Consider the following 121,896-nt stretch of genomic DNA (forward strand, 5'->3'; position numbering starts at 1 on the left):
AATGGTGACATGCTTATATTTGTCATGTCACGTTGAATCGCATCGTCAGCAGCCTCATTATGTTGGAAATTGTGCAATGGTTCAGTTATGACCCTCTTAACTTCTTCTTGAATTTGCCTCCGCTGGGGCAGTGGAACTTTTGATTGCCTCCAATCGTGATCTATGGGTCTAGGCTGCTCTTCCCTATGCTCGACTTGTCCATGTCGCGGCTGCGGTGCATGTGGCATGTACCTGACAGGTAAACAGGCTGCCGGTTGAACTTGAGTCGGATTGAGTGACTGCTTCTCTCCGTCTGCTGTGCTGCCTACTCCGATGTGAGGTGGAGAATGCTCATTGCAAGCCTAGTTATGAATGAACATTTCGCCTAGAAGGTTGTCCATGTTAATAATCGGAGTGTGACCTCAACCGTGAACGTATGCTCATCCGTGGGCTTGATTGGGAATGCACGCTATTCCGCGCGCTAAGACGAGAGTATATGCTATCTCAAGGACCCAAGCGGGAACGTGAACTGCCAGAACGCTCGGAACGTGGCTGGTTAAAGGGTTGTTTGTCGGTATGCTGGTGGATAGGTTCGTCTGCCCTTGTCCTACTTCAGGACACCTCATCTGGGGCACGTTGGATCTCGGTGCGTTGTAAGAGTTGATTCACCAAGGTTGTCTGTTGTGTAAGGGTGCTCGTCAACTCTATGACTTGTCGAGACAAGTGTTGTTCGCCATTTAGATTGGAAGAGCTTGGAAGGAATATGCCTCCTTGAGCAATGGAAGTGTGGTAGACTCCAGGTGAAAGATTTGAATTGGGAAATGTCAAATCTGCGGAGAAATATGGTGAAAATGCCCCCGGCTCGATGGTTGCTCCAGATAGTTGAGATATTCTCAAGCCAACTTGAGCTGCTTGGGAAACCATGGGAGGCAGGGCTGCGAGAGCAGGCTGCTCGGCGTGTGATGCTCGCGAATGCGAGGCTTGAGCTCGGCTTGGCAACGCATAGGGCTTACGTTAGGCATAGAGTGACATGGTTCAGGCCGTGGTGGTGGAGTCATGGACCTCGCCATGGGTGATTGTCGTGGTTGCCATGGTGGAGCCTTGTGGTGGTGGTGCCGCTCCTCCTAAGATCACATTTAGTCTTGTGGATCGCCGCGGTCCCATTTCTTGAATATTTGAATTTTCACTTGTGGAATTTTCTAAATTTCTAGCCATTGTATTTCTCTTTCAAGTTGTATCAAATAATCTTTGCAAATAAAAATTTCTAATAATAAGAACGTACGAAAACTACAAGTGGACTAGTAAATAGAGAAAATAGAGAAAAAACCTTTTTGTGTGAGAGTCTTCTACAGAGTGTGAATAACAATTTTTTAAATTTCACACTGTCATTTCACGTTGCATTAATATACGTTGAATATATATAAGATATTATTTGGCACATCTCCATACTTGTTTTTAAGGCAAAATGGGACTTGATGAACAAATGGTCCGTGTCTTCAACATCATTGTGACAGAAAGCACAAAAAGGTTGCGAAGCGACTCCTTAGGGTTATGCAGCCGGAACTTACTGTACTTGCACTCGGACAACGAATGCTACGAAGAAGGCAGCGAATGTCATCCCAGTTCTGCACTCAACGCAGTGAACAGACAGGACGGTAACTGCATTCATCCTTCGAAGGCAGATTGTCTGCCCTTCTTTTACCATCCCCTTCTCATCTCTTCCTATTTGTACGGTCACGATTAAGCCGTATCAACATGTCTTATTATCTTTATAAAAAAATCAATATAAAATGTTAACATTGCTTAACCGTGACCTCATAATGTAGGAGATGATGAAAAAGATTTGGTAATGGGAGGGCAGACAATCTGCCTCCTTCATCCTTCTCTGATAAATGGTGTGGCTGTTAATTCTAAGATACTACCATTACACATTTATATTTATTTCTCACACATTTTTATTAACTTTTAACTCTTTCAACAAGAGTAAGTGGGAGATGAAAATTAGTTCGTAAATAGCGCTTTCTTATTCTATTATTTCTGAATTAAGGCGGTGCCCGGTGGGTTTTTGACACAAGTTTCATGACATTTGAAGTCAAAACTCAATTTGACTACCCACGAATAATTTATCCACCCACAAATAATTTATCCGAGACCACTGGAAACCTTACACGTGCCAGAAAAATCATTGTTTTAGGTGCCGCCCTGGAAAGTAAAGCTCTCCAATAAACTAATATAAAAGAAGGATAATATTTTAAAACAATTTTGTGGAGGCAGTGGTCTGGACATTAAAATAATATAAAAAACGTAATACTAGTGAGATTAAAATTGCAAATTCAATTATGTGTCATAAATAGAAACTAGCATGTCTATCAACGTTTAATTAATAAACCAATAATCAATATTTATGTTTTTTAATTTCTAAAATTTAATCTTTAAATTTAATCTTCTTAACATTACTCATAAAAAAAACATATTACATTTGACACGTGGAAGAGTGTCCGTGCTCTTTCCCTCTTTTGTTGCTGCTTTGCTGCGGTTGTGTTGGCCTATGTTTTTTGATAATTTTATTGGCAGTGCTATCCACGTATATATTTCATTTTTTAGGCATATATCTACATATTTATTTTCACTTTTTATTTATTTTTTAATTTTTACTTGTGTTGAATTAAAAATAATAATTAATAAAAATACGTAAAAAGCAAACGGTGTGAATAGCACACTTTTTTTGTGACTCCAATTCTTTACTGCTTGCTTGTAGTCTTTTTCACTTCAATATATTTTATTTAAAAAAAAAAGTGACATGGTCGTTGGAAATAACTTGAACCAAACTTGATTATGTAGTTATCGTTTTAATATTTCCCTATTTTCCACAATTCAAGCCATCCGTCCATATCCGTCACCGACCTCTTTCATAATTTTGATGGTCCTGAATTCCCTATATACTTCGCGATACTGCGAGGCCAACAAAAAAATAACCGACTGTGACTATTTATGTTCTAATAATATAAAATGTATGGATTTTGACAAGTAAATTTTCACTAATACTTTTAAGTGTAAATGGTAAACATCTTTTGTGAATAAGTTATTTTTTATCGCTCATTATGTCACAAGTTCAAACTCTTGTTAAATTTTTTAAGGGAGACTTTGGATGCGGTCTTTAGTTATGAATATTCTTTGATTGAAACCTTGTTGGTTTTTAATTTTTGATTGAAGTCACTGAAATTAATGTGATAATTTATTTCTATGTACGTTACTATATTTTTTAAATTAAAAATTAGAAATTTTAGTTGTTTATATAAATGAGATTTTAAATAAAAAAACCATAATTTGTGGGATTAAAAATATTAAAATATAAATATACTATTGTGTGTTTGTGTGTGTGTGTATATATATATATATAAACATGCATACATTCATCAAAATTAACCAAAAAATTTATTGTATCAAAACATGGGTACATTCTTCAAAATCACAAAAAAATAAATAAATATTAGGCTTAATAACATTAATAAATTTCTTCGATTAAACTTGACATGGACACATTTTAAAATCAAAGAAAAAAGAATGTACCCATATAAGTTTTAAAATGGATTAGAAAAAAATTGAATAGATTTTATATAAAAAAAATGGTACATTTTACATATAACAAATTGGTATATTTAAGAAGGAGTACATTTTAAGATTACAAAGTTTTACATGAAGGGGTACATATAATTAGCATGGGTACATTTAGCAAAATAAAAAGTACAAATAAAAAAAATATATGGGTACAAATACAAATAAACTTTAAAAAATATGGGCACAAAAAGAAATTTTAGGGGGGGTGTATTCAATTGAGAATGTGAGAGATTTTAATGGATTTGTAAATCCATGGATTTTTATGGAGTTTAATTGATTTGTAGAGATTCCATATAAAATTTTGATTCAATTCCTTCGAAATCTCATGGAAAGAGGTGAGATTTGTGGATACTTAAAATACACTACGAAATCTCTCCAATTCCCTCTAATTCTTTAACTTTCTCAAATTCTTTAAAATCAATTTCTAATTGAATACATCTGGAATGTTATAAACTTCTTTAAAATCTTAATTGAATACACCTAGATTTCTAAGGATTTTAATAAACTATTTTGAAATTCTAATTGAATACACCTAGAATTTCAGAGAATCACTTAAAATCCTAATTGAATATCCCTGGAATTATTAATTCCCTGAAACTCTCTCAGAATCCTAATTGAATACACCCCTCTTAATATATGGGTACAAATTAAAACTGAAAAGAAAATTGGTACAAATTAAAAAAGAATTACAAATTAAAAATGGGTACAAACTAAAACTAAAAAGATATGATAAAAAATTTAGTCATAAATATAAATATACTAATTGTAACATTTTTAATATTAAATGAATATATTTAGAAATAAAAAAATATTTTATTATTGAAATAATTAATGATGTTATTAATACCCAAGGACCTTGATCAAAAATTGAAAATGAATAGGATTTTAATCAATGAAGTAGCAAAATGAAGGATGAGAATCTAATTTCTCCATTTTTTAATTTAATTTAAAATAGTAAACATGATGCGTAAGATTAAGAAGCCGTTCCTCACCAACGATTTTGATATGGTAATTGAAGAAGACGTTCTATACGTTCACATATAACACTTGAAAACATTCTAAATTCACATTTGAGCAAAAACGCAAACTTTATTAAGCAATGAGCAACATCGTTCAGCTCACAAAGAATGAGCTCAAATTCAGATGCATCAAAACAACTTAAACGATAACTTAGCAGCGCCATTTGCTTCAATACGAGTACTTTTGAGTATTAGTTACATTAAAGCTCAAATTCAACTTATACAATCAATAGCATTAGTTATATTATTATTCGTGAATTAATAACATTAAATACATCACCGTCGAACTCATAATTTCTCAGCTTCGACAAACAAAACCTAGAAACAATTTCATTAATAGATTTTTTAGTACTACAAAGTGGATTGCGTATAAGAGGTGTAAACATCCGTCCACGTCGACTCTCACATGCCCACAAAACCGCTTATGTTGGTCCCACATTCGTATAAATAAACTACCAAATGCCTTTTCAGACACACCAAAAGAAAGAAGAAAGAAGAAGATAGAGAGTATAAAACGCAGTGTTTAGAGGGGAGAGCAGAAGAGAGAAAGGGTGTGGGGGCGAGAGAGCTGATGGAATATGTCGGCCATTTTTTGGATTCATCTTCAAGATACATATCAACGTGGCGGCCGTGCCCTGACGACAGACTAGCAGCCAAGTGCGAAAACTAACGCCCTCTTTCTGTATGCCTTCTTATCTTTTGTATAAATTCCCCTCTGAAATATTATACAATCTTAACTCCTGGAATTTCAACTTCTTTTCTGATTTTTTTTTTTTTCATTTGGGTTTTCTTGTTTTGTATTTTTAGGATATATAGCTTCTGAAAAAACCACAACGACATCAGAAAATCTAAGGGTTTGGAATCTTTGGATCCATATTAGTCATATTTTAGATAGGTTAAATTCTTTGCCATGGAAGGAGATTACTGCTGCTCTTCGTCGTCTTCTTCCTCAACGTCCATGAGCATGGAGAAGCGCAAGCATCCCGATCACCACCAAGAAAAGCAGTACAGAGGAATAAGGATGAGGAAGTGGGGGAAGTGGGTGGCGGAGATTCGAGAACCCAACAAGCGCTCTCGAATTTGGCTCGGCTCCTACACGACCCCCGTTGCCGCCGCCCGAGCGTACGACACCGCCGTTTTCTATCTGCGAGGCCCTTCTGCCCGCCTCAACTTCCCGGAACTTGTTTTCCAAGACGACGGCCAGCAGCCCCACGACATGTCGGCGGCTTCGATACGGAAGAAGGCGACGGAGGTTGGGGCTAAGGTCGACGCTGCCCAAACCGCTCTCCACTCATCGCCGACGTCTCCATCCAAAACGGCGTCGAGCCGGGGTGGCTCTCAGAAGCCCGACTTAAATGAGTACCCAGACCCAGAAAACTCCGATGAAAGTTAATAGAACAGAACAGAGCTTTAGGGATGAGGCCGACCGATCACCAACTGTTCATAATATTTATCTAAATTTCTAGCTCTTTTGTCTTCTTCTTTTTAGATGTTTTTTTTTAATTTTTTTTATGGGGTTTGGGTTTTGATATTTATATATCTTAGTTGATATGAATAGGTAATTAGGTGACTGTGTGTGCAATAAAGTGCAAATACAGAGGAGGTATTATTGGGTCCGATCAGGAAATGGAATCAAAAGAATTCCGTTTGATTGGTAATTTGTTATAGTTTCTCAATTGTAACAACAACAAACCAGCTGAAAGGCAATCAATATTGTTTCCTTTCTTGAAGTTCTAGTCTTTGATTTTTATGGTTCTTGCAACGGAAAACGGAAAGCGGAGTTGCAGTATTACTTAAGTGATATTACTGTTTCACTTCTACGTAACAATATTTAATTGTGGAATCGAATCGATTAATATATGCTTTAATTCTTTGGTTGCTAATCTTAAAAGATTTTTGTTAGGTATGCATATGGTGGTTAGGCCTAGAATGGTCATCGCTTTGCACGTTGCTTGCTCTGGGGCAGTAGGGTTTTAAGTTTTTTAGCGTAACTATCATGCCCATAAAATCAATGTATTAATTTTATATACTGCATGGCAGTGTAACGAAATAGAAGTTAAATTAACAAAATTTGTTAAGTTTTGTTTTTAACTTATTTCATGCGACCGCGTTTCAGTACTACCGTACCACACTCAATAACTTTTTCGGAGTTTGGAGTTGCCAAACAAAGAGAAGAAGATAAGGAGATAAGGGAGAGTTGGGGCACCAAGGACGGGTAAGTGATGACGTGCTTGTGGTGTGAAGTATGATTGAAGGAGAAATCGAAGATGGTCCTTCAATCAGAGAGGTTGTCACTGTCATTAGACTCAATATACTCCATACTATAATGGAAGCTTACGACATGTTTTGTTTAATGGAGGTTGATATGTTATGATGGACGATGGACGATGGACGGTGGACGGTGGACGGTGGACGGTGATTCCTTTTCTCTTCTTAATTTGTTTGCCAAACTCTGCGGCTGCTCCTAACTGTCTTTTGTAATCAAATTTTGACTTTTCTCTTTTTTTTTCATTTTCTTATTAGAATTAAATTTAATCTACACGGTGTTTATGGATCTTGCAGGGCCAATAATCCATCGTCTTAATTGTTAATGCACCACCACTACAAATCTGCTTAAACTGTCTTTTAGTCAATTGATTGAGTTGTGCTTAGTATAATCTGATGATAAACTTTATTGGGGAATCAAAGTTCAAAGTTCACCAATTTTATTAATCACAGATGCTTTTGGGTAATTATGTATCGGCGGTATCATGTCTTAGTCAAAAGATACGACTGAAACAAATACTATCATAAGTTCTTAAGTAATTTAGAACATGAAAAATTAGTTAGTGTTTTTGTGCTTCAAGTACCATAATGAACTGTTAGGAGATGCTCGTGTTATGCTTCCAAGTGTTATAATCAGAAATGCATATACAAAAAGAACTCGAAGATAATATAATTTGTCAGATATATGATATGAATTAATGATAATTCAACGGCAAAGTGGTTACTCTTTATATGTGTGTGTGTATTATATGTTCTGAACAACCAATCAAGGATTCAAGATGAGCTGGTAAACCTATGAAGAAATGAATGGCAGGATCTTCTACAACTTCTGCTTAAACCTGATCAAATATACTATGTCTGCCCATGTCTTTTATAAAATGTTATCCCTCTTCTTCATTAGAAATGCGTATCCATATAACTTGACTTAATAGAAAAGGAAGCATTTCAGTGGCGTGTGTGGGCAGTGGATAGACTCTCCTTTACAGATAACATGCATTTTTTTAATCAATAAAAACATTAATTAATTTCTAAAATAAAAACACACTTTAGTTTGCTTCTCACTCAAAACAACATTTTGTTACAAAAGCGAGAGCAACTTGTGTGGGCTAGAATACTATATGGTTGTGAACTTGTTTTATGTAAGTTCTCATTACAAATAGTAGAAATACAACGTTAGTATATGAATTTTCTACTTTTTAATCGAAGACATGAAGAAAATTTTGGTCAAGTTTCTCGTACCATTGTGTCGTTTTACTGTAGCCAGGTTGTCACCTTTATTCACAAGTGAAAAAAACTAGACCTAATTGTTTAAGAAAATGCTAGACCTAATTCATGAATCCCAAAGATATGGAGAGAATATTTTGTGGATAGAGTACCCCAGCTATGGGGCAAAACCAGGTAGTGCTTCCCCACCAACAAAATGTAAGAGGCATATACTATTCAATGGTCTACAAACGAACAGACATCTCCAAAGCTCAAACGAAATATCAAATATCGATCACAGCCTCATGTCCCAGGTTGATATGTTTAGAAGTGGTTCTATAATTGTTAAAATCTCTTTGAGATAATTATAAGCGTTTCAAACAATATTTAAAAGTGTTTACAGGCAACAAAAGCACTTAGACTTCAGCAAAAACTTATGTTAGTTGCTTCTTCAACAAACACTTTCAAGAAAAAGAGATTATATAATACATCTTGAGATGGATAAGAGTGAGATAAGTGTACTAACTACTAAATGTATTAAAGAAAAGCTGCAATTTGCAATTGTTTATATAAAATGTTGCACTCAGATAGCCTCATCCTCATCTACAATTATACAAGGCATTATTTTAGCTTTGAATCCTCTTTCTAGTTGACAGAACAATATAAAAAAATAGAGGGATGTAATTTCTAACACATATTTTCTTCTTTTTCTTCACACTTATATTTATTTTGGCCTTTAGATTGAATACTAAGAGAAAGTAAATAGGAACGTGCAAAAGAAGAAAAATGGTGTTCGGAAGTTATATCTCAAAAACTAATTTAATTATCCCAATAATGCAAGCTAGTGGTAGCGGATGTATAGCAGTTGAGCAAAACTAAAATACCCCAAGAGAGGGATAGATACTAAATGCCAAAGCATCAACGCTGGAACTCAAAAGAATCAGCATATATATATGGTCAGTTACCATCAACCTCTCCTTAGCATTCAACGCAATCAAGATATACAAACCGACAAGTATAAGGACACACCATCTGTTTAGGACTTATGCAGTATTTGCATTTTGAAGAAAGCATACTTCATACAGGTTGCTTTCACCCAATGAGCGGTTAAAAATTCTAAACTTGCAGTTGAAAATCTTAAATAGCAGTGAAAAAGTTATAAGCTGATCACTAACGGCCATATATACCAGAATCAGAATCATTTATATATTTATTTATTTGAGATAAAATCTAAACTGTTGTTTGCCACTCAAATGTGTCTGGATAGTGGATAGTGGATAGTGGATAGTGGATCAAAGAATACTAACTAGGACAAGACAGATCACCAAGCTTGATGCTTTGTTGTATGTGTAGAACAAAACAAACTGGCATCTTGTCAAGCCTAGCTGACAAGTACTAATTTGAATTTACAAACAATTTTGACATCTTTAAATCACGAAAATGGTGCTTCGGAGCAGTGAAGGAGTAAAAAATTTATAACATGGTTCACGAACAAGAAACTTCTGAAAACTAAACATACTTTCATATGTTGTTGGTAATGACATGTTCGCATTTTTTAAAAACGTCGTGTACAACATCATTATTAATAGAAAAAATATATATTTTTCATTGTGTATAACTAAGTTAGCATTCAACAATTAATTTTTCATTCGATTTGGATTCTTCACAATACTGATCACTAAAAAAGCTCTCCTATTTTGGAAAGGTTGTAGTTTTGGTATATATGTTTCAATTATAAAAAAATATTAATAAAGGGTCTCTCTATTTTGTTTACCTTAGCTATTATAGGGTCATATAAAAGGGTAGTTGTTGTAGGCTATTTTATCTGACAAGGGGAAGGGGGCCAGCGACAGAGAGAAAAGAGAGAGATGTGTTTGTAGAATTGTATGAAGGAATGTGTGTGTTATTCCCCCTTACATAGTGTCTTTATTTATAGTAATAAGAGGGAGAAGAATTCTTTCATCCCTAAGGAATACAAGTCCATATAGGAAAGAATAACTAGAATCAAATCTAATCTAGGATTTACACAATCACACTTAAACTAGGAAAATTTATAACACTCATCCTTGAGTGTGTAAATACTCAAGGTAGATTCGGCATCATGTAGGAGTTGAGGAAGTTGACTCATCGACACTGATTCTGGGATCAAACTATTCTTAATAAGGTAAGAACTTGCATAAAGAGGTAGTCTCACAAAAAACCCTATAGCTATGGCAAAACCCCGAGTAGGGACAAAATCCATAGTCTAAGGAAAAATGTGTGAGTAATGCAAAGTTAAAAGAAACGTCTACGAGACGTCATCAGGGATATGATCAACCCAAGGTGGGTGCCTCGTTAAAACCTAGTTAGGTAACAAAATCCTAATGGGTAAATGCTCATAATCGTAGGGAAAAAAGTACATTAAGAAAGCAAATATATTTCAAGATACTCCACTTGAGTTTGACATAATTCCAAAGAGAACTAGAAATGTTACAACTAAAAAAGTTTACGCATACCAATTCCTTGAACAAGCTTCTGAAACGTCGCCTTCGGTAATGATTTGGTGAAGAGGTCAACCAAATTGTCTTGTGAAAAGATTTGTGTGACTTCAATCTTTTGATGCTCTTGTTGTTGATGTGAGAAGAAGAACTTCAGCGCAATGTGCTTGGTGTTGTCTCTTTTGATGTAACCCTTCTTGAGCTGTTTGATGTATGTTGTGTTATCTTCATAGATCGTCCTCGGGACATTAACGACGAGGTAAAGATCGCATGAGCTTTGAATATGGCCCACAACTGCTCTCAACCAAAAGCATTCTCGAGTTGCTTCATGTAAGCCGAGAATTTCAGCATGGTTAGATGAAGTGGCAACTAAGGTTTGTTTAGTTGACCTCCAAGAGGTTGTGGTGCCTCCAACGGTAAAGACATAACCCGTTTGAGAACGCGCCTTGTGCAGATTAGATAAGTATCCTGCGTCGGCATAACCAATAAGGCGAGAATTAACTCAAGAAGCAAATGGTGCGACATCACTCGAGGATCCATAGGGATAGAACAAGCCCAGATCCATAATACCCTTAAGGTAACGGAATATGTCTTTTACGCCAGTCCAATGTCTGCGTGTTGGTGCATTACTATATGTCGCAAAAAAAATTAACAGCGAAATATATGTCAGGTCTAGTGCATTGAACTAAGTACAATAAAGCGCCTATCGTACTTAGATAAGGAGTTTCATGCTTGAAAATCTCTTCATCATCCTTCTTCGAATGGAAGGGATCTCGTTTTGCATCTAGTGATCGAACGACCATATGAGTACTCGAATGCTTCGCTTTATCCTCGTTAAAGCAGCGCAACACCTTATGGATGTAGTTCAATTGATGTACTAAGATTCCATCCGAACAATGCTGTATCTCAAGATTAAGACAGTATCAAGTCTTTCCTAAATTTTTCATCTCAAATTCCGACTTCAGGTGCGCGACAGTTCTCACGAGCTTTTTAGGAGTTTTGATAAGGTTCATGTCATCGACATATACTGTAACTATCGCAAAACCGGAATGTGACTTCTTAATGAACACAAGGCATAGTTCGTTGTTCACATATCCTTGAATAGTCAAATACCCACTTAGATGGTTATACCACATTCTTCAGGATTGCTTCAAACCATAGAGTGAACGCCTTAGCCAAATTGAGAGCGTGTTCCGGGGTTGGAAATATTTGATCCAATCAATGTAAGTCATTCAGGAACTTTCATATAAATTTCCATATCAGGATCTCCATAGAGATACGCAGTTACTACATGTATCAGCTGCATACCCAATTTTTCGAAAACTACCAAACCGATAAGGTAGCGAAAAGTAATCATATCCATAACACGTGAATAAGTTTCATCATAGTTAATCCTGGGGCGTTGTGAGAAGCCTTATGCAACAAGACGAACTTTTTAACGCACAATTTTGCTTTTTTCATTATACTTCCGAACAAAAACCCACTTGTAGCCAACGGGCTTCACATGTGGAAGAGTATGAGCTATAGGTCCAAACACCTTACGTTTCGCAAACGAATCGAGTTCAACTTGGATTGCTTGTTTCCAGTTTGACCAATTGGTTCTACGTCGACATTCATCAACATAACGGGGTTCAATGTCATCGCTCAACATGATCTCAGTAGCTACTGTATATACTAATGCATCGTCGATGATCATCTCATTTCTACACCACACATTATCTAAGCTAGCATAATAGACCGAAATCTCACGATTCTCGGGAGGTGGATTCGTCTCTTCAATGATGCTTTCGTAATCTAGAATTTCCTCATAAGTTGGATATAATGAGTAAGCAACAGTCAGATTCACGGTAAGCTCTTCAGGTGTGTATGTCGTGGGTTTCCTCTTCCCGGGATGTGAATCCTTTGAACCAAGAGGTCTACTACGCTTATGTGTAAGGCCAAATGATTGGCTAGCCGTTAATGTACATAGATCACCAAAATTGGTGTCATGGGCTTCCATGAGGGAAGTTCGTCATACATCTAGTACATTTATCTTTGCAGGCACATTCACAGCTGGAATATGTGATATTGTCACTCACGCTAGATCGGTGAAAGCATCTGGCATGCTCTGAGCTATGCTCTGAAGATCTAATATGCAATGCACTTCAGTTTCAGATTGAGCGGTGCAGGGATCTAAATGAGACAAAGTGGGAGTCGTTCATGATAATTCGCTTCGTTCTTCAAGAATGTTGACGTTCTTATCTCTCCCTAACGACGGGAAGACTGTCTCATAGAAGTGACAATCCATGAAACGAGCAGTAAATAAATCACCTATCAAAGGTTCTAAGTAAAGAATGATCGCAGGAAAATCATATTCGACACAGATTCCCATTTTTCACTGAGGCCCCATTTTTGTACGTTAGGACAGCAAAATCGACAAATAAACTACTCAACCAAAATGAATAGATGCGATATGTCGGGTTCATATCCGGTAACCAACTGAAGTGCACTATATGGTTGGGTCGCAACAGGTCTTAGATAGACTAACATAACTGCTTGCAATATTGCATGGCCCCAAGCAGCGATCGAGAGCTTGGTACGTATGACCAACGATCGAGCAATCATTTGTAAACGCTTAATGAATGCCTCTGCTAGGTCGTTCTGGGTGTGAGCATAGGGTACTGGATGTTCAACTTCAACCCCAACTGACATGCAATAGTCATCAAAAGTTTTAGATGTGAATTCTCCAGCGTTATCCAATCGAATAGATTTGATCGGATAATCAGGGTGGTGAGCCCTGAGCTTCATAACATGAGCCAACAGTTTGGAGAATGTAGCATTCCCTGTGGACAACAAGCACACGTGTGACCAACGTGTGGAAGCGTCAACCAAAACCATAAAATATATAAATTGTTCGCATAGATGGTGAATCGGTCCCCTAATGTCCTCCTAAATCATTTGTAGAAAAATATGAGGAATCAAACGATTCTTGTCATAAGAAGGCTTAGTAATAAGCTTTCCCATTGAACATGTTTGACATACGATTCCTTGAATCGAACCTAAGCTTCGAGTTAATTGATGCCCGTGTGATAATTTGAGGATATGGCGCATCGCTGTTCGTCTAGGGTGTCCCAAACAATCATGCCAAAGTGTAATTTCGTGCGCGGTCCCAGAGGTAAGGTCGGCCACATAGTGGCTCTCTATGGGGCTTATGGTCATAGTATACATACCACTCGAGATACGCTTCATCTTCTATGAAATACGCTTCTGGCCATATTCGTAGGAAGTTATGCATAGAAATTTAACTTTGTTATCTACATAAGTTTCAGCATGGTAATTATTATCTTTAATATCCTTAAAACTCAACAACTTTCTTCTGGAACGCAGAGAATAAAGTGCCTCATCAATGGTCAAAATTGTACCATTGGACAACATTATATGTGTCTTACCATATCCTTCGATCAGGTTGGGTAGGCTTGAGAGGGTTGTCAGATTTGCATTCTTAGGTATGAAGTTAGTGAAATAGGTGCTTTCACGCAAAACGATGTGCGTGGTTGCACTATTTGCTAGACAACTAACTTCCCCACTAGTCATACCTAGAATGAAAATTAATTTGAATTGATCACATGCATAAAAGTTCTTAAAACAAATATCCAACTAAAATAATTTTAAGTATTCAAGGACGGAAATTAAGTAAAAATTTAATATCTAAAAAAAAATCACAAACAAATAATCCAAACATAAAGGAAAATTATTCAAAAATTAACCAAAAACACAATAAAGGTTCGGCCACTAGGTGGAATTCGACCCCAATGTCTAAATTTCAACTAAAAAAATAGTTTATAGTTAAGATTCTAATCTTCCATAGAGGTGACGCTCTCTTGAAAGTTAGAAACCTTCATCTTGGTACTTTCTGGTTCATCCACTTGCATAAAGTTTGATTCAAATTTCTTACGATGAGAATGATATGCTCCTAAAACCTTATGGGGAGCTCAGCAAACACGAGACCAATGATCCTTTGAACCACATCAATAACTCATGTTTGCATCCATGGTTTTAGGTGCATTGCCCTTATTCTTAAAGTTTAGGGCCTTGGGAGCAAGGTTAGGGCGCTTATGGGCTTTATTTCCTCCCTTAGATGGGCTTGGCTCTGTTGACCTTTTTGGGCATTGGTAGTGCTATAATGTGTTTCAGACACAGCAGTCGCCCTAGTAGGTTGAGCTTGATGATTTTTCATGAACAACTGATTCTGCTTTTCAACGAGAAGTAAAATAGAGATCAAATTCGAAAATTAGTGAACTTCTGAGCTCTATATTGTTGTTGTAAGACAATATTAGTAGCAGAGAAGGTCGAATAGATCTTCTGCAAAAGATCTTCTTCGGTCAAAGTCTTGTTACAAAACTTGAGAAGTGTTCGGATTCGACAAACTTCAGAATTATATTCATTCACATACTTAAAGTCTTGGAAGCGCAAATGCTGTCAGTCATGTCTTGCTTCAGGCAAGAAGATGTCATTTTGGTGATCAAAACGATCAGCCAAACGACCCATAGTGTTTGCGGATCTTCCTCAGCAAGGTACTCGGTTTGTAGTGCGTCATGAATATGTCTCTGAATGAAGATCATGGCAGTGGCTTTCTTAGCTTGGCCAACTGGTTTGTCCATCTCATCTTCAAAGCAACCCATAGTGTTCGGGTTTTCATGGGTGGTATTTTTAAGGAAAACTTTAGGTTTTCAACTAAGGCATGTTTTTAGAACCTTCAAGTTTCGCAATAATTATGAACTTTAGGTTCATATGTTCTTGCAGACAAACGCAAATATATACACAAAATATGCAACAAGAAAATATGCAAATAGAACTTCAGGTCTATAATTAAAATTGAATTAATTATTTGGACTTCGGGCCAAATTTAAAGTGTGGGTGAAAAAATATAAAACCCATTTGGCCTAAAATATTAGGCAATTAAAACTCGGGGCCCAAAAAACATGGACCAAAACCCACGGGTGGGTTGAGTAAAAACTAGTGCCATGAGGTTCAGGCCCAAAACTAGGCTGGGGTAGGCACGGGCCTAGTAAGTAGATTGGCTCAGCATTACAGAAAATGGGATGCAGGTGCAAGCCAAAAAATAGAGGCCCAAACGGGCTCTGATCTGATGCTTCGCGAACACATGTACCTGGGGGGGAGGACGCAATCCTGTGCGTCGCGATACATAGGAGCTGTAACAACCACATGTGATGTGATCCTCTGTGGTGCGAGACATGGGAACACTGTGGAGAGCTTTAAAGCTTAACAGGCTGGTGCTCATCGAGAACGGGCCAAGCCCATGTAGGCTTGGGTTTCTAACCAGACACCCCAGTGTACGCTGGGTGAACTTTGCCTGAGAAGACGATCGGCGACACTGCTTCAGACGGTCATGTCTAGGTGCAAAAATCAATGGAAAGAACCGTGGGTTCGACGGCAACCTATAAAAGTAAACGGAGAGTGACGACACTCAACATTTGTGTTAGAAACCCTAGGAATATTAATTGAAATTTCAAAGAAAAACCAATGAGATTCAAAATGAATCTTGGCTAAAAACTCGTCCAGAAAGGGGGAAAAAACGATCTGCAGGTCGTCACGACGAGAACCCAATATCAGTATTGGTTTGCAGGCCCATCTGCAAGGGAAGAAAACACCATGGATGGTGTCGTGTATGTTCTGGGTTTCAAACTAGAAGCCCATGGCTCTGGTATATGGTCTCGCGGCTCGACCATACAAGCTGCAAGCATGGGCGAGCGCCTCAAGTTACAGCTCAAGTGATGGGTTCAAAGAACCCTATTATTTTCCGATTTCTTTTTTCTTTTTCAATTAATTCAAAGCATAAATAATGTGAATGAATGAACATATATTTGATGCAATTCATGGCAATATCAAATTCACATAATTCAATAATTAAATTCAATAATTATGAATATAATGCATACACAATTTATGTAGAATCTAAAATTTGAAATGCATTATGGTGAATGTTCATGCTATCAGGGCTGCAAAAATATCGAGATAAAAACTGTTGTTTTAGGAGAACCTGATCAACATCAGATTCCTAAGCACAGCGGTAGGAGCGTGCTGATAACGTGTTGTAGTCTATTTTATTTGACAAGGGGAAGGGGGTCGGCGGCAGAGAGAGAAAAGAGAGAGATGTGTTTGTAGAATTGTATAGAGGAATGTTTGTGTTATTCTCCCCCACATAGTGCCTTTATTTATAGTAATAAGAGGGAGAAGAATTTCTTCGTCCCCAAGGAATACAAGTCCATATAGGAAACAATAACTAGAATCAAATCTAATCTAAGATTTACACAATCACACTAAAACTAGGAGGGTTTATAACAGTAGTGTTATTCTCACACCAATTTTTATTTCTCTCGCACCCCTCTCAAGCCATCAGAAATGATGAATTGAAGAAAATTAATGGAAAAAAAAATTAGTAAAGGTATATAGAACGTAAAAATGGGTTTGTGAATAGGACTATCCTATAAAAATTCAAATGAGAGATAATTGAAGTTGTTGGGATCAGTGGCAACCAATGCTCTCATATTGGCTCCACCACTGCTTTGGAGTATCTTATGTACTTCAAACATTTTAATCATTAGTTTTAGTTACTGTAAATGCATTTGATTAATGATATGATGGTTAAAATCTCCAAAATACATAAGATCCTAAAATATACTAGAAATTTTTATGTAAAATGAGTTTTCAGTATCTAACAGATGTCAATTCATACGGAATAACGTGGAGTAATGTAGGACCGTTAAGTCTGACACATAGGCAAACAAGCTGAAAAATGATTGATTGACACTCTTAACAACTTTTTTTGCGTATATTGATGAAATTTAACGGTTGATTCCAATTTCCCACACTTATTCAGAGAAAATAGCTCAAAATGCTAAGATCTAAATACGAGTTTGTAGATATATTTATGTGACTTTTGCAGTAGCTATTTCATGTATTTGTTTCGTCTCACTACACCAGATTCAATTCCCAATAGTAGATGCAGACACAATGCATTAGCCAATGCACGTAAAAAGCAAACCGTGAAATTTAAATGAATTTGTCTTCTGTCAGCTATATTAGACTTCTACATTAATCTTTGCCTCTTTGTCAATGTTTCTTACTAAATACCACCCAACTTTGAATATCATACACCCTATATAACCATACACATGCCAACAATCACGCAACCCTAGTTCTACTATAATCTATAGGGAGAGAATTCCAACTTGGTTGACGGGCGAGCATGTTGCAATTGTCTTGTCCAACTAGCTTAACACGTCATTCTAATTAACTTGTTGGATGATATAGATATTATTAAATTGAAATGACTAAAAGATGAAGATGCAATTTTGTAGATTCAGCTCAGTTGGAACAAGGAAACAAAAATCATGAATTGTAAAAAATCTGAAAATTATGACCCGATCGATTAAGCTTAACCATGCAATCGGGTGCAAATCGAAAAGTAGCTTTCAAAAGTAGAGCTGAGGAATTGAACAAACAAACCCGTGTATTGAATTTTTATTTTTTATTTTTCTGTTTCTTTCTTTCTTTTTTGAAAACACCCGTGTATTGATTCGGTCGTTAGCCCTCGACCCAACAATTGAAAATTTGGGGCCCAATTAAACTCCTTTTTAGTATTATTATTATTTTTCGGTTACATTTTTTTTTTTTTGTCACACATAAACTTCACCAAAATAAGGGATCCCTGAGAAATAAAAACATAACCACAGAATATTAGGCTCAAGCAAGAAACTTTTACCAAAAAGTTATAAGGAATATCAATTTTCAATCGACTAGGTGTATTGTATCGATTATTTTTAGTGATATATATGGAAATGCCCATTGATTCCTCATTAACTCGATTTCAAACAAAACTGATACATTCTAAAATAACGTTTACTGAGACATGATTGACTCATGGTGTGACTTTAGTCAAAATTTCACACCACTCAATAGAAATATATTGTTGCATAAAAATATTTGTTTGAATAAATCTCTATTTTTTTTAACTAAATTAATTCCATTCATCTCTATAAAATTGTGTTGTACCACAAAAAACTTATACAATTTAGTTACTCTGCTCCATAGATAAAATATGATGCATAGGATGCTATTATTATGAAATATGAACTTGTTGAACCTAAAAATTACCAAGCGTATGTGGCTCGCAAACCGAGTAACTAAGAGCTAATTACGTTCTTCTTGTGGTTGATGCGAGCATGCCAATTAGCCGTCGAGGTGAATCAGATGATGAGATGAATGTGGTGATGGTGTCGAATCGCGTTGTTGACTTCGGGACCGAGCGACTATGGTCGAGAAAGGAACACTCTCGGCCTAGGGTTCTACAAACATGAAGACAATGTTGCTAATCTGGCCATGAAGTTCAATAAATGATTTGGCGTTCGTTGTGCTAAACAAGGGACAACCTAAGAACAACTTACTTGGCCGAGACTGATGAGATGGCCTCTTGAGACAAAAGAAGAGAGAGTCCCTCGTTCGCTGAAACTTAGATAGATAACCAACAAGGATAGAAGATTGATGTTTAACCAAACTAAAGGACTCCTAGGCCAGGTAGGTTCTACGGCTCTAGTGCTGTTTAATAAACTAAGGGTGTCGTCGGTTGTTAACACAATGATGTTTAACCAAACTGATTATCTGCCAACATGGAGGGGTTAACAAGCAATTAGTGTTTTTCTCAGGGTGTAAAAGCGTTTCCATAAAGCATTGATTTGTATGTTGAGTTGAAGATCTTTTTCTTGTTACAAAGCCTCTTCTATTTATGACAAGGCCTTAAGGATGAGCAGGTTTACCAAGGTAAAGTCCTGATAAGACTGAGCCTCCTCAACATTTCCCATAATACTCCAACCTACCCTTCTTTAGCTGAAACTTAATCATGATTCAGTCTTAGCTTTTTCATTGGAATCAGGAATTTGAACCTAGTCACTTTACGAACTTAATTCCTTATTATCTGATTAAGCATGAATTATGATCCTTTAAACAACCCTTATTAGAATCAATTGATCTTTAATAGTTTTAGTCTATTTAGGACTCGACCAAACCCTATGTAATCTCTTCAGTCCTTTAGTCATAAGGACTCGGCTAGGCCATCGTTGTCTTGGACTGAAGCACCTTGGAATTTTCTAACTGATGTTGGGCCAAATACCAAGCCTTTCACTGCACTTTACTTGCTCTTGGCCCAAACTTGTATTGTGGGCTCAAGTAAAACTATAGTATAATAAAGGATGACGTAGAGTACATAATTTTTATCCAGCAAAATGAAACCTCTTATATATAGAGATAAATGACTTGTTTGGAAGTGTTTTAAAATGATTGAAAACGTTTTTGGGTTCCAAAAGCACTTAAAGTGCTTTTTGGAAGAACCACTAGTTATGTGCTTCTTGCAAGAAACACTTTAAGTACTGTTTTCCTAGGATTCACTTGCATTTTTACTAACGATTAGTTCCAAAAATATTTTCATCAAAAGCGCTTCCAGCTATTTAACAATGTTTTCAAACACACCCAAATACACCTAATTACTAAATTATAAGCCTCCACACCAATAATAGACTATGATTTTTAGGGACACTTTGGATGTCATCCCTAACTACCAATGTACTTTGACTGAAACCTTTGTAGTTTTTTAGTTTGTGAAGTCCCTGGCATGAATGTAATATATTTCTATGCTGGTTATTATATTTTTAAATCAAAAATGAAATTTGTATTTATTTATATTAATGAGATTTTAAATGAAACCCATAGTTTATGGGTTTAAAAATATTAAAGATGAATTATACTCTCTAATATATATGGGTACGTTCATCAAAACTAACCAAAAAATTATTGTACCCAAACATGGGTACATTTTTCAAAAACACAAAAAAAAAAAGATATTAGGCTTAATAACATTATTAAATTTCTTCTATTAAACTTGACATGGATACGTTCTCAAATCAACGAAATAGAATATACCCATATAAGTTTAAAAAATGGATTAGAGAAAGATTGAGAGAATATAAAAAATGGGTACATTTTATATTAAATAATGGTACAATTTTCATATAACAAATTGGTATATTTAAGAATGGGTACATATAATTCAATGGGTATAAACTTATTCTAATTTTATTTTTTATATTTTAGAAATGTTTGAATTGAAAATTAATTAGGAGTTTAATAAGGGTGTGAGTATTAAAACTCTAAATCAATTACTAATTTTTATTATAAAATTATGTAACTTACATGTAATTAATTAATATATTAATGATAGGGATTTTGATCAAAATCTAAAAACTAATAAGGTCTTAGTCAATGAACAATAGAAACTATGGACCAGATACTAATTTTTTTTTTTAAACATAAAAGGAATATACTAGCATCAGTTATGTGTAGACGCATAATGACATACCATTTCTTTTATAAATCCACAATAAAGAACAATAATTGGCTACTCAAAGATGAATAGGAACACCTATTCCAAATTTCTCAAAATTGTTCGTTGTCAATTTATAGAACTTCGTTTTTGTAATCAGAACAGTTCATATTATAAATCACCCTATAAAGATTGCTTTCGCAAAAAATCAATTAAAACTAAGATCATTTATTCATCAAACTGTTTAAAAACAAATGAATTATATTGGTAAAAGCATTATGAGCCGTCTATGCATTTGCTACAATAAATTGACTAAACGACCTTACTTTTAATTTATTTTTTGCAGAGATGATATTTACATTGTGATTCATAGTATGAACGGTTCTGATCATAAGCACAAAACTATGTGATTAAAACACTAAGAGTTTTAAGTAAGAGTTCCTACTCATCTTTGAGTAGCCAAATATTGTTCCACACTAAATCTCACTTGTCCATGGTTATTAGCATCTCGCGCAAAGTGAAAGTATATATATAATACACAACATACATGGTAGGTTAATATGATACAAATAAAACCCTAATTTCACTTTTGCCCTAGTTAGCCTGTGCTCACATGTGAAATCCGTTCAACTTATCAAAGAGGGCCACGTAGCATTTGGAGGACGTCTAAATGGATGTTGATTTCAAACGCCTTAGAAAATACTGTGACAAGAAAAGTAGTCTCCAAGGATAAGAAGATGACAAGAAAATATGAAAGAGAGGGACGTACGTTTTAGACTTTCACAAGTGAGAGCTGTCAAAAATATTACCTCTTTGAGTTTGTGCAAAACACCACACCATGGCACCGCAAAGACAGCAGAGAAAGAAAGAAAAAGAGGTTAAAAACGCATTGGAAGAAAAAGAAAAAGGAAGGGGAAGAAGAATATATGAAGAAAAGAGAAAGAAAAGTTTGTATAGTGAGGATCTTTCAGTGCCATCAATTCACTTAATTGTGTTTGGACTGTCATCCATTTACTCCATCACTTTCCCTACACATTTTGCACCCACTTTCCCTTACATGTACACGACCATTTTGTCACCATGCGATCATGTTCTCCTTCATTACCCCCTCTCAACTTTCGAATTTATAATACAAGTAACACAAGTCACGTAATGTGTCATTTCATGTATTATAATATGGGTGAATGAATGACTTGACATATCTCATTTTTAAAGTATATTTATATTAAATAAATAAATTCACAAGTTGTAATTTAAGTAAAATAATATCGTTACGTGACTATGTTTCGAACATCAAAAAATTACTTCACAACCTTCTTTCTTTCCCGAAAGAAAAATTTTAAATTGAAAAGAGAAAAGGATGATGAAAAAGAAAGGGGAATGAAACTGTAGAACATAAAGTCATGGTCTCAGTCTATAAAGATGTCCCATCTAAATCTAGTTGGGAATATATTTCAATCCAAACAATGATGGCTTCCCCCAATTCACTTTATTTGGCATAATAGAAAGAGTGAAGGATCAGTGGCATGTTGCAATTCGATCGATCAACTATCCCTTTCTATCAATGTCCATCTTTCTATCAATGTCCATATTAAAAAGGCTTCCAACCAAGATGAGGACTAGAGTATAGAAAATCTGAAGTCATTAGCTAAAAAAAGTAGATGAGGATGACCTTTATCTATCACCCTACAAGTGAACATACATACAATTTGATGGTAACAAAGATATAAATAAGAAAAAAGGTTCCTTAGATATAGACCATTGCAACTCTTATTTTCTATATAAAAACTCACCTAATTATAAACATCCAAATAGAACCCAAATTTAGAAGTGATTGCCATGTAGGAAAGTAATTGACCTATTAATACAAAATATTTACAATTGTACCACAATATTCAAAATAAATCAATAAATATTATTACTCACCTTAATTACAATGAACAAATAATTTATTGCATATTATTACCCCTAACACACACATATATATACATATATATGTTCAAATGTATATAGTACTACCATCAGCTCAATATGTATGTATGCACAGTACAACATATATGATCAAACATATTATAATAATTAATCTACCTATATGTAAATTTATGATGGGCAAATACCATATATTTTGTGTCACATCCCGGCCCAGGCCCCTACCACATCCCGGGCTCAACTCTACCAAAGCATGATATTATCCGATTTGGGCCCCGACCATGCCTTCAGGGTTTTTTGTTTGGGAACTCACACGAGAAATTCCCAGTGGGTCACCCATCCTGGGAATGTTCTCAAGCGAACTCGCTTAATTTCGAAGTTCCGATGGAACCCAAAGCCAATGAGCTCCCAAAAGGTTTCGTGCTAGGTAGAGATGAGAATATACATATAAGGCTTACATGATCCACTCCCCTAGGCGATGTGGGATGTTACAATAAATTGTCACATCCCAGACTCGACTCCATCGTAGCACGATATTGTCCGCTTTGGGCCCTGACCACGCCCTCACGGTTTTGTTTCTGGGAACTCACACGAGAAATTCCCAATGGGTCACCCATCCTGGGAATGCTCTCGCGTGAACTCGCTTAATTTCGGAGTTCCGATGGAAACTAAAGCCAGTGAGCTCCCAAAAAGTCTCGTGCTAGGTAGAGATGGGAATATACATAAAAGGCTTACATAATCCACTCCCCTGGGCGATGTGGGATGTTACAATCCACCTCCCTTACGGGCCCGACGTCCTCGTCAGCACACTTCCGGACAGGGATTGGCTCTGATACCAAATTATCACATCCCGGGCTCGACTCTACCGTAGCACGATATTGTCTGCTTTGGGTCCCGACCACGCCCTCACGGTTTTGTTTCTGGGAACTCACACAAGAAATTCCCAGTGATTCACCCATCCTGGGAATGCTCTCGAGCAAACTCGCTTAACTTCGGAGTTCCGATGGAACCCAAAGCCAGTTAGCTCCCAAAAAGTTTCGTGCTAGGTAGAGATGAGAATATACATGTAAGGCTTACATGATCCACTCCCCTGGGCGATGTGGGATGTTACATTTTGTATGTATCATCATATATATTGGGCACATTTTATTATTATATGTACAAAATAATAGGTAAAATAGTATTGAATAAAATAATAATTTTTTTATGTAGGTACATTATTTTGCATGTATTTTACATACATTGGGTTTGCTTTATTATGTAGGTAAATTATTTTACATACATTTTACATATAGTGGGGAAATTATTTTGCTTTTTTTAAAGCAATCTAACATTTTAAAATTCGAATAGAAGGTGCACTAAATCAAATAAAATTTTTTGTAGGTAAATTATTTTGCATGAATTTTTACGTATACCAGGCTTTTTTTGTTATATATATGTGTGTGAAGTAATTTACCTACATTTATGTGTAAAATATATAGTGGGGAAATTATTTTGCTTTTTTTTTAAGCAATCTAACATTTTAAATTTCGAATAGTAGGTGCACTGGATCAAATAACATATTTTGTAGGTAAATTATTTTGCATGAATTTTTACATATACCAGGCATGTTTTTTTTTTTTGTTATATATATGTGTGTGTATAATTTACCTACATTTATATGTAAAATATAATTTGTTGACTTAACTAAGCATGTATTATTACGTATATTAGGCACGTTTTGTTGTTATTATATATTAGGCAATAAATTTATTATTTATTATTTTCATAAAATCATTAATTCTCCCTTACAATTTGTATATATGGAACTAATTGTGTACATCAAACATTCAAATAGGGGTCTCTTGGGCATCAAAAAATTTTAAATGTATAAAGTCAAATATAATTAATGAATTTACTAATGTAGAATCTAATTAATGGGTTTTATTTGAGTAAAAAACTTATGATGCGTTTTATGTGGAGAAAATTAAATTGCAGGGGCTAAAGTCATATTTTCAGTAAGAAAAATAAAGTGAGAGGGTACCAAACCATGGTAGACTAATTAATTACACACTGCATCGATGGCAGACCACAAATGTTGTTAATCGTTGATGTAATATATAACTAACAATCACATTCTCACTTATTAATGGCGAACTACATGTGATTTTTACCAATTGTTGCATTGTATACTTATGTAAGTAACAACTGATAACCAATCACCTATCAACCACCCCGCCAATAATAAGTGATTGTTATCTATTGTTGTTATGTATACTTAATCAATAATTGACAACTACTCACCAACTGACAGCCGATGCAAGTGATTGTTAACTCACATACGTATGGCCGATTACAGTTGATTGATAATCGTCGATACAATATAGTTGTTAATATCAACTCCTGATGGTTATCCACACAAACGACTATTGTATTCGTTAATACATTGTATACTTATCAATATCTACAGCTTATAATTACCACACAAACCACGGTTGTTAGCAGAACTCAATCACAATTGTGCATTTTGTGTGCGACTGTGAGTACGTGCGTCAACAATCAAATTGTGGAGGAAATAGTATATAGGGTTTAAAGCTACAGTTTGGCTCTATGTGTAAGGGGAGGGGGAGTGAAAATAAACAAGAAATTGAGGGAGTTGAATGTGGTCCATTGACACGTGCAAATGATGGCATTGTCTTGGCTAATGATGGATTCCCACCGCTTCCTCCACTGCGTGGGTTCCCACTCCTATCATGCGACCCAACTTCCATCACAATTTGCATGTCCTCTTTTTCTTTGACCGACAAAATACCATCTCCATATCGATCATCTCAATCTTGTTACTGTTAATATCCTCCTCACGCCTCGCCACTCGATCCAGCTGATGAGCTTACATGTTTATGAATTGGGATGTCGGGAAATTGATAAAAATAATGCTTTAGTACGTAACATTTTGGCCAATATTGGATTACAATGATGTAAATTATTGGCCGGGCCTTGATCACTTTTAGTAAGTTATAGAAATAAACTTTCAAGAGAGTCTTTAATTTGTTTAAAGATCAAATGAAAAATTATTAAGAATGGTCTAGATGATATATGATAGACATGTGCAAATTAACCACAAAATCATATACGCTACCAAAAATTCCACCACTTTATACTTACAAACTTATCATAAATACGATATAATTCTTTAGCATCAAATGCAAGGGCGGAGCCAGCTAGCGGCTGCCCGGGGCTCTAACACGCTCCAAGCTTTAAAAGTTGAAAATTTTTGGTGTTAAAATAAGCATTTTATGAAAGAAAAAAAATTAGGGGTGTGATATTCACACACCCCATTTTACTTCTTACACACTTTTTTAATTTTCGGCCATCAGATCAGATGAATTGAAGAAGATCAACAGTTAAAAATTATCAAGGTTGTGTGAGAAGTAAAATGGGATGTGTGGATAGCACATCCCAAAAATTAAGTTTAATATTGCACAAAACAGAAATTTAGTTTACCCCAAAACACCTAAATTTCACTCCATAGTACAAGAAAAATAAATTAGCCCACCCCTGTATAGATTGCTACCCTTGATCGAATGACATATATAACACTCATGCAAACTAAACTTCGCAAGTTGTTAACTATCGTGAAGGCACCATCTTTTGGTGATCTTACAATCATTACCAAAAAAACATTGTTATGAGTCGCCTCTAATAAAATTACTAGAAACACAAAAATTGACGTCTTAACTTTGAGCAACTGTCAATTCAGGACCAAATTAAAATAAGAAAATTTAACTAAAAGCTCATGATACTGTTCACTTTAACGAAAAAGTACATTTTTACACTAAAAAATAAATCATAGTACTATTCAATTTACCTTTTATTTTATCTTTATCGTTAAAACTTCTAATTTTTAAACTTTTTTCATTAGTTTTCTTATTAAATATGGGTGAACAATACAAAATAATTTTTCTTTATTTTTCTCACTAGCAGCTGGGTTTTTCTCTATACATGCTCATGTCAGATCAATATCGTTTATTTGTGGGAAACATAAATCTCTGTTTGTTAAATTAATTTCTCTACTTACTCAAGGGTACGGGTACGGCCCACAAATAATTCAAATTACTAGCTTGACAAGTTTAGTGGCAAATATGTCTAATAATTGGGTTAATTTGTAGTTAAGTTACCGCAAAATATCTGTAGGTTAAAAGGGTTTGAGTGGTCGTAGTTACTTGCATGCATGTAGTTAACCTTAATTGGGTTAGGTACAGAATGATGGACACCTACCTGTCTAGGAGCAGATATATGTTTTCAGAGGAAATTTTTTATGCTGTCGTGATTGAAGGAAGCTGATAGGATGTAATGATCAGAAATTGGAGGTTTATGTGCTTAAATGAGTCAGTTCCTATATAGCTAATTATAGTTAATTAAATATTAGCTAATTAACCATGGAATTATGTGGAGTCAAGCTCATAATCTTAAACATTTTCAACGACGGTATCATTATCTCACGCATATACGTCAAAGAAGAGAATGACATCTGTCCAATTGAATAATTACATTGGGGTCACTCTTTCAAAAACGATCTTCTACTTTTGGAGTTTTTCAAGATTCAGATTGGATTTTTTATTTTTCACCACGTATATGAAACTTACTTCTTCATGTAGATAGGTTTTCAACTGTGTACAGAACACGGAAATGAACACCACATTTCATTACGTAATTGAAGGACATTTGAAAGAGAATTTTTCTTCAATTGTATAATAATATGTTATTTTCTTTTTTATATTCCGAACACATTAAAAAATTTCTCATTTATGAGCCTCAACCACCACGGTAACAAGAAATTCCTCGCTTAGCCACCACAGTAACAGGTAATTCAGTTTCATTAGTGCCTACTCATGAAAATTAGGGGAAAATTCTGGGTTTATTTTTAGAAGGTTACGTTGAGGCTAAGGTTGTAGAAAAATTATTGGCATAGAACATATGTTCCTATAAGTTCCAATCATAGTTATTACTTCTCTAATCTTAACTTTTTCAGGCTTTGGAACATATTTTTCTATGGATCATTTTCACGAACTGTTTAGTACTGCCAAAATTCTACCTAATACGACTTGGATCGTGGAGTGATAAGAAATTTAGTAACAAAATCTTGTATGTTTGAGAATGATAAAGGGATGAGATTTGGTGAGACTAATTTGTTGTTGTCCAATGTTTAAAGTCCACCATGAGTTCACCCCAATGAAGTGAGCTGTCCCCAATCTTAATAAAAAATCTTTCAGCTAGTAATTACTACTAAAGTTCTTTTGATAATCTAGTAACTAAGTTTGTCCACATAACTCAAAACAAAATGTCACACATATAATAGACAAAACACTGTACAATTAGTGGTTGCCTACTCAGACAATGTAAAAAGTACAGTTCTTGCTATATTTTTTTATTTTTGCAATGAATTAGCTTTGATGCATTTTATGTTTGCCTTAAATTTATAGTAATATTGTAGCTTTTGCGAATAGAAACTCGGTAATTACTAATGGGAAAGCTTAACTTCTCCAAGCGTGCATTGATCCAAGACTTGCAGTTGGTGAAGAAAATTGATGTTCTACTGTAAAATCAATTGTATTTTAGTCAAAATTGTCTCGGAGATTGTCATAACTCCTCACTTTGGTTCATAACATTTGAAATCGATAGAAGTGATTTCTCTGTTTGTCCACCATCAATCATTTTGGTCCTCTCGTGAAAAAAAACTCTATTAATTAAGGACAAAATGACAAAAATGCCCTCAGTTTAATAAACAATTGACCACAATGATTTGACAAATTTGAGGGTATTTTTGTAACATCCCACATCGCCCAGGGGAGTGATCCTTAAATGTATATTCCCATCCCTACCTAGCACGAGGCCTTTTGGGAGCTCATTGGCTTCGGGTTCCGTAGGAACTTCGAAGTTAAGCGAGAAGGAGGCCAGAACACTCCCAGGATGGGTGACCCACTGGGAAGTTGCTCGTGAGTTCCCAAAAACAAAACTGTGAGGGCATGGTCGGGGCCCAAAGCGGACAATATCGTGCTACGGTGGTGGAGCGGGCCCGGGAAGTGGTCCGCCCCGGGCCGGGATGTGACAATTTGGTATCAGAGCCTAACCCTGGCCGTGGTGTGCCGACGAGGACGTCGGGCCCCTAAGGGGGGTGGATTGTAATATCCCACATCGCCCAGGGGAGTGATCATTAAATGTATATTCCCATCCCTACCTAGCACGAGGCCTTTTGGGAGCTCATTGGCTTCTGGTTCCGTAGGAACTTCGAAGTTAAGCGAGAAGGAGGCCAGAGCACTCCCAGGATGGGTGACCCACTGGGAAGTTGCTCGTGAGTTCCCAAAAACAAAACAGTGAGGGCATGGTCGGGGCCCAAAGCGGACAATATCGTGCTACGGTGGTGGAGCGGGCCCGGGAAGTGGTCCGCCCTGGGCCGGGATGTGACAATTTTTGTCATTTTGGTCTTACTTAACGGAGATTTTTCATGGAATGACAAAAATGATTGACGATATCCAAACTCAAAAACTACTTCTATCAATTTTAAATCTTAAGAACTAAAGTCAAGAGTTATGACAATCTTAGATACCACTTTAGCTAAAAACTCTAACACCAATTGATAATCTCAATTGTAGAAAAAACCCTTTGCGCGACGAAATTTTACGCGATGAAACACACATTGTCGCGCATAGTCACTTTGTGTGACGAAATAACTTTGTCGCGTGAAGTCTTGTGCTACAAAATTTTGTGCAACGAAACAAACATCATCGCTCAAAGTTACTTTGCGCGACGAAACTTTAAACTTCGTCACGCAATGTATTTTTTTAAAACCTTTGTGTGACGAAATTTAAATATTTCGTTGCCTAAACCAATTTATTTTCTTTTTTTATTTAATTTTATATTATAAATTTTAAAATATAGTTCTTTTCATAAGTTTTTATTATTTTTTAAAAATTTTGCACGACGTATATCAATATTTCGTCACCTAAACCCTATTTACTTGTTTTTTTTATTTAATTTTATATTTTATTGTTAAATTAAATTATTTTCTTTGCGCGATGAATCAACATTTGGTCTCCTAGACCCTATTTATTTTAATTTATTTATATTTTAAATTGTAAAATAAAATTATTTTCTTTTAAATAATTTATAAAAATTAATATTTTAAATTTTGCAGGACGAACATATATGTTGTTGCACAAAATCCTTAAATTTGGGAGGGTGCCAAAAATGGGACGCGAGAATTTTTTTAAAAAACTTTGCGCAACAAATCCTTCATCGCGCAAAACTTTGCACGACCAACACTTCATCACGCACCTAAGAATTTGGGCGGGCGCCAAAAATGGGACGCATGAATATTTTTTTTAAATTTTTTTAAGACTTTGCGCGACCAATGTTTCGTCGTGTAAACTCGTATCCTTTGTCACACAAAGTGATATGGTTTTTAAAACCAAAATAACTCCTCTACAATTTTCTCAATGTCTTTCTCTATTCTCTTACCTCTCCTCTCTTTCCCTCTCCCCAAATCCAACCCTCTCTCTCACACTCACTCCTTTCACTTAGTCTCTCTTTTCTCTCTCTTCTCTATCTCTTACTCTCACTCACTCTCTCATCTCTCTCTCACTATCTCCTCTAACTCTCTCACACTCACTCCTCTATCTCATTCTCACTCACTCTCAATCTTGCCAAAAGGTATTTTCTCCCCAAATTTTAATTTTTTTTCCATTAATATGTGTTTTTGGAGTTAATTAATTGGGTTTGGTGTGGGGTGGATTTTGGGGTTGGATTGGGGTATGCCAATTTTAGGGGAGATTATACCCATTTTTTGGTATTATTTTATGTTTTTTTTTGGTTATTTGACCATGTTTGTTTTGTTCATAGGGAATCAATAAGACTTTGACGGCGAAAGTTGAGGATTATGACGCTATCGGACCATATCCCCCTCAACTACCACCACATTAGACTTGTATTAGGATTTTATTATTGTACTTTGTTAATTTATGTGTACATTTTTTGTCACAGCCCGTCCTGGGATTCTATATATCGGAGACGTGAAATGACGGAATTACCCTTGATGGGTATTAAGGTATGTGTGTGTGTGTGTGTGACATATTATTTGGACTAAATACACATATTTCATAAGCTTTTGGAAAATTATTAAGTTGGATTAAAATTGGGTTGTAAATTTGTGTGGTTAGGGATTAAAGGAATTTGGTTTTTGGATTGTTTTGGTTGGACCACACGGGACATCTTCCCCTTTCCTTTCCCCCGTGCTCTCTCTCTCTCATCTCCGTTTCAGTCTCATTCTCTCCCTCTCGAAACCTTACAGACGAGACCAAATACCCTCGAACTTTCACGGATCAACGCCAAAAAGGTAAGGTTCTTCATCCTTTTGACCTCCTGAGTCGTTTAGTACTAGTTTTAGAACGAGAAACCTTCGAAATCACGTGAAACCCGAACCTCAGTTTTATGTCACTGTTCATGCATTCGTGATATGTTGATTTTCAAGGAATTCTAAGCTTATAGTGAGCTTAGTGAGGTCCCAAGGAAGCTCGGAGTGCTTCGTTTAAAGGTTTTGGACGTCGGGATCATTGAGTTCGAAATTGGCCGGTTTTCTTGGAATTTCTCCGGTGAGATTTCATAGTTTTTAGAGCCTTAAAGTAGTGTAACGTGAAACTACATGCTTAGGGCTTCCTTTTGATATAAAATACGAAGAAAGTGGTTGAGAAATGACGGAGAACAAGGAGATTGAAAAATCTCCAGTTTTCCGGCCACCGGAAAAACCAGTCCGGCTAGCCCGAGGTAGGAGACGCGCGTCGGGGGCGCGTGGACCTGTGCATGTCCAGGCGCGTGGGGGCGCGTGCAGCCTCAGAAAATTTTTCTAAAAATTTCTCGACGTCCGTGATGTCGAGTAGGTCGATGTGGTATATTCATATACCCAATTTGAGCACTGTATGAGAAGTTATTACGAATTGTCGATTATGTGCTTTAATTAACGTTTTTATAGTTGTTTCGCATATAGGTGACACCTATCCCGAGGACGAGCGCATCCAGGGACGTCACGGGGGTTATGACCCATCGACTTACCAGTGAGTGGGCAGTATTTCTGTTTATACCAATATATTATTGATATTTTCCCCAAAAATTGAGTTTAAATGAAAGTATGTTTTAAAATGCCATGCATGCATATTGTGAATTATATGAATTGATAATTGATGCATATATATATGTGAATTGGTGCTATGGACGTACAGATGAGTATCAGGTGAGTTTCATGTTATTCATACGATTTATTGTAATATGAATTGCGTTGAATGCTCATAACCTGCACCCCTGGTGTTAGTGCTTATATTATTCACCGCACCACACGCTCACCTTGGATCCAAGTAGGTGCATGTCGTACAGACCATGTGAGGGTTTCGACATACTAGTCGTATAGATCACTAAAGGTGGTTCCGACTAGTAGGTGACCTTAGATTATGCGCGCAGATGATTGATGAGAGAAGCACTAGAGCGTATTCTTACACCTTTCTTATCGTACATACTACTTTAGGTAGTTCCGATTTATGTGCAGAGTAGTGTTGTACAGGTCACCGTGGTGACTCCGGCTGGGTTGGATATTGAGCTATAGAATGAACCGTACAGGACCAACTGCGGGGTCTCTGGTTGTTTCATTATAACCCCTGTTATATTGATGCACCCATATTCTGTCATTGACATTATTGCATGGCATATTGCTGGATTTTGGTAAAGATTAATGTTTTGAGAGATTTGATCAAATATTATGCTATTATGTTATTTTCTGGGAAAGTATACAGGTTTTACAGTGAGGGGTTAGAAATGTTTTAAATGAAATATTTTGGAACTTTGGTTTTACTGACCCACTCAATTTTGTTTTGCGCCCCTCCAGGTTCTAGTTAGCAGCGTTGGTGGCCCACGAGGATCCCCACGGCGTACTGACAGACTACATAAATGTAGGACTCATATGCGGGTGTTGTAATCTAGTTATGGTCCTACTTGACTACACCTAGTTCTTAGGCTTTGAATATGTGTGTTTCACACTTAAACTTATTCTAGCATGTTACTTGGTTATTCTGCTAGTATCTGGTTTTTATTACTTGTATGTTCTTATCTATTGCTTCCGCGTCGCACTTTTGGTTACGTCACGCTCACGTGACGGCCAGCACGCCTTGATTCTAGGATCAGGGTGTGTCATTTTTAATATAATATATATTATGGATAATTTTATCACTATTTTTCATATGTAATTTTATTTTGAATATTTCAATTTAAATTAAGGTAATTAAAAAAAATAAAGATACAATTAAATTAAATAAAATTAAAAAAAAAAGTAAAAATTCGAAAAATCTTGCGCTACCAAATATTTCGTCACACAAACAAGTACTATAATTAAATTAAAATAAAATACCGTGCGCAACAAAATATTTCGTCTCGCAGACAATTAATTTGTCGAGTAAAATATTAAATTAATTTAATTAAATAAAAAAACTAAAAATTGACACACCCCGACCTAAATCGAGGCGTGCCAAGCCGGGATGTGACAATTACTTTGTGCAACGAATATTTATTTTTGTCACGCAAACCCTATCGTAAGAAGCTTTGCGCGACTAATCATGCATGACAAAAATTTCTTCTCTCAAGGTTTTGAACAACAAAATCATACTTTACGCAACAAATCTTATTTGTCACGCAAAATGTTTTTTTTGTAGTAGTAGTATTTGAAAATAGTTCAACTCCTTATAAAAACATGTAAAGCCCCTAAAATTTCTCGAAGTAGTACGGTCCCTTAACCTTGAGTCACATCAGGCAAACAAATCTTGACACATGAACCCTTATTCATCGGGATATTAGTCATGCATGCCTTTAATTTCAATTATATAGCCACATTCACATTTGGTGTTGATTAACTACTCACTTAAGGGTATGAACTGACTATTATAGTTATTAGCTTAATTCCATGACAACAAATATCTTAGCGTGTTCATATGTAATTCGGATATACCTGGGGCCTCGTACTGTACTTCATTAATCATCTTCTTCAAAATAGTATTTTAATTTTTTTTTAGGGTTTGATAAGAGTTGAATATAAAATACATGGCACCACTTTTTGTCCACAATTTTTTATATAAGGTTTTGTGGGACTTATTCCTTGATGTATTTCAATTATTTGAACTGTCTATCTTTAGAACATCATTTATTGATCATGTCTATCAAAAATTACCCAAATTTGAAACCATATGACTGTTGGATTGCAAGTTTAGGGTTTCTTTGTAGAACCATATTTTGTCTTTTTTTTTATTATTAATGAATGTCTTAATGGTTTAATATTTATCTAATTTTTACAAGGATGATCTATGAATAATGTTCTAAAAGATAGATGGTTTGAATCGTTAAAATACATTACGTAATGACTCTACAAAAACTTGTGTAAAAAAAGTAGTATCACAGATACGTTTCCTATAAATATAGTAAAGCTTTCTGGGGAAAATTTGCTTCCACGCGTGGTGTTCGAAATTTACATGATTAAAGTACTGCAAATTATGTCTGAAGAGCATTCATTCCTACATGAAACTGCTAGAACAACTCCTCCATACTTTTTGGGCCCTCATGCAACATGAAATGAATTTCATATCAAGAGCACACGCAGGTGTTTGTGATGATTCATATTGACTGAAATGTTTGTTCCTACTGAATAAGGTATATATCTGCACAATCCATCACACGTGTTATGCTCAATTACTCTCCAAAAATTAACTGTGCGTGATTGCTCACAGTTATTATCTAGATTACCCCAAAACTCATCATTCTATATGTTGGGCTGGAAATTTTATTTCATCACATTCATGCAACTCTGTAACGTACGTACATATATACATATATGTAGGAAATGTACGTAATTTGGACGGCTCTGAAAATACAGGTAGTGCCGCCGCACAGTACATTGAAAAGCTTAGAGCCGACACTGTATATAATGTTTCTCATATGGCTTTGGTGCTGTCAAGATATTGGCAAACAAATGTTAAATTAAATTTGGGCAGAAAGCGAGGTTGGGGGGAATGTGAGGTTTTATAGTTATAATACTATTTGGGAAATTGGAACTACGTACAGTCACCAAAAGAAAGAGCCAAAAAGGATACAAAATATAGGGAAATGGCATGACGCACCTGTTTGGCTTGGCATGCATTCAGATAGATTTGGAAGGTCGAATTGTGAGGAAGTTTTTTCAACGCTGTATACGACTAAAAGAGTGAAACCAAAGACTACGACGGCATTCACAAATATATATTTATATAATTCGTATCTTGAAAAAGCAAAGAGGCAAATGGCAAAAGGGCAAAGGGTAGTTCCCATTTTCAAGTTTTGGGATTGGAGGAAACCTTTTTTTCTTATTATTCTCCCTCCCTCTGATTAGAGTAGTCCTCCTGGCTAGCTTTTTTTGTGGAAAAGCTGGAGAAAGAGCCAATGCCAAGGAAGGCCACCGAAAAGCATGGACACCTTATCATGAAAGCAAGAAAAAATTGACAAGATTTGACGGGCCAACACGGGCCAACACGGACGCACATACGCACTCACACACCCACACGTTTGTAATTACAGATGTGGTACTGAAACATAACAACTAATCTATAAGCTCGTAACTTCAAAAATATTATTATGCACTATTAAAACATAACAAAAAATTATTGTGCACTACTAAAACAAAATCGCTTTATAGAACTATTGTGCATGCATGTTCAAATATAGTGACAATAAATATCAACTCGTAAATTAATCAATGTAATTGTAGTTTAACACAAAACGACCATAATCTATTAGTATAAAAATTAAATTTCTCCATAACCACCTTCTCATAATTAATTAACTCTCATGCATACATGTCTCTCTTTCTCTCTCTTTCTCTCTCTCACACACAAACACAACATTCTTTTTTTTCTTGCTTTATCTTTTCATATTTTTAGGTGGAAAATCCCAAGTCAACCTCACCTCATCATTTGGTCTTGGTTGTTCCAAACACCACCTCATTTCCCACTTTGTCACTTTAATAACTGTGATCATGATCTTCGTTTTTGGCCCTCTTATATAATTACTTGCTATCTAGCTCTAAGGCTCTATCATTCAGTACTCCACTCACCACATATGGGAATGAGCAGCATGAAGGTGCATCAGTTCGCACGTGGACTCTGGGAGCACGAACCCTCCCTTACGCTTGGCTGCACCAAACGCTTACGCCCTCTTGCTCCCAAACTGGCCAACACCGCGGCCGCCACCTCCGACACTACTACCACTCTCGCTCCTTTCGATCTCAAGAGTTTCATCAGACCTGAAAGTGGCCCCAGAAAACTTGGATCTTCTGACCATCTTCAGGAGAAGAAAGATTCCCCCCACCCTCAGGTACTAAATTTATCATGCAATCATACATTTCTTACATGCCCTCAACACCTAAGTTACCTGAAGAAACTAGGTTGACAAACAAGAGTGTTAAACTGTGAATTTAGACTGCAAATTTTGTTCATAATCTGCATGCTTAATATACGACTAAGACAAGGAGAATAAAATGAGTTTGCTGAAAAATTGATGATGGTGCAGGTAGAGACGCACCCGGGAGGGACACGCTGGAACCCTACGCAAGAACAGATAGGGATACTTGAAATGTTGTATAGAGGAGGAATGCGCACTCCTAATGCACAACAAATAGAGCAAATCACGGCTCAACTTGGCAAGTACGGCAAGATCGAAGGAAAGAATGTGTTTTACTGGTTCCAGAATCACAAGGCACGTGAGAGGCAGAAGCAAAAGCGCAGCAGCCTCGGCCTCAGCCACTCTCCAAGAACACCGACTCCTGTAATTACCACCGTAAGTAACCCTAATTAGTCATAAAATGAAGTTGTTTATTATTTCAGCCACTGGGGTAGCTCAGTAATAAGTGTGGAAAGGGGGATGGGTAGGGGTAGCGAGGCTAGAGATACAAGGTTTAAAATCTTCCTTTGTAACAAAAAAAAAGTTGTTTATTGTTTTTATTTTACACATTCATCCAACTTATGTATATTATATGTTGTGTTTTTGTAGCTGGGAGAAATAGTAGTGGAAAGAGAGGAAGATAGTCCGTACAAGAGAAAGTGTAGGAGCTGGGGATTTGATTGCTTGGTAGAGGGTGACCATGGTAGTGTAGTATGTAAGGTCGACAACGACGACGCCGTTAAGGGAGGTAGTGTTGGAGTTATGACTCTGGAACTCTTCCCATTACATCCAGAAGGAAGAAAATGATGGGATATGCTTAATTTGACAATGTCATGTGCTTTCCTTCTTTTCTTGGTTTTCTTCTTTTCTTATTCGTTTCGGGAAAGAAGAAAGGCAAGTAATTGTCTCTTAATTTGTACTGAAAGCTAGCTCTGCTTCTAATTCTGCCTTTTGGAACCAAAAGCACTTTTATTCCAATCTATCTCTATCCGTGATGGTGGTGGTGGATGTCACTGTTTTGACTACAGCAACTTAAAACGTTGAATCGAAGCTTTTTTAGGTTAAAAGCGGGAAGCCTGCTGAAGATAGGACACTGAAGTCCACGCACCTACTTCTTCTTAACCCTCGTAGTAAGTGGTAACGTACGTCTCCTTTCATCTGGATCTTTGCGAGTAATGATAGAGAGATTAAATTTATAGATTAAAATTGTAAACTAAATAATATGTCACTAATAGAAATGAGCATGTCTATCAACGTTTAAGTAATAAACCAATCATCAACTTACAAATTCCTTAGTTTTTAAAATTTAGTTTCCCTAACATTATTCTACATTTCAAAAATTGGAAAAGAGAAATGTCTTCTAGCGCCAATGTCAAAAAATTATATTAATATAATCCACCACTTATATGACTTTCATAAAAGTTGCCCTATCATTGTCATTGATTATTAAGAGACGTGCATTATTATTAGTTTTTCATCATTGCCTTCCATATATTTCTTTTCTTTTACTATAGCTAGTGGAACTAGGTGGGAGTGGGATTATCACTTGTTAACTGTGGGGAAAGTGATTAGCTTTAGGGAGGGAAAGAATGAAAGATCATATACAATTTGAAATAGCGAAAATTTTGGAACCGATTATCTCATAGTATGAATCAAGTGAATGAACGGCTGAGTGTGTAATCAGAGATTCAATGATTAGGATCCAACAATTAATAATATAATCTCGATTATACCATGCAGCAGTCTATACTTGACAAACTCCTAAACCTTAAACCCTTATTTTTTTGAACAAACGATATTATCTATACTAAAAGGTGGGGAAGTGGGCTAAGCCTCACAATGTGCTAGCAATAATGTGGTTCAAATTCGCATTTGGCGAAAATCGAACCTAAGACCTATTATTTACAAGTGAAGAGAAATACACTAAACCGTAATACTAAGTGGCAAAATAGACAGATATTTTGAATCTCTCAAGTATGATCCATCTATTTCAAAATTTAATTAGCCATATAATTCAAACTTGTCGTTTAGTATTTTTTTTCAGGGGGATTTTAACTTTAATCCTTGAAGAAGTTTGAAATTTAAAATAAATCTGGTGTTAGATTACATATTGATTATAGTCCCTTGATGTGTCCTTAATTCAAAATAATTAATGTGTATTTTATTCAATGTCTCCCATTAAATATTTAAATTTATTAATATACACATTCTAATTTTTTTTTGACAAATTTTTTTTATTAATTTATTAATTTTATTTAACATTCTTCAAACTTAAAAGATTCAATTAATGTACCTAAATGTTAGTACCGAAATGTATTATATTGAATTAATGTATTTAAATGTATGCACCGAAATGTATTATATTAAATTAATGTACCTAAATGTAAGTACCGAAATGTATGCTCCGAAATGTTAGTACCGAAATGTAAGTACCTAAATGTTTGTATTGAAATGTATGTGGCAAAATGTGTGTACCTAAATGTATGCACCGAAATGTATTATAATGAATTTAATGTACCTAAATGAAGAAGACCAAGCATATCGAAATATATTGTATAACAAAAATTAGTTTATCTAAATGTTTACAACAAAACATATTACAATGAATGAAATGAAAAATTAATACATTAAAATTAGAAAGAAAAAGAGAAATAATTAAAACATCAAAATGTAATTAATAAATGAGGTGATTAATGTATCAAGGGACTAAATTTAGATTTTGATCTTACTCATGATTTTAGTCTAAAAGTCATCTTTGTCAAGGATTAAAATGAAGTTCCCTATTATTTTTTTTATAACAACTTCAAACTAGTAATTAAGAACGTGAAATCCACGTTTATATTACATATGTGACAAGAAAAGAGCAAAATTGTAAAAATATGGTGAAAAGAATGCAAATAAGTAATTAAGATTGAAGTGTTGGAAATATTGGCGATGTGGATGCTATTTCCTACAACAGATCACACAAGATAAATATTAATTAGTAAATGATACTTTATGTTGACATGGTCAATAGTATAAAATAATGAAACAACAACAAAATACTAATATTTTTCAAGGTACAAATGTTTTTTCATCGGTACTTGATTAAAACAAAATTTTAGGTTGAGGTGTGTAAGTTCACTATCCTTAATAGTATATTTTGCCCCTTGGAGATAATGTCTCGGTGTAGCAGATTATGACGCCATACCCTTTAACATACAAATACCTATAATCCTAGTAAGCATACACTCGCAGTACTTAAATCGGATGAATAACTTGATTCTTCCATTGGTACAACAATGGAATGCCATATCAACATTTGAAAGAATGAAGAATCCATCAACGGGACATGACAGAATTGGAGAGGAAAAGAAATCGATGAAATATATATAAGAAATCAAAATGGTATATCTCTTTGGCACAACGTCAAGGGGAGTTTACATGGGGCAATGGGTAATTAAACATGAGACATATAATTAGCTAATTGAATGTGGAAAACGTTACTATATAGTTGTCCAATTAATGGGTTAATCAAGATGGCATTTTCAAAGATAAAATGTGATATAGAGCCCCAACATTATAACTCCTTTAATGCGTCAGTTCTGGTTTGCAAACAAAACCTAAATTAAAATTAAAAGAAATCATTAAGAATGATATTATTATGACCAATGAATTGCTTTGACTCATGAATTATATTTTGAAATACCCAATCAAACATTCCAAGATGAAGTGTACATGTTGAATTATAACAACATTATTTAATGGAGCTTTAGGATCACCATATATAACCAAACAAAGAGTGCCTTGTGCATGCATGCAACGGCTTTTTAATATTTACGTCCGATAGAGAGCTAATATACATGTGTGTGTTGCAAGTTTGCAACTGCTTAGTGCTAATTAAGTAGGTTATTTTATGTCCTCCAACACAACTAATACATTATTGCATGAAATTGGTTTCATGCAACAACGCACATCATAAGTTAGATTTTGATGGGCCAAGCATATATATGGCAATCATGGCAGTATCTCACAGTTGACTATATATGCCAAATGCCAATCAACTTTTGTTTGTGCATCAAAAGAGACAACATCTCAAAACCTCTGTCCATCTGATCGGAAATATGAATGAGGTTATGTACTAGTGCGGCGATTCAGTCCAATCACGACCGCATAAATTGACTTATCATGCACCGATATTTGATGAATAGATCGTGCAGGCTGTGCATGCTTCATCTTAATGCATGCGTACGAAATATAAGTACCAAGTGTCGCATTTTACAACTCATAGCATGATTCAATTGGATTTCATTTAAATGAAAATATTGTCACCATATAAGTGAGGCGGTCCGACATACAAGCAATATTTTTACTTTAAATTATTAAGAGAGGAGAGAGTTTGAATTTGAAACATAGTGGGTTAAAAGAAATGAAAACTAATGAAAATGGTTTGAAAACTTTGAGTTTTAATGATAAAGACAAAATAAAGGGTAAAGTGAATAGTACCAGGATTGACTTTTTAGTGTAAAAATGTGGTTTTTCGTTAAAGTGAATAGTACTGCGGACTTTTCGTTAAAACTCCCTTAAAAGAAATGTTGGGGATCCTGTTAGAGATTTCAACAATTATTATATATATTAATATATAATATATGGATATATATGACCTAGTGCTGCTACGATCCGCAGAATGTGTGCGGCAACATATGTATAGAAATGTTGGATTTAATTCAACCTTGTACCTGTTGGTTGAACTGCAACTTTTGGTTAAAAGACATAATGCTTATTCAAATTGTATGAGTAGAGTTAAAAGATGTAATTAGTCAATAATTATTTTCTGAAAATTATAAATAGAAAACATGTCTTTTGGGTCAACACTATTAAGAAGGGTTGTATAATTTCAACTAAAATGAAGGGACTCGATGAACAGGTGCTTTAATGTCTATAAATACCTATTGTGGCATAATGTTTCAAACATAATTTTAGAAATTTGTTTCTACATTCCTTGTTCTCTTCTCTTTCCATCGCATTCATACAATTTCTTTCTAGTTATTTCTAAGAGAATATAATTCAGTTTTGCTAATCGAATATTCCATACTTTGTTGTATACTGAAAGTAATTTGCCAAGAACCCTTTAGCAAACTCATTCGAGTGGGGGCAAATAACACTTTAAAAAAACGATTCAAATCGTACCTTAAAGTCTTCTTCGAACTATTCTCTATATTTCGACATTTACTCTAACAGATCCACCACTTAAGATCCGTGCAAAATCATATGACCTTAGTAGGATTTTAAGACAAAAGAAGTCGGTGCAAACAATAATTAAGCCACTCAATATGAACTGTATTCCGCTGTATTCGACTTTAAAGTTGGAATTGACATTCTTCAACGAAATTGAATGGAACAATTTAATTGATCGAAAAAACAAGAATGGAACTAATCCGATTCTCGCACGTTGGAGTCCCGATTCAAAATCAACCCATAAGGTTTCAAAGTCTTTAAGTTTGGATCCCATGCGAGATATACATTGTCCCAGTACCATTAGCTAGTTGTTGGTCCAACCCAATCTTCATGAAGATACATAGGACCAGGACTCAATTATACCCCGACCAAAAGTAATCTATCAAGCCCAACTCAAACACAGGCTTGCAAGGTAAGTATTTTGGGCCTTTATCAAGCCCAACTCTTGTGGGCCTGGTGCGTCACATGCCCTAACACTAGGCCTGGCATTTTGGACCCAACCCGTTAACCCGACCCGACCCAACCCGTTAATATTTGTATTTGGGTGGATGCTTAACGGGTCGGGTCGCTAACGGATGAACCCGTTAACAACCTGTTAAATAACGGGTCACTTTGGGTCAACCCGTTAGACCCGTTAGGACCCGTTAACACCCGTTAGCACCCGTTAGTTGATGATATTTTAGTAATTTTAGTAAAGTCTTAAGAACAAAAAATAAACTTTATGCAAAAAAAAAATAATAATAATTGTTAACGGGTGTTAAAGGGTGAAACGGGTGACCCGTTAACTTAACGGGTCGGGTTCGGGTGACCCATTAGCTTAACGGGTTGGGTTCGGGTGACCCGTTAACTTAACGGGTAGGGTTCAACCCGACCCAAACCCAATAAACCCGACCCGTTTACAGGTCTACCTAACACAACGTCACTGTGCAAAATCCGATGACCGTTTTAGCCGTTAAAAACACACAAAAACCCGATCCGACGGCCCGTATTTAGTTTCCAAAAAACAACTAGGGTTTCCGAAAGCCCACACCCTCACCAACGCACCCTATATAAGTTAAGCAGTTAAATCCTCAGCCGGTGCGGTGCAGTTTTTTCTACTCTGCCCTCCTCCACCCCAAAAACCCCAAAAAAATAAAAATTTCGGTTTTCCGTTCGGTTACTCCGTCGCGCCCGGTTCGGATCCCGGACGATTTATCCCAAAAAATCTCAGAAAAACCAAAAAATCAGCCAGAGTTTCACTTCCGGTCCATGGGTTTTTCTAAATTTTTAGTTTCGATCCTTTGAGTTTGCAGAAAAATCTTCCCAACAAAAAGAGGAAATTTTGAAGTGAGGGTTTTGTGATTTTGGTGTGACATGGCTCAGATTCAAGTTCAGCACCAGCAGCAGCCTCCTGCGAGCGGCCCGAACGTTGTGGCGGCGAACGCCGGCGGTGGCGCCCCTCAGTTTGTTTCGACGTCGCTGTACGTTGGGGATCTCGACCAGAATGTAACCGACTCGCAGCTGTACGATCTGTTCAACCAGGTCGGTCAGGTCGTGTCGGTGAGGGTCTGCAGGGACTTGAGCACTCGCCGATCTCTCGGCTATGGTTACGTCAACTATAGCGGTCCTCAGGATGGTCAGTCTTCTGATTAATTTCACTGTTATTGTTTTTAGATTAATTTATTTTTTGGTTACTTTTGGAGAATGTTTTATTTGCATATTAAAGTTTGCATTTTTAATATGAATTTAGGAGGAAATTAATAAATTTAATTTGATTATTATTGTTGATTAGTCAAAATGGATAGCAATTAGAGACAATACGTTGGATGAGATTTCGAAGCCCGAGGCTTTATGCTAATATGCTAAGTCAGGTTGATTAGAAGCACATTTGGGAAGGGCTAATATTTTGGAATTTGTGTATTTTTGATGGGTTTATTTGCGTATTGGTTGTGTTGGAGAGGTATTTCTGTAGTGGCATTTACTAATGTTATTGACGCGGTTATGTGCTGTATTTGATTTTATCTTTTTTAACTTTGCAGCTGCGAGGGCACTGGAAGTTCTGAACTTCACTCCACTGAATAACAAATCAATCAGGATTATGTATTCGCACCGGGACCCTAGTATTAGAAAGAGTGGAACCGGAAACATATTTATCAAGGTAGCTCCCTTCTTGATATTGCTGAGATTTCCTTCACATGAAGTATGGTGGTGTTTTATATGTTTTGGCCTTATGTTAACTTTTTTCTTTCGGGTGGGCGCAGAATCTGGACAAGGCAATTGACCACAAAGCATTGCATGAGACGTTTTCTTCTTTTGGAAATATTCTTTCTTGCAAGATCGCCACCGATGCCACTGGCCAGTCAAAGGGCTATGGTTTTGTGCAATTTGATAGTGAGGATGCTGCTCAGAGTGCAATAGATAAGTTAAATGGGATGCTGCTTAATGATAAGCCAGTATTTGTGGGACACTTTCTGCGCAAGCAGGAGAGGGACGGAAATTTTAATAAGACTAAATTTAACAATGTCTATGTCAAGAATATATCCGAATCTACAACGGAAGATGAGTTGAACAAAATTTTTGGTGAACATGGACAAATAACCAGTGTTGTAGTGATGAGGGACGGGGAAGGCAAATCAAGGTGTTTTGGTTTTGTCAACTTTGAGGATCCAGAAGCTGCTGCTAAAGCTGTTGACGCTTTGAATGGAAAGAAGATCGACGAGAAGGAGTGGTATGTTGGGAAAGCTCAGAAGAAGTACGAGAGAGAGCTTGAACTGAAGGAGAGATTTGAGCAGAGCATGAAGGAAGCTAGCGATAAGTTTCAAGGTGTCAATTTGTACATCAAGAACTTGGATGACAGCATCAGTGATGAAAAACTCAAGGAATTGTTCTCGGAGTATGGTACTGTTAGTTCATGCAAGGTTGGTGAATATACTTCTTTGATTTGTTAGTTACCTATGCTGGTAGAGATCTGATTTAACATGTTATTTTTGGATTTCATAGGTTATGCGTGATCCTGATGGAAACAGCAGGGGTTCTGGTTTTGTTGCCTTTTCAACTGCTGAAGAAGCTTCTCGAGCTGTATGTTTTTTAACTCTGAGTTTGTTTAAAAGAATAAAACCAGAAAACTTGTTATCCGAAACTACGTTTGGTTTACTTTGATTCTGTACTTTCAGCTTGCTGAGATGAATGGCAAAATGGTTGTTAGCAAGCCTCTGTATGTTGCACTTGCACAAAGGAAAGAAGAGAGGAAAGCAAGGTTACAGGTAGGATTAGCTTGCAGTGTTCACTGAAGTTAGGTGGAACTTTTTTGTTCATCTGTTTTTCATTCTTTTTACCATTAATTAATACATTTTTTTTTATCAGGCTCAGTTTTCTCAAATGAGGCCAGTTGCTATGGCACCTTCGGTGGCTCCACGTATGCCAATGTTCCCTCCAGGTGCTCCAGGCCTAGGGCAACAATTTATGTATGGACAAGCACCTCCAGCGATAATTCCTCCACAAGTAATGATTTGTCCATTTTCTATGTTGATTTTCTTTGATTATGATTCTTGTTTGATTTTTTGTTCTCAACCTTTTTCTCTATTGTGCAGGCTGGATTTGGTTACCAACAGCAGCTTGTGCCTGGATTAAGGCCTGGTGGTGCACCAATGCCAAACTTCTTTGTTCCAATGGTTCAGCAGGGTCAGCAGGGCCAACGCCCAGGAGGCCGACGTGGTGCAGGTCCTGTGCAACCAAACCAGCAGCCTGTGCCAATGATGCAGCAGCATGTCAGTTGAAAAGATACAACTTCTGTACTGATGTTAATATTTAAATTTTTGCTCATGTTCCTGATATTCCCATTTTGCTTTGCGTTTCAGATGCTGCCTAGGGGACGTGTGTACCGCTATCCACCTGGTCGCAACATGCAGGAAGTTCCATTTTCTGGAGTCGGCGGTGGCATGCATTCAGTTCCATATGACATGGGTCCCATTCCTATTCGTGATGCTGCAGGAGGCCAGGGCGTTCCGGCTTTGGCTACTGCCCTTGCAAATGCTTCAACTGAACAGCAACGGACGGTAAGCCCCATTTCCTTTTTGTTCGATTTTAAACTGTACAAGTGATATTAGGATTGAACTTGCTTAACGAAGCGAATTGATTTCTGGTTTTGTGGGCAGATGCTTGGTGAAGCCCTATATCCCCTCGTTGACCAGCTGGAGCATGAGTCAGCTGCTAAGGTGACTGGCATGCTTCTGGAGATGGACCAGACCGAAGTTTTGCATTTGCTCGAGTCGCCAGAGGCTCTAAAGGCGAAGGTTGCAGAGGCCATGGATGTTCTGAGGAATGTTGCCCAACAGCAGGCTAACAGCAGCGCTGATCAACTAGCTTCGTTAACTCTTGAATGACAACCTTGCCTCTTGAATGTGATGAACGGCATCTGGTGATGTTTTCTCGTAACATGGAGAGAGACTGGTAGAAGATATCGTTTGGAGTTTGAGTTATCGTAGTTTTTTGGAAATTGGAACTTCGACTTTAATTCAGTTTTCCTGCGTTTTTGTGTTTTCGGGTTGTGTAGGATTTTCACTATTGTTACATTTATTTGGCTTGCTTCATGCCTTTGGTTAATGACTAGACATTTGGCTTGCTTCATTGTTACGGTGACCCGCGTATTCTGGTAAAATTCTTTATAATGTTCAACTTGTTGCCTATATCAACACCCTGAAATGATGAATCTCTTTGAAGTGTCGAAAAACGCATCTTGGGGTGCTCTGTGCGGCCACATTTATGTTTCAGAGGAATCGAAACAGCCCTTCTACCTGTATCCATCGGATATCTGCACTTTCTAGGCAACATACCCGCCTAATGTATGCCAACCCTCCAAAATCCATGGCTTCTCAGAAGGCTGATATTATACATTCTCCGCTGGTGGTGGTCCGGAGAATCTCTAGACCTGTTGGTGTCCACGTTCTTTCACCAACCGATGTGCCACTGCTGGTTCAGTCTTTTTTCGATCATGAGAGAGCAGTCCATGGCGATAGTCAAACGACGCCTTTGGTGACGATTCACATCTTTCAAGCACAAGTAAATGAGAAAACTACACCCAGTATTTTCACAACCACCGGCCCTCGAGCGCTGGTTTCCAGACGTTAATGGCTGCAGTCTCCTACCGTCCTTATGCAGATATGAAGATCACGGGCAGATACGAGGGTCCGCAACTCAGAAAGAGTTTTCCACTTCTCTTCAGAATTTGTACTAAAAACTCAATGCCAAGGCAAATGCAAATTATTCTTCTAGTCCCAACAAAATCTCCTCATTCCAGTCCTTGTTTGCTCTGGTCTGGAGGTGCATTACACAAGCGTGTAATGCAACTTCAGGCCAGGTAACCACTTGTGTGGTGGGTTCCAATAAGAGATCAAAACTAGAGCGACCCTTGTCCCAACATTATTTTGGCAACTTTGTCAGTGCCTTAAAAGGGATTTAGCACAGCTGGGGAACTGGTGCATGAGCTGCCCGGAAGTTGCATGAGGCAGTGGTGAACCACATTGATAAGTGCGATACCGCGACGTATTGATACATGGCAGCAGTCTCCTACCGCGTACCAATTTGGACAGCATCTAGATCCGTATCTTGTGACCATACGCAGTTCTTCGAGATAACTGTAGGGAAATGAATTCGGAATGGGGAAACAATTGGCGACGAGATGTAGGTGGGTGGATAAGTATGACGGGAGAGTAGTATTGTACCCTGGTCGCCGAGGAGGCGGAAGCATTAACCTAGAAGCGTCTTTCCCCGGAAGCGATGAAAGCTCTTGAATGTGCAAACTAAAATGCTACAGATTGTGGATAATGCTATTGTTTACAATGTTCAGTTACGGATAAATCAAATTACATGAATCTCTGCTTTGTGAAACCATATGTAATGAATTTTCTTTGTTTAAAGATGATATGATAAACTACTCTAATTGATGAAGAGAAATACGAACTTTGTCGCAAAGGGATCAGCACTCTCCTAGTGTTGATGAACAATTAGGCAAAGTAAATCAAGCCATTAACAATCCAGACCAGAAGTTTAGCCAAATCGGTTAGAGCCGTGTGCTCTACTCTATGCACCCAAGTTCGAATCTTCTCCCTACTTTAGATGAATTCAATAGAATTATTTGACCTTTTGTTCAATAAAGGATGATCAAACCTTTAAGAATGAATAAAAAGGAAGAGAGATGCGACTTTTCTATATTTTCGTTTTGTAAAAGGAAAGGAAGAGGAAACAGTGTCCATTTATCATAAAACAAAATAGTAGTTGAATATCAAAGTAACAATGAATAAGACTACAAACTAAATATTATTAGACAAACGAGAATGCCGGAACGGCTACAAAACCTTAAGAGGCTACATTGTGATTAACTTGTTATTCATGCTAAACTATAAGCTATATTTATAGAGAGCAAAACCTAGAAACCTTAATTCGGATGGGCTAGGCCCATATACTAACTAACAAGCAAAACTCAAATACTAAAATAAACATAAATACTAATATTTTCCAACATCCCCCGTCAAACTCATAGCGGTATACGACATGAGTTTGCAAACAAGCAGATGCAGACTGGCTCCATTAAGCGGACTGGCAAGCATGCAAACTTTACTTGACTTAACTTGACTTGACTTGATTGGCATACTAATTCTTGATTCTTGATTCTTGCTAGTAAACTGATTTTGGTTCAAACTTACTAATGTTGAGAGTTTGAAGGGAACCCGTCATTAAACGGACGAGATTTCCATATCTCAATTGTACCAACAAACGAACAAGGCCAACAACTTGTGTGGACCTTCAAATAAAAAGCCAACGTTTTTTCTTTTCTACTTTTTTTTTCCTCTTAGGACTTTTTCAAATGCTTTCCTTCAAGCCATATTTTTTTCCTTTTTTCCTTCCTTCTTCTTCCTTTCCGTGGTTCTTTTTTTCTTCCCTATCTTCTCCTTCATCCCCTTTTTTTATTTGCTGGGGAATCTTCTCCTCTGCAAGCAAAATTTTTTTTTCCCTCTTTCATTTTTCTTTTCCTTGCAAACAATCAATACCAACTAACAAATTTAAAACGAAAGACAACAAAGGCAGACAAATTGATACCAACAAGAACGGATAGAACCCTAAGGATCGAACCCGCTTTGATACCAAGTTGAATATCAGAGTGCGCAACGAACTAAACTACAAACTAATAGAAATAGTATTAGACAAACGAGAATGCCGGAACGACTACAAAACCTTAAGAGGCTACATTGTGATTAACTTGTTATTCATGCTAAACTATAAGCTATATTTATAGAGAGCAAAACCTAGAAACCCTAATTCGGATGGGCTAGGCCCATATACTAACTAACAAGCAAAACCCAAACACTAAAATAAACATAAATACTAATATTTTTCAACTATATTTATAGAGAGCAAAACCTAGAAACCTTAATTCGGATGGGCTAGGCCCATATACTAACTAACAAGCAAAACCCAAATACTAAAATAAACATAAATACTAATATTTTCCAACACCCCCCGTCAAACTCATAGCGGTATACGACATGAGTTTGCAAACAAGCAGATGCGGACTGGCTCCGTTAAGCGAACTGGCAGGTATGCCAACTTTACTTGACTTAACTTGACATGACTTGACTTGACTGACAAACTGATTCTTGATTCTTGCTAGCAAACTGATTCTGGTTCAAACAGGCTAATGTTAAGAGTATGGAGAGAACCCGTCACTAAACGGACGAGATTTCTATATCTCAATTGTACTAACAAATAAACAACACTAACAACTTGTGCGGGCCTTCAAATAAAAAAGTCAACGTTTTTTCTTTTCTACTTTTTTTTTTCTTCCTTATTTTCTCCTTCGTCCCATTTTTTTATTTGCTGGGGAATCTTCTCCTCTGCAAGCAAAACTTTTTTTTTCCCTCTTTCATTTTTCTTTTCCTTGCAAACAATCAATACCAACTAACAAATCTAAAACGAAAGACGACAAAGGCAAACAAATTGATACCAACAAGAACGGATTGAACCCTAAGGATCGAACCCGCTCTGATACCAAGTTGAAAATCAGAGTACGCAACGAACAAAACTACAAACTAATAGAAATATTATTAGACAAACGAGAATGTCGGAACGACTACAAAACTTTAAGGGTGCGTTTGTTGCACTGGACTATCTCGGATTGGACTAACTTCAGGGACTAAGCTGGACTGGCTTGGCTTAGACTAAGTAGGACTAAAAATAGTGAAGTGTTTGGTATGACGCCGGACTAATAAGCCAGAAATGAAAAAATATTAAATTTTATATTATAAAATGTTATTTTGTAGTTATTTTAAATTTTAAAAACCTAATTAAATTGCTTCTCTATTCTCTATCCAAGAAGGACCCAGATGCTTCGTCTACCAATTCAATTGCCAGCAATTTTTTTTAATTTCCTATCACAGCAACTCACCAACACCAACAATAAAGAAATACCCAGATGTTCTATCCCAATTCAATTGTTTATCTATTAAAGCGATTCAATTGCTTCCCTACCGCATCAACTCACTAGTCTGCGACAACAGATTTTCGAAGACCCAATCGACCCAGAAATAACCAGACCCCAAAGAGAGAGACCCAGAAATACCCAGTTTTGTAAGCTGCCACACACCCAGCACCATCAACAACGCTTCCCAGAAAAAAAAATGGCGTTGTAACCGCCGTTTCCCACCGGCGGAGGAAAGGCTACACCGCAAGAGTGGGGGAATCAATTTTGGGGGTTGCAGAGGAATGGCTGCATCACATGGATTTGTGACGAGAGAGAGAGAAACGCATGCGGAGAAAGGGTGGGCTGAGGTCGTCGGTTCGTTTCTTTGTTAATCCTGCTTAATACCAAGTGAAACGGTGGGACTAGATATTGAGGTTTACTGAAGTGCGGGGCGCCTCGTAGTCGAGGCGAGTCCCATTAACTCTAATCCAAGACCATGCCAAACGTGGGACTATAGTCCTAGTTAAGCCAATCCCTGCTAGTCTCTTCTAAGGAGATGTAACAAACACACCCTAAGAGACTACATTGTGATTAACTTGTTATTCATGCTAAACTATAAGCTATATTTATAGAGAGCAAAACCTAGAAACCCTAATTCGGACGGGCTAGACCCATATACTAACTAACAAGCAAAACCCAAATACTAAAATAAACATAAATACTAATATTTTCCAACTATATTTATAGGGAGCAAAACTAGAAACCTTAATTCGGATGGGCTAGGCCCATATACTAACTAACAAGCAAAACCCAAATACTAAAATAATTATAAATACTAATATTTTCCAACACCCCCCGTCAAACTCATAGTGGTATACAACATGAGTTTGCAAACAAGCAGATGCGGACTGGCTCTGTTAAGCGGACTGGCAGGCATGCAAACTTTATTTGACTTGACTTGACTTGACTGGCAAACTAATTCTTGATTCTTGCTAGCAAGCTGATTCTGGTTCAAACTGGCTAATGTTAAGAGTATGGAGAGAACCCGTCACTAAACGGATGAGATTTCCATATCTCAATTGTACCAACAAACAAACAACGCCAACAACTTGTGTGGGCCTTCAAATAAAAAGCCAACGGTTTTTCTTTTCTACTTTTTTTTTCCTCCTAGGACTTTTTCGAATGCTTTCCTTCAACATCCATATTTTTTTCCTTCCTTCTTTTCCCTTTTTTCTTCCTTCTTCTTCCTTTTCATGGTTCTTTTTTTCTTCTTCCTTATTTTCTCCTTCGTCCCTTTTTTTATTTGCTAGGGAATCTTCTCCTCTGCAAGCAAAACTTTTTTTTTCCCTCTTTCATTTCTCTTTTCCTTGCAAACAATTAATACCAACTAACAAATCTAAAATGAAAGACGACAAAGGCAGACAAATTGATACCAACAAGAACGAATTGAACCCTAAGGATCGAACCCGCTCTGATACCTTAAGAGGCTACATTGTGATTAACTTGTTATTCATACTAAACTATAAGCTATATTTATAGAGAGCAAAACCTAGAAACCCTAATTCGGATGGGCTAGGCCCATATACTAACTAACAAGCAAAACCCAAATACTAAAATAAACATAAATACTAATATTTTCCAACTATATTTATAGAGAGCAAAACCTAGAAACCCTAATTCGAATGGGCTAGGCCCATATATTAACTAACAAGCAAAACTCAAATACTAAAATAAACATATATACTAATATTTTCCAACACCCCCCGTCAATCTCATAGCGGTATACGACATGAGTTTGCAAACAAGCATATGCGGACTGGCTTCGTTAAGTGGACCGGCAGGCATGTAAACTTTACTTGACTTAACTTGACTAGCAAACTGATTCTTGATTCTTGCTAACAAGCTGATTCTGGTTCAAACTGGCTAATGTTGAGAGTATGGAGAGAACCTGTCACTAAATGGACAAGATTTCATATCTCAATTGTACCAACAAACGAACAACGCCAACAACTTGTGTGGGCCTTCAAATAAAAAGCCAATGTTTTTTCTTTTCTACTTTTTTTTTCCTCCTAGGACTTTTTCGAATGCTTTCCTTCAACAATCATATTTTTTTCCTTCCTTCTTTTCCCTTTTTTCTTCCTTCTTCTTCCTTTCCGTGGTTCTTTTTTTTTTTCTTCCTTGTTTTCTCCTTCATCCCCTTTTTTTATTTGCTGGGGAATCTTCTCATCTGCAAGCAAAACTTTTTTTTTTCCCTCTTTCATTTTTTTTTTCCTTGCAAACAATCAATACCAACTAACAAATCTAAAACGAAAGAAGATAAAGGCAGACCAATTGATACCAACAAGAACAGATTGAACCCTAAGGATCGAACCCGCTTGATACCAAGTTGAATATCAAAGTGCGCAACGAACAAAACTACAAACTAATAGAAATATTATTAGACAAACGAGAATGCCGGAACGGCTACAAAACCTTAAGAGGCTACATTGTGATTAACTTGTTATTCATGCTAAACTAAGTCTTAGCTACTGTCAAATAGAATAATATGCCGTCCACGAGCTCATGTGTTGAATTCTGCTTCGTTCAATATCGCTTGTATAAAAAAAAAAATTACTTGGGTTACGGATTTGTTCAATATCGCCTCTAATCTCTACATACACTTGGACTAAACAATCATATATTGAGTGTAAAGACCAGATCAGGTAGCAACATTCTGCAATCCAAAGCAACACTGAATGAAGAAAAATGGATTCCCCAATGTTGAACAAATTTTAGAGTGCTTTGTCCAGCCACACCATGCTTCTGAAGAGTCAGATAAGCCCTTCTTCTTGACACCAGGTGGTCTTGCCATGGTCTCTGTACACTATATCCAAAAAGGACTTCTGTTTTACAAGCCTCCAGAAGCTAAATGAGATCCGAAAAACTTCACCGATTCTCTGTTGGAAAGGCTCTAGCAGTCTCTTTCCGTTGCGCTTGGTCATTTCTACCCGCTTGCAGGTCGCTTGGTTACCAAGAAATCTGAGGACCCGGCTTTGTATTTGGTGTATGTGGATATCAACAACAGCCCTGGGGCCAAATTCATATATGCAACTCTGGACATGTCAATCTCCGACATTCTTTCACCGACTGATGTCCCGTTGGTGGTCCAATCGTTCTTCGATCATGACAGGGCAGTAAACCATGACGGGCACACCATGTCTTTGCTGACGATTCAGGTCACGGAACTAGTGGATGGAATCTTGATAGGGCCTTCCATGAATCACTGCCTTGGTGATGGAACCTCGTTCTGGCATTTCTTCAACATTTGGTCTGAAATCTTTCAAGCACAAGCACAAGGACGTCACAATGATTTTGTAGCCAATATCTCGCAGCCACCTGTTCTCGAGAGCTGGTTTCCGGATGGTCATGGCCCAATCATCAACCTACGTTTCAAACACTCGGATGAGTTCATTGGCAGATTTGAAGCTCCCCCTCTCAGGGAGAGAATGTTTCACTTGTCCTCGGAATCCATAGCCAAACTTAAAGCAAAGGCCAATGCAGAGTCCAAGACAACAAAAATTTCTTCCTTCCAGTCCTTATCTGCCCTTCTCTGGCGCTCCATTACTCGTGCGCGTTGTCTATCACCGGATCAAGGAACCAGCTGCAGGCATAGTCTAATTTTACGATAACGTCCTCAAAATTTCTTCTTTCATTTAACTTTCGATATATTGCTTGATAACCATCATTAACACGGATATTCAATACCTTGTACAGGTTGGCTGCGAATAATAGAGCAAGAATAAACCCACCATTGTCTGGAGATTATTTTGGCAACTCAATTTACCCTGTTAAATCAGAAACTGTTGCAGCAGGTGAGTTGCTTGAACATGGGATTGGATGGGCGGCGTGGAAGTTGCAAGAGGCGGTGGTTAACCACAATGACAACGTGATACGAGAGCTTATTGATGCGTGGCTGAAGTCTCCCGCTGTGTACCAAGTAAGCTATTTTGATCCATTCAGTATTATGATGGGGAGTTCACCAAGATTCAACATGTATGGAAATGAATTTGGAATGGGAAAAGCGATCGCACTTCGAAGTGGATACGCAACCAAGTTTAGTGGCAAAGTGTCATCGTATGAAGGACGCGAAGAAGGAAGCATAGACTTGGAGGTGTGTCTTCCACCTGAAGCAATGAGTGCTCTTGAATGTGACAAGGAGTTCATGGAAGCCGCCTCCGTATCGCAGTATTAGATATATGGCTTGTTCATCTGCAAAATTTGTGTGCTGCAAGTTAAGGATCATGCCATGTCAACAATTTTAAAGCAGAGTTACACAGTAGCATGACTATGCTTATTTCAAAAGCGGAGAAGTGAGAAACAAATGTGATAAATGCATATTTCATGAATAAATGCTCATTTCAAAAACATTTGAATAAGTGCTTATTTCGAAACATTTGAATAAGGTGTAAACGGAGAATAAAACCATTTTCGCAATAAAGTTTAGACATAATTACTTACATTGTCTCTATATTAGTCCACATGCATCAACATCTACATCAATGATGGAGGATACAACATACATATGTAAACTGCCACTGATTACTAGAGTCTGGTAGTATTTCTTTTCACCTGGAAGTGAGAGGTCTTAGGTACGAATCTTGTGGATGGCGAATTCAATACCAAATTAGCCTGCTCATTGTGTGGCTTAGCCGAATTGTCCTCTCCTTAATGTAAAAATATCGATGTACTAAAAAAAAACATACACATGTAAATTGGTAGTGGTACCTTAGGGTTTAGGAGTATACATTGTTTCCTTCGACCAATTGATTCATAGTTGGATCCATCAAAACGAATAAAATGTGTTGCACCCGAGCTCATACTTTCGATTTTTTCTTCCTCAATATCGCTTGTATTAAAAAATAGGGAAACTGCCAATTTTATCCTTGAATTATCACCTTAGTGAAAATTAGATCCCTAAACTACTTTATTCAGAAAAATTAGTCCCTAAATTACAAAAATCAGCCAATTACATCCCTAATGTTATATTCGAAGCTACTATATTCAATTTTCCATCAATTTAAGTCACGTTACTTGCATGTGATACACATTGGAGGGTAGATTGGTAGTTTTTCATAAAGAAATAGTGTATGGAGTTAACTTTGGAGGATAAGTTGGTAGTTTTTCATAAAGAAATAGTAAAAGTTAACTTTTGAGGGTAAATTAGACATTAAATTCGCAATCTATATGAAATTTTAAGGGCTTATAGATAAGAAAATATGGTATTACACTCTAAAGTATGTCAAGTGATTTATGTTGATGAAAATTTGATAAAATAGCTTTGAATATAATAGTAGGGATGAAATTAACAATTTCTAATGAATTTAGGGACTTATTTTACCGAAAAAATAATTCAGGGACCTAATTTTCACTGAGATGATAGTTCATGGATTAAATCGGCACTTCACCCTAAAAAATAACTTGTGGGATGTACTTGCTATTTAACTCGTGACTAAGTCATCCGATCTTTACATACGTTAATCAGACAAATTAAAACAATATTGTGTGTGATTTTTTTTCCAGAAAATGAGTTCCAAAATGTCAAAACAATATCAGACTCCCCTATCTACCATTTTTTGGCAGACCATTACTTGTGCGATGTCTACCGCCGGATCAAGGAACCAGCTGTAGGCATGGTCAGGCATTCTCAATTTCTCATTGATCTAGAAGATAAGCTGCTCCAAGATTATTATTCTCTCTTAAATCAGGACGCAAGTTTTTGGGAACAAAATCCAGAGTTTCATGGCTTAAAGACGCCAGTAGGAACACCAAAGTTTTTCATTTGTCAACTTTTAATAAGAGGAAGAAAAACAGTTTTCAGACTTAAAGATGGTTGTGGTGTATGGAAGGAGGGTCAAGGGCTCTAGTGGTTGATTATTTCAAAGATGGAGTAGGATTCTCTCCTCTCCTATTCTCATCCTATTCCCTCCCATATGCTCTCATACTCTCACAAATTGCATTTTGTCTTATTCTGGTGTTGACTCTAAAAACTACCAAGCCTACGTGGCATGCAGATCGAGTAACTAATGAGCTAACTACGTCATTGGGTTGTGTGTGGGGCGTGCCAACTCATCGGCCAAGCTCGGTCGGCGAGTAAAATATGTTGATATGGCGTTGAGCGCGCCGCTAACTTCTTGATCCTCCGATTGCGGCCGAGGAAGAAACAGGTCTCGGTCTTCGGGTTCTAAAGCCTAAAGACAAGGCTGCTAATTCTGCGAAGTTCAATATCAAATTCAGCTCTCAGGGTGCCGAATGTAGTAACCTGGTAACACCTCACTTCGCCGAAAAGGCTAATGAGATGACCTCTGCCAATAAGGATTCGAAAATCCTTCTCGACCGAGACTTGGATAGATAACCAGTCGGCCTTGACGCAGTGCTGTTTATCCAAACTGAAGGTGTTTCGCGATCGGCTGATTCTACGGCAACAATGATGTTTATCCAAACTGAAGATGTTCGTCGATTGCCTTCACAGCGCTGTTTATCCAAACTAAAGACGTGTTGGCAGAAAAAGAAAATAAAAATCTCAAGGTTGTTGAGAGGTTTCGCATAGAGTGAGGGTTTGCGCAGGGTAGTTTATGTGTTGGGTTGGAGGGGCTTTACACGTTGTTTACAGCCTTGTATTCATAGTAGTCATATTTTATGTTTGGCATGGCCTGGATTATTCCATAAAATCCAACTAAAAAATTAAACTCCCTCCACGCGCTAACACACGACATCACCACCATATTTGTACTCTTGATAAGCCAATCCCTTTGCTAATAATTATCACAACCTGAATTGGTGCTAGTCAGGCAGCATATTCGAAATGTCTGATGCCAACCACGTGTAATAGAACTTTCATTAATTTCAAACCATCCATGCTGCTTGGCGGCCAAATCCTCCACGTGTATGTGAATTATGTATGTCATAAGCACCTACAATTTAATTGCAATGCTAACTCTTGAAAGCCTTATCACATCCCATTAATGTCACCAAGCCTAGGCTACCTAGGCTTCCTACCTTATCACCTTTAAACTCATCCATCCATGCATGCATCCTGACCCTTCTTTCTTGAATACCAGTTTTGCAACATATCCACACGTCCACACATATCTCAACTTAACTTGAACTGTACCGCTTGCTTAGAGATATAATTTGCATCTTATTTATCCCATTTAAGAATACGCCAAGATAATTCATATGAAAAAATAATTACTATGATAAAAACCATAATATTATCCTTTAATAACAAAATTATCCTCATTTTTCCATCTGACGGTTGGGAGCTATACTCACTCAACGACCTTAATTGCACGAGCCGATGATGTAAAATCGGGTCCAAACATTGCCTCCAATTTCCTTGAGCTTCGGCTCGTAAGTCGAATGGTTAAGGAAATTAAGTCTTTCCAGCCAATTAGGAGTACATCGACTGCCTACCTATCATGCCGAGATGAACCTGTTGTCATGCACTTGATTCTTAGTAACTTGCCGAGAAAAACTGAACCGAGGTCGAGCAGAATTTTTCTTAGCAGCTCGGCCTGCCTATATAGATATATATACTGAGCCGAGGTCGAGAAGCTCGGAACGAAGGCAAGCAGAAACAAAGTGAAAGCACTATTGAGCTCGACAAACACACCGCTACAAGCCGAGACTATTCCACCGAATAGGTCACAATAATATCACCATATTTTAGTCACATCAAATCTCTCTGCTTCACCAAAAAGTGGCCTACCTTTCAGCTATATTATAAAATGTAGAAAAAAGGGAAAGTTGACATCATGTCAGGGAAAGTGGAATCATGATTCCAGACATCATAATATATATTTTTTTAATTAATGGTTTTTTTCAATCCACTTTTCTCGACTAGTCAACCTACTCTCGACTTTTGGCCCAAAAGTTTGTCTCGACCCCTTATGTCCTTGGCCTCGGCAATCAAATCAGCCTCTAATTTCCTTAACCTCGGTGGTAAAAAATGAAGGTCGACCCAAAACCAGGGTGAGATATATATATATATTATGCCGAATATCTCAGCAACACAGCAAACAAACCTGAGCCATCGACTATCAATGTTGTTCCCTTATTTTCTCATACATCGGCCTGAAAGGCCAAATGGTTAAGAAAATAATTTATTCATTCCTTTTTTTTTTTAGCAAAAGAACATGAAATTGGATGGATCATAATCAGGAGGAGGCCAACGATGCTTTATTCCAAGCCAAGATCTGTTTATACCAAAATTTTCACATTGATTTCGCTCTAGGCCGAATAAAGGATTTTCTCCAAATATTTGTAACTTGGCGAAAAAATTTTCATTTTCGGCCGCCGAATGTGTTGAACAATTATTATGCCCTATGCATAATTTCGGCTTTTAACTCAAACAGCTTAGCCGAACGAGATTTCTCTATATCAACTCTATCACCAATAATCATATCAATTGGCGTGGTTTTCCGGCTAGGCCTATGTCTCGGCCTTGTTCTTCATTGGAGCACTCCTCTGACGAATCATTTTCTAAGTCGATTTTTGGCTCAAAAACTTGAAAATTTTCTTCTAAGCCAACTAAACTTTCAGTCTCGACCGAAAAAATAAGTGGCCTAGGTTTTTCTTTGGTTGTCTTGACAATTTTCCTAGGCCGAATTTTGATTGTTGCTGGAGCGGAAAATTGCCCTCATCTTCTAGACAACTTCTCAAGAAGTTTTGCTTTCTTTTTGTAGCAATTCTTTACTTAGCGCCAAATCTCCAACGGAACCTGATTGAGATCTTGATCTATCATGTGAACTTCGTAGTTTTAGCACTGGGTCTCACTAGGCGTGCCAAAATCTTGACCCTAAAAACTACCAATCCTACGTGGCGCGCAGGCCAAGTAACTAATGAGCTAACTACGTCATTCGGTTGTGTGCAGGGTGTGCCAACTCGTCAGCCAAACTCGGCCTGCGAGTAAAATATGTTGATATGGCGTTGAGTGCGCTGTTGACTTCTTGATCTTGCGATTGCGGCCGAGGAAGGAACAGGTCTCGGCCTTCGGGTTCTAGAGCCTGAAGACAATGCTGCTAGTTTTACAAAATTCAATATCAAATTCGGCTCTTAGTGTGCTGAATGTAGTAACATGGTAACACCTCACTTCGTCGAGAAGGCTAATAAGATGACATCTGCCAATAAAGATTCGAAAATCCTTCTCGACTGAGACTTGGATAGATAACCAGTCGTACTCGACGCAGTGTTGTTTATCCAAACTGAAGGTACTTCACGGTCGGCTGATTCTACGGCAACAATGCTGTTTATCCAAACTGAAGATGTTTGTCGGTTGCCTTTACAGCGCTGTTTATCCAAACTGAAGATGTGTTGGCAGAAAAAGAAAATAAAAATCTCAAGGTTGTTGAGAGGTTTCGCATAGAGCGAGGGTTTGCGCAGGGTAGTTTGTGTGTTGGGTTGGAGGGGCTTTACACGTTGTTTGCAGCCTTGTATTTATAGTAGTCATATTTTCTGTTTGGCATGGCCTGGATTATTCCATAGAGTCCAACTAAAAATTAAACTCCCTCCACGCACTAACGCACGGCATCACCACCATATTTTTACTCTTGATAAGCCAATCCTTTTGCTAATAATTATCACAACCTGAATTGGTGCTAGTCAGGCAACATATTCGAAATGCCTGATACCAACCACGTGCAATAGAACTCTCATTAATTTCAAACCCTCCATGCTGCTTGGCGGCCAAATCCTCCACATGCATGTGAATTATGTATGTCGTAAGCACATGCAATTTAATTGCAATGCTAACTCTTGAAAGCCTTATCACATCCCATTAATGTCACCAAGCCTAGGCTACCTAAGCTTCCTACCTTATCACCTTTAAACTCATCCATCCATGCATGCATCTTGACCCTTCTTTCTTGAATTCCAGCTTTGCAGCATATCCACACGTCCACACACATCCCAACTTAACTTGAACTGTACAACTTGCTTAGAGATATAATTTGCATCTTATTTATCCCATTTAAGAATACGCCAAGATAATTCATATTAAAAAATAATTACTGATAAAAACCATAATATTATCCTTTAATAACAAAATTATCCTCATTTTTTCATCCGACAGTTAGGAGCTATGATCACTCAACGACTTTAATTGCACGGGCTGATGATGTAAAATCGGGTCCAAACATCTGGCTATTAAAAAATTAACACAAAACATTAACGTGGCTTAACTATAACCATTTAAATAGGACGGGAGTGCAAGGAAGGGAGACTAGGAGGGTAGAAAATTCGTTCACTGATAGAAGTTGTAATCATGAACTTACCAAATATGTATAGGGTTGTAATTTCCTTTTTTTGTTTTTTTTTTTTGGTAATTCTAGTCTAACAACGATTTCTTCCGTCACTTAACACTGCAGACTAGTGATACTCTTTCATTTGTAAGTGAGAAATCTTAGATTTGAATATTGTCAAAAGGTGAATTTGAACAACATTTTTGTTAACCCATTATGAGGTTAAGCCCATTCATTCTCCTTAATTTAGATAATATCGTTTGTTAAAAAAAAAAAAAAATTCTGCCAGGTTTGTAATTCTTCCCTTGATCATCTTTCACATGTTTTCTCTACTTTTGCTACTATTTGGACTTGGAGAGAGTCATTTTCCTCCTCATCTTCATTGGATTTTAAAACTGACTGTGGATGGTGCCTTGGCTGGTCTAATGGGCTGAGCTTGGGGAGTTGTACTAGGGTTTGAACATGGCTAAAACAATAAACTTTTCTCATCTGATTGTTGTTGTGTTACTAGAGCGAGATTAATTGTTTCTTAGTTTGCCTATCTCTCTCTCCTTCTCCCGTGTAACCTGTGGAGTTAAAAATAATTTCAAAAATTCTAGAGGTGACATGTAAATTTTTACACAAGAATGATAAAATTGTCCTCACTAAATGGGTAGACTCCTTATATATTCTCACACGCAGCTCACACCCCTGAAGGTTTCTGCAGTTTAATAGGACTACCCACAGCGCGGGAAAAAGTCAAAGCATTAAAAATAAGAATTAATTACCCAAATCCTATATTTAATACATTTTCAATTAAAGATTGATTCAATTCAAGTAAGTAATCCTATTTAAATTAATTAAAGATATTTACTCTATTATCTCAAGATATTATTTTTTATTTAATATCTTGAGAATATTTCTCTATAAACCTTGACCAATGGAATGCCGTCATGTGTAGGGTAAAACTCTAACACTATGGCTGGCTCTCTCCCCTATATAAATCCCTAATTCTAGGAAATTTCAGTAGACTTTTACAACCCTAAAAAACCTAAACACTTACTATTTTCAGATAAACTAACTTAGGCATCAGAAATGTTGGCCTAACCCCCCTCACCTCGGAGGCGTGGGACTTAGATTTTTGATTTAAAATGTTGATTGTTTTGTAGATGTATTTTTATTAAAGTTAGAGATTAGAAATTTGATATAACCGAAAGAAAGAAAAAAAAAACCTAAACAATTCAGCCAATAAAAAATATATATCATTAATATTTGTGCTAGTTTTGATTCCTTCCACCACTCTGTTCAAACTTGGAGGCTTGGGCAATCAAAGCCAAATTTTCACAATTAAAGTTAGCACGGCTAGTATTTGACGTTTTGGGATCAGGACAAAGGCTGAAAAGTTGTGTTCTTTAAACACATAGAAAAATTAAAAGAAATCTTAGCACCTAGAAGAAAACCATATGCACAAAACAATTATAAAATTCAGGACCTAACCTGCAATGCCTCCAAATAAACAAGAGGTTTCTAACATAAATAGTATATCATTTATTATTATATAAATAGTATAAAATTTAATTTTTTTATATTAATAATTTTTTAACACAAAAATTTCACCGTTTATATAAAAACATATATAAAAGCCATTGTATATACAAAAATTTCACCTGTTACTTTACAAATCTCTTCAAATAAACACTTCACCAAGTCTGCCATCACTCTATACAAAAAGCCAGAGCAATTCCTTATCCAATAGGTTATTGAAGAAGATGAACTCTCAAAGCGTCAAACACATATCAGAGTGTTTTATCATTCCACACCATGTCTCAGAGGAATCACAGCAGCCATTGTACTTGGCACCCACCGACCTCGCCATGCTCTCTGTCCACTATATCCAGAAAGGCCTCCTCTTTGCCAAACCTCCGGAAGCCATGGATCGCCGCCACAAGGCGGAGTTCGTCAATTCTCTTTTGGGCAAGCTCAAGCACTCTCTCTCCCTCGCCCTTGTTCATTTTTACCCGCTCGCCGGCCGCTTCGCGACGAAGAAAGAAGAAAACCCACCTCTGTATTTGGTTTATGTAGACTGCAGCAACAGCCCCGGAGCCAGGTTCATCTATGCAACTCTGGATGTGTCGGTTTTGGACATTCTTTCTCCAACTGACGTGCCCTTGGTGGTTCAGTCGTTTTTCGATCACGACAGAGCTGTTAACCACGACGGCCACACGGCGTCCTTGCTGACGGTTCAGGTGACGGAGCTTGTGGACGGCATATTCATAGGGCTGTCCATGAATCACTGCCTTTGTGATGGGACTTCTTTCTGGCATTTCTTCAACACTTGGTCCGAGCTCTTTCAAGCAATAACACAAGGAGCGCATGACAATACCATCGTCCCCGGCATCTCCAGACCGCCGGTCCTCAAGCGGTGGTTTCCGGACGGTCACGGCCCAATCATCAGCCTCCCTTACACAAACCCAGATGAGTTCATCGGAAGATTCGAAGCTCCCGAACTCAGAGAGAGAGTGTTCCACTTCTCCTCAGAATCCATAGCCAAACTCAAAGCAAAGGCCAACTCAGAGTCCAACGCCACCAAAATCTCATCTTTCCAGTCCCTCTCCGCCCTTCTATGGCGGTCCATCACCCGTGCACGGCGTCTTCCTCCCAATCAGTCAACCAGATGCAGGTATCCTCCAAAACTTCAAAGAATCCTCGAAATTTCCATTTCTTATAATGCGATTCACATTAGATTTCCATATTTTTGTTATTAGGTTGGCTGCGAATAACAGAGCAAGGCTAGATCCGCCATTGTCCGGAGACTACTTTGGGAACTCGATTCACCCGATCAACTCGGAAGCCGTCACGGCCGGTGAACTCCTCCAACACAGCCTCGGGTGGGCGGCGTGGAAGCTGCACGAGGCGGTGGTGAAGCTTGACGACAGGGAGATACGAGGATTCGTTGACGCCTGGCTGCAGTCTCCGACCGTGTACCTACTCGGCCAGTTTTTCGATCCGTACATGGTGATGATGGGCAGCTCGCCGAGGTTCAACATGTACGGCAACGAATTCGGAATGGGAAAGGCGGTGGCGCTGCGGAGCGGGTACGCAAATAAATTTGGCGGGAAAGTTTCATCGTACGAAGGAAGGGAAAGGGGAAGCATAGACTTGGAGGTTTGTCTTCCTCCTGATGCAATGAGTGCTCTTGAATGTGATGAGGAGTTCATGGAATTTGCATCTGTACCACAATATTAGTGATCATGTGTCATCAACATTCGTTCCGCACTGCATTCCTTAATTGGTTGCATTTCTCTGCTTTGTCTTACGGCGCATGGGGTTGAGCTGCTTGCATAAGTTCAGACTTCTCCTTGGTTAGTACTAAGTAACCACGGTTACGGGTACCCGCGGTTATTTATCCAATAAAACTTAATGATTTCTGTTGACCGCTTATGCAATTACATGAGTATGAATATACCTATTCAACCGAAAATATATAGACGGGTGGTCATGGTTACAATTGCGAATACCCGCGGATATAGAATTTTAATTTTTATCGGCTTGGGTTTTAGGCCTACTTGTTTTATTTTTATCTTATGGATAAATAACAAGGCAAGAGTTTAGAGGTTAAAGCCTCTATGATAAGGGCAAATAAAAGAGCATTTTTTTAGACAACAAAATAGTTTTATCCCACAAGTAAACTCGAAAAGGCCATCATCGGTGGTGAATCATGAGTGTTATGTGAGAAGAAGGTGGGAGGCAAATGGAAAATTTTTGTGACTTGCTCCCAAATAATAGCTAGTCCGGTATCCAAACCGAAGAATTTCTCCATCAATGGAATAACTCACATTAATGATGTTCTCCACTAAAAAATTTATGTACTAAAAACATGACAGCAAAGTTTTCTAGCAAAGAAAAATTATGACATACCCATTTTAAAACATTCTGCATTACGCATTGAAGCTGGTCTAAGAACTAGACATCGGGTCATAAGAACTAGACAATGTCAATAGCAAGTTCGAATTCATCTTTAATAGAAACATTCCTATAATTTTCTTTAATTTTTTTTTACAGTTAATAAAAAGATTAGAGGAAGGAGAGGCTACCCCATCCTGGGGTCAAGACATACCACAAGCTTCTTTGAGAACTTATAAAATGAGCTTTAGCCTTTTTTAGTTTTTACAGATTGTCTATCAAGAGAGATTACTTGTACCGATACTCAAACCTAAGTTTTGGTCTAACGAAAAGAACAATTCTTACAAACTCAATCAACATTTTATTATGAATAAAAAAATTTAGAGCAATTCTTGCGTTGCACAATTTTATATAGATTCGTTCGTTTATATATGATTAGGATTTGGTAACCGGTAAGTGTAGAAAATTAGATTCATTAAAACGTTATTTTAAGCAAAACATGACATGTTGACGAGCACGAGAGCCAACAACAACTTTTTGGAGGGCGAATTTCGCTTTCTAAAATATTTGTTCTGTCTACCTTGCAGGAGTTTTGACCGGCACGTGCCCGTCCAGCCAAATATGTCACACTTCGTACAACCCGACCAATAATTTAACTTACAAAATTGTTCGGTTTTGGAAATTTCAATGTCTTTTTGTTTTCTATTTTCGGTCTGCATTTATGTCACCGAACCCAATATCTTACCCAACAGAACCGTTCACTTTCCGCTATGACCACGCCACCCGCCACTTTACGACATGTCGTTTTACATTCAACATCCACGTAATCCAAATAAACCCACAGCGTCATCTGAAAGGCTGGAATGCGCGGGAGCACGTACAGCTCGGCCGCACCGGATCGCCACGTTGGAAAGCTTCAGGGGTACGCTATTTCGTTTACTCCATAAACCCCCGAGTCTCCGTTTTGTAAACCCCTCTTCTCGCAATCGAAAACCTCCGAAGCTCGAATCGGAAATTCCGGAAAAACCCTAGAACAAGCTGACGATCTCCATTTACGCATGGGAGATCCTAAAGCGACGTCGTTGCTTTCGCTGGCCCCCGGTTGCCGATTCTACCCCTCGGAGGAGCAGCTCCTCTGCTACTACCTCTCCAGCAAGAACGCCGCCGAGGCGGGGAAATCGGGCGGGTACGATTTGATCAGGGAGCTCGATTTGTACGGCCACGATCCGTTCGATTTGCCGGAGAGCGCATGTTACTCGTATGGCCACGGAGGGAGGAAGAGGCACTGGTTCTGCTACACGGTTAGGATCTTGAAGAAGAGGAGGGCGAAGAGCGGGTATTGGCGGAGGCAAGGGCGGGTTAGGGACGTGGTGGGCCGCGTTGGGACGGTGGTTCTGGGGAGGAGGTCGAGTTTTGTGTTTTATTTGGGGAATTCGCCAAACGACGCCGTAAGGACTGATTTGGTTCTCCATCAGTATGCTCAGGTCGATCATGTTAAGGTAATTTTCGTACACTGTCGATTTTTCGCATTTCGGTTTGGATGAAGGGGCATTGCCTTATTAGGTTTTGAAGTTCTTGTACAATTGTCTTATTAGGGTTTGAAATTCTTGTAGAATTCATGGTATATTTGTTCTTGTTTTGTATAATTTGGTTATTGTTGTTGTTGTTGTATTGTATCAATGTCATATATATGCGTGATTTCGGCTAATTAGGGAAAGAGGCATTATTCCTTTTTTATTTCTTTGGTTAAATTGCTGAATATTTGAGTTGGACGAATAATTTTCCATGTCTATTGAGCTGTTGAGAATTTTGAGTTTTGTTTGCCGAGTAGATAGTTATCGGAAATGTCTCATTAGAACCCAATAGGCTGTGTAAGCATAGACGATTATTATTTTTTTCATTCGGTGAGACATGAGTAGAAGTGTAGGTGTTGACACTCTCTTTTGCAAATTTATTCTTCATGATGTTCAACCATGGTATAGCTCTCTAGCCGATTAAGCATTGTGCGGTATGCCATACGATTGATACTCCCCTTAGTCATTACTGCACGGTGCTAAATATAATGGCATGTGTTCACATGAGTAACATCTCGTATGTCTGTTCATGTGCAGGCTGCTTTTGTCCTTTGCCGTATTTTGGTGAGATCTCGTAGTGGAAATAGAATATCAGATCATGGTTTAAGTTCTTATGCTGAACAAAGTGCTTGCACTGTTCGTCACATTGGAATTCAGCATGATGGATTTCATACTCCCAGTAGTAGTGAAAATGAAGTGCATGGTGACACTTCTGTGCCTAGGAAAAATGAGATGTCAAAATATCCGAGGCTGGACCCTGAGCTAGATGATCGAGTCATGACAAGGCCTGTTTCTATATCAAGGATTCAGTCTAATGAACAGGTAAATGCACCTTATACAAATTCTTGTGCTACTACTGTTAGTGCTACTTTCATCATTCACATGCTTGATATACTATACTATTTAACAACGACAGAGTCTTACATAGCTGTTCAATAGAATTCATCTTTCAGTTGTTGATATGCTTCCAAACAGATGAAAACAGTAAAAACCTATAGATGGAGTCCTGACAATCTCAAAAATCTCATTTTGCCATCCTTTGAAATTTCCCATTTGTTATTTTATGCACTTCGTGTCTCAAAATTATTGAATTAGTCAGAGTCTGAAGTTTTCTAGACACAGGTGGTTTTTGAAATTATCTGATGCTGGTGTAATACTAGTGTACTATTGATTCCATTACATCTTGTTACATTACATGGTTCGTCTGATCCTGATTTTTTCTGCTAAATTATTTGGATTTCTTTCTGTGCAGGTGCCAGCATCTGTGCTCGGTGGTAGGAATCCAATATTGCTTGATAATTTGGCGGCCAAGCACTTACATTCCATTATGGAGGGTGATTTTATAGAGTTGGATGATCTCATCGATTGAGCATCCAATATAAATAGTAAAGCAACTGGATCGTTCTTATTAGAGGGAGTCTTAAAGACTGGATCACAAAGAGGTGGAATCAACCTAAATTTTCAGACTAAATTACTGAGGTGCTAAATTTTCACTGAGACAAACTGTGCATACGCTCTGTTTAAATGCACAGCAGAGGATGAGAAGGGTTTAAGTACTGAAAACCCTTTAAGAAACATTAAAGGATAAAGTATACTGTTGATTACGAAGTGGAGAGAGATGAATGGCGGGCACCAACACCTGTAAAGGTAATAGTTACATAAATCATTCAACGTATTGTATTTCAGTTCATGCCAGGAAATATTCATTTGCTTTCTTTTGGGGATGCAGATTTGCTCTGTGCCTAAAAAGGGGCAAGGGCTTCACTGGAACAAGAAAGCTAATACATCTGATGATGGTAAATCCGATATCAAATCTATTAGTATCAGCTGCTTCAGCGGGTTTCAATCGTGCTGCATTGTATCTACAGTTGGATACTTTGAACTTGTGGAAAGGTTATGTTTTTCCGTTGTCTAGTGCCTTCGTTAGAAAGGCCTATTTTGCTGTCTGATTCTGTTTTTCATCTCTCTTTCATATTCCAAAGATTTGATAGAAAACATTTCTGGGTTTTAAGTAATTTCGACATAATGATGATGACATTCATTTGATAATATGATTGCAATTCCAAGATGAATAGCTGCGGAAAATCAGCATTGATATTTTGTTATACAATTTCTTATCATGTCACATTTTCTGGAAATGCTCTGATTCGTATATATAGGTTACTTTGTTATCGTATCGTGACCTCCCGTCATTTAGCAGAAGGTTATGTTCATTGTTGATACGCTTGTCCGTCGTCTTCATCTTCTTCACCTTTCTGTGTCTGTAAGTTCGTCCTGGTTTTATTCTAGTGTCATTGCTGTTAGCTTTGGGCTATAACTTTTTCTTTAGCTGTTCGGCCTCATTTGTGGCTTCCTTTGGGCTTTGTGATGAAATCTTTTTTAGACACCATTAAAGAAGCAAAAGTATCTGTTGGATATTATTAACTATTTTAATTCATGTCCCTGGTTTGATTAAAATTGTTTTCTGTCAACTAAAACTTTTATCTTCTGCAACAAAATTTTATTAGAAAATTGGGATAACTAGTGTCAAGCCACGGTAGCATCTTTGAATCTAGAGAGGTTATGGGGTAATCTTACCTTGTTCGTGGTCAAGATCAAACAAACTCATCAATTCAGAATATCAAACCTAGAATCTTTCAAACAAACTCATCAATTCAAAATATCAAACCTAGAATCTTTCACATTTTTTTATTTAGTTGAAAGTCGCAGCCTCCAATTTTTCTTTGGGGGTAGATCGACTTTTGTGCCGAATGCACTGTCCCAAAAATAAGTAACAAAGTAAAAGTGGAATAGTAGTCTTATACTATTTTTTTTTCAGCAATAGTAGTCTTATACTATTTTTTTTTTAGCAATAGTAGTAGTCTTATATTATAAGTAACAAAGCCATATTAGTTTTTAATTTTTTTAGCAATAGTAGTCTTATATTTTTTTTTTCAACTTATGTGCCTCAAAATGACGTCGTTTAATAATTCTTTATTTTTATTTTAAATTTTGTATTCTATTTGAACGAACAATTTCTTTTTGGATTGTATACATTTAGTTTCAATTTGACCATAACCACTTAGTACTACGGTCTAGTGGTATTCTTCTTCATTAGTAAGTGAGAGGCCTTAGGTTCTCGCTAAAGGCGAATTTGAACCACATTATTGCTAACTTATTGTGAGACTAAGCGCATCTCCTTTTCTTTATTGTAGATAATGTTCGAAAATTATTTGACAATATAATTTTTTTTAAATCTTGGTACTTAATATTTTTATTTTCCAATTCTATTTTTAATTAATTAATGCATTTAGATTTTTTTTTAATATCATATAAATTTACCGGAACAGTCATCTCTTAAATCACTTATTCCCGATGAACGATCTCGTTGGATTGTCCCATAGTTTTATTTTAATATAAAATGACAACCAAACAGAGTCCGTCGGTTGAGATCATCTCCATCGCGTAAATTTATTTTTATGTGATGAACCTGCTCGTCTAGTAAAAGAGTAGTTAACCGACGGAATCTCATGTCCGTTGCATAAAACTCTGTGCGACGACGAGCTTGGCCTACGAACTTTGACCGACGACCTTCCGTCAGGTGATGGCAATGCAGACGAACGGTGGGCTATAAAAAATGAATGGAGAAACAACTGTTGACAACTCTGCTAAGCACTACTTGATTGAACGGTGGACTATACAGACAAAGCTTGTTCGTCTTGTAATATATTTTTTTATTTTGTGGTGTAAGATGATGAAATTTAAAAACTTTAGGGTGTAAATTGACAGGCAAAAGGATCAATGTATGGCTGTCATACAAGTTGTTCAAGAAATAAGTGAGGAATGACTCACTTCGACCCTATCTTGCATAAAATTCCTGCTTAAAAGATAATAATAGTTCAAGAAGTTAGTGTGAGATGATAATGCAGCAACGCACGGATAATGTTGCTAGTTTATACTAAAATTCGAGCAAAAGTTTCTTGCTTACTAGCTGTAACCTCTCCAAAACGTCAAGGATTGTCTGCCCTCCACTTCCGATGCCCTTTCCTTGCCCTCATGTTTTGTATGGTCATGATTAAGCCACGTTAATATTTTATATATTTTTTTTTATAGATATAATAAGACAAAAATAAATAGTAATATAAAATATTAACGTGGCTTAACTATGATCATACAAATAAAAAAAAGTACAAAAAGAGTATCGAAAGTGGAGGGCAGACCTTGTCCGCCCTACCATTCCCTTGTTTTTGTACAAAATAACAGATAAATTTGGGTAAAAGATTGTTTACCACCCTCATGTTTCGTGGTTTTCAACATTTAGTATCAAGTTTTTTTCGTCCCAGAGTCATACCTAAAGTGTAAATTTTGGGACAGTCTCATACATCTGTTAGTCAAACTGTTAGTTCTCCCGTTAAGTGATGACGTGGCGCCCTGATTGGACGCCACGTGTCATTAAAAAAATAAAAAATTTATTTAAATAAAAATAATATTTAAATAATAAAAAAAAATTTCCTTCTTCTTCTTCTTTTTTTCTTCTTCTTCTTCTTCTTCTTCTTCTTCTTCTTCTTCTGGGTTTGGTTCTTTTTTTTTTTTTTTTTTTTTCTTCTTCCTCCTCCTTCTCCTTCTCCTTCCTCCTCCTTCTTCTTCCTTCTTAAGAAGGAAGGAGGAGAAGGAAAAAAAAAAAAAAAAAAAAACCGAACCCAGAAAAGAAGAGGAAGAAGAAGGAAGAAGAAGGAGAAGAAGAATGAGGAGGAAGGAGAAGGAAGAAGAAGAAGGAGAAGAGGGAGGAAGGAGAAGGAAGAAGAAGGAGAAGGTGGAGGAAGAAGGAAAAAAAAAAAAGAAAAAAAGAAGAGAAACCGAAACCAGAAGAAGAAGAAGGAGAAGAAGAAGGAGGAGGAAAGAGAAAGAAGAAGAAGGAGAAAGAGGAGGAAGAAGAAGAAGAAGAAGAAGAAGAAGAAGGAGAAGAAGAAGGAGGAGGAAGGAGAAGGAAGAAGAAGGAGGAGGAGGAGGAAGAAGGAAAGAAAAAAAAAAAAAAAAAACCGAACCCAGAAGAAGAAGAAGAAGAAAAATATATATATTTTATTATTATTTTAATATTTTATTATTTAAATAAAATTTTTATATTTTTAATGACACGTGGCGTCCAATCAGGATGCCACGTCATCACTTAACGGGAGAACTAACAGTTTGACTAACAGATGTATGAAATTGTTCCAAAATTTACACTTTAGGTATGACTCTGGGACGAAAAAAACGATTACTAAATGTTGAAAACCACGAAACATGAGGGTGGTAAACAATCTTTTACCCGATAAATTTTTTTACACGCATAACGTTTGGGCACATGGCTAGCATTCTATATTTTCTAGCTTAGCGCAGATCTTGAGGTTTAAAATTGACAAGAAAGAGAATATTTTGCCATAAAAAATTGTGTTGTTAGCGCACATCTTTAGGTTTTAATTGACAGGAAGGAGGGATTTTTTAATGGTCAACTAATTAGCATCAATAAATGGTTGTCAGACAAGTTGTTGCCGTTAGTATTAGCTAAAAAATTTGGCAATAAGAAAATTCCTTGCCAATCCTGAAATTCTTGGTTCAGATCTCTTGGTTTTCTCTGTTTCCGCTGCTAACAGAAAGATGGCTGAGGCACTCATTTCCGTGCTTCTCGAACAACTGGCTTCGGTAACTTACCAACACGTCGGACAAGAGGTGAAGCTGGTTTTGAATGCGCAGAAAGATGTTCAAGAATTCGAGGCCAAACTTAAAGTGATTGGTGCTGTGCTTGAGGATGCGGAGCTGAGGCAAGTGAGGGACGCCAACGTCAGAAATTGGCTGGAGCAGCTGAAAGATGTGTCGCACAAGATGGACAATGTGCTGGATGAGTGGAACACTGAAATACTCAAACAACAAATTGAGAAACAAGAAGAGCACGGTGGAAGTACTTCTCTTGTTACTGAGAAGAAGATGAAGGCGGTATGTTTCTCTATTCCCTCATCTTGCTTTTGTTTCGGCCAAGTCCGTCGGATAATTCTTCATCGCGACATTGCTCTTAAGATCAAAAATCTGAATGAAAATTTAGATGAGATTGCAAAGCAAAGAGAAACATATAACTTTAGATTCACTGAGAGAATGATCAGTGAACACCCTGAGCGAGAGAAAACTTCTTCTTTTGTTGATGAATCTATCATCTTTGGTAGAGAACAACAAAAGGATCTTGTGGTCAGCAAGTTGTTGAATGAGAGTAGTCAAGAAGAGAGGGGTCTCCTTGTCATCCCTATTGTCGGGATGGGAGGAATGGGAAAAACAACTTTGGCTCAACTGGCTTATAACGATGAAAATGTTAAAGCTTGTTTTGGAATGAGAATATGGGTTTGTGTTTCAGACCCTTTTGATGAGATGAAAATTGCTAAAGCCATCATTTCTGGTGCTAAAGCTGTTAGCCCAAATTCAGATGAGTTGGAAGATTTCTTTCAATGTATGTCTGAATCCATTCAGGGAAAGAAGTTTCTCCTTGTCCTAGACGATGTGTGGTCCGAAGACCAAAGAAAGTGGGAGAAATTGAAGTTGCCCTTAATACAAAGTGGCACGCATGGCAGTAGAATATTGGTGACCACTCGAAAACATGAGGTTGCTGATATGATGGGAGCTCCTACTCACACGATCTATTTGGAGAGGTTGAGTGAACAAAATTGTTTGTCAATATTCAACCGCATGGCATTTTATAATAGGAATAAGGATGGTGTGTTGGAAGTCATTGGTGAAGAAATAGCAAAAAAGTGCAAGGGTTTGCCTCTTGCTGCAAAGACTCTAGGTAGTCTCATGCGTTACAAGAAAACGAGGAAAGAATGGCAAGAAGTTTTGAACAGTAAGATATGGGATCTTGAAGAGGTTGAGCAACAAGTTTTCCAACCACTATTACTGAGTTATATTGATTTGGCACCTGCGGTCAAACGATGCCTTTTATATTGTGTTATCTTTCCAAAAGATCATTTGATCTATAAAGATTATTTGATTGAGTTGTGGATGTCACAAGGTTATCTCTATTCGAAGGGAAACATAGAGAAAGAAATAATTGGCCAAAGGTTTTTTGATAATATAGCAATGCGATCTTTCTTTCAAGACTTTGTAAAATGCAGTGATGGAAGTATCTGGAGGTGTAAAATGCATGATATTGTGCACGACTTTCTGCAGTATCTTACTCAACATGAATGCTTTACCATGGAGGTTAAGGGTGGTAACAATACAATAAAGCCCTTGGGTGATAAGATCCGCCATTTGACCTTAATGCTTGCACCCGAGGGTCCACTCACATGTGTTTCGTTTTCCAGCTGCGATCTACATACTCTTGCAACTTTTGATTCAAAATTTAATGTTGTGGACTCAACATTGATCTCACAGTTGAAACATCTTAGGACATTAAATTTGAGTGGTAATTGTATTGAAGTGCTTCAGGAAGAGATTGGTGAATTAGTGCATCTGAGGTTTATTGACTTGTCCAACAATCCTTTGAAAAAGCTACCGAATGCGATGTGTAACTTATACAATTTGCAGACATTGCACCTTAATATGTGTAGGGAACTTGAAAGTCTACCCCAGAGCATGGGAAAGTTGATTAAATTAAAGCATCTTTATGTTGAGAATTGTTTTCGGCTGAAGTATTTGCCAAAAGGGATTGGGAGATTAACAAATCTAAGAAGACTAGATGGGTGCCCTGTTGGCGGTGGTAAAGACGACGATGAAGCGTTCAAATTAGGAGATTTGAGAAACTTAGACCAACTTTGTGAACTCGGCATATATGTTTATGGGGAAGTGAAAGTTGCTGCGGGTGAGGGTAAGAAAGCATCAGCCCTGGGGAACAAACAACAACTCTCAAACTTGGATATAAGGGTTGTTGGTTGTGGAAGAAGTGCAGAAACACTGAATTTTTTACGACCGCATCCAAATTTGGAATCTTTAAATATTAGAGGGCATAATGGAAGCACTGCCCCTAACTGGATCATTTCATTAAACAATTTGAGATTTCTTATCTTGGATGAATGGAATGAATGTGAAGTTTTACCTCCTTTGGGAAAATTGCCGTCCCTCGAAACACTGATCCTTAGGAATATGAAAGGAGTAAAAAAGGTTGGAGTTGAGTTTCTGGGAATAGAAAAGGAAACGTCATCAGCATCATCATGCATTACATTCCCAAAATTGAACGTACTCACATTTACCGTAATGGAGGCGTGGGAAGAATGGAAAGGAGTGGAAGAGTGGAAGGAAGAAGATTCTGATATTACCATAATGCCATGCCTTTCTTCTTTAGTGATTCACAACTGCCCTCGGCTAAAAACACTGCCAGACTTCTTGTGGAAAACACCACTTCAGACCCTTAAAATCATGTATAGTGGTTATCTTGCTCAAGGTCACCGAAAAGGCAGAGGAAAGGAGTGGCCCAAGATTTCTCACATCCCGAAGATCACAATCTTCCCTGAATATTCTGATTCTGATGATGAGGGTGAAGGCGTAGTCAAGGCAGATGATGTTGTTGAGTTACCTGAGAGGCCTCCCACTTCTGATTCTGATGATGAGGGTGAAGGCATAGTCGAAGCAGAAGAAGCTGTTTAGTTGCATAAGAGGCCTTCCACTTCTGGTAATTAACCTCTTTTCTATTTATTTACCATCTCACTCTATTCATTTTACATCAATGTTCTAATTTCTGGGTAGAGCTTTTATTATACTTGCCAAATTACAAGATTATTCCAACTATATAATGTTGCAATGGACTTGTAACTCGGTTAGGACCATATTGCAGGTCCCGAGTTCAATTCCCCCTCTCCCAGTATCGTGATTTGCAATGCTCTAGTTTTATTTTATTTTTAAAATCTCCAGAAACTATGTGCAAGAAAGTAACAATTTATAATGTTGCAAGGGTAAAGACCACAATCTAGGTCCCCAGGTCGATTCCTCCTCTCCCAATATCGTGATTTGCAATGCCTTAGTTTTATTTTATTTTTGAAATCTCTCGATTTGAGACTATAAGCAAAACTTTAAACCGAAAATTATATGCAAGAAAGTAACAGTTCATAGTCACAAAATTTTGCAAACCTTTGTCTGATTTAGCTACTAGCAGTTACAGGGTGTACAAACAATGCTACCTGAAATAAACCAAAACCACTACTTTGGAGCTGAGTTGGGCCGGGTGCAAAAATCATCCAAAAGGAGGAGTGCAGAAACAGGTAATCTCAAAATTAATTGGGGTGTTTAGTTTATGCATGCATGTTTCGTTGACCCTTTGAAGTTTTTTTCGTTAATCCTACCTGCCTGACTGTTGCGGGCACTGCTAATGGGCGCAGGGCTCACGCATTTTCTCTTTAGAGGAAGTGAGATGGAAAGGGAGAGAAAGCTGCATGCATTAATAGAACCGGTGGTTGGCTGCTGCATTACAGATTTCATCGGAATGGTGTTTTCCTTTGCTTTCGGGCAGAATGAAGATCATCTGGACATAGGCCCATTAATTGTCTGTGTGTGCACAGTATAATGCAAAGAGCTCCAGACTTGTCTGAGATCTTCAGTATATTTCTCAGAAAATTGCTGTTATTCACTGTACCTGCAGAGTACGGTACAAATTTTATGTAAATACTACACCAATTAGTGAAGTTTGGCAGATTGAACATAAACAACTGAGATTTTCAAATATAAACTGTATTATGAAACATTGGTACACTAATTAGCACTTAATTTGCTTCAATATCATCAAATTTGCATAATCCCAGGGAAGGAAATAAATCAAATAGCATTGAGATTAACCTTTTGCATGTTTGAACAAGCAAAGAATGTTATGAATTATAGCGTCCAAAACTTGAACCATGGTCTAGCTCTCTAGCTGATTAAGCATTGTGCGTTATGCCATACGATTGATACTCCCCTTAGTCATTACTGCACGGTGCTAAATATAATGTTGTGTGTTCACATGAGTAACATCTCATATGTCTGTTCATGTGCAGGCTGCTTTTGTCCTTTGCCGTATTTTGGTGAGATCTCGTAGTGGAAATAGAATATCAGATCATGGTTTAAGTTCTTATGCTGAACAAAGTGCTTGCACTGTTCGTCACATTGGAATTCAGCATGATGGATTTCATACTCCCAGTAGTAGTGAAAATGAAGTGTATGGTGACACTTCTGTGCCTAGGAAAAATGAGATGTCAAAATATCCGAGGTTGTACCCTCAGCTAGATGATCGAGTCATGACAAGGCCTGTTTCTGTCCCAAGAATTTAGTCTAATGAACAGGTAAGTGCACCTTATACAAATTCTTGTGCTACTACTGTTAGTGCTACTTTCATCATTCATATGCTTGATATACTATACTATTTAACAACGACAGAGTCTTACATAGCTGTTCAATAGAATTCATTTTTCAATTGTTGATATATTCTACCTGTTTCAATAATTTACTTTGTTTTTCATTCTGCCACATCAATGGTACTATGCCTTATTTTTTTAGAATCAAAAGGACATCTTGTGAAGTTTGTTACCTTGATAAACTGGTTAAAAATTATCGTTTTCTGTTGGGACACTTGTTCTAAGCGGTCTTTCATTAGCATCAGACATTTTCTGACGCTCTTTTTGTGATAGTTTTGCACTTTGCAGTCAGAAATATCCATATGCCTCCATCCTTAGAAATTCCCCATTTGTTATTTTAAGCACTTCGTGTCTCAAAATTAGCCTGGCATTTTGGACCCAACCCGTTAACCCGATCCGACCCAACCCGTTAATATTTGTATTTGGGTGGATGCTTAACGGGTCGGGTCGTTAACGGATGAACCCGTTAACAACCCGTTAAATAACGGGTCACTTTGGGTCAACCCGTTAGACCCGTTAGGACCCGTTAACACCCGTTAGCACCCGTTAGTTGATGATATTTTAGTAATTTTAGTAAAGTCTTAAGAACAAAAAATAAAATTTATGCAAAAAAAATAATAATAATAATTGTTAACGGGTGAAACGGATGACCCATTAGCTTAACGGGTCGGGTTCAGGTGACCCATTAGCTTAACAGGTTGGGTTCGGATGACCCGTTAACTTAACGGGTCGGATTCAACCCGATCTAAACCCAATAAACCCGACCCGTTTACAGGTCTACTCAAAATTATTGAATTAGTCGGAGTCTGAAGTTTTCTAGACACAGGTGGCTTTTGAAATTTTCTGATGCTGATGTAATACAACTGTAATAGTGATTCCATTACGTCCAGTTACATTACATATACATGGTTCGTCTGATCCTGTTTTAAATTATAATTTTTTCTGCTAAATTATTTGGATTTCTTTCTGTGCAGGTGCCAGCATTTGTGCTTGGGAGCCGTAGTTTGCAATTTTTCTTTTGGGTACATCGGCTTTTGTGCCGAATGCACTGTTCCAAAAATAAGTAACAAAGTAAAAGTGGAATGTGTAGCCGGTCATGCAATAGGAGTTTTTTATTTTTTTTTAGCAATAGTAGTTTTTTAATTTTATTTTTTAACTTATTTAGCTCAAAACAACATCGTTTAACGTGAAAAAAAATCTTCTTCGCTAAATACCTAGTCATTGCACATCCATGGAGGCATAAACTACCTCTCCACCACCACTTGTTCAAATCGTTAAGAGGGTTCTCGGAGGTCTTTCATGTAAATCACAATCAATGAAAATGGCAATTATACAGTTAGTGCAATTTAACAAAAACACTTACAAACAGAAATTCACAAAAATTTTCTCTCATGTTTCAGTATAAATTTCTAGTTTATTTGGTTGTTTTAAATTCCCAAAATCGCGGCAAATTGCTCCTCCCCATAACAAATGAAATGATGCTCGAAAGTCAAAACAAAAATGAGATTGTGTAATTTAAAAGTCAAATCAACTGTGCTTTCCCCCTCCCCCAATTGCTCTTCTCCTCACAAAGGGGATCCGGCAAGGATAATTAATATAAAAATAGATAAATATTCCTAGGCGGAAGAGGAATGCCTAATTTACTGATCAAAATATTATCCAAATTTCAAATTTGAAACATTGTTTAGTATGCCTTTAATACTAATTATCCAAATTTGAAACATTGTTTAGTTCGTAGGGATAGATATTAATTTAAAAATAGATAAATATTCCTCCTCCATTGCTAAATATGTTTAAAACAGTGGAAGAGGAATGCCTAATTTACTCATCAAAATATTCAAAGATTCCTTTTCAAAATGAGAGACAACCAACCAAACTTACACAACATTATGTAAAATGCAAATCCTGAAATGCAAGTTCAACATTATTCAACACAATTTCTACTGCTCAATAACATTGTATCATAGTGAAAGCATCATCTCTATCACTTAATTACTTGTGCATGTACAACTGCATATAGCCAGGACATAGACTTATTCTATTCTGTAAAGAAAAGCACCTTCATTTGGTCATGGAATCCCTCTCGCCCTCTTTCCCACTCACCCGTCGACCTTGGAGACCATAGCCATGGAATCCCATCTCAAATCGACTCTCAGTTTTCTTGTTCGTGAGTCGAAGATGATACGAAGCCAACGAAATCAACAATTGTTTCTTCCACGCCACTCAATTCTAAAATTCTTTGTGTGAATTGTCTATCTAACTTCTGAGCAAAGATTCGTACTTTCTTCCTGAGTGCAATTGTATAAGGAAGAAAAGAGAATAATTGTTCAACAAGTGAGGGATAACTCACCTGTGCCCCTACCATTATTATTTGTCTAACACGCCCATATTCTAATCTCAACATTTGGCTACCAGAACGGTAATACTATTACCATACCAATCTTGAAATTCTTGGTTCAGATCTCTTGGTTTTCTCTGTTTCCACTAGTAACCGAAAAATGGCCGAGGCACTCATTTCCGTGCTTCTCGAACAACTGGCTTCGGTAACTTACCAACACGTCGAACAAGAGGTGAAGCTGGTTTTGAATGCTAAGAAAGATGTTGATGCATTTGCTGCCAACCTTGAAGCGATTGGTGCTGTGCTTGAGGATGCGGAGCAGAGGCAAGTGAAGGAGGCCAGCGTCAGAAATTGGCTGGAGAAGCTGAAAGATGTGTCGTACAAGATGGACAATGTGCTGGATGAGTGGAAGACTGAAATACTGAAACAACAAGTTGAGAATGAAGAAGAGCACGGTGGAAGTACTTCTCTTGTTACCAAGAAGAAGAAGAAGAAGGCGGTATGTTTCTCTATTTCCTCCTCTTGCCTTTGTTTCGGCCAAGTCCGTCGGATAATTCTTCGTCATGACATTGCTCTTAAGATCAAAAGTCTAAATGAAAATTTAGATGAGATTGCAAAGCAAAGAGAAAGATATAACTTTCGATTCACAGAGAGAACGATCAGTGAACAACCTGAGCGAGAGAAAACTTCTTCTTTTGTTGATGAATCTATCATATTTGGTAGAGAACAACAAAAGGAAGTTTTGGTTAGCAAGTTGTTGAATGAGAGTAGTCAAGAAGAGAGGGGCCTCCTTGTCATCCCTATTGTCGGGATGGGAGGAATGGGGAAGACAACTTTGGCCCAACTGGCTTTTAACGATGAAAATGTTAAAGCTTGTTTTGGGATAAGAATATGGGTTTGTGTTTCAGACCCTTTTGATGAGATGAAAATTGCGAAAGCCATCATCTCTGGTGCTAAAGCTGTCAGCCCAAATTCGGATGAGTTGGAAGATTTCTTTCAGTGTATGTCTGAATCCATTAAGGGAAAGAAGTTTCTCCTTGTTCTAGACGATGTGTGGACTGAAGACCAAAGAAAGTGGGAGAAATTGAAGTTGCCATTAATACAAAGTGGCGCCCATGGCAGTAGAATATTGGTGACCACTCGAAAACAGAAGGTTGCTGATATGATGGGAGCTCCTACTCACACGATCTATTTAGAAAGGTTGAGCGAACAAAATTGTTTGTCAATATTCAACCGCATGGCATTTTATAAAAGGGATAAGGATGGTGAGTTGGAAGCCATTGGTAAAGAAATAGCAAAAAAGTGCAAGGGTTTGCCTCTTGCTGCAAAGACTTTGGGTAGTCTCATGCGTTACAAGAAAACGAGGAAAGAATGGCAAGAAGTTTTGAACAGTAAGATATGGGAGCTAGAAGAGGTTGGGCAACAAGTTTTCCAACCACTATTACTGAGTTATCTTGATTTGGCACCTGCGGTTAAACGATGCCTTTTATATTGTGTTATTTTTCCAAAAGATCATTTGATCTATAAAGATTATTTGATTGAGTTGTGGATGTCACAAGATTATCTCTATTCGAAAGAAAAAATAGAGAAGAAAATAATTGGCCAAAGGTGTTTTGATAATTTAGTAATGCGATCTTTCTTCCAAGACTTTGAAGAAGATTATCAAGGAAATATCTGGAGCTGTAAAATGCATGATATTGTGCACGACTTTCTGCAGTTTCTTACTCAAAATGAATGCTTTACAATGGAGGTTAAGGGTGGTAGCGATACAAAAGAGCCCTTGGGTGATAAGATCCGCCATTTGACCTTAGTGCTTGCACCCGAGGGTCCACTCTCATGTGTTTCGTTTTCCAGCTGTAAAAGTGAGATGCGTACTCTTGCAACTTTTGATTCAAAATTTAATGTTGTGGACTCAACTTTGATGTCGCAGTTGAAACATCTTAGGACATTGAATTTGAGTGATAATTCTATTGAAGTGCTTCCGGAAGAGATAGGTGAATTGGTGCATCTGAGGTTCATTGATTTGTCTAAAAATAGAGGTTTGAAAAAGCTACCGAATGGGGTGTGTAATTTATACAATTTGCAGACATTGCGCCTTCACGAGTGTTGGAAACTTGAAAGTCTACCTCAGAGCATGGGAAAGTTGATTAACTTAAAGCATCTTTATGTTGAGGGATGCGGTCAGCTGAAGTACTTGCCGAAAGGGATTGGGAGATTAACAAATCTAAGAAGACTAGATGGGTGCCCTGTTGGCGGTGGTAAAGACGACGATGAAGCGTTCAAATTGGGAGATTTGAGAAACTTAGACCAACTTCGTGTTCTCAGCATAGAAATTGTTGGGGATGTGAAAGTTGCTGCGGGTGAGCATGAGAAAGCGTCACCCCTGGGGAACAAACAACAACTCTCAGAATTGAGTATAGAGTTTGAGAAGTGTGGAACTCCGGAAATACTGAATTTCTTACGACCGCATCCAAATTTGGAATATTTAAGAATCAAAGGCTATAATGGAAGCACTGCCCCCAACTGGATCATGTCATTAAACAATTTGAGAGTTCTTGATCTTGCGTGGTGGAAAGAATGTGAAGTTTTACCTCCTTTGGGAAGATTGCAGTCCCTCGAAAGCCTGAGCATTGGGTTTATGAAAGGAGTAAAAAAGGTTGGAGTTGAGTTTCTGGGAATAGAAAAGGAAACGTCATCAGCATCATCATGCATTACTCTATTCCCAAAATTGAAACAACTCGATTTTGTCTCCATGTGGGCGTGGGAAGAGTGGAAAGGAGTGGAAGAGTGGAAGGAAGAGGATTCTCATATTACCATAATGCCATGCCTTTCTTCATTACAGATTATCAGTTGCTCTCAGCTAAAAACACTGCCAGACTTCTTGCCGAAAACACCACTTCAGACACTTGACATCGATGGCTCTTCCTGTCTTAAACGAGGGAAAGAGTGGCCCAAGATTTCTCACATCCCCAACATCACAATTGATGGTAAACGCATAGTGGAGGCAGAGGATGCTGTTGAGTTACCTGAGAGGCCTTCCACTTCAGGCATAGTCGAAGCAGAGGAAGCTGTTTAGTTGCATGAGAGAGAGGCCTTCCACTTCTGGTAATTAAGCTCTTTTCTATTTATTTACCAACTCACTCTATTCATTTTACATCAATGCGCTAATTTCATGGTTGAGCTTTTATTATACTTGCCAAATGACAAGATCCCATGTTCCAACTAGACAAGTTGTTATATATAAGGTTGCAAGGGACTTGTAACTCGGTTTAAGAACATATTCCAGGTCCCGAGTTCAATTTTCCCTCTCCCAGTATCGTGATTTGCAATACTCTAATTTTATTTTATTTTTAAACTCCAAAAAATATGCAAGAAAGTAACAATTTATAATGTTGCAAGGGTAAAGACCATATTCTAGGTCCCCAGGTCGATTCCTCCTCTCCCAATATCGTGATTTGCAATGCTCCAGTTTTATTTTATTTTTAAAATCTCTGGATTTGAGACTATAATAAGCAACTTTAAACCGAAAATTATATGCAAGAAAGTAACAGTTTATGGTCACAAAATTTTGCAGACCTCCAATTTAGCTACTAGCAGTTCCAGGGTGTACAAACAATGCTACCTGAAATAAACCAAAACCACTACATTGGAGCTGAGTTTGGCCGGGTGCAAAAATCATCTAAAAGGAAGAGTGCAGAAACAGGTAATCTCAAAATTAATTGGGGTGTTTAGTTTATGCATGCATGTTTCGTTGACCTTTTCAAGTTTTTTTCGTAAATCCTACCTGCCTGACTGTTGCGAGTGCTGCTAATGAACGTAGGAGAGGAAGTGAGATGGAAAGGGAGACAAAGCTGCATGCATTCCTAGAACCGGTGGTTGGTTGCTGCATTACAGATTTCATCGGAATCATCTTTTCCTTTGCTTTCGGGCAGAATGAAGATCGCCTAGACATAGGCACATTAATTGTGTGTGTGTGTGTGTGTGTGTGTACAGTATAATGCAAAGAGCTCCAGACTTGTTTGAGGTCTTCAGTATATTTCTCAGAAAAATGCTGGACCTGAGGAGTACAGCAAATTTTATGTAAATACTAAACAAATTAGTAAAGTTTGGCAGATTGAACATAGCAACTGAGATATTCTAATATAAACTGTATTATGAAACAGTGGTACACTAATTAGCACTAAATTTGCTTTAATATCATCAAATTTGCATCAACCCGGGGAAGGAAATAATTCAAATAGCATTGAGATAACCTTTTGCATGTTTGAACATGCGAAGAATGTTATGAGTTCTAGCATCCCAAACTCGAACCACGCCATCTTCTGATCCAGAAATCAAGTAATTTCCAGAAATGCCATATGCTAAGCAAGTAACAGCTTTGCAGTTCAGAAAGTATAAAATTGTCAGTTAAAAGAGTTTTACTCATTCGAAATATACTAAAATGAATGTTCCTCGATTCAGTTCCCCAGAATGCAAAGCCTGTCTGTCATAACTATACGAAGAATGCAGGGTTCTTAAAACGTGCAACAATGTTTGGCAGTTATACTTTGAAATACGAAAATACAGAGTTAAAAATTAGAGAAGTCTTAACTGAAGAAAACTCATCTGAATACCAAACAAAAGTGCAAACTGGAATATCAGTAAGTTCATCAAAAGGTTCGGATAGGAAAAGAGAGAAACCTGTGATTCGAGAAACAATCGATGATATGGAACCCATACTTGCTGTTAAGTGGGCTCTAGCATTAAGTGCAGCAACGTATATCTTGACATCTCTACCACCGGCAAAGAAGACATTTTCACCAGGATCCAGTGCAACCGCATCAATTATAGTAGGGAAAACAATGTTTCTCAACAATCTCCCACTTCCTACGCTCCAAACCTAAGAAATGTACATCCAAATCAAAACCATAATACACGTGCAATTTCAAGAATGCATTTCTTTTTTGTTTATTGGGGATGAATAAGAATGCATCAGTACATAACACGCAAAAGACATGTAATACATATTGAGGGACTTACAAGGAATACATGCTACAAAAAACCGAGAACATAAATCTGAGCATTTAACAAAGTAAAAGATCAACAAGTCAAGACACAATCCACGCGTGGATGGTAACTTACACGTGTGATCCTGAGATGCTAACACGATAATGGCTTTGCATCCACCATATCCTACGACAACAACCGTTAAACAGAGTGTGCTCCGTAAAGCTATGCATGCACAGGTTGCTTTCCTGTTGACTTTGATTATCATCAAATAACCTGTGAGATTCAACAGATAGAGATATGTTTTCAGTGCATAATTAAAAACAATATAAAGATACAAAAATATAAGATAAGAAGTGGTTACCCAAGACCAAATTCCAAAGCCTCCATCCTCCGACCCCGAAATCAACAGGGTGCCATCATCCGAGAATACCAAGTAACTAACACCTCTGTAGTGACTAGTGAGCATGCCATTTCTTAAGCAGTCTACCAGCATTAACCTAAATAAGTACCCAAAAAAAAAAATGTTCATTAGCATTTCAGAGCTCAAAAGAAGATAAATTCAAAGAAATAAAGAAAAATGATTAAGAAAATTAACCTCCCCCCATTGAGCCTCGGCCAACAATGTACGAGCCTTCACTGTTCGCAGCGATTAATCGGTTCTTCTGGGAAGCCCTGGACATCAACTTGCGGCTGCACATCAAAACTCCCAAAATTCAATAAAATTGCAAAAACTCCTCAAATTCAATGAAAATGCAAGCTTTTTATCAATTAAGGTAATTCATCAAACAGGCTGTGTGCATAAGAAAGGAGGTGATCTTACCTTGGACCAGGACCGGTACTGGACAGAGCCAGAGGTGGCAGAAGGCTCGCGGAGCTAAGAGGAAGCGATGAACCGTTTGCCAACGCACATGAGGCCGTGAGGCGGAGAGGCGCAGATTTTGTAGCGGATTTGCTCGGCGCCTGTGCGGAGGTCCCAGCAGCCGATGAGGTTTCTCGCGAGGGTTTTTATTGAGCGTTTTGGAATCTCGGACGGAGTAACGGATACCTTGGTATATTAACCCGCCACATATTATTGAATGGCTGCATTTTTGCTCACCCACAATAACCTTAGTGTATGTTTATCATACATTTATATGTCTGCCATCTGTCTTATCTTATAACTATAGTTAATTTCATTATTAAATATTCTTTTTCTAATTTAAAACATTGAGATTAAACAAAAATAAAAACAATCCCATTACACTTCAAATTACACACCCATATAACTCTGCAAACACCTAGCACTCCGACGTCGTGATCACCTCTCCGTCTGGTGGCCGGATAAACCATATGTTCACGATCTCCCTTTCTCTTCTTCACCATTCTCCTCATGTCTCATCTCTCTTTCTATTTCTCTTGCCTTTTTAGGTTCTGCAACTCGTTTTGGCCAACCGGTGGTCCAGTGAGTTGGAGAACTAGTTATCCGAGTCCTAATACCCATCACTTACCACCGATGTAGCAGTAATCTATGTTTTGAAGAAATTGGATAAAGACCCGTGAAGGCTTGGAAGTTTTTCAATTGGGTTTGTGAGATAAATAGATTTAGGTTGAGTACTTCGGTTGAAAGAGAAGGGTTTGGGATTTTTGGATTTAGGTTGAGTTCTTCGACTTGGGATTTTTGGACCCTTAGGGAAATAAAAGAGAAAGGGTTTTCCATTGATGTTCGTGGAGTGGAGTGGCTTTAAGGGATGGGTAAATAAGGAATTGGGGTTGAAAGATGGTCGCCGGCGATGACGGCATGAGTGGTGTTTGTCTGGGTTGGCTTGGCTGAGTGGGGTGGGTTTGTATTTGTTTTTGTTTTTGTTTAATCAGTATTTTAAATTACTTTTAAAATTTGAAAAAGTATTTTAATAAAAAAGTTAACTATGATTAGGGAATGAGACAGATGGTAGGCATATAAGTGTATGGTGAACATTAGGGATGGGCAAATATCCATTGGTTATGTGTAACCGTGGTTATCCGTCCATTTAAAATTGACAGTTACGGTTATGGGTAACCGTTTAGATAAATAAACGGTTATGGGTATAACCGTTTACCTGTGAAATTTAAATGGGCGGTTATGGGTATTACCCGCGGTTATAAACGGGTACCCATTTAACCATTTATTTTAATATATGTAAAACTAAAAAAAAAAAAAGTTTCTAGCTAAGTTTAGTATCCCGAAACATATTTGGTTATAAAGGGCCTTAATATATATATATATATATATATATATATATATATATATATATATATATATATATATGCCTCACTTGAGGGAAAAATATAGTTGATAGAACGGACCAATGTTTAATATATGTGATTGAATGTACTAAAGCATTAGAGTATTCGATATTTTTGTTTTGGAGTCTTTTGGAGCTTTGGCCAATTCAAGATAATGATTACCTTGATCTTTTAGAAATATGTTATTGTCGACTAATGCGTACCTATATATATATATATATGTATATGTATATGTATATATATTTAATTGGCCTTGAGTTTTCAATAAGTATTTGACCCAAAAATTAGAAATCAATTAAATGGCTTGGATAGATGAACATATGTTTCTAAATAAAAATCCAAATATTTATCGAATTAGCTTATTAGCAAACTAATGCATATTTATTTATTTATATATATGTATGTATGTATGTATGTATACAAGAATATTAATTAACCTACAACCATGCATGATTCTTGTAATAGATTGACGGTCAAATAATTGGGAGACATCGCATATATTCATAAATAATATTGCCGTTATACAAAAATTCATGTTAAATGTATTTATAACGGTATTTAATTATTAGAAAAAGAAAATTATGACAAATTTCTTTTTAATTTTCAAGTTGTTAAAAAAATAGGTAGATGGGTAAAAAAAAATGGGTAAACGGGTATGCGGTTATGGGTAAATGGGTATGCGATTATGGGTATGGTTAACCGTTTATAAACGGTTATGGGTATGGATATACCCGTTTATGTAAATACCCAACAGATAAACGGTTATGCGGGTAAAAGTTTTAACGGTTATGGGTAAATAACCGCAGTTACCCTCCCGCCATAACCGTTTCCCATCCCTAGTCAGCATACACCAAAGTTAATAAGGATGAGTAAAAATGCACCCATTATTGAATACATAATATATATTTAGTACATTCCACATTTACTTAATTAAAAATTATTTTAATACATCCCGCATATTTTCTCATAAAATTTATCTACATACCCTACAATAGTTGTTGAATTTGTAATATTTTATAGTAAACTAGTAACAATGCATCTTGTTACTTGTATTTGATAATTTAGAGAATGCATCTTGCACCCGAAGTCATGAGTTCAATTAAATTTTTTTTTCAATATCGCGATCATTTATGTTAGTCTCTTAAGATAAAGCTTATGAATTATATTTTCCTTCTAAAAGCTGAGGGAATACATTTAATGGCTTATTTTTTGTCAATAGTGTACTTAAAGTGTAAGAAAGAATTTATGTAATTTACTTTTTTGTCCGACTGGCTAAAACAAACTTCTCTATTTTCAACTTTATTTGTTCAACTTCAAACTCACTGCAGAATTAGCAACTTGTTTACAGTTGTTGTAGCATTTAATGGGGTTGGAGAATTTTTCACTGAAGGGAAACTTGACAGTTGGAATCACCACCATGGAGGATGAGAGGAATTTTGAATGTTGAAGAAGATAAATAATCTTGGATTATTTGAGATGTATTCAACATTTAGTGGGGTGCTAATAAAAAAAACTAACGAAAAGTCCAAAAAACTTTAGTTTTAATGAAAAATAACAAATAAAAGGATAGTAAATAGTACCAGAAAAAGATAAAAATGTGATTTTTCGTTACAAGTGAATAGTACCAAAAGTGTTTAATTAAAACTTCCTAAAAAAAAAAAGGAGGCAAATTGTATGCCCTCCCTTTCCCATGCCCTTCTCATCCCCTTCTATTTGTGCGGTCACGGTGAGGGGATAAGAAGGATGTGGAAAAAAGAGGGAGACAATCTATCTCCCAAAAAAAAAAAGCCATAAAACGTTGATGGTACTGCTCTCTGAAATTTTTGCTAGGGTTTTTAAATGGCGTGTGGTCAGACACAAAAGGCCGGGAAGGTCCTCAAAACGATGCCGTTGGCGATTGTTCGAAAATTTCTAATTGTTGTACCAATTGTGGATTAATTTTGTATATTTTTTCATTGTTCAAATTTTCATATATGATATAAACAAAACTAAAAAAGGTTTTTAATCATTGTCTTTGTTGTAAACTTCTTAGTTTAAGTGTGATTGTGTAAATCCTATATTAAATTTGATTATAGTTATATTTTCCTATTACAATTTATATTCTTTGGGAATGAAGAAATATATTCTCTCATTTTACTACTATAAATAAATGCACTATAAAGGATGGATAACACACACATTCCCCTACAATTCTACAAACATATCTCTCTCACTCTCTCTTCTCTTTGCCACCGGCTCCCTTAACCTTGTCAAATAAAATAGGCACACCAGTCTTGATGTTTTTCACTTTTAATTCAACCAGGTCACTTTGACTTGCGAACTCCCTCTTCTCTCTGAAACTTATAAGTCGCATCCTGAAACATATGTGAGACCTAACACCCAATAAGACTAGGCCACATGTAAAATAAGTGTGATCATAAATCTTCATTATGCATTAACGTTAAAAAATCAAAGAATATTAAGTTTAAAAAAATTAAAGAGATGGAAAAGAAAATTTTATTAGTCTGACGCATCCAAATCAAACATAAGAAGAAAAAAAAACAAATCTAAGACAATGTAGAGTTAATTTTGTGTCTTATAGAAACAACTTTCAAGTTTCAGGGGGCAAAATGGGATCAAAATCGAATTCCAAGGGTAAAGTGGAGCGAACTTTGAGTTTCAAGAAGTAAAATGACGACTTTTGAGTTACAGTAAGTAAAATGAGATTAAAATTAAGTTTCAGATGACGTAGCTAAAAATAAGCCTTGATTATATTCCTTATATCTTCTTTCCCAATTCACAACGTTTTCCATTCTAGTTAACTAAATTTGATTATTTTCCTTATATCTTCTTTCCCGATTCACAATGTTTTCCATTCCAGTTAACTAAACGTGCTATAATAAAACTAAAACCCAAGTTTTAAGTTTTTTAACCCCTCCCCCACCCACCACCCAAAAAAAATGCAGAAATCAAGACAACCTAAGCGGCCCCCGAACTCAAACCCCTCTCCCCACCCCCCCCCCCCCCCAACCCCATCCAAGGAAAAAAAACCCCACCCCAACCCTCTTGAATCTTGAATAATACTTGGTTACTCAAAAGATGAGTATGAATTTTTACTCAAAATTGTTCGTTGTCAATTCATTGAATTTTATATTTATGATCTAAATCGTTCATCGTATAAATCACCATATAAAGATAGTCTCTACAAAAAAAATCAATTAAAACTAAGATCATTTAGTTATCGAATTGTATAAGGATGATAGAATTAGTAAAAGTATTACGAATCATCTGTGTATTTGCTATAATAGATTGACTAAACGATTTTAATTTTAATTGATTTTTTGTAGAGAGAATCTTTACAGAATGATTTATAATATGAATTGTTCAGCATAAACACAAAACTTTGTGATTCGAACACAAAATATTTTGAATAGAAATTCATATTCATCCTTAAGTAGCTAAGCATTGTTGTTGAATCCTCCTCCCCAACACCTAGCGATTTATTACAATCTCTTTATTAGGAAACTGCCCTCTGTTCCTCTCTCTATGAACCCAATACTTAATTCATTGGGCTTAGTGTTAGGCCCAATTCCATTTAAAGGCTCCAAGACTTTAAGGTCTGGTTAATGCATAACTTCCAACAAGAAGTAGGTACTAATTTTTCTTTACAACTGCCACCTCCAACTGCTCGCTTTATCACTCATTTACTTTATTGTATCCAACACATTTTGCAAATGCGAAAAATACTATCTGAACCAACTATAAAATCAGACACATATTACCTTGCTGATCACCAACAGAAATACGCTACTACGTGTCTACATATATAGCAGAATGACGAGAGTGTTAGCAATATACATTACTCTCGCATTTAGCCTCTTTCTCTGTGGCACCGAGTGCAACATCTCATTCTCCACAAGTGGAGCTACAAGCAACTCGTACAACACGTTCATAAAAGCACTGCGAGCCCAACTCACAAATGGAGCGACCGCAATATATGATATACCTGTCCTGAACCCATCTGTGCCGGACTCACAACGCTTCCTCTTGGTTGATCTCTCTAACAATGGCAACAACACCATAACCGTGGCAATTGACGTGGTGAATGTTTCTGTTGTGGCTTATCGCGCACGTGCAGCTAGACCTTACTTTCTTGCTGACGCCCCTGATGAAGCTTTGGACATTTTATTCAACGATACCAGAGGGTTTTTTCTTCCATTCACAAGCAACTACGTTGACCTTGAGAAAGCCGCATAGAAATCCAGGGACAAAATCCCATTGGGACTCGCTCCACTACATAACGCCATCACCAGCTTGTGGAATCATGAGTCGGAAGAGGCTGCAGTGTCACTACTTGTGATCATTCAAACGGTCTTTGAAGCAGCAAGGTTCAGGGTCATTGAGCAGCGAGTTCGCAACAGTATAAGCTCCAAAGCTAACTTTATACCAGACCCTGCAATGCTGAGCTTGGAGAACAATTGGTTGGCTATCTCTTGGGAGACTCAACATGCACTTAACGGAGTCTTCAGTAAGTCCATTCAACTTCGCTCTACCAAGAACAATCTTTTCCTTGTAGACAGTGTTAGTTCAAGCATCATGGCCGGTGTCGCATTCTTATTCTACAACTGTGTGACCTTTCCCAACATAATCAAAATGCCTGTTAACGTTGTGATGGGCAAGGAAATTGACAATGAAATATGTGCGGTACAAAACCGCACAACACACATAAGCGGTCTAGAAGGATTGTGTGTTGACGTGAAGAATGGTCTCGACAGCGATGGGAATCTAGTCCAAATTTGGCCATGTGGGCAACAGCGCAATCAGAAGTGGACATTCCAGCCAGATGAGACGATCCGGTCAATGGAAAAATGCATGACTGCATATAGTACTTCTTGCCCTGAAAATTATGTCATGATATACAACTGTACTACGGCTGTTCCAGAAGCAACTAAGTGGGCATTATCTACCGACGGCACAATCACACATCGTCGCTCCGGGCTCGTTCTCACTGCCCACGAAGCTACGCAGGGTACCACCCTTACTATAGCGACCAATAGCCATTCACCTAAGCAAGGTTGGAGAGTGGCAGATGATGTGGAACCCACAGTGACTTCCATAATTGGGTATAATGACATGTGCCTTACTGCCAACGACGATAAGAGTCGAGTATGGATGGAGTATTGTGTGCCCAGCAAGAATAAACAACAATGGGCACTCTATAGTGAAGGCACTATCCGAGTAAATAGCGATCGCACCCTATGTGTGACATCCAATGGTCACAACTCATCAAATGTAATCATCATCCTCAAATGTGAATTAAAAAGGGGCGACCAGCGCTGGGTGTTCAAGACAGACGGTTCCATTTTAAACCCTAATGCTGAATTGGTTATGGATGTGAAAAACAGCGATGTGTATCTGCGACAGATCATTTTGTATCCATACTATGGGACACCCAACCAGCAATGGCTGCCGTTCTTCTAATTAAGCGGCCTGCTAGAATGACTACGCTAAGTATGTTCAGATGAACCGTAAATAAGTTTGGATGTTCTTCATCACATCACACTATTTTGTCTTGTATCCACACATGGATATGTATTACTAAAATGTTCAAATGAGACATTTCTGGGTTTTTCATCACATTACTTTGTCTTTGTTTCCCTTACTTCAATTGTCCTTCGGGATATCCAATTAATTAAGTTTGTTTTTATTTAATTACGATTCTTAAATTTCAAAATTTAGGGATTTTAATTTGATTGATTGACATGCTGGGTTGGTTTTGTTGGAAATTATATATTATAGTATAAAATATTGTAATATATAATTTTAATAATTGAATGAAAAATAGTGTGAACCGTCTTTTTTTGAAAGGTTATTTACTTTGAATTTAATTGGTGTCATCAAGTGGCTTTCAGTTTGTGCAGATACCTCTTCAATTGAAAAGGGGTCGGTGCATTCCCAAGTGTCAGATGGTTTATAACCACTGGACACATATAATTCATGAAAGGGTGCCATGAGTTATAAATAAACTCAGGCACTTCATTCGCAGAAGAAGTCTTTTAATTAGTCTTCATATATAGAAAATTAGAGTTAATTTTTACTCTTGAGAAATAGGTTTCCCCACTTTGTTTCTCAAATGATTCTGTGTCAAATTCCGAGTCGTGTCTTGAGAGTACGGAATATATGAAGTTCGCCAGAGTCCGAAAATTGAAGTGCTTTGACTTTGGATTATAGATTGTTGAATCCTGAGAGATGGACGCCTACCGAACTACAAGCACAAGAGTAGGGGCGAAATTCTATCTTTAGGACATTGCATTTATGCAAGCCTCAATCTCAAAGTTTGTTAGTATTTCTAACTTTCTCCCTAGTTATTTATATTAATCTCATATATAATTGATGTTGTGAATTTCTTTATGATTATTATCATTGGAATTCTTTTATATTTTTCATATTTTCTAATATTGCTCCAACAATCTAAAGATAGAAATTTAATTATGCAATAATTGGAAAATATGGTTGTGAGAATTAAATTGAAAACCAAAGAAAGCAGCAAGGAAGTTGAGTATTTCTTGATGAGTCTGGTATTAGATCTTTTGGCAAGATGCAAGTTGCTTGTTGTATATTCAGTATACAGAACAGCGAAAGATCACTTGGCAGTGAGGGACTGGTTTTGAATTGAAGAAACATTGCAATTGATAAGTGATCAGTACGCAAATTGACGGTGCTGTTTGGGGTAAAGTGGAGTTCCAAATTCTGGAAAAATTGCTTTGCCTTGAGTGAGTTATATCACTTTGATAATATAACCGGTCATCACTTTATAATTGTGTGATGGATTATAATAATCTTGTGTGGGTTATGAATACAAAACATGATAAAATGTGTGCATTTCAATTCAAAGCCTCTCAATGCAGAATGATTCACCAAAAATTTACACTGGCATATTGGAAATAATTTCTTTTGCTTTTCAAAACCACATATGTATTGTATGATTATATTTCATTATTACGAGTCTGTGCCGACAATAATTTTCTAGGTTTACAAGTTCCTGACCTATATCATGCTATCATTTAATCACATATATATGTTATATCGTATCTTTTTATTCGAAGAACAATGTGGAGTTGTGTATTACCTCCGTTATGGAGCATCATGAGCAGTTTGTAAGTCAATACTCAGTCATGTCTTTGGTTTGAAGGATCTGATGCACTTGGATTAGACCTTGCATGAATGTATTTCTCTGAAATACATGGCTGCTTCAATCGTTGTGTTTAATTCATTTATTACTTGAATTATATATGCCACCCTGTGTGGGGTGGGTTGTGACAAGGATAAGGCAAGTTATTTGTCTTCGACATGCGAAAAGATTACAGGAAGGAACTGATAAGTATGTTTGTGGGCACTGCATGTATTTATAAGTATGCATGCATGTTTCTTTCCTGGGTTTGCCTTAAGGCGCTCGTTTGATTGGATTTGCCTACGGATTTGGTGTTTAATTTTTACGGAACACAATTTCATGAAAAGGCATTTTGTGCTTTTAACCAACACAATCAGTTATGATTGGTGAGGTTTGGTAGTGAAACGAGGAACATACATGGGTCTCCATTTGAATGGATGTATCCATTGCGAAGCAGTATTCTGCTTTCGCTGACAAGATAAACATGAACATTTCATACACATAAATACTTGAATTTGTGCAAGAATATTTGAGAAGCATATAATGCTTGCATTTGTCCAGGCTGTTGGTCATGAGAAAAATACAACACTAGTAAAATCTAATGGGCATGAGGGCCTGGAGGTTTTTAGTGTATTTCCTCTTCAACCAAATTGTGTGTGTTTGGGGTTAAAAACCAAACGGAATGGAACCTAACCCATTCCTATCATTAAATGATAGGCACTAGAATGTGTTATACAAGTTAGACACATACATGTTTGCAAAATTTGGAAGATTAAGTCTTCAAGCATGTCCTTATTTGAGATACTGGAAGATTAAGTCTTCAAATTATCTTGCAAAATAAGAGACATTGTCTAACTACATGCAGGTTGCAACTAGTCAGAGGTGCAAGTTCATAGAAAGTGTACATACACTTGCATACCGGCCAAAAGAAGTGCGTTCAAATTTGTCAACGTATGATGGTTTGCAAATAAGGCAAAGAACAAATTAGAAAGAGTAATTTGCATGTAAAAGAGATAATAAGTAATTCTCTTATTATGAATGAGTTTTAAGGTGTGAAGAGGTTTGAGACCTTCTTTCAAATACCTTAAATGTGGGGGAAGTCTATTTCCTAGCAAATTACATAGTAATTAAGTCCTAATATAATTTTGAGGACTTGACATTTCAAACAATGTCAAACAACTACTCTCATATGAAATTCAATTTCATAAGATGGATTGTGCACACTATTAAAGATAGTCAACCTAGTAGTGGATCCCATTATTAAAGGTTAGACTAGAGAGGAAGTTGATCATCGAGGGGAATGAGGCTAAAGCCAACATAACTAATGAATCAACCGGGCGGAAACCTAACTTAGTTGATTGGAGATCCCATGGTCTAAGTTCAATAGGCAAACTAGTTGGGCATGATTCAAAGAAGTTAACACACTACGTACCTCATTCCTATGATGGAAGAAGTGTGTTGTCTGCAGAAGTTTCAGGGTGTATATTTATACTTAATGACAGTGATATCTTATAAATAAGAGGAATAGAGCAGACTATTCTTAATCAGTGGTCACCTATGTGAGAGTAGAAGTGGGTCGCTTCTATGAGAACGAGATGGCTAAATTCTCTAAAGCTCTCATGAATCTGGAATTTGTTCAGGACCAAAATGAACACAACCGTATGAACCGTAATATATTAGGATTAGTGATGTGTGTTGCTTATTGTCTCGGTTTACTGCTGCGGTGAACAGTTCAAGATCTTCTACATCCACTGCGTCACCAAGTAAATCCGATAAGTATTCACTAGGGTAGGTTCAAGTCCAAAAGACACCTATCCCGATGCATCTCTTGTCCGTCTGTACTCTCAAATTCTTCCTGATTTTTCATTCATGTGGGGGATTGTTAGAAATTATATATTATAGTATAAAATATTGTAATATATAATTTTAATAATTGAATGAAAAATAGTGTGAACCGTCTTTTTTTGAAAGGTTATTTACTTTGAATTTAATTGGTGTCATCAAGTGGCTTTCAGTTTGTGCAGATACCTCTTCAATTGAAAAGGGGTCGGTGCATTCCCAAGTGTCAGATGGTTTATAACCACTGGACACATATAATTCATGAAAGGGTGCCATGAGTTATAAATAAACTCAGGCACTTCATTCGCAGAAGAAGTCTTTTAATTAGTCTTCATATATAGAAAATTAGAGTTAATTTTTACTCTTGAGAAATGGGGTTTCCCCACTTTGTTTCTCAAATGATTCGTGTGTCAAATTCCGAGTCGTGTCTTGAGAGTACGGAATATATGAAGTTCGCCAGAGTCCGAAGATTGAAGTGCTTTGACTTCGGATTATAGATTGTTGAATCCTGGGAGATGGACGCCTACCGAACTACAAGCACAAGAGTATGAGCGAAATTCTATCTTTAGGACATTGCATTTATGCAAGCCTCAATCTCCAAGTTTGTTAGTATTTCTAACTTTCTCCCTAGTTATTTATATTAATCTCATATATAATTGATGTTGTGAATTTCTTTATGATTATTATCATTGGAATTCTTTTATATTTTTCATATTTTCTAATATTGCTCCAACAGGTTTTAGATAAGAAAAATTACACTTAGAGAGTATACTTTTAATACTTAATTTCGGATTGAGATAACACTTTTTAAACATTTCATAGAGAGATAAAAATTAATACATGTAAAAGATGACATCATTTGCTTTCTATCTGTGTAGTGTAAGTTACGAAAATACCTTTTATCTTTGATAATTTTCACACTTCTCTCTCATGCTCCTTTTTTTTTTTAATGAAATGATGATAATGGATTATGCGAGTCGAGCTACGCATAAGGCTTGACCGTCGGACTGCAATAGTAGAAACCTTACACTCTAAACCCACACAATGCAAAAAGAAAGAACCAAGACCCTAGGATTAGCTGTCAACTACAAGTAGGCTACTTTCTTCCCGCTTAGAGCAATTAAAAAGAGCTAACTCCCTGATAGAATGATTCTCCCGTCCCCCATCTCCCTTCTTTTTCCCCGTTTTTTTTCTCGTTTCATATAGTAAACAAACAACTGATAATATCTACATAGCATGAAAATGATAAAGTAATTTAATTCCACCAAAAACAAACAACTGAGTTTTTCAATTCAGCAAAATTAAACAATTGGGTATCAAAATTTCAAAATAACAAATTAGTGATAAAACGCACCTGGTAGAGGAGAGAGCGTGATGAGCATTGAGAGCAACATAAAGTTTGTCATCTTTCAATGAAAGACTTTCGCTTGTCATCAAAGCGAACTTTGGAACTTTGAGAATCAACTCTCCTTCTCTAAGATCAAGAGCAACACCCATATTACCTTCCATTAAATTGCAAATTAAGATGAATTCCAAATCAAACAATTTTTCAACCAGAAGATCTTGATCTTGCTTTTCTCCCACTCTGTTAGCGAAAAACATCTATCGAAAATTTATTTAATGAGAAAATCACAATCTGAATTTGTAAATGAGAGTGAGACAATCTCACTGGCACATGGTGGTTTTCTACCGATTATTCAGAAACCGCCTCGCTGAAAAATGCACAACTCGATTTTTTTCTCGATTGCCTTCAAAACGAACCAGAAAGCGACATGCATGGCCGATTCGTCAAAATTCGGCCAGAAACTTGCTGGACAATTCAAAACTTTTGAGATTTTACGTTCTGCTTGCCTTTTCAATTAGATTAGGAACAACATGTTACCAGGTGATGCAGCTGAAAGATGTGTCGCACAAGATGGACAATGTGCTGGATGAGTGGAACACTGAAATACTGAAACAACAAATTGAGAAACAAGAAGAGCACGGTGGAAGTACTTCTCTTGTTACTGAGAAGAAGATGATGCCGGTATGTTTCTCTATTCCCTCCTCTTGCTTTTGTTTCGGCCAAGTCCGTCGGATAATTCTTCATCGTGACATTGCTCTTAAGATTAAAAATCTGAATGAAAATTTAGATGAGATTGCAAAGCAAAGAGAAACATATAACTTTCGATTCACTGAGAGAATGATCAGTGAACACCCTGAGCGAGAGAAAACTTCTTCTTTTGTTGGTGAATCTATCATCTTTGGTAGAGAACAACAAAAGGATCTTGTGGTCAGCAAGTTGTTGAATGAGAGTAGTCAAGAAGAGAGGGGTCTCCTTGTCATCCCTATTGTCGGGATGGGAGGAATGGGAAAAACAACTTTGGCTCAACTTGCTTATAACGATGAAAATGTTAAAGCTTGTTTTGGAATGAGAATATGGGTTTGTGTTTCAGACCCTTTTGATGAGATGAAAATTGCTAAAGCCATCATTTCTGGTGCTAAAGCTGTTAGCCCAATTTCAGATGAGTTGGAAGATTTCTTTCAATGTATGTCTGAATCCATTCAGGGAAAGAAGTTTCTCCTTGTCCTAGACGATGTGTGGTCCGAAGACCAAAGAAAGTGGGAGAAATTGAAGTCGCCGTTAATACAAAGTGGCACGCATGGCAGTAGAATATGGGTGACCACTCGAAAACATGAGGTTGCTAATATGATGGGAGCTCCCACTCACACGATCTATTTGGAGAGGTTGAGTGAACAAAATTGTTTGTCAATATTCAACCGCATGGCATTTTATAATAGGAATAAGGATGGTGTGTTGGAAGTCATTGGTGAAGAAATAGCAAAAAAGTGCAAGGGTTTGCCTCTTGCTGCAAAGACTCTGGGTAGTCTCATGCGTTACAAGAAAACGAGGAAAGAATGGCAAGAAGTTTTGAACAGTAAGATATGGGATCTTGAAGAGGTTGAGCAACAAGTTTTCCAACCACTATTACTGAGTTATTTTGATTTGGCACCTGCGGTCAAACGATGCCTTTTATATTGTGTTATCTTTCCAAAAGATCATTTGATCTATAAAGATTATTTGATTGAGTTGTGGATGTCACAAGGTTATCTCTATTCGAAGGGAAACATAGAGAAAGAAATAATTGGCCAAAGATTTTTTGATAATATAGCAATGCGATCTTTCTTTCAAGACTTTGTAAAATACAGTGATGGAAATATCTGGAGGTGTAAAATGCATGATATTGTGCACGACTTTCTGCAGTATCTTACTCAACATGAATGCTTTACAATGGAGGTTAAGGGTGGTAACAATACAATAAAGCCCTTGGGTGATAAGATCCGCCATTTGACCTTAATGCTTGCACCCGAGGGTCCACTCTCATGTGTTTCGTTTTCCAGCTGCGATCTACATACTCTTGCAACTTTTGATTCAAAATTTAATGTTGTGGACTCAACATTGATCTCACAATTGAAACATCTTAGGACATTAAATTTGAGTGGTAATTGTATTGAAGTGCTTCGGGAAGAGATAGGTGAATTGGTGCATCTGAGGTTTATTGATTTGTCCAACAATCCTTTGAAAAAGCTACCAAATGCGGTGTGTAACTTATACAATTTGCAAACATTGCACCTTAATATGTGTAGGGAACTTGAAAGTCTACCTCAGAGCATGGGAAAGTTGATTAAATTAAAGCATCCTTATGTTGAGCATTGTTTTCGGCTGAAGTATTTGCCAAAAGGGATTGGGAGATTAACAAATCTAAGAAGACTACATGGTTGCCCTGTTGGTGGTGGTAAAGACGACGATGAAGCGTTCAAATTAGGAGATTTGAGAAACTTAGACCAACTTTGTGAACTCGGCATATATGTTTATGGGGAAGTGAAAGTTGCTGCGGGTGAGGGTAAGAAAGCATCGGCCCTGGGGAACAAACAACAACTCTCAAACTTGGATATAAGGGTTGTTGGTTGTGCAAGAAGTGCAGAAACATTGAATTTTTTACGACCGCATCCAAATTTGGAATCTTTAAATATTAGAGGTCATAATGGAAGCAATGCCCCTAATTGGATCATGTCATTAAACAATTTGAGATTTCTTACTCTCCAAGAATGGAATGAATGTGAAGTTTTACCTCATTTGGGAAGATTGCCATCCCTCGAAAGACTGGATCTTAGGAGTATGAAAGGAGTAAAAAAGGTTGGAGTTGAGTTTCTGGGAATAGAAAAGGAAACGTCATCAGCATCATCATGCATTACATTCCCAAAATTGAACGCACTCAGATTTACCGTAATGGAGGCGTGGGAAGAATGGAAGGAGTGGAAGAGTGGAAGGAAGAGGATTCTGATATTACCATAATGCCATGCCTTTCTTCTTTAGTGATTCACAACTGCCCTCGGCTAAAAACACTGCCAGACTTCTTGTGGAAAACACCACTTCAGACACTTAAAATCATGTATAGTGATTATCTTGCACAAGGTCACCGAAAAGGCAGAGGAAAGGAGTGGTCCAAGATTTCTCACATCCCGAAGATCACAATCTTCCCTGAATATTCTGATTCTGATGATGAGGGTGAAGGCATAGTCGAGGCAGATGATGTTGTTGAGTTACCTGAGAGGCCTTCCACTTCTGATTCTGATGATGAGGGTGAAGGCATAGTCGAAGCAGAAGAAGCTGTTTAGTTGCATAAGAGGCCTTCCACTTCTGGTAATTAACCTCTTTTCTATTTATTTACCAACTCACCCTATTCATTTTACATCAATGTTCTAATTTCTGGGTAGAGCTTTTATTGTACTTGCCAAATTACAAGATTATTCCAACTATATAATGTTGCAATGGACTTGTAACTCGGTTAGGACCATATTGCAGGTCCCGAGTTCAATTCCCCCTCTCCCAGTATCGTGATTTGCAATGCTCTAGTTTTATTTTATTTTTAAAATCTCCAGAAACTATGTGCAAGAAAGTAACAATTTATAATGTTGCAAGGGTAAAGACCACATTCTAGGTCCCCAGGTCGATTCCTCCTCTCCCAATATCGTGATTTGCAATGCCTTAGTTTTATTTTATTTTTGAAATCTCTGGATTTGAGACTATAAGCAAAACTTTAAATCGAAAATTATATGCAAGAAAGTAACAGTTTATAGTCACAAAATTTTGCAAACCTTTGTCTGATTTAGCTACTAGCAGTTACAGGGTGTACAAACAATGATACCTGAAATAAACCAAAACCACTGCTTTGGAGCTGAGTTGGGCCTGGTGCAAAAATCATCCAAAGGGAGGAGTGGAGAAACAGGTAATCTCAAAATTAATTGGGGTGTTTAGTTTATGCATGCATGTTTCGTTGACCCTTTGAAGTTTTTTTCGTTAATCCTACCTGCCTGACTGTTGCGAGCGCTGCTAATGGACGCAGGGCTCACGCATTTTCTCTTTAGAGGAAGTGAGATGGAAAGGGAGAGAAAGGTGCATGCATTACTAGAACCGGTGGTTGGCTGCTGCATTACAGATTTCATCGGAATGGTGTTTTCCTTTGCTTTCGGGCATAATGAAGATCATCTGGACATAGGCCCATTATTTGTCTCTGTGTGTGCACAGTATAATGCAAAGATCTCCAGACTTGTCTGAGATCTTCAGTATATTTCTCAGAAAATTGCTATTATTCACTGGACCTGCAGAGTACGGTACAAATTTTATGTAAATACTACACAAATTAGTAAAGTTTGGCAGATTGAATATAAACAACTGAGATATTCAAATATAAACTGTATTATGAAACATTGGTACACTAATTAGCACTTAATTTGCTTCAATATCATCAAATTTGCATAATCCCAGGGAAGGAAATAAATCAAATAGCATTGAGACATTTTCTGATGCTCTTTTTTGTGATAGTTTTGCACTTTGCGGTCAGAAATATCCATATGCCTCCAAACAGATGAAAACAGTAAAAACCTATGGATGGAGTCTTGACAATCTAAAAAATCTCATTTTGCCATCCTTAGAAATTTCCCATTTGTTATTTTATGCACTTCGTGTCTCAAAATTATTGAATTAATCGGAGTCTGAAGTTTTCTAGACACAGGTGGCTTTTGAAATTTTCTGACGCTGATGTAATACAAGTGTAATAGTGATTCCATTACGTCTTGTTACATTACATTTACATGGTTCGTCTGATCCTGTTTTAAATTATAATTTTTTCTGCTAAATTATTTGGATTTCTTTCTGTGCAGGTGCCAGCATCTGTGCTCGGTGGTAGAAATCCAATATTTCTTGATAATTTGGCAGCCAAGCACTTACATTCCATTATGGAGGGTGATTTTATAGAGTTGGATGATCTCATCGATTGAGCATCCAATATAAATAGTAAAGCAACCGGATCGTTCTTATTAGAGGGAGTCTCTGGATCTCAAAGACGTGGAATCAACCTAAATTTTCAGATTAAATTACTGAGGTGCTAAATTTTCACTTGAGGCAAACTGTGCATACGCTCTGTTTAAATGCACAGCAGAGGATGAGAAGGGTTTAAGTACTGAAAACCCTTTAAGAAACATTAACGGATAAAGTATACTGTTGATTACGAAGTGGAGAGAGATGAATGGCGGGCACCAACACCTGTAAAGGTAAATAGTTACATAAATCATTCAGCGTATTGTATTTCAGTTCATGCCAGGAAATATTCATTTGCTTTCTTTTGGGGATGCAGATTTGCTCTGTGCCTAAAAAGGGGCAAGGGCTTCACTGGAACAAGAAAGACTAATATGTCTGATGATGGTAAATCTGATAGCGAATCTATTAGTATCAGCCGCTTCAGTGGGTTTCAATCCTGCTGCCTTGTATCTACATTTGGATACTTTGAACTTGTCGAAAGGTTATGTTTTTCCGTTGTCTAGCGCCTTCCTTAGTAAGCTTATTTTGCTGTCTGAATCTGTTTTTCATCTCTCTTTCATATTCCAAAGATTTGATAGAAAACATTTCTGGGTTTTAAGTAATTTCGACATAATGATGATGACATTCATTTGATAATATGTTATGCAATTCCATGATGAATAGCTGCGGGAAATCAGCTTTGATAATTCGTTATACAATTTCTTATCATGTCACGTTTTCTGGAAATGCTATGATTCGTATATAGGTTGTTATTGTATCGCCAACTCCCGTCATTTTGCAGAAGGTTATGTTCATTGTTGATACGCTTGTCCGTCGTCTTCATCTTCTTCACTTTTCTATGTCTGTAAGGTCGTCCTGATTTTATTCTAGTGTCTTTGCTGTTAGCTTTCTATGTCTGTAAAGTCCTCCTGGTTTTTTTCTAGTGTCTTTGCTGTTACCTTTGGGCTGTACCTTTTTCTTAGCTGTTCGGCCTCAGCTATGGCTGGCTTTGGGCCTTCCTTTGGGCTTTGTGATGAAATCTTTTTTTGACACCATTAAAGAAGCAAAAATATATTTATTAACTAGTTTAATTCAAGGAAAACTAATGAAAATGGCTTGAAAACTTTGAGTTTTAATGATAAGGACAAAATAAAGGGTAAAGTGAATAGTACCAGGATTGACTTTTTAGTGTAAAAATGTGGTTTTTCGTTAAAGTGAACAGTACCGGATGCTTTTCGTTAAAGTTCCCTTTAATTCATGCCCCTGGTTTGATTAAAATTGTTTTCTGTCAACTAAAACGCTTATCTTCTGCAAATTCTCTTTTTTTGTTTTTTTATTAAAAAATGGGATAACTAGTGGCAAGTCACGGTAGCATCTTTGGGTCTATAGAGGTTATGGGAAAATTTTACTCTGTCCATGGTCACAGTCAAGTCAATTAGTCTTTTATTTAAAAAAAAAAAAACTTATTTAGCTCAAAATGACGTTTAACATGAAAAAAAGCTTCTTCGCTAAAATTATTGGAAAATACTATTGTGCTTTAATTATATATTTTGAACCAGTCTCTTCTACAACTAACACATGTTCTGACTGATTATGTTTACATCCACATCCGATCTTTTAAGGGGGTCCGCTAAATTGTAGTTGGTACGGGATTCATTTCGACACTCATATGAATAACATAAATTAACATATCAATAATGGTTTTTTATTTAAGATGGTCTTTAAAATTGACATAACTACTCGTTTTGGTTCTTGCGATGTATAATCCATAGACGTAGACATTGACCTTGTACACGTCAATTATTTTGATCATTCAGTAAAAAAAAAAAATCCTCTAAATAAGGAAAAAAATAACAAAAATACTCTTAATTTTTGTCAAATCATTTAACTAATTATTTATTAAATTGAGGGTATGTTTTGTTGGAGATGTGGCTAGTGCCACATCAGATGCTATGTCAACAATTCTGTTATGCCACCTCAGATAAATGGTTAGTTAGTTAGTAACTGTCAGCAAGCTTAAGGACTAAGGGTCTATATAAGAAGGTTGTAAGGTTACTGTAGAATTCAAGTTCTGAAAATAAATACAAAGATAATCTTTCTCTTTCTTCTCTCTCTCTCTCTCTCTCTCTCTCTCTCTTTCACTTTTATTCATTTCTTCGAGTATAAGGCTCTGTGATATCAATGCTTCTTGCCTTCATCAATGGCAGAATCTTTGATATGTTAACATGGTATCAATCGCCCAGGACGGTCTTTCGTTGGTGATTTCTTCTACTGGTGATTTCTTCCGCTGGTGATTCTTGCACGATCTACAGTGTCTTCTGCTGGTGTTCTTCGGTATTTCTTTTGCTGATAGCTTTGGGGTTTTTGCAGATAGCTTGAAAGGGTAATATGTTGGTGTTCTTGGGTATTTTTTGCAAAGTGCTTTTCAGGAATCAGGGTTTTATGCAATGGATATGGAGTATGTGCTATGCTATCTGGGGTTCATGATTCAAGATTCGTGGAGTTTTCAGGGTATGTTTGAAGTTACTGCACTCTATGTGTTTGTGTAAATGTCAGTTGATGTGTGAATCATCAATACGAGGCCGAAGCCGTTATTGATAATTTTGATATAATTGTGAAGTTGTTTTTTTTTCTGATATCCACTTGATAAAGGCCGATGCCAAAGTGTGATTGCAATGATATAGTTGTGTTTCTTGATTAACACTTGAAAAAGGCCGATGCCAAAGTGTGATAAGTATTAGATTTGAAATTGATTACAAGTGTGTTTGTTTGATTGTTGTTTGGTTGGTGTTAATTTGAAGAAGAAATAAGGAATCTGGGAGAGAAAGGTGTTCGAAATTGGATAAAATGGCGGTAAACTCTGTAAAGATTGAAGGGCTTTTGGGAATGATAACTGTGAAGCTTCAAGATGACAATTTTACAAAGTGGAGTTATCAATTTCAATCTGTGCTAAGAGGGTATGATCTTTTTGAGTTCTTTACTGGTGAGTCTCAATGTCCATCAAAGTATTCTGTGAGTACAGAAACTGGGGTTACAAAGGAAATAACAACTGCATATAAAGAATGGGTGAAGAAAGATTTGGCATTATTAAGTTTGCTAATTGCTACTCTCTCTGATGAGGCGATGGATCATATTGTGGGTTGTAAAACATCTCAGGAGGCTTGGGAATGTCTTCAAGAACGATTTGCATCAGTTTCTGTTGTTCGGGTGAATCAATTGAAGTCTGAATTTCATACCATACAGAAAGGCACATATTCGGTGGATAAGTACTTGTTAAGGTTGAAAGCAATCAAAGATCAACTAGTTTCTGCTGGAGAAAAGATCACTGATAATGACTTTATAATTGCTGCGATATCTGGGTTGCCACCAGAATTTGAAGTCATTAAAACAGTAATCTTGGCAAGGGATTCTTGTATATCATTAAAAGATTTTCGAGCACAGCTTCTTGGTGCAGAAAGATATATTGAGTCAAGAATGACAAATCTCACTACTTCTATGTCTGCTTTATGTGTGCAAGGAGAGTCATCGCATACACAAGGAAGACATGGATGTTTTCAGAATTATGAACATGGAGAGGGCTCGAATTCTCAAGAATTTCAAGGCTTTAATGGTGGATCTGGATATATTGGCAATGGAGGAAAGAACTTTCATCCATAGCAACGGAATAATTTCAACAACAATAACAGGAGGTTTTATGGTAACAACAATCATACCAGGTCGTTTTCAAACTTTGGAAATAGATAAGGAAATGGATACACAGATAATGGGAAAAGTCCACAACATGGCACAAATGGAGCAGCAAATGGTTCATTCTCTGGTAATACTAATTCCGGTTCTGACAACAATTTCTCTGGAAGCAGTTCTAAGCAAGGAAACAACTGGAATGGTAACACCAATTATAAGTCTACAGTGTCACCCGAATGTCAAATTTGTTCAAGAAGAGGTCATACAGCTCCAAACTGTTATCAAAGACATAATTTCAATGTTCCTTCATCAAATGGTTTTCTGGTATGCCAAATATGTGGAAAGAAATGACATACAGCTCTGTAGTGCTATCACAGGAACAACTATGCCTATCAAGGTGGAACTCCACCTCAATCTCTTGTAGGAATGACTGCACAAGGGCCAAATATACCAAGTTCACATTCACCTCCATCGATTCATTAGTTCTCAGGTGCAGACACTTGGGTTGTTGACACAGGTGCAACTCACCACATGACTGCTCATTTAGATATATTAAGTCAAGTAACTCCTTATACTGGTGATGCTACAATTACTGTTGGAAGTGGTGACGCCTTACCAGTTTCTAATATTGGCTCATCTGTTATTAATACATCTTCTAAGTCTCTCATTTTGCATAATGTATTACATGTGCCAAAGATAGCTATGAATCTGTTATCTGTAAAGAAGTTATGTAAAGACAATGGCTGATGGTTTATATGTGATGATTTGGTATTCTTTATACAGGACAAGGCAACACATCAGATGCTGTACCAAGGAAAGAGTGATGGTGGAGAATTGTTCCAGATTCCAGTAAATGTTTTTCAGAGATCTTTTGCTGAGAGATTGGGACGATGTGCTGCTTTCTTGGGAAGGAAGGTTAAAGTTGTTACCTGGCACAAAAGATTGGGACATCCATCTGAAGAAATATTGAAGTCTATGCTACAGCATAATCAGTTACCAATTAGTATAGATGACTGTACTTCATTGTGTATAGCTTGTATTCAAGGGAAAATGAGCAAGTTACCTTTTCATGTAAGATCATAAAGATCCAAAGCTGTATTTGATAAGATTCACATTGATGTTTGGGGTCCATCACCTCAAAAGTCAGTTGAAGGCTATCGGTATTATATCAGCTTTATAGATGACTATTCTAGGTTTGTATGGATCTTTCCTATGGTGAATAAATCTGATGCATTCTCAATCTTTGTCAAATTTTGTGTGTTTGTGACTACTCAATTCAATCAAAATGTTAAATGTCTTCAGTCTGATGGTGGAGGAGAGTATGGAAGTAAGGTGTTTAAGGACTTTCTGCAGAATAAGGGTATTATTCATCAGTTATCATGTCCACATACCCCACAGCAGAATGGGATTGCAGAACGGAAACACAGGCATTTAGTGGAAACAGCTTTGACATTGATGAATGAATCAGGTGTTCTTGTACCATTTTGGTATCATGCATGCTCACATGCTGCATTTTTTATAAATAGAATGCATTGTAAAGTACTTGGCATGAAGTCTCCATACCAGGTGCTGTTTAATCAAGATCCAAAAATTCACAGTTTGAAGATATTTGGTACTGCAGTATATCCATTACTCAGGCCTTTCAATGCCAATAAGTTGCAATCAAGATCAGTTCAGTGTGTTTTTCTTGGGTTTACTCAAGGATACAAAGGGGTTATATGTTTTGAGATAAAGTCCAGGAAATTCATATTGTCAAGGCATGTTATCCATGATGAGGATATATATCCTTTCACGAAGAAGATTAATACAGGTTCATGTACTACCACTACAAAAGAGATGTCTAAATCAACTCAATCACATATTGTGATTCATTTGCCTGAACTAGATAAACATGCTCAAACGCAACGACAGGAATGTATGAATAGCCAAGTGAGTAATGAAGAAACAAGAATGGAGGATAGTACTAATTCAAGTCACAGTGAGCCAAATGACAGAGTTTCAATTGTTATGGAATCTGTATCTCCCAATCAGCACCAATCTCCTAGTCATCATCACTCTAATACAAATCACATGTTACCTGTCCATTCTCCATCACAACTTGAGGTTATTCTTCCGGTACACTTAGAATCAGATTCTAATGTCTCTACTACCAATCCTACAGAGTCTATTATCACTAGACTAAGGGCTGGTTTGGTATTGCTGTGCTTTGAAAAAAAGCTGCTGTGAGAATAAGCGGCTGTGCTGTGAGAATAAGCGGCTGTGAAATAAAGCCAGTAGAGTGTTTGGTAAACTTTTTTGTGAAAGTGCTTTTGGAAAAAAAATCAGGATGATAGTGTGTCTTTTCATTAAAGGAGCACTGTAGCTCCGTGTGCTTTGAAAAAACTGGCTTTTTTTCAAAGCAGCAAATAGCAGCTTCAGCTTTTCCTTTGATTTTCAGCTTATTCTCACAGCAGCTTCCAAAATAAGCCATTTTTTTTCAGTTTACCAAACACAAAAATGACCCTCAGCTTTTTTTCACAGTGGCTTTTTTTAAAATCACCTCAATCCCAAACGGGGCCTAAGAAGTGGTGCTATTTCTAGAAAAGATTATGCAGCCATGGTTGCTTCCTTACCTGAATTGCAATCTCTACAGTTAAATGAAGATGACTTAGTTACTGGAGGGTTCTCATTAATTTCTGCAATTAGGGATGTAACAGAACCTAGTACATTTCGAAAAGCAGCTAGTATGCCACAATGGCAGTTGGCAATGCAAGAGGAATATGATTCTCTCCGAGCACAGGGAACATGGACATTGGTTCCACCACCAAATGATCGATCAATAGTTGGCAGTAAATGGGTTTACAAGATTAAGAAGAATCCAAATGGAACTGTGTCAAGGTACGAAGCCCGATTAGTGGCTCAAGGTTTTTCTCAGGAACATGGGATTGACTACTTAGATACTTTCAGTCCTGTAGTACGACACACAACCGTAAGGATCATTCTAGCAGTTGCTGCAGTCAATAAGTGGGATCTAAGGCAATTGGATATTAAAAATGCCTTCTTGCATGGTGATTTACAAGAATAAGTATATATGAAACAACCTCAAGGCTTTGTTGATTCTGATAAACCTAATCATGTTTGTAAACTGATCAAATCACTATACGGCTTAAAGCAAGCTCCCCGCGCATGGAATTCCAAGTTCACAAGCTACTTAGTTGCATTGAATTTCATTGCATCTCCTTCTTATACAAGTTTGTTTGTTAAATATGATGGTGTTGATACAACTGTGTTACTGTTATATGTGGATGACATCATCCTCACAGGATCAAATTCGTCCAAGGTTCAGCATATTATTACAGAATTGTCTGAAGTGTTTGAATTGAAGGATATGGGGAAGTTGACCTATTTTTTAGGTTTACAGATTCAATATAAAGCCAATGGTGATATATTTGTTAATCAGTCAAAGTATATTACAGATTTGATTCACAAGGCAGGAATGGAGTCATGCAAACCTGCAAATACACCTTGTAAGCCTCACAATCAATTACTTAATGCCGAAGGGATTCCAATGGCAGATCCATCTTTATACAGAAGCTTGGTTGGATCATTACAGTACCTAACTTTCACACAACCAGACATTGCCTTTGCAGTTAATTCAGTTTGTCAGTTCATGCATACTCCAATAGAGCTACATTTTGGTGCAGTAAAACGAATTATCCGATATTTGAAAGGTATTATTCACACTGGCATTAACTATACTGCAAATACATTGTTTAGTCTCAGTGCATTCTCGGATTCAGACTGGGCTGCGGACCTAAACACTAGAAGATCAGTGACTGGTTATGTTGTGTTATTGGGGCACAATCCCATATCTTGGCAAGCAAAGAAACAAAATTCAGTTTCCAGAAGTTCAACTGAAGTTGAATATAAGGCTTTTGCACACACTGCGGCTGATTTGGCATGGGTGAGAAATGTTTTGAAGGATCTGAGAGTTCACTTGTCTGCACCTCCAGTCCTCTATTGTGACAATATGTCAGCCATAGCATTAAGTGCCAATCCAGTGTTTCATTCACGGATAAAGCATTTAGACACCGATTATCATTTTATTAGGGAGAGAGTACAGAAGAATGATTTAGAAGTCGTGTATGTGCCTACTGCAGATCAAACTGCTGATGTTTTCACAAAAGGGTTACATAGTCCAGCATTCAATCGTCATTGCTACAATCTTCAACTTGGAAATCCCAGTTGAGATTGCGGGGGGATGTTGGAGATGTGGCTAGTGCCACATTAGATGCTATGTCAACAATTCTGTTATGCCACCTCAGATAAATGGTTAGTTAGTTAGTAACTGTCAGCAAGCTTAAGGACTAAGGGTCTATATAAGAAGGTTGTAAGGTTACTGTAGAATTCAAGTTCTGAAAATAAATACAAAGATAATCTTTCTCCTTCTTTTCTCTCTCTCTCTCTGTCTCTGTCTCTTTCACTTTTATTCATTTCTTCGAGTATAAGGCTCTGTGATATCAATGCTTCTTGCCTTCATCAATGGCAGAATCTTTGATATGTTAACATGTTTGTCATTTTAGTCCTTATTTAATAGAAATTTTTAGCGGAATGACCAAAATGATTGACGGTGAACAAACTCAAAATTCACTTTAATCGATTTCAAATATTAGATATCAAAGTAAGGAATTATGTCTATCTTAGGAATAATTTTAGCTAAAAAAATCTTTCAATAATTGATATAGTGTAACTATGACTATCGATATGGATCTTGGTTCAGCTACAGTTGAATAAAAAAAACATTGGTTGTTTGGTAAATGCATTCATTAGTGATCAACTTTAGGCAGGGAGTCCTGCCTATGAGCTGTTCAAGTTAAAAGCTGACAAATTCATTCAAATTATATTGGGAGGAAGTTGCATTTGTTAATTAGCCCTCACAAGTCAATTTTGGCCATGGCTTCTGAGTTCTGACCCTAAATTTTGCGGGTGGATCTCTGTGGAATACCGATTCACCTCTAATCTTTTTATTCTTTTTATTTTTTTTATTTTCTTTGGATATTTTTTAGATATGTCAATTTGCCATCTACCACAAAAAAGCACTGCCATGGCATGCTATCTCTCCATAGCCAAAATAATTGGTTTAATGCCATTGCTCTGATTTTACAAATCTGCAATCTGTGTGTCCTTTTGTGTCGCATTTTGATTTCGTCATCTTGTCTTGAGAAACTTTAATTGTCTCAAAAACTCATTTCCTTCTATGTGGCAATCTTGCTCCCTAAGCTCAAAAGCACTTATTCAAAAAGTACTTATTAAATCAACTCCCACCGCTCGGCCTCTCTTTCATGTGCAATATCATTTTCCCACATTCGATTCCCACCTTGGCCCATATGCCCACACCAGCTGATGCATACTTGCTAACAACCACCGCAACTTGAATCTCACCGCATCACTCCACTAACTTGAAGCAAATTTTGTATATTGCAAGTGTGAAATTGCACAAGTCATTAAGGTTCGTGCTTGAATTTTGATGCATAATTGAAACCTAATTATATTATTAAAGACTATTCAAAAATATTCTTCTGGAGTAAGCCAAAGCCCCTTGGCGTGTACTCTAGCTAGGTTTTTTAGCCTGTCCAAGTTTTCTCCATCTCAAAAGCACCAAAATTTTCCAATACTCCTTCGTGGAGGAGTCAATCTTATCTCATTAGTAATTAAGATGTATATTATTAAAAATTAATGATGGATTTGGTTACCGGCTAGTTATTGCTTCGGTTATTCTGCACATGGACACATAAGTGTTACCATTCCAGTTAAGATATGACGTGTGAATTTGTTTTTTATTGACATACTTTTAGAAGTAGGACACATTAATCATATCGCTTACTTTTATCAAAACACGTAAAATGATATATCGTGACTTGTGTTTTCGATACTTATAAAGAAAATTACCAATAAAAACGACATGGAGGTGGAGCTTTAGCTTATTTTCGTGGCCTCGTATTAAAATACAAAAACTGTGTGAGCAAGATAAAAAGCAAAGCCGAAGCCGAAGCAAAACCACCTTTGAAAGGGCAAGAGAGAAGAGGAGAATAGAAAAACAAAAGAACAAATAGAACCAAAACAAACGTAAGAATAAAAAAAAAATTAAATAAAAAAAAGAGGCCCACGATTGAGATATGAACGGTAGGCAAGGAGTATTTATAAAAGAAGAAGTTAGGGGAAGAAAGAGAGAACCTTGCTTGGATATTTAATTGGTCCATCGCATCGAAAATACGGTTTGGTACAGTAAGTGTCATAATATAAGTGGTTAAATTTTTTTTTTAAATGTCCAACTACTTATATTATTACACTTGATGTACGAGACCGTATTTCCAGCATACTGAAAAATCTTCTTCTTAGTCTCTTAATGGAAAAGTACAATAAAAAGGACAAGTTAGTATGAACTAATAGAACTGATTACAAATATTTAATAAAAAAGCGATAAAAATATGAGATCACTAAAGATGCATTACAATCATATATATAACACGATTTAATGTCTATCAAGTTCTATTTTTTTATTAAAAAGAATAACTGATTCTACATGTGTCTATTTTGCCAAATAACTTGGGTGTTCCACAATAGACTAGAAAATTGAATTTAATTACGATTTTATAGGAATTAAACTCATAAAATGATCAGAAATTCTGAGAAAACACATATAGACAGGTCCCACAATCAATAGATTGGGCTCAACTTTATCAACTTACGCTACTATTGTAATAATGTTACAAAAATCAAACTTAAGGTGTCACAAACTCAATGCGTCTAATTTCTATATATAAGAATCAAACTAACTTAAATCATTGTGGAAGACCTTCATATTAGTTTGAGACTACTCATGACACACCCCATCCCGAAGGAGGGCATGCTGGCCGTCACGTGAGTGACGTAACCATTTGCACAGTACGGAAGCTTTAATTATACAACTTCAAAGTTAATACACCCGAAGGTGCGTCCTAATTTGGTCCATTCTGTCAGAACCCCGCTGAATTCCTCGTAGTCACCACACCTTTGTGATTCCTGAACCTGGAGGGGCGCAAAACCAAAATTGAGTGGGTCAGTAAAACAAATCTTTTCAAATCCAACTTTTCTCAAAACGTTGTAACCCCTCTTCGTAAAACTTGTATACTTTCCCAGAAATGTAAAATATCAATATATATATATATATATATATATATATATATATATTCTCAAAACTTCATTTTTACTATCTCAACATTTTTCTTTATCAATCATGCCATGCCATGTCTAATTCAACAATTAAGTATGGATGCATCAACAATAATTATATCAGGTGCAAGAAAGTAATCAACCGAAGGCCCTCTAATAGCCCTGTACGGTTGAACCTAGAGCTCCAAATCTCATCTAACCGGAGTCACCAACTATGACCTGTACGGCTATGCTGGAGTCACCTAGTATGACCTGTACGGCACTACACTGCACATAAGTCGGAATTACCTAATGTAATCTGTACGACTTAATGGTGTAATAATATGCTCTAGTGCTTTTCTCATCAATCATTTGTGCACATAATCTAAGGTCACCTACCAATCGGAACCCCTCTAATGGTCTGTACGACTGGCATGTCGGAACCACCCCCGGTGGTCTGTACGACTAGCATCTACTTGGATCCAAGGTGAGCATACGATGCAGGGTGAATAATATAAGCACTAATACCAAGGTGCAGTTTATGAGCTCAACATATATCAACATCATCATAACAATATTTAATTACTCACCTGATACTCACCTGTGCGTCCGCCGCACCAATTCATACATATGCATCATATATCAATTCATATCATTTCATGCATGGCAATTCGATTCACGTTTTTCATATAATTCTATATACTTTTCGCATACTTCTATGCATGGCATTTCAACTAATATATCTCATATACTTTTATACATTTTCATTTAAAGCATAATTTCATGCATTTTCGATTTCTGGGAAAACGGCAAGTATATATGTATACGGAAAACAAAACTGCCCACTCACAGAATACATCGACGTGTCGAAGGTCCCTGAGCCTCCCTTAGCCATGCCCAATGTCCGTATAATCCTCGCCTATACGAGAAGTAACCAAATTGACGTTATTTAACGCATAATCCCACTCTTAGCTAATAACTCCTCATATATTGCTCAAATTGGGTATATGAATATACCACTGTGACCTACACAACCTCAGGATCATCCCCATATTTTTAAAATAATTTTTGGAGGTCTCACGCGCCCCCACGCGCCTGACGTGGCACGGACCTACGCGCCCCCCACGCGCGGCCACGTGCCAGGCACACCGACGGCACAGTAACGGCAGTTAGGGAATATTCCTGGAATATTCCGTTAGATAACTAACGGCGTCGGTCAACGCCGTTAGAATATTCCGTCAAAACTGACGGAATATTCTCTGTCTTCTCCGGCGACTGTTCGCCGGTTTCTGGAAAATTTTTAAACTTGCTATTCTCCTTCGTTTTTCGTCCATTTTTTTCGTACTTTATACCAAAATGAAGCCCTAAACACCTACTATCACGTTGGACTAGTTTTAGGGTCTAAAAATCACGGAATCAAACTTTTCAAAAATATCAAAATTCGGCCAAACTTACAGTTCGTGATCCCGACGTCCAATCCATGCCAACGAAGCACTCCGAGCTTCCTTAGGACTTTCTAAAGCTCACTGTGAGCTTGGTTTCACCTAAAACAAAGCCAATCCGAAGTTCGTGAACAATACATAATCACGGTGACATTGAAACTAGGGTTTTCCGAAGTCAAACTTACTTGAAATGGGTACCATCGTGATCGTATGGTCTTCAGGAATACGATGGCACTCTTAAATCCGTCGTTGGTGGAAGTTTTAGGTGGTTTTGGGTGGTTGCCCGTACGTTCGAGAGGGTGAGAGAGAGAGATCTGAGGAAGAGAGAGAGAAGGAAAGGTTACGGGTTTTAGGGAAGGTTTTGAGGGTATGAGGATCCCACCTTAACCCAAACACAACATAAATAAATCATACAAATGTAAATCTAAACCCTAGTTTAAGTCCCTAACATAAATTAACATTCTAATTAACCATAGTTTAGGAACTTTGGATAAAACTAAATGTCGAATTTACGCACCTTAATCCCGTTTAAGGGCATTTTGTAAGTTCACGTCCTCGGATATTAGAAATTCCGGGACGGGCTGTAACAACTCATGTAAAGGTTAGAATTGTTTTACGACAACTAAAAGTGTATACGTTGGACAAAAACTTAAAATTGTTTATAGGTAGTAGAATTTTTAATAAAATGTTTTAGAATTTTTATTAAAAATTTATAATTAAAAAAAATCTACATAAGCAGTTTAAACTAGACCTTTTGCTTTTCTGAAGCCAAGCGAAAAGCTTCTTTTGCTTTTCTGTTTTTGCATATTATAATAATATTATTGTTAGTGATCTAGAATAATTTAGATTATAATATATTTATATATGTTTTTATGTTGCTTTGTTGATCTCTTAGCATAAATTTGACTTGTAACTTTTTATGCGACTACTTTGGATTGATTCTTACGATTTACGTGTTGATAATTTAGGAAAATAAATCATGATAATCATGCGAATACTAATGTTAATCAGTTGAGAATGTTGAAAATGATCATGGTACACTGTGGAAGTAAATTTGGCGTTTATCAAAATAAATTTGAACTTGAATGGTATATTTGAATGCTTATTTTATAATATTTAGATATATTTATTTATTTATATTATTTTTAATTGCCGTATTTTGCCGTATCATGTCTTCATTTTTAGAAATTTAACGTATCCTTATGTCTTGTCGTATCGTATCCCTGTATTCGTGTATATGTCTATGCATTATAGATGTATGGCTGTCATACAAGTTGTTCAAGAAATAAGTGAGGGATGACTCACTTCGACCCTACCACTATTATTTGTCTAGCATATCAGAATTCGACAATTGTTTCCACGCCACCCAACTTTGAAAGTCTTTGTGTGAATTGTCTGACATTGAGATAAGATTCCTGCTTAAAATATAATAATTGTTCAACAAGTGAGTGAGATGACTCACCTCTACCCTACCATTATTATTTGTCTAGCCAACCCATATTCTCATCTCAAAATTTGGCCAGAAGAAAGGTGATGTCTTACCAATCCTCCACTTCTCACTTCATCTCTCGTTTTTCTCTGTTTCCACTGCTAACCGAAACATGGCTGCTGAGGCACTCATTTCCGTGCTTCTCGAACAACTGGCTTCGGTAACTTACCAACACGTCGGACAAGAGGTGAAGCTGGTTTTGAATGCGGAGAAAGATGTTAAAGAATTCGAGGCCAAACTTAAAGTGATTCGTGCTGTGCTTGAGGATGCGGAGCTGTGGCAAGTGAGGGACGCCAACGTCAGAAATTGGCTGGAGCAGCTGGAAGATGTGTCGTACAAGATGGACAATGTGCTAGATGAGTGGAACACTGAAATACTGAAACAAGAAGTTGAGAAACAAGAAGCGCACGGTGGAACTACTTCTCTTGTTACTGACAAGAATAAGAAGAAGAAGGCGGTATGTTTCTCTATTCCCTCCTCTTGCTTTTGTTTCGGCCAAGTCAGTGGGATAATTCTTCATCGTGACATTGCTCTTAAGATCAAAAGTCTGAATGAAAATTTAGATGAGATTGCAAAGCAAAGAGAAACATATAACTTTCGATTCACAGAGAGAATGATCAGTGAACAACCTGAGCACGAGAAAACTTCTTCTTTTGTTGATGAATCTATCATATTTGGTAGAGAACAGCAAAAGGAAGATTTGGTTAGCAAGATGTTGAAGGAGAGTAGTCAAGAAGAAAGGGGCCTCCTTGCCATCCCTATTGTCGGGATGGGAGGAATGGGGAAGACAACTTTGGCCCAACTGGCTTTTAACGATGAGAGAGTTAAAGCTTGTTTTGATATCAAAATATGGGTTTGTGTTTCGGACCCTTTTGATGAGATCAAAATTGCCAAAGCCATCATTTCTGGTGCCAAAGGTGTCGGCCCAAATTCAAATGAGTTGGAAGATTTCTTGCAATGTATGTTTGAATCCGTTAAGGGAAAGAAGTTTCTCCTTGTCCTAGATGATGTGTGGACTGAAGACCAAAGAAAGTGGGAGAAATTGAAGTTGCCATTAATACAAAGTGGCGCCCATGGCAGTAGAATATTGGTGACCACTCGAAAACAGGAGGTTGCTGATATGATGGGAGCTCCCACTCACACGATCTTTTTGGAGAGGTTGAGTGAACAAAATTGTTTGTCAATATTCAACCGCATGGCATTTTATAATAGGGATAAGGATGGTGTGTTGGAGGCCATTGGTGAAGAAATAGCAAAAAAGTGCAAGGGTTTGCCTCTTGCTGCAAAAACTCTGGGTAGTCTCATGCGTTACAAGAAAACAAAGAAAGAATGGCTTGAAGTTTTAAATAGTAAGATATGGGAGCTAGAAGAGGTTGAGCAACAAGTTTTCCGACCATTATTACTGAGTTATTTTGATTTGGTACCTATGGTCAAACGATGTCTTTTGTATTGTGCTATTTTTCCAAAAGATCATGAGATCGATAAAGATCATTTGATTGAGTTGTGGATGTCACAAGATTATCTCTATTCGAAAGGAAAAATAGAGAAGAAAACAATTGGCCAAAGGTGTTTTGATAATTTAGTAATGCGATCTTTCTTCCAAGACTTTAAAAAAGATGTTCATGGAAATATCAAGAGGTGTAAGATGCATGATATTGTGCACGACTTTATGCAGTTTCTTACTCAAAATGAATGTTTTACAATGGAGGTTAAGGGTGGCAACGATACAATAAAGGCTTTGGGTGATAAGATCCGCCATTTGACCTTAGTGCTTGCACCCAAGGGTCCACTCTCATGTGTTTTGTTTTCCAACTGCAAAAGTGAGATGCGTACTCTTGCAACTTTTGATTCAAGTTTCACCGTTGTGGACTCAACGTTGATGTCGCAATTGAAACATCTTAGGACATTGAATTTGAGTGGTAATTCTATTGAAGAGCTTTCGGAGGAGATAGGTGGATTGGTGCATCTGAGGTTCATTGATTTGTCTGAAAATAGAGGTTTGAAAAAGCTACCGAATGGGGTGTGTAATTTATACAATTTGCAGACATTGCGCCTTCACAGGTGTTGGGAACTTGAAAGTCTACCTCAGAGCATGGGAACGTTGATTAACTTAAAGCATCTGTATGTTCGGGGTTGCGATCAACTGAAGTACTTGCCGAAAGGGATTGGGAGATTAACAAATCTAAGAAGACTAGATTGGTGTCGTGTTGGCGGTGGTAAAGACGACGATGAAGCGTTCAAATTGGGAGATTTGAGAAACTTAGACCAACTTCAGGGTAAACTGGAGATAGTTATTTATGGGGATGTGAAAGTTGTTGCGGGTGAGGATGAGAAAGCATCACCCATGGGGAACAAACAACAACTCTCACATTTGACAATACATTTTCATGGGTGTAGAACAAGTGCAGAAATACTGAATTTCTTACGACCGCATCCAAATTTGGAATCTTTAAGCATTAAATTTTATAATGGAAGCAGTGCCCCCAACTGGATCATGTCATTAAACAATTTGAGATTTCTCCATCTCTATGAATGGAATGAATGTGAAGTTTTACCTCCTTTGGGAAAATTGCCGTCCCTCGAAACACTGAGGCTTGAGTGGATGGGAGTAAAAAAGGTTGGAGTTGAGTTTCTAGGAATAGAAAAGGAAACGTCATCAGCATCATCATGCATTACTCTATTCCCAAAACTTAAAGAACTAACATTTGAACGCATGGGGGCGTGGGAAGAGTGGAAAGGAGTGGAAGAGTGGAAGGAAGAGGATTCTCATATTACCATAATGCCATGCCTTTCTTCTTTACAGTTTCGGAGCTGCTTTCAGCTAAAAACACTGCCAGACTTCTTGCGGAAAACACCACTTCAAACACTTGCCATCGATGGCTCTCCCTGTCTTAAACGAGGTTGCCAAAAAGGCAGAGGAAAAGAGTGGCCCAAGATTTCTCACATCCCCAACATCAATATCAACCCTGGACTTGACATCAATATCAGCCCTGGACTTGATTCTAGCATAGTGGAGGAAGAGGATGCTGTTGAGTTACCTGAGAGGCCTTCCACTTCTGATTCTGATGATGAGGGTGAAGGCATAGTGGAAGCAGAGGATGCAGTTGAGTTACCTGAGAGGCCTTCCACTTCTGATTCTGATGATGAGGGTGAAGGCATAGTGGAAGCAGAGGAAGCTGTTTAGTGGCATGAGAGGCCTTCCACTTCTGGTAATTAAGCTCTTTTCTATTTATTTACCAACTCACTCTATTCATTTTACATCAATCCAACTAGACAAGCATAACTGCATATATAATGTTGCAAGGGACTTGTAACTTGGTTGAGACCATATTCCAGGTCCCGAGTACGATTCCTCCTCTCCCAATGTTGTGATTTGCAATGCTCTAGTTTTATTTTACTTTTAAAATCTCTGGATTTGAGACTATAAGCAACTTTAAACCCAAAATTAGATGCAAGAAAATAATAGTTTATGGTCACAAAATTTTGCAGACCTTCCAGTCGTCTGATTTAGCTGCTAGTAGTTACAGGGTGTACAAACAATGCTGCCTGAAATAAACCGAAACCATTACATTGGAGCTGAGTTTGGGCGGGAGCAAAAATCATCGAAAAAGAAGAGTGCAGAAACAGGTAATCTCAAAATTAATTGGGGTGTTTAGTTTATGCATGCATGTTTCGTTGATCTTTTGACTTTTTCGTTAATCTTACCCGCTTGACTGTTGCTAGTGCTGCTAATGGATGCAGGGCTAACGTATTTTCTCTTTAGAGGAAGTGAGATGGAAAGGGAGAGAAGCCTGCATGCATTACTAGAACCGGTGGTTGGCTGCTGCATTACAGATTTCATCGGAATGGTCTTTTCCTTTACTAGAACCGGTGTGTGTGTGTGTGTACAGTATTATGCAAAGAGCTCCAGACTTGTTTGAGGTCTTCAATATATTTCTCAGAAAAATGTTGTCGAACGACTAGAATATTATTCATTGGACCTGCGGAGTACAGTGCAAATTTTATGTAAATACTAAACAAATTAGTAAAGTTTGGCAGATTGAACATAGCAACTGAGATATTCGAATATAAACTGTATTATGAAACAGTGGTACACTAATTAGCACTAAATTTGCTTTAATATCATCAAATTTGCATCAACCCGGGGAAGGAAATAATTCAAATAGCATTGAGATAACCTTTTGCATGTTTGAACATGCGAAGAATGTTATGAGTTCTACCATCCCAAACTCGAACCACGCCATCTTCTGATCCAGAAATCAAATAATTTCCAGAAATGCCATATGCTAAGCAAGTAACAACTTTGCAGTTCAGAAAGTATAAAATTGTCAGTTAAAAGAGTTTTACTCATTCGAAATATACTAAAATGAATGTTCCTCGATATAGTTCACCAGAATGCAAAGCCTGTCTATCATAACTAAATGAAGAATGCAGGGTTCTTAAAACGTGCAACAATGTTTGGCAGTTATACTTTGAAATACGAAAATACAGAGTTAAAAATTAGAGAAGTCTTAACTGAAGAAAACTCATCTGAATACCAAACAAAAGTGCAAACTGGAATATCAGTAAGTTCATCAAAAGGTTCGGATAGGAAAAGAGAGAAACCTGTGATTCGAGAAACAATCGATGATATGGAACCCATACTTGCTGTTAAGTGGGCTCTAGCATTAAGTGCAGCAACGTATATCTTGACATCTCTACCACCGGCAAAGAAGACATTTTCACCAGGATCCAGTGCAACCGCATCAATTATAGTAGGGAAAACAATGTTTCTCAACAATCTCCCACTTCCTACGCTCCAAACCTAAGAAATGTACATCCAAATCAAAACCATAATACACGTGCAATTTCAAGAATGCATTTCTTTTTTGTTTATTGGGGATGAATAAGAATGCATCAGTACATAACACGCAAAAGACATGTAATACATATTGAGGGACTTACAAGGAATACATGCTACAAAAAACCGAGAACATAAATCTGAGCATTTAACAAAGTAAAAGATCAACAAGTCAAGACACAATCCACGCGTGGATGGTAACTTACACGTGTGATCCTGAGATGCTAACACGATAATGGCTTTGCATCCACCATATCCTACGACAACAACCGTTAAACAGAGTGTGCTCCGTAAAGCTATGCATGCACAGGTTGCTTTCCTGTTGACTTTGATTATCATCAAATAACCTGTGAGATTCAACAGATAGAGATATGTTTTCAGTGCATAATTAAAAACAATATAAAGATACAAAAATATAAGATAAGAAGTGGTTACCCAAGACCAAATTCCAAAGCCTCCATCCTCCGACCCCGAAATCAACAGGGTGCCATCATCCGAGAATACCAAGTAACTAACACCTCTGTAGTGACTAGTGAGCATGCCATTTCTTAAGCAGTCTACCAGCATTAACCTAAATAAGTACCCAAAAAAAAAAATGTTCATTAGCATTTCAGAGCTCAAAAGAAGATAAATTCAAAGAAATAAAGAAAAATGATTAAGAAAATTAACCTCCCCCCATTGAGCCTCGGCCAACAATGTACGAGCCTTCACTGTTCGCAGCGAGCGGATTAATCGGTTCTTCTGGGAAGCCCTGGACATCAACTTGCGGCTGCACATCAAAACTCCCAAAATTCAATAAAATTGCAAAAACTCCTCAAATTCAATGAAAATGCAAGCTTTTTATCAATTAAGTTAATTCATCAAACAGGCTGTGTGCATAAGAAAGGAGGTGATCTTACCTTGGACCAGGACCGGTACTGGACAGAGCCAGAGGTGGCAGAAGGCTCGCGGAGCTAAGAGGAAGCGATGAACCGTTTGCCAACGCACATGAGGCCGTGAGGCGGAGAGGCGCAGATTTTGTAGCGGATTTGCTCGGCGCCTGTGCGGAGGTCCCAGCAGCCGATGAGGTTTCTCGCGAGGGTTTTTATTGAGCGTTTTGGAATCTCGGACAGAGTAACGGATACCTTGGTATATTAACCCGCCACATATTATTGAATGGCTGCATTTTTGCTCACCCACAATAACCTGTGTATGTTTATCATATATTTATATGTCTGCCATCTGTCTTATCTTATAACTATAGTTAATTCCATTATTAAATATTCTTTTTCTAATTTAAAACACTGAGATTAAACAAAAATAAAAACAATCTCATTACACTTCAAATTACACACCCATATAACTCTGCAAACACCTAGCACTCCGCCGTCGTGATCACCTCTCCGTCTGGTGGTCGGATAAACCATATGTTCACGGTCTCCCTTTCTCTTCTTCACCATTCTCCTCCTGTCTCATCTCTCTTTCTATTTCTCTTGCCTTTTTAGGTTCTGCAACTCGTTTTGGCCAACCGGTGGTCTAGTGAGTTGGAGAACTAGTTATCCGAGTCCTAATACCCATCACTTACCACCGATGTAGCAGTAATCTATGTTTTGAAGAAATTGGATAAAGACCCGTGAAGGCTTGGAAGTTTTTCAATTGGGTTTGTGAGATAAATGGATTTAGGTTGAGTACTTCGGTTGAAAGATAAGGGTTTGGGATTTTTGGATTTAGGTTGAGTTCTTCAGCTTGGGATTTTTGGACCCTTAGGGAAATAAAAGAGAAAGGGTTTTCCATTGATGTTCTTGGAGTGGAGTGGCTTTAAGGGATGGGTAAATAAGGAATTGGGGTTGAAAGATGGTCGCCGGCGACGACGGCATGAGTGGTGTTTGTCTGGGTTGGCTTGGCTGAATGGGGTAGGTTTGTATTTGTTTTTGTTTTTGTTTAATCAGTATTTTAAATTACTTTTAAAAATTGAAAAAGTATTTTAATAAAAAAGTTAACTATGATTAGGGAATGAGACAGATGGTAGGCATATAAGTGTATGGTGAACATTAGGGATGGGCAAATATCCATTGGTTATGTGTAACCGTGGTTATCCGCCCATTTAAATTTGACGGTTACGGTTATGGGTAACCGTTTAGATAAATAAACGTTATGGGTATAACCGTTTACCCGTGAAATTTAAATGGGCGGTTATGGGTATTACCCACGGTTATAAACGGGTACCCATTTAACCATTTATTTTAATATATGTAAAACTAAAAAAAAAATAGTTTCTAGCTAAGTTTTGTATCCTGAAACATATTTGGTTATAAAGGGCCATAATA

The 121,896-nt window shown here is 37.2% G+C and overlaps 8 protein-coding genes, 3 long non-coding RNA genes and 4 pseudogenes across 24 annotated transcripts in view; 10 read left to right on the forward strand and 5 right to left on the reverse strand.

Annotated features, from left to right (window-relative positions):
- The window catches only part of LOC126631309 (uncharacterized), a 1,094-nt gene extending 867 nt beyond the window's left edge, over positions 1–227 (reverse strand). The window contains exon 1 of the mRNA XM_050301483.1: positions 1–227. This exon is cut by the window's left edge and continues 189 nt beyond it. Coding sequence (XP_050157440.1) covers positions 1–227 — 227 coding nt within the window.
- Positions 228–5,121: 4,894 nt separating this feature from the next.
- On the forward strand, positions 5,122–6,346 carry LOC126633071 (ethylene-responsive transcription factor ERF011-like). 2 transcript variants are annotated; one of them, XM_050303622.1, is made up of 2 exons: positions 5,122–5,273; positions 5,424–6,346. In XM_050303622.1, exon 2 carries the CDS (start codon positions 5,527–5,529, stop codon positions 6,007–6,009), a length of 483 nt encoding a protein of 160 aa, XP_050159579.1. In that variant the 5' UTR covers positions 5,122–5,273; positions 5,424–5,526; the 3' UTR covers positions 6,010–6,346. The 2 variants fall into 2 exon arrangements, with proteins under 2 accessions (XP_050159579.1, XP_050159578.1); XM_050303621.1 differs by having other exon boundaries at positions 5,126–5,298.
- Positions 6,347–20,876: 14,530 nt separating this feature from the next.
- LOC126633075 (uncharacterized) lies at positions 20,877–21,930 on the reverse strand. Its single transcript, XR_007626948.1, has 2 exons — positions 21,746–21,930; positions 20,877–21,638 (listed from the first exon to the last, which is right to left on the reverse strand). It is a non-coding gene; the product is annotated as an uncharacterized LOC126633075 (long non-coding RNA).
- Positions 21,931–35,976: 14,046 nt separating this feature from the next.
- LOC126633068 (WUSCHEL-related homeobox 4-like) lies at positions 35,977–37,319 on the forward strand. The gene is made up of 3 exons (XM_050303620.1): positions 35,977–36,275; positions 36,471–36,737; positions 36,951–37,319. The coding sequence occupies exons 1-3, from the start codon at positions 36,021–36,023 to the stop codon at positions 37,146–37,148; spliced, it is 720 nt and encodes a 239-aa protein (XP_050159577.1). The 5' UTR covers positions 35,977–36,020; the 3' UTR covers positions 37,149–37,319.
- A 5,332-nt stretch (positions 37,320–42,651) lies between these two features.
- LOC126633063 (polyadenylate-binding protein 2-like) lies at positions 42,652–46,163 on the forward strand. Its single transcript, XM_050303615.1, has 9 exons — positions 42,652–43,173; positions 43,577–43,695; positions 43,799–44,455; positions 44,538–44,615; positions 44,711–44,800; positions 44,901–45,038; positions 45,128–45,304; positions 45,395–45,592; positions 45,692–46,163. Exons 1-9 carry the CDS (start codon positions 42,912–42,914, stop codon positions 45,917–45,919), a joined length of 1,947 nt encoding a protein of 648 aa, XP_050159572.1. The 5' UTR covers positions 42,652–42,911; the 3' UTR covers positions 45,920–46,163.
- A 6,564-nt stretch (positions 46,164–52,727) lies between these two features.
- On the forward strand, positions 52,728–54,223 carry LOC126631311 (uncharacterized acetyltransferase At3g50280-like; annotated as a pseudogene).
- A 7,711-nt stretch (positions 54,224–61,934) lies between these two features.
- Positions 61,935–63,682, forward strand: LOC126633066 (uncharacterized acetyltransferase At3g50280-like). Its single transcript, XM_050303618.1, has 2 exons — positions 61,935–62,928; positions 63,014–63,682. The coding sequence occupies exons 1-2, from the start codon at positions 62,018–62,020 to the stop codon at positions 63,492–63,494; spliced, it is 1,392 nt and encodes a 463-aa protein (XP_050159575.1). The 5' UTR covers positions 61,935–62,017; the 3' UTR covers positions 63,495–63,682.
- A 1,267-nt stretch (positions 63,683–64,949) lies between these two features.
- On the forward strand, positions 64,950–67,835 carry LOC126633072 (NAC domain-containing protein 72-like). The gene is made up of 5 exons (XM_050303623.1): positions 64,950–65,064; positions 65,154–65,650; positions 66,263–66,547; positions 66,978–67,372; positions 67,455–67,835. Exons 1-4 carry the CDS (start codon positions 64,950–64,952, stop codon positions 67,092–67,094), a joined length of 1,014 nt encoding a protein of 337 aa, XP_050159580.1. The 3' UTR covers positions 67,095–67,372; positions 67,455–67,835.
- A 3,409-nt stretch (positions 67,836–71,244) lies between these two features.
- Positions 71,245–118,798, forward strand: LOC126633061 (disease resistance protein RGA2-like). Of its 13 annotated transcripts, XR_007626941.1 has the most exons (5): positions 71,245–72,737; positions 79,945–81,164; positions 98,931–99,309; positions 117,906–117,959; positions 118,240–118,798. XR_007626941.1 is itself a non-coding variant. In XM_050303607.1 (4 exons), the coding sequence occupies exons 1-3, from the start codon at positions 71,342–71,344 to the stop codon at positions 117,932–117,934; spliced, it is 3,009 nt and encodes a 1,002-aa protein (XP_050159564.1). In that variant the 5' UTR covers positions 71,245–71,341; the 3' UTR covers positions 117,935–117,970; positions 118,285–118,798. The 13 variants fall into 13 exon arrangements, 10 of the variants coding, with proteins under 10 accessions (XP_050159564.1, XP_050159563.1, XP_050159562.1 ...); XR_007626943.1 differs by lacking the exons at positions 98,931–99,309; positions 117,906–117,959 and adding an exon at positions 82,206–82,370 and having other exon boundaries at positions 79,945–81,490; positions 118,641–118,798; XR_007626942.1 differs by lacking the exon at positions 98,931–99,309 and having other exon boundaries at positions 79,945–81,490.
- LOC126633073 (uncharacterized) lies at positions 72,777–116,977 on the reverse strand. Its single transcript, XR_007626946.1, has 3 exons — positions 116,835–116,977; positions 80,192–80,511; positions 72,777–72,984 (listed from the first exon to the last, which is right to left on the reverse strand). It is a non-coding gene; the product is annotated as an uncharacterized LOC126633073 (long non-coding RNA).
- On the forward strand, positions 74,181–75,492 carry LOC126633074 (uncharacterized). Its single transcript, XR_007626947.1, has 3 exons — positions 74,181–74,336; positions 74,817–74,922; positions 75,040–75,492. It is a non-coding gene; the product is annotated as an uncharacterized LOC126633074 (long non-coding RNA).
- LOC126633067 (putative disease resistance protein RGA3) lies at positions 78,404–79,693 on the forward strand (annotated as a pseudogene).
- On the reverse strand, positions 81,753–83,646 carry LOC126633070 (uncharacterized; annotated as a pseudogene).
- Positions 89,398–91,252, forward strand: LOC126633065 (ribosome-inactivating protein SNAIf-like). The gene is given in 1 exon segment (XM_050303617.1): positions 89,398–91,252. A coding segment is annotated over 1 exon segment (1,647 nt). The 5' UTR covers positions 89,398–89,449; the 3' UTR covers positions 91,097–91,252.
- Positions 118,520–121,029, reverse strand: LOC126631312 (protein ROOT INITIATION DEFECTIVE 3-like; annotated as a pseudogene).
- Positions 121,030–121,896: the final 867 nt, after the last annotated feature.

The sequence above is a fragment of the Malus sylvestris genome, chromosome 8 (assembly GCF_916048215.2).
Source record: "Malus sylvestris chromosome 8, drMalSylv7.2, whole genome shotgun sequence".
Taxonomy (NCBI): domain Eukaryota; kingdom Viridiplantae; phylum Streptophyta; class Magnoliopsida; order Rosales; family Rosaceae; genus Malus; species Malus sylvestris.

Coding starts and splice junctions, on each gene's coding strand:
- LOC126633071 (XM_050303622.1), top strand. CDS start 5,527: ATGGAAGGAGATTACTGCTGCTCTTCGTCGTCTTCTTCCTCAACGTCC.
- LOC126633068 (XM_050303620.1), top strand. CDS start 36,021: ATGGGAATGAGCAGCATGAAGGTGCATCAGTTCGCACGTGGACTCTGG. Junction 36,276..36,470: donor AAGATTCCCCCCACCCTCAG/GTACTAAATTTA, acceptor ATGATGGTGCAG/GTAGAGACGCACCCGGGAGG. Junction 36,738..36,950: donor CGACTCCTGTAATTACCACC/GTAAGTAACCCT, acceptor GTGTTTTTGTAG/CTGGGAGAAATAGTAGTGGA.
- LOC126633063 (XM_050303615.1), top strand. CDS start 42,912: ATGGCTCAGATTCAAGTTCAGCACCAGCAGCAGCCTCCTGCGAGCGGC. Junction 43,174..43,576: donor CTATAGCGGTCCTCAGGATG/GTCAGTCTTCTG, acceptor TTAACTTTGCAG/CTGCGAGGGCACTGGAAGTT. Junction 43,696..43,798: donor CCGGAAACATATTTATCAAG/GTAGCTCCCTTC, acceptor GGGTGGGCGCAG/AATCTGGACAAGGCAATTGA.
- LOC126633066 (XM_050303618.1), top strand. CDS start 62,018: ATGAACTCTCAAAGCGTCAAACACATATCAGAGTGTTTTATCATTCCA. Junction 62,929..63,013: donor AATCAGTCAACCAGATGCAG/GTATCCTCCAAA, acceptor TTTTGTTATTAG/GTTGGCTGCGAATAACAGAG.
- LOC126633072 (XM_050303623.1), top strand. CDS start 64,950: ATGTCGTTTTACATTCAACATCCACGTAATCCAAATAAACCCACAGCG. Junction 65,065..65,153: donor CCGGATCGCCACGTTGGAAA/GCTTCAGGGGTA, acceptor AAACCTCCGAAG/CTCGAATCGGAAATTCCGGA. Junction 66,548..66,977: donor GGATTCAGTCTAATGAACAG/GTAAATGCACCT, acceptor CTTTCTGTGCAG/GTGCCAGCATCTGTGCTCGG.
- LOC126633061 (XM_050303607.1), top strand. CDS start 71,342: ATGGCTGAGGCACTCATTTCCGTGCTTCTCGAACAACTGGCTTCGGTA. Junction 72,738..79,944: donor TGAGTTGTGGATGTCACAAG/GTTATCTCTATT, acceptor GGATGTCACAAG/ATTATCTCTATTCGAAAGAA. Junction 81,412..117,788: donor AGAGGATGCTGTTGAGTTAC/CTGAGAGGCCTT, acceptor CTGTTGAGTTAC/CTGAGAGGCCTTCCACTTCT.